This window comes from Agelaius phoeniceus, chromosome 2 (assembly GCF_051311805.1).
Source record: "Agelaius phoeniceus isolate bAgePho1 chromosome 2, bAgePho1.hap1, whole genome shotgun sequence".
Taxonomy (NCBI): domain Eukaryota; kingdom Metazoa; phylum Chordata; class Aves; order Passeriformes; family Icteridae; genus Agelaius; species Agelaius phoeniceus.
The window spans coordinates 5,451,202-5,592,901 of NC_135266.1; the positions used below are offsets into that span (position 1 = coordinate 5,451,202).

Consider the following 141,700-nt stretch of genomic DNA (forward strand, 5'->3'; position numbering starts at 1 on the left):
TGGGGTGAGGGAGAAACAGCAGATGAGGAATTTCTACACCTGTTGTGTGTGAGGGGGGAGCTCAGGAATAGAAAGTGGCAGCCAGGAAGGGAAGGAAAAGCAAAGGGAAGCAGGAGAAAAGAAAATTCAGGTTGAGAAAGGCATCAAGAAAGGCTTTGAAGATCACTGGGAGGAGAGATTAAACAGAAACTAAATTAGTTTTAATTTAATCTGTTCGCTCTCAGAAGAAATCAGTGAACTCCCATCCAAAGAAGTGCAGGCAAGGCAGAAAGAGAACAAAGGGGTTGCAGGGAGAATCAAATTTGAAGAAGAGGCAGGTCTGGACATGGGAAGCAGTTAATTTTAAGTACTGTTTAGTGAATGTGTCACTAATGAATGTGTCAGGGATAATGAGAGCTGAAACTTGTGGTAGAAGCAGCCAACCTGGCCACAGGAACTGTATGAGAGGTGCTGTTACACAGCACAGAAGCGGAAACAGAGATTCTCCTGTGAATGAGACAAACTAAGAGTTGGTTGGGTAATTTTTTTTTCCTAATCTTGTTTAAATAAATCATTCCCAGTAACTTTGAACCATGATTTACCCATCTGAGCACTCTGGATTAGCACAGCTCCATTCCAGCCTCTCTGCTTGGTGCAGAAGTTCCCTCTTTGCTCACAAGCCTGATGTCCACATGGCTCTGACTGTGCAGGGGGAAAATGGCAATGGAAAAGGAGCCCTGAGAAGGCTCCAGGCAGTCTGGCAAGGGGATGGAGCAACTGTTTTGTCAGTGGACAAATGGTGGCAGTGTGGACAGGGTGACAAGATTCCTGCAGCAACTGTGTTGGCTTGACACAGCAGTGACGTGCAGAGGGCTGAGGGCAGACCTGCCTTGCAGGAACATTTAAGTAGCTGTTCCTATTGCCAAACTATTAGCCAGATCTTTAAAAAGTGGCCTAGCCCAGGAAAAGTGTTATGTAAAACCAAAATAAAAAAAAAAAAAATAGCTGACTTGCTACTGTTAAACCAGGGAGAGAGACACGGATCATGAAAAAATGTAGGGTATTCCCAGTTTAATGGGAACAGGATAATCAAGTAGATTCCCAGTGGCAGAGGGAATACAAGACCTGAAAGCAAAACTGCTTTGGGTTTAAACTGAGCTCCCTAAAATGAGATTTGCTTTTTATGTGGCACTTTCTTCCTCCCCTTGCTCTCTGCTCTCAAAGCCAGCGAGGTGATGTGGGGATGATCTTCCAGAAGCCTTGAGAATGAGGAACGAGGTGGAGATGACAGATCCATCATCTGTGACACGCATGACTCAAAGGTATCCCAGCCCTTTTGCACAGCAGAGTCACTTTTTAAACATCCCAACAGCAAAACGGCCAAGCCATAGGGCACCCTCCTGAAAGCACATTCCTGACACTTGTATAAGAATGGTTTGGGAAAAGGGGGAATATTTAACAGCGGGAAGAAGATGTGACAGCACTGGTCCTCCCAGGCGGAGTTTCAGTAGAAATAACCCGGTGTGTGGTCAGCATCTTTATTTCAGGGCATGGCAGGACCCGAGCAGCGCCCGATCCGTGGGCAGGATCCTGAGGGACAGCGCAGGTCCGCCCTCACTCAGACCCCGCGGTTCGGGGGTTTGGGGAGAACAGAGGGGCGCAGCTTTGGGGCTGGAAGGGTCGCAAGGCTCAGCAGGGCAGTTTCACCCCACACAGGCCGGAGAAATTCCTGGGACAGCCTGTGAGGAGCCCCCAGCGCGGCTCCCGCACTCGGGGCTCCCCGGCGGGCGGCTCCCGGGGGCACCCCATAAGGCGCGGGGGCTCGCAGCTCCCAACAGCCGAGGCCAGGGACTCCCCCAAGCCCGGGGAGCAGCGCCCTGAGGCGACCCCAGGGCGAGCACCAAGCGCTGCCCGAGGGAACGCGGCACAAACCCGACCGCCACCGCTCCCCTCATGGCGGAAACACTTGGTACCTCCCTTCTCCCCCCAGCCCCAGCAGTGGTTTCACCCCCCCGCCTCACACACGGCGAGGGGCGTGGCCTCACCCTCACGGCTTTCCCCGCCCTCTCATCCATATTCATGAGGAGAGACGGGCGGCCCCAATGCGGAGGGGCGGTGCACCCAAGCCCCGCCCCCGAGCGATGAATATTGATGAGGCGCGCCGTGGCGTCGGGGGCGGCGCGGGCGGTGATTGGCCGGGCGCGGCGGCGCGCGGTGACGCGCGCGGCGGCGGTGCGGGTCCCGATTGCTGCAGCCGCTTGTCAGTGTGACGAAGATTGGCACCCGAGGTAAGCGCTGTCACTCAAACCCCGCTCCAGCCCCGCCGTCCATCACGGCGCGCCCGCCGCCCGGGCACGGCCGCACCGGGGAAGCGGCACAGCGGCTGGGGAAGGGGCGAGCGGGGCGGCGGCGGCGGCGAGGGGAGAAAGCGGCACCCGCGCTCCGCCGCCGCTCGCACGGACCGGGGGGTTTAAGGGGCGGTGGCGGGCGCGGGGAGGGGAAGGAGGGGAAAAGCGGGGAGGGGTGTGGGGGGGGGAGCGAAGCGAGGAAGGTTCTGGAACGGCCGCCGTGCGCCCGTTGTGTCCCGGCGGGGGCGCGCGCGGGGAGGGGACGCGGGAGCGCGCGCGGGTCCGCGCGGAGGAGGAGGAGGAGGAAGAGGAGGAGGAAGGAGATGGGGGCGATGGGATGGGGGGGAAGGAGGGAAGAAGGGAGGGAGGGAAGGAGGGAGAGGAGGCGACGCGGTGCTTAAAGGGGCAGCGCCGTGCCGGCCGCTCCTCGGAGGCGGTGGGGGGGGAAAACGGGGGGCGCTCCGGGGCCGCACCGCGGGCTCGCTCCGCCGCCGCAGCTGCTGCTCCCCGCTCTCCTCCTCTGCGCGCTGCCATCCCGCTCCCCCGGCACACCTGCCCTGCCCGGGGGGAGGCGGAGATGTGCCCCGCTTTGGGGGATGTTCCCCGCTTTGGGGGACGCTCCCCTCGCTTCGGGGGATGTCCCCCCGCCTGCCGTTCGCAGCGAGCGGAGCCCGCTCGGGTTTGTCCCTCGTTCCCGGCTCCTTTTCGCTGTGACCCCGCGCTGTCCCGGCTGGGCTGGGAGCTGACACCTTCCCCACAGCCAGGCCCAGGGTTGCCGGGTGTTTACGCGGCCGCAATTAGGAGCTGAGACTTGACACTGGCCAGAGGCCCTGCTGGGGATGTGTGTAAACAATAATAAATCAAGCGCTGGTTTTATCCCCGAGTGTTGCCTCGGTGAGCCGCGTGTCCCAGGTCTCATGGAGCAGCCCCTGGCTTTCCTTCGCTCCCACCACGCCGGAGTTGGTCAATTAACAATATAATAATATGAGTAGTTAACACGTTCCTGTGATAATGCTCTGTATAGATTATTGCTATTTTAAAAAATATAATTCATTAAATATTTTCTTAAATGATGATATATAGTGGAATTTTATAGACAGGTCACAGTATTGGCTTATTTTTTTCATCTACTGCTTATTTTTTTCATCTACTGCTGCTGAAGTTTTTAGTCCCTTTTGTAGTTTTGTCTGAGTAAATGGTGTGGTTTAGGGAGGGAGAATCCCAGAATTATTTGAGTTGGAGGGGACCTTAGAGCTCATCTTGTTCCAACCCCCTGCCATGAGCAGGGACACCTTCCAATATCCCAGGTTGCTCCAAGCCCCGATGTCCAACCTGGCTTTGGACACTTCTATGGATGGGGCAGTAAATAATTTATTCCTCATGCAAGACCCTGTATCTGGTATGAAACCCTTAAAAGTGAATGAATTGCTGGTTTGTTGGCTTTTTTTTTTCCCCCCGCTTGCACTTGAGTGCTGCCCAGGCAAGATTCATTTTTTTGTCCTTGCCCCTCTTTGGAATAGGTTGTGTGCATTCCATTAAACAGATCCCAGGAGCAGGGAACATGGCATTATGTTCTGGATGTTGGAAAACACTTGGGCCAAAATCCTGTGGAGGAAAGCAAGAGGCTGTAGGTCACTCTCAAAGTATGCTAAATATCTCATTTAATTTTTTTTTTTTTTACTAAAAAAATCCTTTTTTAGTTTTTACGAAAAAGCGCACGTTTAGTTAGCTCCTAATTTTATTCTCGAGCATGCTCTTGCACAAAATTTCATTAGTGTAGATTGTTTGATGAGGAGAAGTGTAACGAGTGTGGCTTAGGCTGTTCTCCCCACTGTGCACACAGTCACAGGTTGGTTGTTCCCTGTCCTCTGTGGGGTATAATCTGTTGTGGGCTGTGGGGTTGCATCCCTTTAGCTGTGGCTGTGTGTGTGGTTGGACTGAGATGGCTTCTGCAGCTGCATGGAGCCCTGGTCAGTCCCTGTTAGCTGCATGTGTGAATTTTATGGATTACACTCAACCAGGAAACAAGATGTTGTGATTGTATCAGAAATCCATCCTTACATGGATTTCCAGACTCTGTCATTGCTACAGTATCAAGCAACAGCAAATGCATTTTGAGTGCGTTTTCTGTCAAGTAAAATCGCAGATTTATCCTTTTTTGAGTCTGTGTGTCATCACATATAGAATCATTACATTCAAATTTTCAACAATTTCTGATGGAAAAAAATCCCCTAAACATTTCACATAATCTATTCAATATAATTATTTTTCTCACTAATGTTCTGTCTTCAGTTTATTTTATGAACTATAGAGTATATTTTTTTGACTGTCACCACTTGACATATTTTCTTGCCATCTCATAATGAAAGTATCCACAGGAAAACTTCAGTGTAGGTTTTACTGTGTTTTCTTTCCATAATCTCCAGTTCAGTGGTGAAAGGCAGAGCTCAGTGTGCTGCAGTCTCGGGGTGAAAAGGGAAAGTCACAGGGTAAAGTAGGGGCTGTTGTGCTGCACTGACATTTTGGAGGCTCAGATCATTTCTCATTCATCTCCCCAGTGGATTTTGGCCATGCATTTTTTTAAAGTGTGTTTTACTGGGCTGAATTTTTTTCTTGTTGCCATTTCCCATTTGCTGATAGAAAACCCAAGAATTCTTTGCATTTTAAGTACATTGTTGTTGTTGTTGTTAGGGTTGGTGGGGATTTTGTTTTGTATTTGGAAATTACACTTGGGCATGTAAAAAGTCAAGCTGGTATTAAGTACTTACAGCTTTGATTTGTACTCTTAATACAATTTGTAATATTTGGGTTAAATAAAAATAATATTTTAAAGCTAAATCCTTGTAATTTTCCATGATAGGACTGAAAGGAGTTCAGGATGAATTAAATATAAATTTAATTTATTTTAAGTGCTTTAATCTTATAAAATGCTAAATCTTCTGGAAGCTGTAATTTCTTCTTCAGAATTTTTCAACTGTATTTTTTCCAAGCTTTCCAACTGTATTTTTCTGTACTGTAAATGCAGTGCTCGAATAAATCTCTAATAATTCTGATTGCTACCACAGCAAGTTTGGGAGTGTTGAGGAGCAATTCCATTTCCTGGAAAAGAGGAACTCTCTGGTGAAATGAAACCCTGTGTTAGTGGCCGAGGGTGACTGATCACAGAGCCACCACTGTGGCAGTGGAACTGCCTGTTCTAATGGCCATGTTAATGTCCTGAGAGGAGCAGCCCAAATTGTATTTCAGAATATTATGTTGTGGTCTGGCAGCCAAATGTTGCCTCTGCAAAACTGGCACATATGTGAAAGCTTACAGTAAAGCAGATTAATATTTTTATTTTGGTCTAAGTAAGACCAAATGCAATTTTTTTTGTGTGTGAAATTAAAAATGTTGCAAATGTTACTTCTCTTGCAGCAGCAGCTGGTTACTTCACTTCTCACTTGTTCAAAGAGTCTGTAGGTTTAAAAATGAGAAGTCTCAGAGGGGTTTATTTTGCTACAGCTCAGTGCTGCACAAAATGTAAAACAACTTACTGCTCTTCTAAACAAGAGGATTCCAAGAGCAAGGAGAAAAAGCTGCTGATGGAGTTCTTTCATTTGCTTACTTGATGCCAGATGTTGCCAAAATCTTTTACCCAGACCATTTTAGATGTCCCCAAGGGAATTGAACAGTGAAATATTCACACTTGTGGCAGCTTCTTCACTTTGTTCACTGTGAGGTGGTTTCATGCCAGAACTGTGGAACATGGGATTCATCAGGTAGATCAGGGGTGGGGTGGAAAAGAAAATAATGGCCCTATGGATCTGGAAATGCCAGTTTTGTTGTTCTGGAGCTGTGGCACATTTTTATCAAGCTGCTGAGGGGCAGCAACGTGGTTCCCCTGCCAGCAGTGAGGGGATCCCACATCCTGTATGGCACTGGGAGGCAAATGTTGGTGCTAGAAATGGAAATAAAACTCAGATCTTGTTCTGGCATGGTTGGTTCTCATCCTCCAAAGGAACACTTTGTTTGGGGTTTGATGTGGCAGCTGCTCCAGGCCGTGGTGTTCTCATTTTTTAGTACCAAGGTGTACAAAAGAGGTATTTGCTGTTAAAGCTGAGGGCTGTTTAAGTACACAGAGAGTCAGAAGGTGATTTTTGAAAATGGGAGCTGAGTGTGATGATCACAGACTGTCCCTCACCCTGCTGTGCCCAGGGATCTGCAGCTCTCTTCTGCAGCTGATGAAAAATACAAGCAAAAGGTAGAATATGGCAGCTTACTTCTGGTATACTGAAAGAGGCATCTATTTCTTTGAAACCTCCAAATTCCAATTTTTATTTTATTGGTGAGGTTTTGAAATTGCCTGTGCTTTTTCTTGATGGCAGAAGAAGCTAGGAAGTGTGGCTGTACTTCACATCCTGCTTGGCTTTTTATGAGTTACACAGCAAACAAAGCAAAGGAAAAAGGATATTATCATACTTGCTGAAAAATAAAGTCCAAGCCTTTTATATTCCAAGGAAACAGAGGCAATTAGAGAACAGAAATTGGATCTTTATATGTTTTTGATACACCTAGAGAACAGGGGAATGAAAATATGTGTGCTGTGTTGTATGATTTTGTAACTAAAGAACTTCTGGGTCAGTCTGTGATCACTTAATTTATGTTTTCTAGCCCACTTTTATGTGGTCTAGGCTATAATAGTAGCAATACCACAAGGAAGATTACCTGGTTCTCTTTCTTATTATTTTGAGGTGTTAATTTCAGTAGCTTAATTCTTAGTCCTACTGAAATTTGCCATGATGAATATGTTTGAGCAGGGTTATTCTGCCAACTTAAAAATGACTCAGCATCTTGAGAATGACTCTAAGTAAATATGTTCATTTATAAAAAAGGCAGGATTCTTCTTATTTAGGAGCATATCAGCAGCTGAGTTGTGGATTTTAGTGTTGCAGAGGGGAAAGGATCATAAAAGCATTCACATGGAGCATTTGGCTGTTCCTTGAGAACCTTCACCACACCAAAACCTCTTGGAAAACCTGCTTTATATGGTACTGGGCAAATATTTATTACCTAAATGACCTGAATATTCAGTGAGTGTCCTCCTGTCTGCTGGTCCTTGCACGTCACCTGCCTGTGCAGGCATCACCTGGACCAAGCAGTTCAGCATGATGCAGTTCACAGCAGTAGGTGATGGGTATGTTTAATCCTAAATTGTGGTTTTTTACCCCAGAACACTTAGGCAGCAGCCATAACTCCTGGGAGGATGGAGACCTGTGTTTGGGAGAGGTGGGAAACAAGAGTGGAGCAGGAAAGGAAGAGTTTTTATTTCATCCTCACTTCAAAAAGAAAAGAACAGTTCATTTTAAGACCTAAACTCAGTAGCAAAACAAAGTTAGTTGTTCAGGTTTGACCAAATGTTGGAGTCAGAACAGGGAAGATTCTGGGAAAGTTAGTGATGGATTGGAATTGGATTTCACAGAGGGTTGCAGGGCCAGGATTTTCTGTCACTTTCAGGTTTTTTGTTTCACTTTCAGGTCCAAGTTAATGCTTGATTCATTAATGGGGTTGTTATTCCAGAAATCATTAAAGATATAAAAATTAAATAATGGTAAGGGAACATCTTGATCTTGATGAATTGTTTAAATGCCAAAAATGTGTAGAGGGCATTTTCTTATCCATTCAACATCCAAAGTCCATTTTAAATTCATTTATTATTTAAATAAAAACTCCTATTCACTCTTCAACTGTACTTCAACAGCATCAGGAATTCACCCCTTCATAGAATAATTGGAAACTTTCATGGTTTTATAATAAAAAGGTTGGAAAACATAACATATGCTTACACAAACTGCTCACATTGTAAAGTATTCAATGGCAATAAAGGCAGAGAGGCTGGTGGTTATTCTGTGTCTTCCTTATGAAACCACAAAGTATAAACACAAAACAAGATTCATTTCAGTCATAGTTTATTGGGTGCTGATGCAAATCATGATTAAAATAGGATTTCCTGTTGCTTTGGATTAATTTGCCTGGAAGGAGATGGTTGCATGAGTGTCTCCAAAATTAAGAATTTTGGGATGTGCTCATGTGGATACTCCAAAGGCTTCGGTGGCAGAGGGATGGATTTGTGTCTGGGGTATAAGCAACCCTGTTTATCCATGTGGGGAATGCCAGAGAAATGGTGAGGCTGATGGAGTTCTCACCTTTTTTTCTGTTTATTGAGTTGTTTTTGTCTTTTTTTAATGAAATTTGGTCTGGGATGTAAAGAGTGTTTGGAGTCTTTCCAGTGCCACCCTCCTGTCACAAGAGCAGCAGGGCAGATGTGACACCATCTTCCTGATTTTTGGGTCCAACATGTTCTGAAAGCACATTGGGTAAAAACTGAGGGCAAAAACTCCTTCTCTGTCCTGTAACAATAAATATGTGTGAGGATTCATGATGTGAGTGTGAGGATTCTCATGCTGGACCCATAAAGTCCTTCTGTGTGTAGTGTTAAGGATACAGAAAAAAAAAAAGGAATCTTCATTGATTATGTGAATATTGATGGTGGATGAGAGTGATGGGAAATATTTTTGCTCCCTCATACCCTAATCCCTCAAGAGTCTCGGAACAATTAAAGAGGGAGGTTTCCTTTCCCCCAAGTTTTGCTTTTCTCTTGCCAGAATTGCTGTTTAGTCCCCTAAATTCCTTACTATTACTTTATGGGGCTAATAAAGCAGGGTCAAATTACAGTGTGAATTGGGTAGGAGAAATGAGATGCTGCAGGAAGTTCCTTGAATTTGAGGATCTTTCCATAGTCAGAAGAATGAGGATTCTATTTTGCAGAAGGTAGGAGAGCAACCTGAGGATTTCCTTCCAGAATTCCAAGAGCTGCCTGGGGGCAGGATACCTGGCATACATCATTTTATGACTGGATTGGGTAGAATTCCTCATCTTTCTCATCCTTGTTAAGAAGGACTGTGGTAAATTGGTGATGACATGCAATCAGGAATGTGAGCCATGATTTTGCTCCTTTCCCTAGAAATATGCTGGTGTACACACCAAGGATGTGTGCAGAATCAGGAGCTGGAGTTCTTTTATCAGTTAACAGCATATGCAATTTTAGCTCATAAAGTGGCACATTTTTTATATATATATATATATTAATTTGTTACTTGCATATAGGAGAATTTATAGAATTAAATGTACCAAAAGTAGAGTTTAAACAAGAGTGAGTTGCTAAAGGAGCACAAATCTTTCAATGAGGTGGTTTGTTGTGGGTCATGCTGTGTGACAATGTGTGGTGGTGCTTGGGAGGTGGCCTGTGGTATGAATATTTTGTATGGATTGTTAAGATCTGAGATGGAGGGATATGAAAAGAGGATGCTAGGAAAGATTAATGGGACAACAAAGCAGTGGATGCACTGTTGGAGAGGCCTTGCTGAATAAAGTCACTATTATAGCATCTCTGTCCAAAATCCTACATGTAAAGAAAGGTTGATGGTAGCTTGGAGTGTAGCCTGTATTTCTGCAGAAATTCAACTTTAGCTGTGGATTTTAATTGATTTTTAATTTTCCATTTCTTAAAGTATAATTTGCATTCATTTTTTTAATGTAATCTCATATTCATCAAGATTAACATATAAATAACTCTATTGCACCACCAAACAATAAAGGGAACAAAGTGACACAAAATAAATCTCATTTTACTGCAGCCCAAAATTGGTTTTGTGGCTTTTTAGGGCTTGACTCCCAGGGCAATTGACAGCATAGCTGTTGTAGAGTAACTGAGTGGCTGTATGTGTGTGATGGAACTCCCTGAGGCTGGTATTATATTCCTGAACAGGAACATTGTCTTTCTTAAAAGTATAATATTCTAAATAATGACTGTACTTTTTAAGTACATGAGACAGAGGAAATGGAAGCCACCTTGGTGCTAAATGAGGAGAACATTCTCATTGAGCACATTTTTAATAAACTTGTCTGCATCAACTTCATATTGATTTGTTTGTCTTAATTTCTGTGAATGACTCTGCGTGGGCAGGTCAGTGGAGATGGAAATGAACTGCAGCAAAGGTGGAATGAATCCTGGATGTTGGCATGTGTGCTCTACTTACTGCTTCATTATTTGAACCAATTATTACTATCATCATTTGAAACTATAAAAATACATGGATCTTAATGTCTGCTCATATTTGTTCATGTGAATGTGCTCACAGGTCTCTGCATCCTGTGATCTGAAATGCAGAATGAGAGGGTGACTCAAACAAGGGCTCTTCAGTGCTTGAATGAACAAGTTCCTATTTGACTTTGTAGTTAAAACCTCAGTGCTGATTCACTTTCTGAGAGACAAAGCAAGTTGCCCTTTGTTTTGGTTTCATACTTAGGTATTTTTATTATGATGGCATTACTTTAAAGCTTGTCTGCCAGAGGAATTAAAGGAAAACAAAAATTGGCAATAGCAAGTCCAGGTGAAGACTGCACAGTGCCTGGGTGTTGTCTCCACCCTGTAACGGTGTATCTGCTCCCTCTTCCTTTTCCCACTGAAATGTGCAAGGCATCATCATCTGCAAGCTCAGATCTCTCTTGTCTGATATGTTTTAAGGTTCAGCAGTGTTAAATGTTGTCCAGTGTCTCTTTGAAATGGGCAATATCACTGCAACATCCTTTGGCTCTTCTCAGCCACATCCTTCCCTCTGCAGCATCATTCACCCAGGCCTGCATTTCTTTAGCACCTCTTTTTTCCTGCCCTGGATATCTCATAAACTGTCCAGAAATTTGCTGTTTCCAGAGTTTCAGCTGAGGGCTTTGCAGGCAAAGGCTACTTCTTCATACTCTGAATATTGTGTGACCAGATCTGGCAGCAGTGGCCCAGCCATTTCTTGGCTGCAGTTATTTCTGAATGCAGGAGCGGATTTTCAGGTTTGCAGCAGTCCTCCTTATGTCTGAGCAGAGACAAGGAATGGATAATTCATCTATTTGTCTATCCTGATTTATCTGTCAGTGACCTCTGTTGTGAAGATGCCATGAATAGTGAGAAGTCTTTTATTTGAAAGTAGCCCAGTAAATTGAAGTGAGAATGAGTACCAAAATGCATGGCATGTGAAGAAGGGAATAAGAGGGTTACACTGTCCTCAGAACAGAATTAAGAAGCTGCAAAAATGAGAGAAGCCCATTTTCTGAAGACATAGATCTTGGACAGTTTAAGGAAAAGTGGTAAGAACTTTTAATGTGCCATCTGCTCCTTGAACCTTCAGGACCAGGTCTATCACTTTGGGCTGAAACTCCTTCTTGCTCAGTGTTCAGTCTCTAACCAATGGCTGAAATTTAAATTGCCTTAAAACCTCTCTCATACCTTCCCTGCCCTGTTTAGAACCAGGTTTCATGAACCAGAGATGCCATCTAGATTGAGTGGCCCTTCACATTTTGTTTTTCTGTAAACTTGTCTGAAAAACATCACTTCTTGGAAAACAACACATGCATAAATTTTAATTATTTGAAGACCAATTCAATTACCAATTTCATCTTGCTTTCAAAAATGTTGGAGTTACTTTCTCTCTAGTTCTTGTTGTGAACTTTAGCTGTGTGAGAAACAGATAATCAGATTCAAGATCTCAGCTGTGTTTTAGCCATCATTTAATTTCTGGTGGCCTCTGTGCAACCTCAGTGTCTGGAACTTCTCCTGAGATGGTTTTTTAATGCTTTTCAGCAGTTGTGTTTTCTAAATATGTTTTCACAATCTTTGCTACTTTGCTTTCACAATCCTTACTACTTTTGAAAAGTAGCTTCACTGTATCAAATGGGTGCTATTAAATGTAATTAAAGTAATTTTAAGTGGTAATTTTTGGAAAACTTTTTTTAATGGCCAGATAATCCTGTAGCAGAACCTGTCCTCACAGAACAGAGGATCCTAACAATGGCCCATTTCTAGCATCACGCTTTGATTTTACCATGGATTATATTCAAATGATGATGAAGGAGATTTAAATAGGGGAAAAATATCTCTCACCTTTCTTGATTTTGTGCTTAATTTTCACAACAGTGGTGAGTTACTCCTATTTGCATTTCATGGTTTTATTTTTGGGATGTGTCTTGTCTAGTCTTGGCAGACAGACACTGAGCCAAGGAGTAAAATATGAAAATTTAACAGTGAGGGAGTTATTATACAAATGGAGCCTTCTGTTAGAGGTGTCAACAGACAAAGGTGAATGTAGAGAATGAATGGAATAAGATGAGAGAAAGATCAAATAATGGGATAAGAAGTTCAAGTGTGGGATAATGGGTGTGATTAGAGATTATTAACGATGCAAAGATTTGCAAAATGTGCAAAAAAATTCTTGTCTGTTCATTAACACTTGATGAGGGAACCACATAATAAAACAATTTTTTAAAAAAATCATATTGAGTCTTAGAATGTTTGTTCTAAGGTGTTATTTTCTTCTGACTGTTCCTCTGTTGGTTTTTAGGTTTCTGTCATCCACCTTGTACATAAGTGGGATCTCTGTGCTGGAACAAGATAATGTCTTCAACTCATTGAAGGAAAGGGGTGAGCAGCTTTCTCATGGCCAATATTTTATCTTCTTTAGAAAACAGCGTGTCTTGGAAATAAATATCATCCTGCATCGTGTTGAAAAGGAAGCCAGTTCTTGTTGCTTTTCATGTGTCAAAGAGAATTGATTTTTGTTTCTTTTTAACTTGCTGTGTGAATGTAAGCATCTAATGTTGCATAGCAAGTGCCAGGACTGAAGTTAAATAAGAATGAACAAAAAGCCGTGCTGAATCTGCCAGTCAGGCATTTCTCTCTGAAGGACTTCAAAGAAACATGTATGAAGGAAAATGAGAAGGAATGATTACTTGTTAACAAGTCTGTTGGGCAGTTCCTTCACAGCCCGAAGAGGGTCGGTGCTTAGGTCGTAGCCTGAAGCGTAACTATTTATATCTCTTACAAACATCTGTTGTAGCTTGTGTATGTTCAAAATGATACCACTGATCTCCAGCAGCTCACTTGTACCTTCTGTTAACGTTACTGGGTGGTCCCTGTGCCCTTAATTATGAAGGAGTAAGTGGAGCAAGCCAGGAGTGGAGTGATGAGTATTAAGTGATCACTTGGTGTGTGTGTTTCAGCTCACATTTAATCTCTTCTCTTACATACTCAACTTGCACAAGCTCTCCACATTTCTAATTATGATTACCCCTCTTCATTTAGCTTCCTTTCTGCTTTACATTTTCCTTCATACCTCATTTTATGAAAGGCTTCTCTTTTTTTTTCCCTTTGCTTTGTAGACCATGATCTTTTATGAATTCCCTTTCACCACAGGTATCAGTGGAGTTTCTGATTGCAGGTCATGCATTAGCTTCCAGTTACATGACCTTAAGTTTTTCCTTGGGTTTTCTACACATTTTACTTTCAAAATAAATAGAATGAGAGTTAGTTCTGTGTGAAGCAGACCAGCAGACTCACCCTCAGGTTATTTTTGTCATTTTTAAGTCTTTGACTATAACACAAAAACACACTTTTCCCTCTGCTCTCGATTTCTTTCACAGAGAATACTTGGCATTTGGAAAGGTAAGATATCCAGAAGTCATATCTATGGTTGGGTTCCCCTCAGACACCCAAACACTCTGTGTGCTGGTTGGAGCTGGTCTGTGAGCTGAGAATGGACACACAGAGTGGGTCAGCCAAGAGCAGGGCTCATTGGAGAGCACCCCAACCCCTTCAGACCACGTCAGCTGCTTTCCATCACAGCCACCTTCAGCAGGGAGAGGCCTGAACCAGCCTGCCTGACTCGGTGTAAAAAGCATCAGAAACCATGCACGTGTTGTGTGAGCTTGGTGGAGGAGCTGTGGAAGTAATTAGCTGTGGCAGTGATAAACATCTGGGAGCTATAGCAGCCTGAGCATCTGCTGGGGCTGTGCCTGCTAACGAGCCCTGGCTGCTGCATCCCAAACGAGGCCATGAAAGCCAAATCTGTAAATACCTTCCCGGTTACTTTTCTTAAAGTTTAACTCACTTTGTTTCTTGTCTCTACTGAGTAATGAGGAAATGTTTCTTTTTAGTGAACAGAAGTAATTCCTCAGTTAATTGCCTCGATTTAAGTGTGTGATTAGCTCAATTTGTTCTTCTTGATTTGCAGTGGTTGTCTTCACTAAATCTCATCAGTTCCTATCTCTCCTAATAGCTTAATCTTTTTCTACTGTAATTATAAGTCAGAGGGGAAGCTCTTGTGAGAAATAAAGGAAATACCCATGTAGAATTCTTTCCAGTCATTCCTCTGGGAGAAAATATGGCCAAAGTCCTTCTAGATGCAATAATCTATGGATCTAGCTCAAAGCTGTGCACCTCCTTTCTTCTTTTGTGGGACCTGAGGGCCTTCCAGATGTGGAAGGTCTCTTCATTATGGAAATCTGGAAGGAGGGGTTACTCCAGCTTGTCTTGTTCTCCAAAAATTCTTGCCATGTCCTACTGTCTTTACCAATTTACATGTATTATCTTTGTGGCCTCTCTCCAGGTTTTTTTTCATGCCACAAATATGATCTTATATCCCTGTGAACTCTTAAGACTTTCTTCCTTTTCAGCAACTTGTACTTTATTTTCTCATTTTTGCCCAAGAATTTAATCTTTCTCCCACAGTTAAACAATTTCTTTAGCAGTGTTTTCTGTGCTTTTCTTAGCTTTAAAATAATCATTAAATAGTGTTTGCTCTTTCTTTGTTGATCGTTTCAACTGTTCTGCTTTTATTTTGAGGGTAGTCTGGTCCATGCTTTGGATGTCACAGTCATAAATTAAATGTATGTCTTTTGAGAAGGAAGAAAAGCAGCATTTTCTATGTGTCTGTTCACTCTGTCAATACAGACAGGCACTTGCATTGGCTGTCAGCTGCCATTTATGAAAGAAAATAAATGTTTAAAACATCAGACAAATGCTTACAGGGCTGATGCTTCAGAATGTGTTCCCTTAAAGGATTTTGAGAGGTGTCTCACTTATTGTGGCAAATGCTGATTGAGCTTTTAACACGAAATGATTTGTAACTAAAAAAAAATTAAAATCTGAAGTACTTCTATCAGTGAGTGCACTTAGGCTGTTCCTTTTTTATTTTTCATTTTGGTGGGGAAATCAGTAATGTTTTTGGAGTTTCAAAGAAAGAATACTGATGTTCTGTAAAAACAGATATAACCTAGTTTTTAGAGGAAACCAAGCTTACATCATCTTGGTGAACTTCTCTGGTCTTTGAAGATGTTTAAAAAAAGATTTTAAAAATTGCACTCATACTTAGGAATTACACTGAGTGAATTTGATGCAAAGTAAGGCTTGAGGTTTCTCCTGAGGAGTTTGGTTTGTCTCTGTGCCTGAAACTGTTGTCAAAGAAGGGAACCTTGAAATTTGTCCTGTGTTTGCAAAATGAAACACTCACTTGAGACTGTTATAATCTGCAGGGGAAAATATCCAGAAATGTAAAAATTGCTCTTAAAAATGGTCATGTGCAGTAGTAGTATGCAATAAGGGAAGGACTTAAAATAGTTGAAAAATTTATAGTGATTGAACACATTGAAAAAAAAAATTTTGTTTCAGATCTTAAAATGCTGAAAATTTTAAAACTTCGTTTTTCAATACTGACATAAGTGAAAGAGAGCAGAAAGCCTGGAATTATTACCTGGATATAATGTTTTTCAAGACATCAGCACTGACTTCTTTTTTAATATGGATTTTTTTAATAGTAGCTAAACATTAGAACTCCTATGTGTCAAGGAAAATTGACTTCTGTGTTAATAGTTACTGGTAATAGCTTAATGAGTTATGTGATTTCAGTTGTAATGGCTGCAGATCTGACAAGAAAATGAAATGTGAAGTAATAATTTGTTGGCTACACTCTATCTGGTGGTGGTGCTTTCCTAATTTATTTTTTTTTAATTATGGTATCTCTTAATTTAAAAATGTTTAACTCATCTGGGCACCAAACTCCAGCTAATGCCTAGAGAGATTAACATGATGCTTTTACTTGTGTTTAAATCCTATTGTAATTAATATTTCCCAAAGTATCAAATGTCTCTGAAATTGAGAGTTCTGAATTCCTAGGTCCTTTTTGAAACTTTATAATCACGTGGGCCCAATTGTTTAAAAATGGTTTGAGATTGTTCCATTCTTTGTTGAATCTTAAATGACTTGGATGGCAAATTCCTGATGTCAGAAGTGATTTGAGGCTTCGTCTCTGAAAGTGGTTTCAGTCCTGCTTTAGAATCTGGGATTCACACCCAAAAGTGAACAGGGTACTCCTTAACATTTTGCATTTGGTTCATCATTTTAAACTGTTATTATTTCAGTTACAGTGATGCTCAGTGGGTTGGGAGCCTTTTCAAAACACAGAAACACAAACCTGCCCATTTCTAGATTTCATGTATGACCTTAGAATGTCAGTTAAGTAGTGCAGAAATTAATGCTAAAGTTCACTTGAGCTTGTGAGTATAAAAAAACCTCAGCCTCTTACTAGTAGTTTTACTTTAAAATATAAAGAGACAATGAACTTTTTGCTTATAAAACCTGTTACATTTCCAAACTGAATTTATTTGTTGTTTGAATTTGCATGTGGCCATTGTTGTCAATAAACTCTCTGAGAGGTGTGCATCAATCTGAATTTCTACCTTTATTTTTTCTTCACCCTTTAGAACTGGATTCTCAGTGGCCACTTTTTAAACTGACTGTTTGTTTTTCTTTAAAGACTATTTGTTCACACTTAGGATGATTTGACACAATTAATGTCTTAATAACCATGATGGCAACACAGACATTAAGTATAGACAACTATCAAGATGGACAACAGGTAGGTGTGTTTTCATTTCTATAGGAACCAAATACACTTAGGAAGAGGGGAAAAAAACAGTGACTTTGTCCTTAGTGCCTGCTTTGGCATTGTTTAAGCTGGAATAATGAAACATAGTCATGCATATCTGGTAATGTTTCTCTTTTGTATGATGGGCTGTGTAGTTTTACACTTTAAATTGATAAATTAAAATGCTGTTAACTGGAGGCAATTCATGGGGTGGCCTCTACTCTGAAGACCCATTTTTCTGTTACTCTGTGTCAGCCCTAAGCTATAACTGCAAATACTTCTGTCAGCAGATGGCAACAATGGGGAACTGTCAGAAAAAAACCAGCAACTTTCCACATCTCCTGTAAAAAGTTCATCTCAATGCAGTCAGGTTTTTGATTTTTAGTTTTATTGTTTGTTTCTTTTATTGCAATTCTAATTTGTCTCTCTCCTCTCACCTACTTTACATATTTGGCTTTATTCCCCCAGCAAATACCATCCTGTGGCAGTGAAAGTAAAATATGTTTTTTTCTAAAGAACAGATTGGGAGAGAGCTTTTTCTTCCTATTTGTTGTATATTTCAAGTTCTCAGTGTCCAAGGTAGACAGGCAATTCAGGTGCCTGCTGTTTTTCTAGTTTGGAAATGGCCCACAGAAAAAAACTTGCAGTTTTAAGTGAGCTGTTTCCTCCTCCTAGGGCAATAGAACCCTCACTGAGCACACTCCCTCCCTTCAAACTCTGCAGATTTATGGCCAACATTTATAATCACTTGTCTGAGTCATCCCCTTCTAATTTGCTCCTCCTTCCTGTCATTAGCTAAGAAATTAGTCCATTAGTTACTTTTTTTTTTTTTTTAAGCATTCTGGTTTGAAAATCATCTCTGCTTGCTGAGGGAGCTCTCTGCAGGGCAGGCTGCTCTGTTGGGTGGGAGATGCTGAATTTTCTCCGTTTCTAATTTTTCTAGGAGATGGCTTGGCCCCAGTAGGTATTAAATAACAAACCTTTTGGTTGTCCCAGATAGTTAAAAATACTATAATTTTTTCTGCTGCATTTATGTGGAAATAAATTAATTTCTGTTAAAGTCAGGTTCTCTAATAGTTTCTGGAACTGTCAGTTCTGGCTGCCTGGAGGTCCCTAGAACAGTGCCTGTCCTCTACCTGAGATAAAAGAGAATTAAGAGAAAAGATTCCAGTGTTTTCATGCCTTTGTGCAGATGCTCAAATGGGAGAAAACCAAAGAATTTGGGCTAAGGGGTGGAAACTGTGACTTTCACAGTTCAGGTTCCTGGAAGACCTTTTAGTCCAAAAGATATTTAACTGGAGGTGATGCAAAAAACACTTGGAACATCTTCAAAGCACCCCAAAGGTGTGCCCAGCCTCCTAATGCAATTTAGGAGGTGCTCAGGTGAAGCTGTGGCTCTGTGGTGCTTTTCCATGGTATAAATGTGGGTTAAATGGGTGTGTAGGAGGAGTTACTGCTGTTCTCCTGTAGTTTGAGAGCACTAAAATCCTTGGTTCTTGCAATATGTAAAATGGAGTGCTAAGGGGCATGGGAGGTTATGCTCCTATAATTGAAGGACTGGAGGGACACAGAATATTTTAAATGTGCATTTTAATGGACAAAAAAACCTAGAAGATCCTTTTCTTCAGTACCCTTATACAATGCACAGTAAAAAATAAAAAAAGAAATCTTAAGAGCATAAACTTTTCTTTACATTGATTTCATCCTAAAGGATTTTTATGCACACATTCCCATGAACTTTTTGGAGCAAAGTACTCTAGGCTATTCCAAAAACAGCTACTTCAGAGACAAAATGCTTCAACAATTTACTAATATCTATCATTCCCATTTTAAAGCCAAATGCTAAAACTTGGAAATGACCTTTATCCATCTAAAAGTGTCAGGGATTAAAAGAGAGGTTTTGTTGCTGCTACAACTTCTTGTGTCACTGCCAAGTCACACCAACCTTCTGGCAATCTAGGAGCCCTTTGCATTGCTCTTTCCTAAGAACACAGCACCCTTATTTTACGTCAGGGCTACAAATTTACTTTTTTTTTTTTTTTCCCCTACAGATGCAAGTGGTAACAGAGTTAAAAACTGAACAAGATCCCAACTGCTCTGAAACTGATGCCGAAGGGGTGAGTCCTGCCCCTGTAGAATCTCAGACTCCAATGGATGCAGACAAGCAGGCCATTTACAGGTAGTGATGGACTCCTGTTCTGTCTTTTGAAGGGTGAAGGATAGGGGAGAGGATTTGGGGGTTTTTAATAAATAAATAATAAGTAGCATAAAATCAGGTGATTGCTTGGCTGTCTCCATCATTTGTAGGGAAAGAGTGAGACCAAATAGGCTTCACTGGCAGTCATCAGCCAAGGAAAAACCTCCTGAGCCTGTGGGATTTTTTTAATTTCAGCCATTTTAAAGGGTATTCTAAGAGTGGTTGCCAAATTTAGAAAGCAGCTTTACCCTTTAAACTGTGGTCACTATTTGTCATATTGTTGTTTTTATCTTTAATACGGGTTTTTAATTTTATTGTAATTAGGTCGATCTTTACTCCTCTGTTTCTTTAGGGATAATAATCTATTCCCCAGTAATTACCTCAAAATGGATTAAATATTGATATATGAGCACACTAATTTGAGATTTTTCAGTGAAAAGTGCTGTGCTAACCAATATGCTCAGTTTTCACAGGGTTGAGTGTTCTTTCACCTTAACTACTTTATAAAGACAGAAGTATTACTGGTTTTCAGGTTAAAAAAAAAAAAACAAACAACCACCAAAACAGGAAAAAGCCAAACAAAACACCAAAAAACCCTCAGCCTGAGGCAGAAAGATGTATCCATTCATTTACAGACTTGTGCTAACAAAATCTTCTCCTTAGAGCATGATTTCACAGGAGGCCTCTGAGCACAGCCTGAATATTCTTCTCAATTTTTTATTTAGTTATTTCCTGATGTGTAAGTATGGCCCACATTGAAGAATAAATTAATTTTATCAGGCTTCATTTAAATCTACATTTATCCTCTTTTTAAATCCTAAATCTCATTTCTAGTGCACTGTATTAATCTGTCTCAGTGCCACTCAATTACAGTGAATTAAACAGTCAGAGCTTTTTTGCTTGTGATTGTTCTCTTTAATTAAATATATACATATTTTACTGCTGTATTTGCCTCTGGAGTGGGGTAAATCAAAATGAAAATAAATTTTTATCTTATTTTGCTCTAGCCAGTGCTGTTATATGCAGTCTGTTCCAGAACTTGTCACATTCACATGAGTGACTGTGAGCTTTTCTGAGCTAGATGTCTTAATTTTCACATAAGTGAAAATACTTATTCATGTATTTAAACTGTTTTTATTTCTAGGCACCCACTATTTCCCTTGTTAGCACTATTATTTGAAAAATGTGAACAATCTACACAAGGCTCAGAAGGCACAACTTCTGCCAGTTTTGATGTAGATATTGAAAACTTCGTGAGGAAGCAGGAGAAAGAAGGAAAACCCTTTTTCTGTGAAGATCCAGAAACTGATAATTTGGTAAGTATTGGCTGTTTCTTTCATTTCTGAAATAAACATCACATTTGCAGTCTCTTCCTAATTTCTGATCTCAACTGGTCCTTGTAGTTTCTCCTCTCATTTTTCTGCCTGTGAGAGATTCTTCTTTATGTTAATGATTAAAAATATTTTTTAAAATTCCTTCTGACCCCCTTTTCCCTTTTATCTGTAAATTTACTTTGGGCTCTTCACAGTTGTTTCCTATTCTCAGCTGACATGAGTGTATTGGAGACAAACAGAAAAAAATCCTTTCCATAGCCAGACTGACTCTGCCAATTAATTTTAGCGTGTTGGGTGTTTAACATATTTATCAAAAACATGTAATTGATGTAATTTTTTTCCAATTTTATTTAAATCATGCTTCACCTAGTTAATGTGAGGGAAGAGCTATTATAAGATTATCTTAGAAAGTCTTTACCATATAGAATTTTTTCTTTCATGTCATTAACTCCTTTAAGCTTTCTGAAAGTCATTCCTGTGATGAAGCTGTGATTTCCCTATTTTGAATACACCTGCCTTCAATATTTTACTCAAAAATGAGAGTTTGTTCTGTTCTGCATGAAGCAGGTCTGCTGACTTGTTAAGCCTCAGGTTATTTTCTTCATTTGTAACTCTCTGAATCCAACACAAAATTACTGTTTTCCCATATTTCTCTAACCCATATTTCTCTAATTTCAGAAGCACATTTGAGGTCTAATAGCTGGAATGTAGTAGCTGTGGCTCAGTGGATGAGGAAAGAACAGTGCTTGTGGTTTATCTTGACTTTTGAGGTGTCTTGCAATGTTCTCATTGACAAACTGACAAGACAGGGACAAGATAAATGAGCAGTGAGGTGGACTGAAAAATGGGTGAACCCCTGGGTTCTGGTCAGCAGCAGGAAATCCAGTTGAGGGCTCCCATAAGTGCTGTTCTCCAGGGACTGATTGTGGAACCAGAACTGTTTAACATTTCCATTTCTGACTGGGGTGATGGGGCAGGCTGAGCCCTCAGCAGGGCTGCAGGTGTTGCCAAACTGGGAGGAGGGGCTGATGCACACATGGCTCTGCCACCATTCAGAGGTACTTCATTGCTTTTGGAGAAGCAGAAAAATGGGAACCTCATGGAATTCAGCAAAGGGAAATGCCAAGTCCTCGTGGGGGAAAAAGACAGACTGACTCATCAGGGCAAGAGGAAATGGGCATGAACTTAATCAGGAATGGATACGAAACACAGGAGGTTCCATTAAACCTTTTTTACTGTGAGGGTGATTGAATCCTGCCCTATAGATCCCCTGTGCCCCATAAATGCTGAAATCCTGCCCCATAGATCCCTTCTGCCCCATAGATCCTGCCCTATAGATCCCCTGTGCCCCATAGATCCTGAAATCCTGCCTCATAGATTCCTTCTGCCCCGCAGATCCTGCCCTATAGATCCCCTGTGCCCCATAGATGGTGAAATCCTGCCTCATAGATTCCTTCTGCCCCACAGATCCTGCCCTGTAGATCCCCTGTGCCCCATAGATCCTGTCTGCTCCAAGACCCTGAAATCCTGCCTCATAGATTCCTTCTGCCCCACAGATCCTGCCCTATAGATCCCCTGTGCCCCATAGATCCTCTCTGCTCCAAGACCCTGAAATCCTGCCTCATAGATTCCTTCTGCCCCGCAGATCCTGCCCTATAGATCCGCTGTGCCCCATAGATCCTGAAATCCTGCCTCATAGATTCCTTCTGCCCCATAGATCCTGCCCTGTAGATCCCCTGTGCCCCATAGACCCTGAAATCCTGCCTCATAGATTCCTTCTGCCCCATAGATCCTGCCCTGTAGATCCCCTGTGCCCCATAGATCCTCTCTGCTCCAAGACCCTGAAATCCTGCCTCATAGATTCCTTCTGCCCCATAGATCCTGCCCTGTAGATCCCCTGTGCCCCATAGATGCTGAAATCCTGCCTCATAGATCCCTTCTGCCCCATAGATCCCCTGTGCCCCATAGATCCTGTCTGCTCCAAGACCCTGAAATCCTGCCTCAGATTCCTTCTGCCCATCTGTGGGGCAGAAGAAGTCCCAGAGAGTTGTGGAGTGTCCATCCTTGGAGACATTCAAACTCAGCTGGACATGACCTGAGGAACCTGCCCTACCTGACCTTGCTTTGAGCAGGGGGGTTGGATTAAACCATCTCCAGAGGTCCCTTCCAACCTCAGCTGTTGGTCCCTTTCAACCTCAGCCAATTCCAATTCTGTGGCTTCTGTGAGCCTCCAAAGATTGGTTTCCCCAAGATCCTGCTTGCCTTGGCCTGTTCCCTGTGCTTTTGGCCATATATAAACACTCTCAGATCCAGCTTGCATTGGTTGTAGCTGGGTCTGCTGTGTTCAGAAAGTCCTTCCTGTCATTGACCTGTTTATGGTTTCAGTTTGTGGCTCTAGTGACAAAGTCTCTTGGATTATGTGGTGTTCTCCTTTGCTGATGGGCTGCACAAACCTGGCTGGTTTTGCTTGAAGTGGGTGAGGAATTGTTTATGTCCTGGATTCCGTGGCTGCTGAGGTCAGTAGTGGCTTAAACTGGAACCACATTGCAAAATCAAAAATCCTTGGCATTGAACTCCTGTCCTGTGGTCGTATTGTGAGCTGTGACTTTCTGTTACTGGATACCAATGAAACCTGAGTGCAGCTTGTCCTCTGCCTGTCCTGGAGGCTGGGAGCTCTGAACAGCTGACATTCTGACAGGCTCCTCATTTGGTGTGGGGCAGTGAGCACAAGTTTCTCTTAAGTTGTGAACTGGCTAGCATGGCTTTCAGTCTCTTTTCAGCTTGAAATATTGGTGCTTGCCGCAGGGAAGGCAGTTTTTCTGCCTCCTGTCACATATATATTTTTAATAGAGATTAAAAGATCTCTGTTTAGTAGCAAGAAACACTGTTGTGCAACTCTGTTCCATCTTCTGCTCATGCTGTCCTTCCCTTTTTAACTCCAATGTTAATTCAACCATTCGTCTGAAAGGAGAAGCTGTTAAGGCTGATAATTAGACTGGGCTAGAAGGGTGGAGCAGAGTCAAACAAATAAGGTGTAAATGTTTGCTCAGTAGGATCACCTCGGGGCCAGAGCTAAACTGAGATTAACTGAGCATCACAACACTAAAGAGTCAAATTCAAGTCCTATCTGAGAGTCACAGGCCTGTTACAGTAAGGAAATTGGTCAGCTGTTTAATTTTTTATTTCTTTTTACCCCTTTGAGGTGTGGCATGTAGAACTCAGCCAGACTGCAGTTTCTGTGACAGAGCTTCAACTGTGACAGCTCCAAAGCAGCAGAATATAATTCTTCATGAATTCTCCAAAATATAATGTTCCATGCCACCTGTGGGCTAATTAAGTAGATAACAGAAATTAGGAAGGGTCACAGATAGTGATTGTAGGGTCACTTACAGTCCTGGCAATGTTCCACATTGTGCACTCACTTGAAGTGCCTTGAATACTCCACAAGAGGAGTTTGGAGTTCATCCAGGGGACCACAGAATGTTAATCTGGGTGGCACAGGCATTAGATCAGTTTGACCAGAAAGGAAATTCATTAAGAGCAGTGGATGCTTGTTCCAATTTGAGTAGCTCTTACTAAGCTATGGTCTAGATTATCTTGTTACTTTGGTATTATAATTCCCATTCTAAATTAATTGGTGGCTTCCTGGTTTAGTATTCAAAAGGATTTCAGCATTGGGAAATGTAGGTAGCATCCACCTGAAACTTGATTTTAAGGATAAATTGCTAAATTGCCTGTAAACCAGGTTTCAAACCCTTGTTCCTATGCAGCTGGAGGGATTCTGTTCTGGGGATTCTGTTCTGCCCAGTTAAGCTCTCCAACAACATCAGCTGGTGATCTTGAATCAGCAGGGCAAAGGATCATAGTCAATCCAGGAGAATTGTTGCCAGGCCTTTTTAGGAGAATTCTTGCCAGGCCTTTTTTACTTCTGCAGGGTCTTCCCCAGGTCTGGCTGCAATCCAGGGCCACGTGCTCTGGGATAACCCTGTGGTTCTGTCCTGCAGATCTCCTGTTTTCAAATCCTGTGGGAAGGAATTGGAAGCTGAAGGTTGTACTTGTGCTCTTACTAGACTGGAAATGTGCTTTCCTAGAGCTTCAACTTCCTCCATATCTTCTTGCAATGTTATTTGCATCCCCTTAGTCCTCTTACCAAGCATCAGTGTCAGAAGATTTGTGTTTGCTGTCAATAACCAGATTTTGGTGGTCTCTGTTGCTGCTTTCTGGAAGTGTGCTCAGTTTATCCACATAACTTGGAGTATCACCTTTTCCCCTTACCCTTTGCTGTCCCTGCCTCATTTTTGCAGATCAAACAGATCCTGGAATGAACCAACTGCTCTGTGTTCTCTATCAGTCTCCTTTTGTGCATAGGACATCCACAGACTCCTCCATGCCTAAGAAGTTGTTCAGCATGGCTGCTTGCAGAGAGTTTTTTTAGACCTTTCTCAGATTATTTTATGTTTGAAGACATTCATTGCTTAACATTTTTTTGTTGCTCACTGCTAACCCAGACACTGCAGAAACACCACGTTGCCTTAGGGTGGTTCCTGCCTCTCTGTTCAGAGTAAACTCTTCCCACACATGGGTGGATTTTTTAATTTCTCTACATTCACAGGACCATAGGATGGTTTGGGCTGCCCTAAAAGCTCAGGTGTCCAACCTCCTGCACAAAGTAGGGTCAGCTGTGAAGTCAGAGCAGGTTATTTATGGCTTTGTCAAGTCTAGACACAGTCCAAAACAAGAGCTGTTAAATCTACTCTCCCTTTTGTATTTGAACAGGACACTGCCTTTTTTGAAGACCCCCGAGTTTTTTGTTTCATTTGGGGTAAGGATTTTTGGTTCAGTACCCTCTTCTCAATTCTCTTGAATTCTTGGAATCTGAGTTGTAGAGGTGAAGCCAGCTGGTGTCATTTGAATATTGACTGACCAAGCCTTTCTGAAAAGTGTTTTTGCTGTTTTAATGTGCAGAACTGTCCCATAAACCTCTAGTTACACCTTTTCTAGCTATGTCTCATAGCTGAGGACTCAAAATAGAGGAGTGAGGTTATCAAATCAAAATGAATGAAAACAAAATAGCTTTTCTCCCAGAGTTTGTGTTCTTCCACTGAAAATCTGAATTGCTGCAGGAGGATTTGGGTCAGGGAGGTAGGTAAGCTGTGAATATATATATTTCAGTTGGGTTTTTTTGCAGATGAAGAGTCATTTGAGTGAGATTATGTGTCAGTACATGGAGATTCTTTCATGTGTGTTGCCCACATGTGCAGTTGATGTGCTCTGAAATCCATGAGGAATTGTGGCTCTGGGTTTTACATCAGCACAGGTGAGCTGGGGATCATGACTGAGGCAGTTTGTGCTTTCTGTGCCTTTGCACCACAGGCTTGAGGCACTGCAGGCAGGACACAGGCACAACCTAGAACATATTTAGGCTAAAGATAGCATCAATTTCTTAAATTTGGAGACATATTTATATATAAATAGGCTCTGGATAGCAGGAACTGGAAGTTTATTCAGTAAGTTTTCTTTCTCTAATAGTTTACCACTGTCTTTATTTACAGCAATTTCAGCAATAGTGGAATGTGTCCCTGCTCATGGCAGGGGTTGGAACAGGATAATTTTTAAGGTCCCTCCCAACCCAAACCATTCTAGGATTGTGTGAATATACACATATCTCATGGTTACTTCATCTTCATGCATTTCTCTGAAGTGATACTCCAGTTTTATTGCTACAGCTGAAAAGACTGAATCAGTTATAAAATGTCATTTTTCTGTGGCAGATTCTCTGCAGTAGCACTGAATGAAATATTTCTGCTGTGACCTGTCTGAAAACACCTTTTTGTATTTCCTTTGTCCATCTTGAGTTATTTTATCAGGAGTTCTTGATTTTTTTTAGTTTTAAGGGAAAAGTGAACTTCTGCTGACATTTAGTCCACCTGTGCTGCAAGAGAGCAGGAGCCATATGGGCACAATTAATGTAGCTGTAAATGAATTCATAAGTCCTGGTGACAGGCATGGCACATTTACAAAGTTTTGTTTTCCTCCTAACACAGCAGCACAGCTTCCTGCAGGAGCAGTGTGATGGAGAGGGGCCCTGCAGAAACCTGGCTAGTGTTACTGAGTCTGGGTTTGTGGGTAATTCGGACTTTAATTCCATTTTCACCTCAAGTATCAACCATCAATTTTAAACTAAGTCTGGGCTGAAGAAAGGGCTTTCATTTTTCCTCTAAGCACATGCTGATAAATAAACAGTACAAATTTGGCTAATGTTTTAAAAAACACAGCTCTCTTGACTGAGCAAAAACCAACTGAACTCTATTATGGTCAAATATTTTGTGTCCAAAAACATATTTTGTTACCTCAGTTTTAGCTGAATGTTTAAAACACTCACTAATATGATGTGCAGTTTGCTGATCACACATGAAGAATTTTCTATTTTAAGCTTTTTTGTCTCTGAAACAGAATTTCTTGAAACAGATGACCTTTGTTTTGTGTTAAAATTTAGTTACATTTGCATGCTTTAACTTTGTTGTGTTTAAAGATGCTTAAGCACAGTTTAAAAAGCAACCTGGGCTGGGTTAGAAAATCACTGGTTTGTGTCTAAGTGCTGGGTCACTGCACTCAGTGTTTCAAAGGCTTTCAGTGTCATAGGTCACAAGAGTTACCAAATACTAATTTGGATCAATTCCCTCAAATCTACAGCTCAGGTGTTTCTGCAGCTGTTTTTTGAAATATGTTTTTTTTTTTCTTTTTATCCCTGAGAAGAATTTTTTTTAATCACCTAATTTCTTAATTTTGTTTTCATCTTGTTTATTTTAACACACAGTTGTCTACACTGAGTGAGTGTCCTAGCACCTTTTGTTGAAAAAAACAGGGAAAATATCTGTCTCAATGAAAGCTAAAATGTCATGATGGAGATGGGAGCACACTCAAAAGTTTTCCTGCCTTGATCTCCTTTGGGTACCTTGAGCAAAGGCATCTTCAGCTCCCAGTTGGCTTCTGGAGTTGGAAGTAATAGACAGATTTATAATAGATTTAATAGATAGATAATAGTTTGGAGGGTCTAATTTCTGTTCACTGGATCAGTGCTCTGCCCAGGTAAATAACCCCTCATAGTAGACAGATTTTTCCAAATAATTGTAAAGTCAAGCTCTGCACTATGCTTTAAAATTGCAACTGTTCATTTTCATGGAACTGGAAGATATTTCTCTCAGAGATCCAGCACAGCACAGAAATGTTGGGGGTGGCATGTTGTATAAAAAATAATTACTTTGCTGGTGTGTTGTGTACATATTTGAATGTCCTGGATTTCCTGCTGCTGTTAGACCATCTGGATTTGGTTTTAGCTTCTGATCTTCTGCCATGACCCTTACAATCACCTAAGCTATTTTTGTGCAGTATGTAATGCCATTGGTTATCCAGGCTTACAGTGCTTTTCTCACAGTGAGCATGACAAATATTCTCCTCACATGCATATCTCCTGCACTTGGATTTTAGCTTAAACATGGATTATTTTTTTAATTTGGTTTAGTGCCTTGTATTTAATGTTTTGTATTTCAGAATCAGGCTCCTCACCTGAAAGTGCTTACAAGATTTTACCTGAGAGTTGTTCATCTTTGACATACAATCACAGAGGAACTTAAAAGCTGTAGCACTGAAGAACTGTTTGATTACTTTAAGCTAAATTTGGGACCTCTTTATTGTAATTTTATTGAAAAAGAAAGGCTTTCATCCTCCCTAGCAATCTGTGGAACAAATTTATGCTTAATCACAGGAGTGTCTTCTTTCTCACTGTATCTCCAACCCTTCTGGTTTCCTTGTGTCAGGGTGGAACTGAACCTGGTGTTTCTGATTTATAGAGCTCCAGAGAGAACTGCTGCTGGCCAAGCCTGTCCCAGCCCTGCCTTCCAACCATTTCTGTGGATGGGATTGCTTTCCATCACTTCCACTCTTGTGTGGTCTGTGCCCCAGAGGTGCAGCAGGGGGTTAAAGACCACATGGACATCCAGGCTCATCCTGTGCCCTGTGACACCTCAGCTGCTCTGTCTTCCTGAAGTGTCGCACATGACAAAGTTCACTTTGTTGTCCTGTTCTCTTTCCCCTGTGTGGCAGTTTCCTTGTGTTCTTTCACATTCCAGGATGTAGCAATTAGAACCTCTGCTTTAATTGGGTGATCTTTGTTACTGGGAAGCAGTGTTTGCTTAAATCTCACATTAATTTTTTTTTTTTTAAGGAACAATTGTTTTCTTTCTGATTTTTTTTCCCAATTCTCTCCCCAGATGGTAAAAGCAATCCAAGTTCTGCGTATCCATCTGCTGGAGCTGGAAAAGGTCAATGAACTCTGCAAGGATTTCTGTAGTCGTTACATTGCCTGCCTGAAGACAAAAATGAATAGTGAAACTCTATTAAGTGGAGAGCCTGGAAGTCCTTATTCACCTGTGCAATCTCAGGTGTGTTTCCAATGCTGTTCAGTGGATTTTTGCTTAGATTTCCTTAGGAAGTTACAGCCATGCTTCTTTTGCTATCAATTTGCAAACAGAGTTTCTGCAATTTCCTCTATTCTCTCAAATCGGGTATTAAGAGTAGAAAGAGTTTTTTGTTTGTTTATTTTTTGCTTTGTCTTGGTTTTTTGTTGGTTTTTTATTTGTTTTGTTTTGGTTTGGTTTGTTTTTGGGGTGGGTTTTTTTGGAGGGTGGGTGGTTTTTTTGTGCTACTGCCCTATGGACAAATTTGTTGAAATGTGCCAGAGCACAGAGTCAGTTTTCTCTTGTCTGTCTTCCTTTTATGATTTTCTCTCAGTTCAGCAAATGGAGATATTCAGAATAGCCTGGATCTGCTATTTGGTTGGAGGGAGGTTAGGAAACAGAATAAACAAAGAAGAAAAATTTTGCTTGTTAAGGCCTCCTTAGTCTGCCTCTTTCATTAAAACATTGAGATGTCTGATGCATTTTATACACAACCTGTATTCTGGAATAAAAAGACAATATCTGATGGATTAAAGTTGCAATATTTCATTTTTTGTATCAAATGGATCACAATTAATAGTTATGGTTGATGTTTTTGCTGCCAGATGCTGCAGAGTGAGCCCTGCCACCCCAATACCCTTCTCTGAATTATCTGTATCATGTATCTGATGCTCTGTATTAAAAAAAGCCCCAATGACTTTTAAACTTCACTTTCTGTACTCCTTTTATAGGTTTTGATGTCTGGAAGTGTGGAAAGGAGGTTTTAAAATCAGGCAAAAAAAGCTTTAAAAGTTTTTTTCTGTATATCTCTTACAGTTTTCTGTAGAGACATGAGGGACCCATTTTGCATTTGCTATCAAAAGAGATTATTCATACATACTAAGGAAATGTGTAAGAGTTTGCTTGTCCAAGGTTGACTAAGAGCTACCTTGAGCAGAATAAAACATATTGAATATTTAATACATTATGTTCAAATTGAAGGAATTGAGATAATAACTAAAATTCTAAAGCTTTGATGCTTGTAATTGGAGCATCAAGGGTCATTTCATTTGTCCTTTTTCCCTCTTGCCTTTGGAAACTGTTTCTTATTCTTTACATACCTAAAACTAAAATTTCTCAAAATTGTTTCACATCTTTTCTAGCAGTTGCTTTCATGTGGGTTTTCAAAGGTAATGGTTGGTGATAATGAGGAAGTTAATGCAGGGAATGATGAACCCCTAATGAAGTATTTTTCTCTTTGAAGGTAATCCTGTGATTAAACTCCAAACATATTTTAGAGCCAAAAATACTTAAAACAAATTACAAAAATACACAAGCATTCTTGATCTCCTTACATGAAAATAAAAATTTAAAAAATGTAAGCAACTAATTGTTTTATTTTTCTAGCAAATTCCAAGTGCCATTGCAGGCACACTCAGTCCCCAAGGGATCGTGGTGCCAGCATCAGCATTGCAGCAGGGAAATGTAACTATGGCAACAGTAGCAGGTATGACACACTCAAAACAACTGGCACCTTGCTCTTCATCTTGGTTTCCTTTATGGTTGTTGCAAAAACTACACAAATCCTTGAAAAAGTGTGTTTTAATACCTGAAAAGTTGTTGTAGTACAGTCAAGTGCTTTACTGGTTTCTAAATGTTTGTTTAATTTATATATTTTCCAAGCATGTCCATGGGAGGGGCAGTTATGTATATAATATTAAGAGATCTTAATTTGCAAGACTACATTTGTTAAATTTTCACAGGCTGTGGTGTTTGACTTTTTTTTTTGCCTTTAAAAAGAAGAATTCTATTTGACAAAAACATGCATTACCTAAACCATTGCACTTGTTGGTTGCCTCATGCTCCTTGGAGTTTGGAACCACACCTACAAGTCTGTAAAATCCTTGATGTCCTTGTTATATGGAAATTACTTTTGAGATGAAGTGTTTAGTCTTGCCTCTCAGCAAGATTTTAAAACTCAGCTGTCCTAAGAATTGGCTACACTGAGGTGTGATTTTGGTGTTGGGACCCTTAGCTCAGTTAAAACAACATGAAGAACTGTTTTATAGCCTGATAATCATGGCATTTTCCTTTGAAAATAGATTTAGAATGCCTAAAATACAGGAAAATAGAATCAAATTTTGTACAGCTTTTTTGTGAATGGATGAAAATTTTAGTGTGCAAAGAACACACTAAAATGTGTGCCTGCTGACTAGAAAAGAGTAATTGCTATATTATTAAAAGTCTTGTATGATGTGCAGTGGTGATATGTTTAAAGAAAATAATACCTGAAGGGGTTTTTCTTCCCCATAATCTGTGTTTGTGTTTTGCTTCAAGGGGGGACAGTGTATCAGCCAGTCACTGTGGTCACTCCACAAGGACAAGTGGTGACACAGGCACTGTCACCTGGGACTATTCGGATCCAGAACTCCCAGGTTTGTTCCATAAGCTCCACACAATGGTGATCTGGCTGGAAATACATCTCAGGAGGTTTAGGAGTTTTGATTTAAATTGGACACACTGGCAGAAGGAGCTCTGTGTACACACAGGGTAATGAATTGTAAATTGGTGCAGCCACTGCTGTGGGAGGTACAGGTTGTAGGATATGTCATAAGGTCCTCCTTGCCACAGCAGCTCATCAGAGTTCCTACATTTTAATTGTGTTCCTTTGCTGATGCCAGAAGAGTTATAGGTACATGAAATTAAAAAACAAACAAACAAACAAGAAACTAAAATTAAAAAACCCCACCTCTAAACCCAATCAACAACAACAAAGAAAACCCAAACCAAAACAAACAAAACAACCAAACAAAACCAAACAACCGAAATTCAAAACAAACAAACAAACAAAACAAAGACAGACAAACCCCACACCAATGCAAACCAAAAAGCCCTCTGAATTAAATGAATACTTTTTCAATGGTTAGAACTTTTCTAATCATTGAACTCTGTTTATGGCTGGATAGATTTCATGTGTTGCATTAAGGTGCCACACTGCTATTTTGAGAAATTTGACTTTTTATTACAATGGCAACCAAGAGAACTGTGAAACTGTATTTCAGAGTTTAACCTTCAAAATATTTATTTGAGACTCTGGGAGATCCTAATTTTGTCCCCTTATACCCTAAAATATAAGGGCCAGCACTCTTTTGTGGGAGGCTCTTAAGAGTTGGGTCTGAAGTTCAAAGAAACAGCTAAAGAAAAAGAAACATGAAAACTAGACCATCTTCTGGTATAGAAAACCTTGCTGGCTTTCTCTGGAAGTGGTAAACCAAATCTTGCTGGAATCTGGATTTAATTAGAAATGTGAATGAGGAGCTCCCATCTCCCCAGCATAAAATCTGTTGGTAATCACTGACTCACTGGCTTCTTTTCCCCCCTTTTCTGGCCTTCCAACCAAAAAAGTGTGCACAGAGTGTTCTTTGACTTGGCAGGAGAATATCTGTACTCAGCCATGTCCCCTCCCTAGAACACAGACAGCTCTGTCCTCACACACCTCTCAGAAAGAAATGTGTAAAATTACTCTCCTGGACTGGAGGGATTTGGAAAAATTGAGGGTTTTTTACCTTTAATGAAAAAAAAAATACTGAGGAAAAAAATAATGCCTCTAGCCTATAAATAAAAAAGGACTTGACCTCCTGGATACATCTGTGGCTACTCTTGATGTTAGTTGGAGTCTCCAAACCCACCTATGCAAAGGTCACTTAGTGAAACTCCTTCTTCAGTGTCTTCTTTTTCAGTGTTTCAGAATGCTGTGGAGGTAGGGAAAAGCACTGTAGAAAAGCTATTGAAAGTTCATTATAAAGCCTCCATATGCAAGCAGGTTATTTAGAATGTTAGACATTACTTTGGAAATTAAAATGTGCTCCAGATATATATTTGTAGTAATTTGATAGCCTAAACCTTGTTTAAAACTAATTTCCTACATATTGATTGGCTTAAGAAATTGCTCCAATTTGTCTGGAAAACCTGATTTAGAATTATTTTGGTTACAATTGTCTGAAATAGAATCTTGTATGACAGCACATAAATTATGCTGTTTTCTTTCTATTTTTGCATAAGCATTTAAGAATGTATTCCCAAACGTTCAGATTACCAATGTGCAAATGATTTGATGAATCCATAGGAGATGAAAAACAAAGATAAAAAATATGAATATTTAGGAAGAAGTATGAATGTTGTAAAGTGAATTATAGGCTCTGCTGTATGGATTTTAATGCTCTTTTAGAATTTAATGCATTTATTTAGCAGGACCTTTAGCATCTTTTTTTTACAACTGCAGCATAATAATTAATTTTACTTTATCCTTCATTTAAGTGTTAAATCAGTAATATTTTACAGCTTCCATAGTTGTTTATGTTTGCACACAGTGAGTATATTCAAGATATTCAAGCCTAATTTCTTTTCATTCCTTCTATAAATGAGTTTTCATTTATTGATACAAAACTGCCATTACTATGTTAACTGTTTTATTTCTCCTAAAATTAAATGTGCAGCTCCAGTTGCAGTTAAACCAAGATCTAGGCATCTTGCATCAAGATGATGGCTCATCAAAAAATAAGAGAGGAGTTCTTCCCAAGCACGCTACAAATGTGATGAGATCTTGGCTTTTTCAGCACATAGGGGTAAGGACTGAGCATGGGCAGTTTTTATGTAGCTCTTTCATGTGGTCTCTTACAATTTTTCTTCATAAACAAGGTGAATTTATTCTGTTGTCAGTTATGAAATCTCAGTTCAGCTTTCCCTGGAGTCATTTGGAGTAGTTCCACAGTCTAATGCTGGTTGACTTTTAATAGTGTTTTAATAAATATGTTACATTTGTACTGCATGGTCTCAATAAGTGCTTTTACAAGGAGCCTTTCTTCATTTCACTATGTTGAGAACTTAATGCTCTCTACACCCTGGTTCATGGCACAAGGAAAAGTAATTGCACCTGTATTTTGCAGTGTTTTAGGGGTATTTCACATTTTCTGTCTTTATCTCCTTTCCAGTCCTTCTGATGTGTACCAAGCATGTCACTATCTGCTTGTGCTTTCAGTTGTCCTCCCTTTGCATGAATACTTTGAGAGGATAAATGGCTCCCAAGCTATTTCAATGCTGAGCTGATTGATATTTTGCCTTTTACAACTGGTTTGGAGCAGAGAACTGATCCAGGGAAGCTGCGTGTGCACTTCTTGTGTTACGTGCCCTGTCCTCATCTGCTTAGAGCAGCTTTATTTAACTCCAGTGCTCCTTTATTTAACTGAGTGCTCCTCACTTCTCTCATATGACACTGCCCTGGCCAGCAGAACTAATCAGAGCTGCTCACATGCTGTGCTGCCCAGGGATCACGCTCTTTAATAAAAACTGTCAGCCATGAGAAGCTTTTTCTTCTGAATTACACAGCAGTAGCTTCATGGTGCCACAGAAACTCTCAAGGATAAAATCAGTTTTTGTGTAGTAAAGCACTCTCTGTTGAATTATTTTCGTCTATAAAAGTTTGTGAGGTTTTCTAAGGTTTGTGTTTTAATGAGTCAGGTGGCCTTAATCCACCCTTTTTAATCAGATGTAATAAAGGAGTTCTTATTTTTGATGAGGAGATGGAAAACAAGCTTATGCTTTTTCTGTTTGCTTTTCTGGCCTCTGTAGCATCCATATCCAACAGAGGATGAGAAGAAGCAGATTGCAGCACAAACAAATCTGACACTACTCCAGGTTAACAACTGGTAAGAGCAAAGCCCTTAATTTAATATCTGTCCTTGTCTCCACGTACTTACAGCTCAGAAATAGTGAGGAGGATAACTTGGACATCTGGAGTTGAACTTAAATATTCTACATATGTTACAAAACATGTATAGAAATACAAGAGCTATGCACTGGCACACAAGCATGTTATTTTTACAAGATATAATAATACTCATGCCATTTAAATTATATAAGGACTCCAGAAAACATTGCAGCACTAGGAGTTGTGTTCTGTTCCAGTGCTGAGAGAGATGGAAGTATTCTCATCTCTCTTTTGTAAGTGAAGTCTAAAGGCATTTAGTGGCCTGGTGGCTGCAGGTGCTTAGGAAGTTACTGTTAACAGATTCTGTTCTTGGATCAAAGGGTGATGTCTGAATGGAGAGGCAGTTCCTCAGCTCCACCAGTTCATGGTTCAGCAGGTTTTGTCATGTCTTATCTTTCCTGGAGGTGTAAGATAAGACACCTGCCCTGGAGAAGAGAGGAGGGAAGGTGCTGACACATGTCCTGTTCTCCTTGTGGCATCAGTTCCTAAAATTGCTGCAGCAAAGTCCTCCTGGGATCTGCCTCAGATTTCAAAGATGACACTGGCTGTGAGGCTGTGGAGGGGTCCAGGGGGGAAATAGCCAAGATAGTGACAGAACACTGGTTCCAAAAGTGGAACAGGGTGGCTGTGCCTGTGTGACATGTGGCCATGGAGCTCTGTGCTGGGATCTGACTGCTGTCTTTGCAGAGCATTCTGTTACAACTTAGGAACCTGCCAGCTGCACCTGATTTCCTCCCATTGCAGGTAAACTTGGGACCTAGATGTATCATTTTGTATTTTTTTGAAGATGATGTCTTCAGTCACAACTCCCTGCCATAGCTCACTATGTTGAAGTTGATTCAGTTTCAGTATTTTCTTGTTCACTAGCAGAAAGGGGAAGGGCAGCAATGAGCATGCTAAAGTAAGGGAGTGAAAATTAGAGAACTAAAAGGAACCAGGACAGATCTGACAGATGTGTTTGCTGTCATCTCCTGGATCAGGAGCCAGCCCTTGGAAAGGCAGGGAGTGAAATAAGTGATGCAGAAGCTTAAGGGAGTAAATGAAACCAGACTAAACAAAGCAGGTTAGGCAGGGGCTAGACTTTAGGTGAACCCTAATGAGAGGAGTATCAGCTTTCTGAGCTGGGCTGTCAGCAGGTTTTCTGGTGCTTAGTTTTTAATAAGATCCTGAAGGGTACATACATCTGTTGTGCTGTCTGGAGAATTTTTCCTTCTGAGGTGGGGGAAAAATGCTGTTAGCTGCAAAATGATAGAAGTGCTTTTTTAGCTAGTTTGCCAAAATTGAAGGATGCTGATGTTCTAGGAGTGGTTCTACACTTTAAAAAGAATGTGAAGCCCAGCTGATAGAAGATTTCATATTCCTAATTTTTTTTTCCTGCTGCATACTTTGTGAATGTGAGAGAGAGACACAGAATTTACAGCCAACTTGTCCTAAGTTCACCTTACCCTTGATTGTATTTAGGTTTATCAATGCTAGAAGGCGAATTCTTCAGCCAATGCTGGATTCCAGTTGTTCTGAAACTCCAAAAACAAAGAAGAAAACAGCCCAGAACCGACCAGTGCAGAGGTTCTGGCCTGACTCCATTGCCTCAGGAGTTGCTCAGCAGCAATCGAACGAGCTCACGATGTCAGATGGTGAGGAGAGCTGCCTGAACATGGAGCAGAAAGTTATTCCTCTCTGACAGGGAAAGGGAGGGTTTGATGCCTCTGCTGGGAGGGAAACTTCTGGATATTTCAGTATAAATGTGGTTTGAATCTGGGAAAGCATAACAGAAATATGTCACTTTTTCCTCTCTTTAACACTTTTCTGTGGTTTAAGCAAGGGTATTGTATTGGAATTCATGTTGAGAAACTTGCTTTTGTTTCAGAAGTTATGAAATGACAGAATAAAAGATGTAAAACTGAGATGTACAGCTGAGTTCTCTCTGTGTGCACGTCAGGAGTGTCCTGTTAGATGAGCAACACTGGGCTGCAGCTTCATGGCTGAGCAGCTGCAGTTCCATATCTGCCTCACGTGCTTCCAGCTGAACAATGAGAGGCAGAAAAATATCACAGAACCTCCACAGACTTTTACTGAAGTAACTTCCTCAGTGTCAGATCAAACAAAAAGATTTAATTTAAGAAAGATAAATAACTGCTTTAATGCCAGGATCATCCTTTCTGTCCTGCTTCTTGGTGCTTTATTTTTTCCAGTTTTAACAAATTTTCCTTCAGCCTCTGTGGTGGTGTTTACAGGGGTTTCAGGATGAGGGAAGAGATGAGAATCTTGACTTTATGTTTCAGAAGGCTTGATTTATTATTTTATGATATATATTATATTAAAACTATACTAAAAGAATAGAAGAAAGGATTTCATCAGAAGGCTGGCTAAGAATACAAAAAGAATGATAACAAAAGCTTGTGACTGACTGAGACAATCTGGACAGTTGGACTATGATTGGCCATTAATTAGAAACAATCACATGAGACCAATCACAGATCCATTTGTTGCATTCTACAGCAGCAGATAATTATTGTTTACATTTTGTTTCTGAAGCTTCTCAGCTTCTCAAAAGAAAAAATCTTAAAGAAAAGATTTTTCATAAAACATGTCTGTGACAAGCCTCTGCTGGATCTGACAACAGCTTTATCCATTGAATTTACCTTGAATCTGAACCTTTTGAATCTTGAACATTTTGAACCTTGAATCTACCCTTTTTCTGCAAGGAATGAAGCTGGAATACTTTGCAGAAATGGCCTTGTGGTGACTTGATTGGAGAATTGCTGTAGTGGCTGTCCATAAGACAGATTTAAGATTCACAAAGCAAAGTTTAAGATTCTTGACCAACCTAATTCTGGCATTTCTTGACATTAAGTATTTGACAACCTATATATCTTCTATTTTAATGTAGTTCCTTGAGTTTCTGTGGTGGGTGCTGTTGATTAGAGATAACTGTTCTGCAGTAGCTGTTGATTAGAAAAAATCCCCGTTACCCATAAACAGAAGGCCAGAAAGGTGCTGAAGTGCTGTGCTTGTGCCTCCTGCAGGTGCTGTCGTGACCATCACAGCTCCAGTGAACATGAATGTGGACAGTCTGCAGTCCTTGTCCTCGGATGGTGCCACCCTGGCTGTGCAGCAGGTGATGATGGCAGGGCAGAGCGAGGACGAGTCCGTGGACAGCGGCGAGGACGACGGCGGCGACCTCTCCACAGCCAACATCAGTGGGCTGGTCTTGGACAACAGCGACTCTCTGCAGTAGGAAGCCAGAGAGCCTGGAGGAAAAAAACACTTAGGAAAAAGAATGGACTGACTGACTGACTTTTTATAGTTTGCACAGCAAACATTTTACACAAGTTTTATTTCTAATATGTTTTATATGTAGATATAGAAGGGTGCACTTTTTTGTATTTCATAGTAAGCTTAAAGAGTGTTTTTGCAGGTGCAGCAACTTCTTTCAAATGTGTTTTGGTTTGTTTTGTTGTTTTTTTTTTTTTTTGTTTATTTTCCTTTCCTTATTTCAGAAAATTATATCTAGTAATATAAAGAACCACATAAGCACCCCTTTGTTCTCTGAATTGGAAGTGCTGCAGTTTCTGAGGAATTATGCAGTTTCAATTAGTGCTGTTATTTAACACAGCTTTTGATGGGCAGGTGATGTAAATTTAAAGCATGTGACACTAGTGTGTGAAACTTGATTATTGAGTTAGATGCATATATTTGAAAGATGCTTCTGCACCTTAAAAACTGCTAGTCTGAGGTGGACAGCAACACACATAAAAAGGAACTGTTGATGTGTGATTCAGTAGAGAATGTATGGCAATTTAAATAAGTTTAGTTTCTCTCATAGTCCGTGAGCCTGTTTATCATTTGCTATAAAAACTCCTATTTTTACCTTGCTGGGGTTATTGGATAAAAAAAAAAATATTTTTATAAATTCACTAGAAATTGGGATGACAACTGTATTAAGCAGGAGGAAAAAAAAAATAATTTCCAGAGGGGAAAAATAAATGTTTAGTATTCCTATTTGGAAGGTCTGAAAATTGACCCAATTTAATAAACAAGCCTACAGTAGCATTCTATGATTCTCAGCTATCCCACAGTGATATACTATATTTGATAATAGCATAAGAAGGGCCCACTGTTTGATGGGATTTTGATATTGTCAAACATTGATTTATATTATGTGTAAACTAATATTCAAATTGCATAACTCTGTATCTAGACTTGTATCTGAAAATATTTGCTAAATGAATATTCAGGTAAGTAAGTTCAAATACCCACAACTTTTCCAATTATTAGAGAAATTTAACAGTTTATAGTTTGTACAACTGAATCTAAAAAAATGAAAAGTTGCCTACTATACAGTCATGAATTCTGCTATTTTATTGCATTTGAAATATTTTCCCCTAATACAAAAAGAAAAATATAACATGAATTTATATAAAATTTCTTCAGATCTGAAGTTTACTACCAGAATATACAGCAGGCTTTGTTAGAGTAGGAAATCCTTGTGTGTCATTTAAAAAACGAAGAGCTGGAGATAAAAACAGCTGGGTTTTGGTTTGGTTTTGTTTTGGGATTTTTTTTTTGTTGTGGTAACAGATAATTTCTTTCATTTTCCCAAGGTTTGAAGTCTGTGATTGTCTATCCATGAACACTTGCTTTTGGAACTTTGTATTTCCCATTGTTGAGTACAAATAAGAGACTCAAGAGCCTCATGCTATGATCAACACCCTCTTTTGTCCCTGTCCATTTGTCACAGTGTTGGCTTAGATCAAAGCCAGAATTTCCTTCTGATTTTGACCAAATCTGGGCGTGTTTCTGACATGACAGGGAGAAAGGTGGTCACCTTTAGAATCTTCAGGCACTGTATTTGAACAAAGCCCTTTGGCAGATGCAAATATTTAATTGAATACTTAATTTGTGCTTCTCAGAACGCTCAGGCACACGCTGAGGTCCCCTTGGTTTCAGGAGGATGGAGGATTGTGCTGCTGGACATGCTGAAGGGGCTGGAGGCTGCTCATGGCAGATTGTCTTCCAAGGCAAGGCTGAGTTGGTAGGAAGAAAAGCTTCAGGAGAAAATATCAGTGGCATTGCCATACACACATGGAGAATAACAGGAATTCTCAGTGACTGGGAGTTGGTTTTGGTTTTTATTTTTAATGGTTTTTACTCAACACAAGAGGTGTTTCTGCTCTGGCTCTCACTGAGCCCTGGCTGATGATCTTCCTTAGTTCAAGTGCTGTCATGATCTGCTCCACTGGACTGGTGATTTCTAAGAATTTGTTTTCTTCTGACTTCTCTGCTTTGCCACTCATGTGCCATGTTTGATAAACAGCACAGTAAATGAATAATGGGAGATGAATTAGGAAGGCTTTGACATAGCATGGCTATCTCAAAGGCTGCTGTCAAATCCAGTTTGACCCCAAAGCACTTTAAAAGACAAACCATGTACAAATCCTGCTCCTTTGGAAGCATTCAGCCTAGGGCCAGACCTGGCCCTACAAAAGATAGCTCAGATTACTGGAACTCAGATTCTGTATTTTTGGTTTTAATTGTTTATAACTCCAAGAGTGCTCCATTTCCCCCACCATCTCCATTCAGTAGCAGATTATATTTGTTGGTTTGTTTGGGGTTTTTATTGGAAACAACCAGGCCTCAGGGTTTGAAAACTTCTGAAAGTTTATTTTTCAGAAAGAAGCCATTTTCTAGTTAGTTTCTTTTAATTTTATTTTAAATTATTACTCCCCCCACCTTACATGCAGCAGAAGTTCTCTTCTTCCAAAACATGACCTTGTCTTCAGCTACTTTATCAATTCCTGGAGACTGAAGTTGACAGAGTGTACTGTGAAAGGGGAATATGGAATAGTTTCACTGTCAGATTAGAAACATTAAAAAAATACAGGGATTTGAATTCCTAAAACTGAAAAGGCTTCACTGGTGTAAAAGTATTGCTTAACATGTGAAACTCAAATATTTTCTTTCAGTTCAGTGAGAATTCTGTAGTGGGTGTGAACTGCAGGGAAGTGCTTGTTCTTTTCATGATTTAAAAGAAGAAAAAATGAGTAGTTTGGGGGTTTTTTATCTTTTTTTTTTTTTTTTTTTTTTTTGCTATGTAGGAAAGATTGCTGGTTTCAGCAAAGCATCACCATTCAGGAAAGGTACATGTTTACATTAGTTAAAAAGTCTTTACAGGGGACCTGATTTGAGTCTGTGTATAATTCCCCCTGCCCCCAGTTAAAGTCATATTCATATGCAATGGAACTAATTTGGTTTTTGAATCAATGTGATTCTTCTGCAAACACAATTATTGAAAAAAAAATTTTTTTCACTCTAACCCAAAACAGGGTTCTCAGCCCAATTTTTTCAATATTCCTGGAACAGGCAAGGCAATTTTTTGTTGTTTTTTATTAACTTTGGAAGCATTGCAGTTCAGCAAATCAATTCCAAAACGATCAGGAGAGGTTTCTGACTGACTGTTACAAAGAAACAATCACGTCAGAAAATACTCAGAGTCAACTCTGGCTTTGCACAAGGTTTTCTCCATCTGGATTTTGTGTCTCAGTGGAGTCCTGCTGACCTCAGGGAAGCTCCACATGGATCCATGTCAGGCTCATTTGCCTTCTCCTGGTACCTGCTCTCTGTCAGGAATATTTGGAGAGCCCTCCAGCCCTACCTTGCTGCACACCTGGGTCTTTTCCAGTGGAAACCTGGGTATGGATGAAGAGCTTGGCAGGGCAGGATTTCATGGTGACCTGGGGTGCAACACATAAATTGTTTTTTGATGTTCAAGATGCAGCCAGGAGGCAGAGCTGAGTGAGGAATTGCAGTTCCCAGTTCCTGTGCTTCCAAAGTAGCTTTAGGTCCGTGGATATTGGAGTGGAATAGGAGCACACGTGGCTCAAAGCCCAGCTCCTGGCCTGAGCTTGGCTCAGTTGGTCAGAGATTGGTGCCAGTGACAGCCAGGGCACAGTTCTGATCCCCACTTGGGCCATTCCCTGGGGAGCTGGACTCCTTGTGGGTCCCTTCCACCTCAGATGTTCTGTGAAATAATCCATGGATTTGTTTCTGGAAGAATCACAAGTCCACTTTCCTGACTTTAGGAACTTGGCAAAGCCTTTCCAAGGGATGATAGTTGCACTTAAACAAACAAAAATCCACAACACCCTGGTGTTTTGAAAAATTGGAACACATGCATTTAATTGTAATTAAAGTTGATTTGACATTTTATTTTCTGAAGCTGAGTCATCTTGGGAAAAAAAAAATGAATAAGTGTTTGTCTATGCAAGACACAAATGTCAAAAATGTGTGAATTACCCATATTTAGGTACTGTATTGTTATTGTCTTTCTGACTTCTGTTCCTTTGATTAGTCTCTTCAACCTTTCAGCCTTACATTTGGCTTGGAGTTGAACAGGCAAAATGTAGTTTTGAAATCCTGTTGGAAATGTAACTAACCTTCATTCCCTCATGAAAATCTCGCATGTTAAACAATTAAATGAAATGTTTTGGTTTCCTAATAATAAATTCAAGCTCTCACCACCTCCTGAAAACAGCAGATCCATGAACATGCACGTGTGACTGTGATGTGCAAACCACCCAACCAGCAGCTGGATGCACTTTGCTCTTGCCTCTGCTGAGGACAAAAGCAGCTTCATTTTGCCAAACTCAAACTCAGCATGGATTCCTTCCCCCCCTCCCCTGCCCTTGGCATGCTCAGCTCCTTCAAAGACCTTCTGGGTTGTTTAATTTTCAAGTCCTACAAGAGCCTGATGGTGCAGTGCAAAGTGCAGTGAAATTGGCACTGATGTGTTTTTTTGGTGGTTGCCCAAATCAGGTAATTTGTTCATTCCCGTCACCTGGAAATACAAAATCCATTCCTTTTCTGTGTCTTAGTTCTTTAGGACCTGCTGAGTGATCACAGTGTTTTGCCAGAGAAAAGCAAGGTGTGAGAAGGCAGGGAAATGCCTTTCCAACCTTGTAGACACCCATAAGGACTCATAGTTGGTGTTAATAAAATCCAGTGTTTCAGGTGGTGACAGAAGCTGCCCATGACCTGCCCAAGGATTGCAGCACTGGGTCTGTACAATTGACAATCTTTAAAATGTGAACCCTGTAACTTTTCTCTCTTTGGTTGTTAAGGGATTTTGGAGCAACTGATCTATCAAGGGATGAAATTAAAAATGAGAATATGCTTCATGGATGATTTATTTTTACACTGCTGCTCTCTGTGAACAGAAAAAGCACATTTTGGAAGCAAAGCATTTACATTGCTTTAACAGTATTGTTTGGCTGAAAGACAAATACGTTTTCAGGAAATCTTGAGCATAGTTTCAAACTATTTAACCAGTTCTTGGCCAGGGAAAGTCCTTGGCCCTTGTATTTGTTTGGGGTTATTTGTTTATGCAAATGAAGAAAAATGTTTACTAGTTCTTACCAGTGTGGGGATTTTTATTACTCTTTTGTAATGCAGGAGCAGCTTGGATGAAAGAAAGAATTAGCAGGTAAATAGTCCACAATGTTTGTGACTTTGGGTGGGGTTTTCTTTTTGTTGTTGTTTCAAAATTATTAATTAAAATGGCATGGACATCAAACTTCAAGTAATGGTTCCAAGCATATATGGTAGTGACTTATTTGAAAACACTTCCTCCCTGCAAATCCCATGTGTTAACTTGTTTAGCCAGATTGAAACACATCTCTAAAAATACCATGTTCTACCAAATCAGAAGTCTTCAGGAAATGAGCAGCTCCTTTATTACAAGATTCTTCTCAACTAAGAATCTCAAACTCATTTCATATCCAGCAAATTCTGCTCAGCAGAGATTAAATCAGATTTAGGTAGTTTTGGATTTACTTTTGTTGAGTACTGGAGCAGTATTTATTCCTGCTGGAGCATTATTTATTCCTGCTGTCTCTTCCCCAGCATCTGGCATGGTGACACCCACGAGTGCCTCCAGAGGGAAGAGAGCAGGTTTTGGATCACGTTTGTGGTTAGAGGGTTAATCTGTGGATAGACAAGTAGTTTGTGTTGCAGACAAAGGAGTATTTATCTTTTCCTTGTCTGGCATTAGAAGGGTGTCTGAGAGTAGTGACAATAACTCCTGGTGATATAACTGCAAATAATTTTAACTCCACTGCTGCCAGGCAGCAATTTTTTCCTTAATCTGAAATGAATAAACAAACTAACAAACAAAAAATCCCCCACCTGAAAAGTACAAAGGGGAATGGCTTCAGACTGAGAGGGAGTGGGGTTAGATTGGATCCTAGAGAAGATTCTTCCCTGGGAGGGTGGGCAGGCCCTGGCACAGGTGCCCAGAGCAGCTGGGGCTGCCCCTGCATCCCTGGCAGTGCCCAAGGCCAGGTTGGACACTGGGGCTGGAGCAGCCTGGGCTGGTGGAAGATGTCCCTGCCCATGTGAGGGAAGTTGGAATTGGATTAAGGTCCCTTCCAACCCAAACCATTCTGTGATTATATGATTATGTCAACTAAATTAGGTCCCATATTGAGTATTTTTAGTTGGATGGTTTCAAATTCCCCTGAGAGATAAATCCCCTCTTCAAGAAGCCATTACAGGAATTAGAAGTAAATAGTTGTAAATAACTGGTGAGCTGGTTTGCTTTGTGGAGCATCAGTTTACAAAGCCCTTTAGTCTGCAGCTTAGGGCTGTTCCTAAATGACTCTGTTCATAAAAACCAGAGCAATATCCTCAAAGCTAAAGCAAAGGAAAATAAACTACACACACAGTGTGAAATGCAAAAACAACCCAACAACATGGCTGGGACACATTAGGTATTTATTTATCCATTTATAAATTCATGCAAGTTCAGAGTGTGTGAGTTATGTGGGATTACATCTGTTGTGTATTTAAAACACAGAATTAAAAATCAATTTTGGTACCCTCCTAAAATCTGAAAGCAATGTGACTTGTGCAGGTGAAGTTTGGTTTTTCTTCCTGATGCAACTGAGCTGTGATCTAGGGCTTGTGAAGTAATCAGGGAACACCTGTGGGTATTTCCCTTCTCTATTGGACTTTGGTGTCACCACTGGCACAAAGCAGGAGCTGAGGCCCTTGGACCAACTCCTGAAAATTATTCCTTGCACATTTTTCATTCACTTGATCCTGAATCCTAAATACGAACTGAAGCATACACTAAATGTGACTGTGGCAATAAAAATTCATTTAGATAATTTTTGCTAAGATCCAAGGATTTCTCAAGTTAGATTTTTGGAAGTCTTGAAGAAATATGCAGATCATACTGGGCAGGGATTGTCCCTCTGTGCTGGCCCTGCTGAGGCCACACCTCAGGGGCTGGGCCCAGGTTTGGGTCCCTCAGTGCAGGAGAGCCCTGGAGGGGCTGGAGCGTGTCCAGGGCAGGGAACGGAGCTGGGCAGGGGCTGGAGCCCCAGGAGGGGCTGAGGGAGCTGGGCAGGGGCTGGGGCTGGAGCAAAGGAGGCTCAGGGGCCCTTGTGGCTCTGCACAAGTCCCTGCCAGGAGGGCACAGCCGGGGGGGTCGGGCTCTGCTCCCAGGGCACAGGGACAGGAGCAGAGGGAACGGCCTCAGGCTGGGCCAGGGCAGGCTCAGCTTGGACAGCAGCAGCAATTTATTCAATTAAAGGGTTGTTAAACATTGGCAGGGGCTGCCCAGGAGGTTTGGAGTCCCCATCCCTGCAGGTGCCCAAGGAAGGGCTGGATGTGGCACTCAGTGCTCTGGGCTGGGGACAAGGTGGGGACCAGGCACAGCTGGGACTCGATCTCAGAGGATTTTTCCAATCTTAATAGCCCTGTAATTAAGTATCCAGTGATTGACTTTCCACCTTGAGGGTTGTGTGTGTCCCTCCTCCTGCAACATCTCACTATGAGCTACAAACTATGGACACTTCCCTTAATTTCTTAACATTCATCAAATTCTGTTTCCTCACGTTTCTGCACAGCTCAGTTCATGGCCCTGTTTGGTCTTTAAGGTTTAGACTCCTTGCTCTCAGCAGAGACTGGCACACAGAAAAGACAAGGGGACTTATTGATATGTGCAATTACAATAATTACAAATTCAGTTACTGTGCAGATATTGATTTTTCTAAGATACTTAGAATATATATGGTTCCATGGGCAGGATCCCAATTAAGGCCAGGAAGGAGAGAGAATATTTCTGTCCCTTTTTTTTTTTTTTTTTTTAATACACAAAAGGACTGTTTTGCACAGCTGATTCTGGTTAAGTTTCTTAACTCAGTACTGTAGCTGGATCCAGACCTGAAAGCTCTTGAAAATTTTAAGCATCATCACCAAATGAAATTCGAAATGGCAAAATTCCAAAGGTTTTGAGGAACTGGGTTGGCATTTGTTAGGTAATGGCTATGCTGCTCTCCCAGCTTTCCAGATGCTGGAAACAATGTTCCTGACTCACTTGTACACACAGGAACACTTTCAGCAGCTCCAGAAACAATAGTTTTCCTCTGAGATCCTCCATTCTGCTTTCAAACAACTGGTTTTGCATTCTTATCCCTTTTTCTCTTTTTCTTTCCCCTTCCTTTCTTTGGAAACTGGCAACAATTAATCTTTGATTCCATACCCTGGACTTTTTTTGTGTCTCTTGAACTTGTGAACTGTGAATAGCCATGAATAATGACTCTGCAGATCACTCCAGGATTCAAAGCCAGCTGCTGGAAAAAGCCCAACAGCCTTGGAGAGCTGAGCTGTGGGTGCTGCTATGGATGCAGTATCAGAATGGTTTTTAAAAAGCTGGTTTTAGTGGAGATGCACAATGCTGAGGCTAAATCATAGAACAGAATCAATTAAGTTGAAAAGACCTCCAAGATCACGGAGCCCAACCTTTCACCAATCCTCACCTTGTCTTCAACCCACAGCACTCCTATTAAATCATAAAAACCCAAATACACTCGTTTGTGTGCCTCCCATCCTTGTGCAATTTGCTGTTAATAAATGCACTGCACCTTTGGTGTGTCAGGGCAGCTTAAAATTTCCTGTAATGAGCATATTCAAAAATGTCAAGTGTTACCTCTCTCCCTTGCCCCAAATTTCAAAGAAAAACTATTTCTAGGGGTGTGTGCTCAGCCCATTACCAACACTGAGTGACTATGCTCTAATTTAATCAGGGGCTCCTCTAGGAAACCTCTGTTCTCACCCTGATCAGAAATCACCAGTGCAGAACCTGCCATGGATCAAGATTTCTGATCACTTAAGAGCATAACTGGGGAAAAAACAAATGGCAAGCAGCCAGCCCCCCACACCTGGGCTCTGCAAATGCAGTCTGGGTGCTAAAGCTGTTTGGTGAACACACCTGAGGAATTCACTTCTGGCAGGCTGCTGGAAAAGGCGGAGGGACTTGGGCAAACACTTCAACTTCTTGACATAGCTGTGCCCAAAGGAAGACTCCTGATGGGCTTTCATTCATGAATATTTTAATGTTTTACAGCCTCATGAGGCAGGACCTGAAAGGGCTCATAAAAGGGCTGGGGGCTAAAGCATGGATCCATTTAAATAAACCATTTTATGATTAACATGATGAGGAAAGTCCCTGTCCCTTCCACAACTAACTAAACATCACTAGTCATCCTTTACCAAAAAAAAAAAAAAAAAAAAAATCCAAAAGTTGATTGCTCTACGTGTTAAATGAGTTCTTTTTGGGAGCTGCAAATTTCAGCTTTGGTTTCAGTTCTCAGGGCTCATTTAGGGATGCACAGGAGTTTGTGTGTTGCTTTGCTCTTGAGAAACACCTGCAAACGTGTGCCTGGCTGTGATGCAAAGTGACAGTGACCATGAAGGAGTAGCCACAAAACTGCCCAGACTGGGGAAAATCTGACCTGGAAAAATACAAATAACACCAGCAATACTGTGTCCAAATTGCAGACAAGCACATGGGTGATTAATACTGGAGAATCCAGGACAGCACCCATTCAAACAAAGCATGCCAGACTCTAGGACATTCAATTTAATGTCAGAATAAATTCTGACAACTGATCACTGTGAGTTTTTAATTTTTTCCCGGTGCTGTTCTTGGTCAAAGTAAAATAATGCAGCTCCTGCTTTCAGTGTGATGAAATGCAGACAGAGATCCTGGAGACAGAAGGTATTTCACATCAGAGCAAAGAAACTCTGCACCACCTCCGAGGAGCAGCTTGCAAAGGAGCCAACAGGGACCTTTTTGCAGGGATATTTGGCCAATAACTCTGTCATTGTTCCCGTGCTGACACTGGGTACCGCAGACAATCCCAATGTTATGCAGGGCTGCCCATCTGTCGGTCACTCCCCCCTGCTCCAAGGTTATCAGTCACACAAGGCAGGGAGCCCTGAGACAGATAAGATGTGTGACAAAGGATAAACAAGCCCAGCACCCTCCCCAGGCAGCGAGGAGCCTTTGCAAATCCCTCCTGACTCCCTCTGGGTAATCCCTGTGCTTGCAAACCCCATCGCTGCCCTGCAAACTCATCCTGATCTCCTTAAATCCTTGGCAGACACAAAAGAGAGCCAACCCCATGGACTGAAACACCCTCACCTCACAAGAGCATAGAGGATGTGTAATTTGTAAATATCTGGACAATTTGTAAATTTGTAAATACCTGGACAGCAGGTAAATAGAAACCTGCCATGGAAAGAATTTCCTGTGCTGCTGGTGGACACGGTGGCAATGGGATGTCTGGTGTCTGTCTGGAAGGTGAACAGTGAGCTTTAACCTCACTGAAAACTGAGATTTTTACACTGAATGGGGAAGAGAAGAGGGTGAAGTGTTGTCAGGTCAAGCCCCATTTCCTGCAGCAGAAGCATGGAGCAGCTGTGCTGGGAGGAAAGGCTGGGAGGATTGGGATTGTTCAGCCCAGAGGCTTTGGGGTGACCTCCTTGTGGCCTTCCAGTGCCTGAAGGGACCTACAAAAAACATGGAAAGAGAGAATTCCCAAGGGTCTGGTGTGACAGGACAAAGGGAATGGCTTCAAGCTGAAAGAAGGGAAATTTAGGTTAGATCTAGGGAAAAAATTATTCACTCTGAGGGTGGTGAATTGGCACAGGGTGCCCAGAGAAGCTGTGGCTGCTCCATGCCTGGAAGGGCCAAGGCCAGGCTGGAGGGAGCTCTGAGGAACCTGGGACAGTGAAAGGTGTCCCTGCCCATGGCAGGGGAGTTGGAGCTGTACAATCCTTAAGGTCCCTTCCCCAATGGATGGAGACCCCTGCTGCATCCCAAAACCCAAATTCACCTGCTTCCTCCAACCTTTTCCTCACCCTCCACATGAAACCCCCTTGCTCACTGGGGATTTTTATTTTGGGGGTTTTTTTGTTTGTTTTTGTTTGGTTTTTGTTTTAGTTTTTTGAGGTTTTTTTGTTTTGTTTTTTTGCAGTGAAACAGCAGAAGACAGAGCAGAAGAGAAGAAAATTTAAATAATCCAAGAGACCCACTTAATGCATCCAGCTGTACCAGCAGCCAAGGTGGTTGGAGAGAGCCTTGGGTGGCCCAAGTAGCACCAGCTAAAACAAGAGGAAAACATGGGTGTCTTTATCAGTAAAGTCTTCAAATGTTCACTGGTAACAATTATCTTATTCAATCCTTAAATGATTAACAATTATTTTATTCTATTCAATCATTAAACAATAAAACAATTATTTTATTCAACCCTTAAACAATTAACATGTGTTAATAACACAGCCTGATGAAGCTGTGGGTTTTATATATAGATATATTTATATGTGAGTGTGTATTTATATATGCCAAAGCACTCAGAAGATGCAGGATTCTGTATCCTGTGTCTGTATGCAGAGGACACAGCCACTGAGACACATTTTGGGGCATTCCTGCTGAACTGGCACTGACAGTGGGGCCAGCCCTGGGTAGGACCAAGGGGGCTGTGAAGGACAGAGCCTTGAGTGCCACCAGGCTTTGCTCTGGAGGATGGAGACAGGAGAAGGGTTCATCTCCCATGAACCCAGAGCTGTGCCCACCCACCAACCCCTCCCAGCTCATGAAAAGCTTGGAGAGAAGGTGTCAGCCAGCCCTCTGGTCTTGGTCCCACCACAGGACAGCATTACAGGAACAAAAAGCCTGGCTCCTGGGAGGAGGTTCATCCAGAGAGTTTAATATAAACAGCCTGTATAAACACAAACACATACAAAAGCAGAATCACCTTCCAAATAAATAAACAGCTGTGTTTGTCCCAGTTACATGCTAGCAGCAGCCAGTTTGTACCTGTGGAACAAACCTCAGAAGCAAGCAAGCTCAGCCCCAGCAGACACCTTGCCCTGGCCCATGAATGACAGAGAATGTGGCATCCCCCCTGTCCAGAGGGCAGCAACCCCCAAATCCTCAGGGACCCTTTGAACAGTTTCAAAGGGTCCAAAAAGGAGACAGAGGAGTCCTTTTGCTTTATTGGAATAAAGGGAGAGGCCATGGGGCATTCTGCTGGGATCTCTCAAATTTTTGCAGGATGCAGCCTCCTTTTTATCCCAATTTCCCAGTCTCTTTCCCCTTCTCTCTTTTACCCGTGGCTGAGGTACTTGAGAGGTACAGACTGCCCAGAACACCTGAGAGCAGAGATTTCCCTCTAATGTATATTTCCCTTTATAACCCTCCCTTTTAGTTTTTAATTCTTATGGAACTTGGGCTTTCCCCCCATTGTTTCTTTCACCTTTCAACTCCCAATTTCCTTTATCCACCAAGCCTGAAGTTTATCTGCAAAAGCAAAATCTCTTTTTCCATTAATCACAGTGGAATCCCATTGATCAATCAGAGGAATCCCATTCACCAATCAGTGGAACCCTCCCCATTGTTTCTTTCATCTCTCGGTGCCAGTTTTATCTACCAACAGACCCCACAGTTTGTAAAGACAAAATCTGTCATTCCTCTCAAAGCCCCTCAGCAAGGATGCCCCAAAGCCCAGGAAGGTTTCGTGTAGCCATGATATTTTCTGAAAAATCCTTTCCTGAGGATTTTTTCTCCTGAGAAGCTGAGAGGCCTCAGGAACAGAATGTAAGCAATGGTTATCTGCTGCTGTGGAATGCAACAGGTGCATCTGGGATTGGTCTCATGGGGTTGTTTCTAATTAATGGCCAATCACAGCCCAGCTGGCTCGGACTGTCTGGTCAGTCACAAGCCTTTGTTATTCATTCTTTCCTATTATATTCTTAGCGAGCCTTCTGATGAAATCCTTTCTTCTATTCTTTTAGTATAGTTTTAATATAATATAATATATACCATAAAATAATAAATCAAGCCTTCTGAAACACAGAGTCAACATTCTCGTCTCTTCCCTCTTCCTGGCCCCCCTGCGAACACGGGCCCAGGTTTCGCTGCCGGGAAGGCTCCTTCACTCCCGGGGCTCGGCGCACTCCATGTCCCCGCCCAGGGCAGGGCACCGGCACTCCCGGGAGCCGCGGCGCACGGAGGAGCCGGCGGGCACCGCCATCCCCTCGGCGTCGTAGCACACGCACCGGGGACACCCATCGGCCACCGGGCTGCCCAGGGCGCGGCAGGCGGGCTCGGGCCGCGGGCAGAGCGGGCTGCAGGCGATGTCGCCGCCGTCCCCGCAGCGGCACAGCCGCCGGGCGAAGTCGATGTAGAAGGAGCGGCCGGCGGGGACGCGGCCCTCAGGGAAGCCGTGGAGCTCGCAGTCGGCCTGCAGGTGGGGCGGGCAGGGGCAGGACAGCGGGCACGGCGGACAGCAGGCGGTGGCACCGGGCGGCGGTGGCGCCTCCGCGTCGGCCTCGGGGCACGGCGGGCAGGAGCTGCGGCCGCAGGCGGGACTGGGGGATGCGCTGCGGAGCAGGAGGGAGGCGAGGCACAGGAGGAGGGCGGCGGGGAGAGGCATGGTCCTGGTGGCCCTGGGGGAAAAGGGAAATGGGAGCAGGTGGCACGCAGGGAGTGGCACACGCAGGGTGGGCACACGGGGAGTGGCACACGCAGGGAGTGGCACATTGAAGGGAGTGTCGCACACAGAAGGGAGTGTCGCACACAGAAGGGAGTGTCGCACGGAGTGGCATAGGCAGGGAGTGCCACACGCAGGGCGTGTCACACTGAAGGGAGTGTCACACGGAGTGGCATAGGCAGGGAGTGTCACACGCACACAGTGTCACACACACACACAGTGTCACACTGAAGGGAGTGGCACATTGAAGGGAGTGGCACACACAGGGAATGTCACACGGAGTGTCACACACACACACAGTGTCACACTGAAGGTCCTGGGCCCCTCCACAAGTTAAAGCCAGGGGATCAGCCCCATCTCCTTAAGGAGCCCATGGCTGGAGGTTGGGTCACCCACGGGTGCCCGTGGAGATTCTCAGTTCAGTCAAAGAAAGAACAAAGAATTTCTCCCAAGCCTGGGAATCTTGGAGGAAAGAATTAAAACAGTAATTATCTCTCTTTCTGTAGCTATTGTTTATAGTTATGGCTCTTCACAGTGTGCTATTCACAGTCACCAGTGGTGTGAGATGGTTCTACTCTGAGGCAAATCAAGGATCACTTTAGCAAGTCACATTATAAAAAACCCATTCCTTTCATTAAAGTGAGCCCTCTGACCCCCCTGAAGACTGGAATCTTTCTGTCCCTGATTCAACAGCATCAGCTACCAGGGGGGTTTGCTCTAAACCAGGTGCCAGGAGGGTTTTGCTCTAAACCAGGTGCCAGGAGGGTTTTGCTCTAAACCAGGTGCCAGGAGGGTTTTGCTCTAAACCAGAATCTCTCACCCCCAAAGCCCATGCTGGCCCTGCCACAGTGCCCTCCATCCCCAGGGCTCACACAGGTGGGCACTGCTGGGCACAGCCCACCCTGCAGCACTCACTGAGCCTTGGCATGGCTGCCCCATGGCAAATGGGACTCGCTCACCCTCGTGTTGGTGCTGATAATTGACATTGCAATGAGAAATTAGCTGTTCCTGGAAGGCACACAGGCCTGGGCAGAAGCAGGGCTCACAGAAGCACTGTCTGCTTTGGTGCTTTGCCCTGTGGCTGCTCCAGGCACCAGGTCTGGGTGTCAGCTCCCAGCCTGTCCTGCTGTGCCACTCACTGCCTGCCTTTTCCAGCCACCTCACTCCTTCAAAGGGAGCCAAGGGGGTCACTCCATCTCTATTTCAACTGCAAAACCATTTTTTCCTTAAGGAAGATGTTTCCAGTGTTGGGCATTCCTGTGGCACTCAGTTCTTTGTCGTCTCCATTTCTTTGGCCAGCCTGTTCTTAGAGAGTCACTCCTTGCATGAAATTTCCTCCCTGTGCCTGCTCCCTCCTCCTCCTCCACTCACACCTTGGATGCACAGCACCTGGCAGCCCAGGCTGAATCCTCTTCCTCTTTAAAGGCTGAGGACTCTTTTTTTTTCTTTTTTCAGCTTTTCAAGACCCAGTGTTTCCTTTAAATGCATTTTTTGGATCCCTTCCCTCTGTCTGAGTCCCCCTATGTCCTGGTGTATTAAATACACCTTCCTCCTTCCTGCACTGGGTCCTTCCAGCTCTGGGCTCTTCTCCCATTGCCACCTTTGATTACATTTATATCATCACCCTTTGATAACCCCAATTTCCTAATCTTGCAGGCATGCAACTACTTGCAGTTATTTCTTAACATCTCCTTAAACAAAAAACATTTGCAAGTTGCATAATCATAAAAAAAACCTTGAAAGCACAGACCCTGTCTGTTATCAATTTGAAAAAAAAAAAAAAAAAGAAAGACTTTGAAGCTTTTCTGGTTTTAAAGCATGCTTTTGCTAGTTTAAGTACCTTAGACCAGCTTTGTTTTTGCTGGAGTTGTTCTGCCCCTTCCTTTCATTCACACATTTTAATCTAGTGGTTATTTGCTGCCATTCCCTGAGGACTGGCACAGAACCCAGCTGTCACTGACATCTTTTATGAAAAATCCTTTCCTTAGGATTTTTCCTCCTGAGAAGCTGAGAGGCCTCAGGAACAAAATGTAACCAATGGTTATCTGCTGCTGTGGAATGCAACAGGTGCATCTGGGATTGGGCTCATGTGGTTGTTTCTCATTAATGGCCAATCACAGCCCAGCTGGCTCGGACAGAGAGCCCGAGCCACAAGCCTTTGTTATCATTCCTTATTATTCTACTCTTAGCCAGCCTTCTGAGGAAATCCTTTCTTCTATTCTTTTAGTATAGTTTTAATGTAATATATTTCATAAAATAATAAATCAGCCTTCTGAACCATGGAGTCAGATCCTCGTCTCTCCCCTCATCCTGATTCCCCTGCGAACACGGGCACACCCAGCCATGCTCCCCATGGAGAAGCTGCTGCTGGAAAGGAATTTCCTTCCCCAGGAGCTCCCTCCTGGCTGCCCCACACAGGCAGAGCAGGACACCCCCACCAACCATCACCGAGTCCTGTGAGAAGATTTCTCACACCCCAAGCATTGCCAGAACACCCCACCCCACCCAGCAGTGAAACTGGGCCCCTCCAGCAGAGCCCATTCCCAGCAGAACCATTCCATGGGAGCGGCATCACCGGGCTCCCGCTATTCCCTGGGGAAATGCTCATCCTCCCCTCCCTTCTGGGGGATGCAGGCTGGCCCTGCCCCGTTCCCCGTAGCTCCCGGGTTACCTGCAGGGTGGGATGCGCTGGAGATGCTCTGGGATCCCTTGGGATGCAGCCCCGCTCCTGCCCGCACCTCTATTTATGTGTCTGCACGGTGGGGCCCTGGCGGGGCCAAAAGGGAGGCGGGGAAGCCTCCGAGGTGCTGGCCCTGCCCAGCGAGATGCTTATCCTGCTGCCGGTGTTGGCTCTGTCCGAGCTCAGGCCAACCCCAGCTCTGTCCTGGCTCCCCACGCCCCTCTGGGCCAACCTCCCCGGGGTTTGTGAAGCACCATCAGCGCCCCTGTGCTGCACAGGCTGCTGGGGACAGGGACGCTGGAGGCCACAGGGAGGAAAAAAGGAGTTAAAAGCGGTGGGAAGGCAGAAATTCCCTCCTTGTGCCTGAAACGCAGCCAGCTCTGGGGTGATGCACCCCAAAATGCAGGAGCCAGGGGTGGGCAGGGACCTTCTCAGGGCACGCAGCTTCCCAGGACAGGGCAGCTCTCCAGCCTTTAAAGCCCTTGGGGTTTGTTTTCCTCTGGATTGAGCTGCAGGGAGCCAAGGCTGTGGATCTCAGCAGGGAAGGGATGCACAAATTTCATGTGCCCTGACCTGCACAGGCAGCCTGAGCTCCTTCCCCCTGGGCCATTTGGTCCCTGCTGTGGAAATGTCTTGCCCTGATGTGCTCATGATCTCCCTGGAAATGTGTCCCCAGCCCTACAGAGCAGAGGGGTGCAGAGCAGAGGCATCTTGGGGCAGATGGGGCTGGAGAGCAGTGAAGGTTCTGGGGGCACACAGGGCTCACCCTTTGAGCAGTGTCACTACAGGACACGAAACAACGCGACAGGCACACGCTGCTGTTCTCAAGGTTGTGGGGTGTCGCAGGCATCTTTTATGAAAAGTCCTTTCCTTAGGATTTTTTCTCCTGAGAAGCTGGGAGGCCTCAGGAACAAAATTTAACAATGGTTATCTGCTGCTGTGGAATGCAACAGGTGCATCTGGGATTGGTCTCATGTGGTTGTTTCTAATTAATGGCCAATCACAGTCAGCTGGCTCAGACTGTCTGTCCAAGCCACAAACCTTTGTTATCATTCTTTCATATTCTATTCTTAGCCAGCCTTCTGAGGGAATCCTTTCTTCTATTATTTTAGTATCGTTTTAATATAATATATATCATAAAATAATAAATCAGCCTTCTGAAACATGGAGTCAGATCCTCATCTCTTCCCTCATCCTGAGACCCCTGTGAACACGGTCACAGTTGGGAAGGATGAAAGTTTGACAAGAAAGTCTCACAGATATGTGTGCTTAGCAGAAAGATTTTTGAATGTAGAGTCTGATGAAGGAATAGAGATGGAAGCAAGTTTTTGATATAGAAGAAAAGAATTGCTGGGCCAGTCTGACTGGATAACCAAGGAGGCAAAGGGTGTGTTAGTTAGAAGGGGTTTTTATGGCTTAGAGCAAAGGATAAACCCACCCCAAACAAGAAGATGTTTTTACCAAGCAGAAAGACAGCACAGGCAAACAAGGCAGCAAAGTTGCAAGTAGAAAAAAGGTCTCAGAATTTTCCACTGAAAAGAAAACTGAAAAACAACTTCTAGGTTAAACTGCAATGTACTGACTTTTAGTGATTGGAGAACAGTAACATGACTATGGTAATTACAGTAGTTATGACAGGCTATAGATAAAAGTTCAGGTATAGATTGGTTGTACTGTATGAAGATGCTCAGCAAAGAACAGTCTATAATGCAATGTAACCAAAAGAACAGTCTATAATGCACTGTAACCTAAACCAAAGGGTCTCCAGGCCTGCCTGCAGCTGGAGCTGACAGCTGTGGGCACAGGCTCTGTCACCCACCACCCTGGGCTGCTGCAACCTCTTGGATGGAATAAACTGCATTTTGGAGAGTGCCTGGAGTCCCCCATCCCTCATTTCAGCTCTTACACAAGATGAAAAAAGGGGAGTATGTTTTCTGACTCTAACATTTATAGATTTCCAAAGTGACAGTGGACTGGAGGGTGACAGTGCCACCTCTCCAATGACCCTGGACAAACCAACAGCCCATCAAATTTCTCTTCTTCCATAAAAGAATGCAAAACAATGAGTTCCTTACAGAAAGTGTGTGAGAAAGTTCGTTACAAGAATGTAAACATCAGAAGGCTTAGAAAATCTTAGAAAATCTTAAAAAATCGAAGTGACAGAGCAGGAGGTGCTGGGAGAAGGGCAGGGGTGGACCTGCAGGCTGAGGGAGCTCTGGAGCTGGACTCTGCACTCAGGACAGTGGGCTGGGATGCTGCCTGGCCTTCATCCACCTCCTGCTCCCCTCTCATGGCTCCTGAAGCCTGGAATTCCCCATCCCTCTGGTCCAGAAGCCCCACAAGAGCTCCAGAGCACCGAGCTGTGCCGAGCTGGGCAGCTTGGAGACATAAAATACTGACAGGGACTCAATGCTAGGGGAAGGAAAAGGAGCTCCAAGGCCTGTTTATCCAGAGGGGGTCATCCTGCCAGAGGACAGGCCCAGGGATGTGTGGAGAAGGGACAAAGGGTGGTGGGAGGGACACTTGGACACGCTGCTCTCGCCACTGGTGCTGTATGGGCACGGTGGGATGGTTCTGCATGGTCCTGCAGGGATTTCTGCAGACAACTCCCATGAAAACTCCTCCCTTGCCTCCTGAGGCCTTTTCCATGCCAGAGACACGGTGGGCAGGGTGGCACAGCCCTGTGGGACATCCTCAGGGTCACAGCTGGCAAACAGCAGGAGACACAGCAGCAGCATCCCCGGGCAGCCACTGTTGGATGTGCCTGCAAAGAGCAGCCCCAGGGACACGGGAAAGGAGCCCAGGAGTGCTTGGTGAGCCCAGGTGGAGCAGCCCTGGGGTATCTGGAGCTCACACCCACCTTTATTAGCTCCCACACTCATGGTTAACATAGAGAAGGAGTTGTAAATATTCGAGGTGGATACTCAGTGGTTACTTCACCTTTGCTGGAGTGCAGCTGCCTGTCCTGGAGCCTGTCTGCAGCTCACTGCCCTGCAGCCCTGCAGCTGCTGGAAGCCCTGGGCTCTGGGTTAATCCATAACAGCCAGGCTGGTCCAGGTTCAGACTCAGTTCTGGGCTTCATGGAGTTATGGGGCACTTTCAGACTTACTCCTGTGAGTTTGGGATACGTGCATGGACTAACAGGCTTCACTTTGCCACAGAATTGCTAAAATAAATATGAAACAATGAGGGTTGAGCTAGTCAGTTTGTTTTTCTGGACAAATATGGTTATTGCACAAGCAAAAACTCTCAGAAAATCTGATAATCGCTCGTGTCACTCAGGAAACAATGGACAGCAGAGACACTTTACCTAAATGTAAATACTTCAGCGTTCTATAACTTAATAAAAGTCTCCTACAAACTAGATTTTATTGAGAATATGGAGTAGCCACTTAGCTGAAATTGAAATTGGTTGTTGCCATCTTGGAGCAGCTCCAGAAAGTCACAGAAAGATTGTGAACCTCTCTGGGTCTTTTGAGAGCAGCTCCCCCAAACTGGGTTTCAATGGCACCTCGGTTTGCTCCCACAGCTCACTTTTGACATTTGCTTTCATTTTTGGTTTTTGGTAGCCACGGCAAATGGCTCTGCTGACCTTCATTATCAGTCCCCACAATGGCCTGGCAGCACAATTAAGACCAAACCTTGCCCTCCCCTCCAGCCTTTGATAAGGAGCTCTGAGGATGCATATTCAGGGATGAAGCCATGGCCCCTCTCACTGTTCTGTGACTGAGTCTCTGCCTCTTGTTTGGGCTCCCTCCACTGCCCCCTCACCATGCAGGAGGCACCCAGTGCCACCAAACCCCCCAGAGCTGAGGAAGGTGCATCCCAAAGCCCCATCACCATCACCACCAGCCCAGCACCTCAGCCCCCTGCTCATCACAGCCCTTGGCTTTTCCCTCCCACCTTTCACCTCCTGTGCTCTGTGCCCCTCCCTCCCTGTTGGAACCCTGGATGCTGAGAATTTCAGACTTTCTGTGCTGCCAGGCACTGACCCCCAAGAGAACACTGCACTGACCTGAGGCCGTGGAGAAAACTGCCAAAATGGAAATGACAGAACTGGGATTGTGGGTGTGGAGTATGAGTAGAAGTGTGTGATATCACAGGGTGGAAAACTCAGTTTAAGGGTTTAGAATATAGTAATGTATATAAAGCAAGATGGAGGTTTTAGGGTGGAGGCTGCTCCTTCTTCTTCACCTTCTGCTCCTTCTTCTTCACCTTCTTCTCCATGGGTTTGGGTGGTTTTGTGTCATTGGATTAAAAAATCCCCATTGTGGGCATGGGTGGTTGGTTATCGGGTTAAACGTGAAAATAATTGAGGTGTCATTTCTTAATTGGACATTTTATCCTTAAAAGTCCTTGTAGAGCGAGAGAGATGGGGCTCCAGTTTTAGTTTGTTAAAGTGCTGCAGAACTCATATTTTGTGAGACAGTAACAGAGATAAGAACTAATAAACATCTGAGGCAGGACAAGAAATACCATCTCACACATTTATTCCCGAGCCTGGCAAACAGAAGCTGAGACTCCAGACTCTCCTGCTGCCTTCTTGGAGGCAAACACCCCCAGGGCTGGGGGGGAATGGCCCCTGGGGGTGCCTGCACCCTGCCTGGGGGGGCAGAGAGGGGCAGGGGGTGCAGCAGTGCCCTGATTGCCCCCAGCCCTGCTGCTCTGTGGCAGAAATGGGCTCTGGCCCCGAGGAGAGCCCTCAGCAGCTGCACCAGGGGCACTGCACAGGAACCTGCAGCTGCCAAACTCACCAGAGCTCCTCCTGCTGAACCCTGGGCAGGAGCAACCATCCCCTTCCCATGCTGACCTTCCCACCTTCCCTGCCCAGCCCTGGGCAGCTCCATGGCTGTTAAACACAATTTCTTCAGTTATCTCCTCTTTAGTGATACTCTGAGTGGCGTTTGGCAGACAAATGTAACACATCACAATTTTCTCCTGGGCATTTTGAGAAACTTTTGGCTGCACTGGGCCAGAGGCTCCCTTGCCCAGGGGGTTTGGGCTCAGGGGGACCCCTGGAGCTGCTGGAGGGGGGGAGGCAGCCGAGCTGCTCTGCTACTTCTTGTCATTGCTGCTGACAAAGGTGAGGAGATCCATGGATGTGACCACGCCAAGCACCGTCTGCTTCGTGGAGGAGCTGCCATTCCCACTGACTGGAAGCACAGAAAATTCCAGCTTAGTGGCAAAAAAAAAAAAAAAAAAGAACACCACCACCACCCCCACCCTTACCACCTTCCAGCTGTGCAGAGGCTGCTGTTCTTTTATTAAAAGAAAACCCTAACAGGGACAGCATCTGCCTGAGCTCTACCTCCACAGAAATGATGGTGGAGCCTCAGTCAGGTCACTGTGATCACTCCAGAGAGGTTTTTGCTGCAAATAACCCACCTTTCCCAGAGCAGGAAACTTAATTTCCCAGTTGTTTTAAGCCAACCTCTGTTCCAGCCCTGCTCCTGTCACCACAGAACTTTTCAGAGCAAACTAATGAGACTCTCTAAAAGCAGCAGTCAGGCACTTTTCTGCTCTGTTCTCATAACATCCTACACCACCATTAATGAAACAGCACTTCAATAATTGTTTTAACTGTCTGATAAATGTTTTCTTAAATAAAAATAAAACTGGCCACCAGAGCCCAAACACAAGATAAAATGCAAGCTCCAAAGGTGTGGGAAGAAAGTAATAAATAAGGGAGTAACTGTGACAGCATTAAACAGCAGCTCTGGAAAAGCAAGTGGGTGTTGTTTGAAAATCAGAGCAAGAGCTGCTGCAGACACCTGGCTGATATTTTTTGATGGGTGCCATTTAATTTGCTGATACCATTTAATTTATATCAAAACGTGATACAAAAGAGATATTCCTTATTTTATGACAATACAGCTGAGAAAGGAAACTCTGCCTGGCATTAGTTTTGGTGACTGACTTGGAAACGTGCATCGAAGGCAGTTTTGAGTGACAGATTTTTGTTTGCAACATGTTGTGGGAACATGGATGGGCTTGCAAAGCTTCAGAGCTGATGGGGCTCTGGGGGAACAGGACCTGGAGAGGGAAGCTTTGGGATGTTTGGGTTTTGGAGGCCCCAAGTTGAGCAGGCATCCCTTGCTGGAGCCACCCACTGCTCACCTGAGGGATGCTCTGCATGCTCAGTGTGCAATCCCACCAAATCAGCATAATTACACCCTTCAGCCCTGATTCACAAGAGCTAAACTTGGCTCTTCTGACTGCTTTTCATGTTGCTCACTTTTCCCAGCCAAGGTCAAATCTGTGCTCCTTTTGGTGTAATTGCCCTGGAAAGGTGTGCCAGGCCAGGTGTGCTGAGCAGCACCTCCCACCACACCTTTTTTGGCTCAGAGGAGGCACGAGGGGTGATCCCTGCTGCCACGGATGTGTCAGCAATCCTGATGCTGCTGCAGGTGACTCTGCTGGGTTGCCTTGCACACCAGGGGGAAGGTGGCTGTGCAGGGCATTGAGAATAAAACCAATAAAACCTGCTTTAATGGTGCTGCCAGGCTGGCACAGCATCCCTCCAGGGCAGGCTCACACACAGCTGCACCCAGTGCCCCTGATGACCCACAGGGCTTGCTCATGGCCCACCCCAGTTTTTCTCAGCTTTCTCACCTCAGGTGCCTGAATTCCACCCAGGCTTTACCTGGCTTTACCAAATGCTCCTTCTGACCTTGCCCCTGGGCTACAGAACTCTACAGAGATCCCCAGTTTCCCCCTTGCTTGCTTTGCCCCCTCTCCCCTCATCCCTGTGGTGTCAGGAGGAGTCCTGGGTGAGGAGTGGGCAGTTCCAGTTCTGTGCAGAGCAGAAACCTCTGGGGGCTGCACAGGTGCAGCAGCTGCACTGACACCTGCCACAATCAGCTTGAGAATTTCCCTCTCCCCTCTCAAACACTTGTGCCAGGCCCGTGGGGAGCTCCTGCAGGTACCTACCCTGCATCTGCTCGTGTACAATGATGGCAAAGTGGTCGTTCTCCAGGAGGCAGGAAAGCTTCCCAAGGCTGTCCTCCAGGCTGACCTAAACAGGACAAAATTCAACATTTAACCTTTTACTTCACCTGGCAGTGGCTGAGCTCTGATTTTGGAGGGTGCTGATTCCCCAGCTGGATGAAATCCCCTGTCAGTGCTTGGCTCCTGGTGGGAAAAGCTCTGCAGGGCTTTTACAGGTGCTTGTCCTTACTCTCATCTCCAAGATGTCACCGTGGCCCTCCCCATTCCTCTCTGCCTTCTCTTCTCCCTGCTTCTCTCACACCCCAGGGTGTGCTGGTGCCCCTCTCCCTCTGTCCCTGTCCCCAGCCAGGCTGACACCATCCCCAGCCTCAGTGGTACCTTGGAGAACTGGTCATAGGTGACCTTGGTGACAGGGTCTGAGAACTCCACATTTCCATCCTGCACGGAGCTCAGGGTGTTGCTGAGGGTCACCATCCCCAAAATAAGCCTGTAAGGGAACAGGGAGTTTTCCAGAAGGTCAGACCTGAGGTGGAACACACATTTTATGCAGGGGCTGAACTGCTCTGGTTGAATCAGGGACTGAATTGTTGCTGCAGTCAGGGGGAGGCACCAGGTTTCTCCTCACTTGGGCAGAACAAGGAAGTCTTTGTCCTCACCAAGCTGTTGGTTTCACAGCAGTTAAAATCTGCTGCTGCAGTCCAGGATTTAGCAGCTGGGAGAAGGAAAACCCATGGGCTCTCCAGCTGCTTATTTGTGTGGGTTTCCCCCCAGCTCTCACTACCCTGGGCTCCCCCTGCCTGTGCACTGACCCAGCATCTTCTGCTTTGGTGGGCACTGGACTGGGCTTTAACTGGGTCTTTTACAGGAGTTTTATTGATGAATCTTCCCAAGGAGGCAGATGATCTTTTTAAAATTGTGCATCAGAGTCCAACACAAGAGCCCCAGCTCTGAATGAGTAAATGGGAGTTGAGCTTCATCATGACTGATTTTTCTGCACAAATGCCCATCTGCAGTGAGCAGAAATAGTTACCCTGACTCAGCAACAACAGAAGCTTGGTCATATCCCTTCTCCTGGAGGATCTCAATTGCCTTTTGACAGCTGACTTCTGGGAGGAGGATGAGAGGGGCCGAGAGATTCAGTTTCTGCACCTTGATATTCCACCACCTGTTGGGAGACAAATGGCAGTGCTGAGCTGTGACTGCTGCACAGCTGTGGCCTTCAGCAGGGGGACAAGGCCAGAGGAGATGAGGGACAGTCTGTCTGCCTGAAAAGCCAGCCCTGCTCCTAGAGCCAAAGCAGAAATGCCACCACGGCCAGGTCTCGTTGAAGCCAAGCTTTCCCTGTGCCCAGTGTTCATGCAGCTCCAGAGGCAGGGATGAGACCAGCAAGGTGCTGAGCTGTCCTGAATCCAAGGAAGCTATTGAGGGCTTCACTTCAAGCTCAAAATGGGTGAACCTACCAGTTTCACTCCTTTGTTCTGTATCCTTGGTCCTCACAAGGCAGCATTTGCAGCTCCTGCAGGAGAGAGCCTCGCAGAGATGCTCGTGTGACTTATGAGGGACAAGCTGAGCTGGTTTGTGGGGCAGCACAAGCAGCTCCCAACCATCTCAGCCCTGAGTCCTTGCAGAAAAGGCAATGCTGGAGCCTGGAAAGGCCAAGAGCAACTCTAACCAGACACAAGAGGCCTTGGAAATGGGTTACGTTTTTAGGAAATATTTTACAAGAATTTTTGGTAAAGGAGAAAGTGACATCAGTAATACCTGCTGTCTTTTAAGAGTGAGACCATGAGCTTTTCTAAACAATTGGCATCTGCCCAGCCACACATCAACTGGCATCAGCAGTTTCCTGTCCCTGAGGGGTCTCTTTCCCCATGGTGTCCAAGGGACAGCAGAGTTGGCCAGCTTTTCTGGCCAGCAGCTCTGGAAAGTGAAAATTTTCTGGTTTATGCCTGAAAAGAGCTGCAGAGCTGTTTGAAAGGGGGCTAGCTAAAACAGGGACCCACCTCCCCAGCAGCCTGGTGGTCCTTTGAATGTCAGATGTGGAGCAGAGAGAGGTTTCCAGAGGGTTTAGGTGGCCTGGGCTGCCATGTGGGAGTGGATCAGCTACTTTGGGACAGAAATGGCTCCTTTATAGACCTTGATTGGAGAGCTGAGAGATAACCACTCAAAAGAGAGGAGCTGGCATTACAGCCTCCCCAGAGGGGTCTGGACTTTACTGTGTTTTTCCTAAACACTAAAAAGGAACATTTTCCTTTGAAGATAACAATTTCCAGACTCAGAAAGCTGATTCCCTCAGCACAGTTTATCCCAGCAGAAGTTGTCTTACCAAGGCTTGTGCTCCTGGGCGTCATTTAGGAACCCATTTTTTATCATCCACTGATCATTCACAAATTTGGACCTAGAAATCACCAACAAAGAGCAAGTCTGTGAGGCTTCCAGAAGAAGTTTTGTGCAGCAGACCACAGCACTGCCCCTGGGGCTCTCATGATTTTTGCAGCTGGCTGCTCTCAGCCCCTTTTAAGGTCAACAGGAGCATGGGGTGCTCAGTAACTCTTCGAAACACGCCAGCTATTTGCCTTCCTCACTTCAGGCATGCAGGCTCAGAAAGTGCAGCTTGGCTGAGTCCTGCTCTGTGCAGTGAGTCAGAGAGGAGAGGAAATAAACCCCAAGTGTCCCAACACCCATCCCCTGGTGGCTGCCACGCTGATGCGCTGTTCCTCCCTGCTGTTTATTTTGCTTTTTCCCTGCCCGAGGGAGACTCCCAGCTCTGGGCTCACTCCATGTGCCTTGCCATTTGATTGATTGGGGTGGTTCTGCTGAGCCCCAGCTGCTGCCACAGGAGGCCCTGGGAGCTCCCACCCTGGTGCTGGGAGCAGGGCAGGGGCAGGACACTCACATGTAGTTCCGGACGGAGTCGGGCAGGATGACAACGCAGCGCTGGCCCTCCTGCAGCTCCCTGGCAGCTCTCACAGCCACAGACATGGCACTGCCCGAGCTGCCACCTGCAGGGACACCAAGGACAGCGAGACAAGGGTCAGGGCTGCCCAGGGCCACTGTCCTGCAGTGGGAAGCACAGGCTGCCCCAGATAAGGTGGCACCTGGCTTGGGACGCTGGGATGGGAGAACAATCAACCCCAAAGCATTGTAGGGTTTAGGGCCAGGCAGAGGGAGGGACTGGTGGGATGTGTTCATATGGTGGCTCTTGGGCTTTGGAGGCTGCCTGAAAGTCACCTCATGGACTTCATGAACGATTTCTTGTGGGCAGACCAAGGTCTGAGAGGTGCCATGCAGGGACACTCAGAACGTGCTGCCCACCCTCCCTAACCTTGAGCAGAAACCACGCCAGTTCTGGAGCTTTTGGCTGACATACTTGGCAGCCAAAGACTGGCTTTAAAGGCACTGTAAAGACTGAAAAAAAGCCCCATAAACATTTCATTCATGCTTGGAATACCAGGCCAACATGATGGGAAGGCCTGAATGCTGCCCGTGTCTGTGTGCACGCATGTGGTTTGCTGCACGTAGGGAAAGCAGGTCCCTGCTTTACAGAGGCAATTCCTCCTGCACCAGTCTGAGCACTGGAAGTCAGACACATTCCACTATCTGTGTGCCAATTACAGCCTGCATTCAAGGCAGCACGTATTTTACAGCAGGTTAATTATCCCTGGGTCACATTTTTCAAACAAACGAGGAACGGCCCTGAAAAATGCAGCTCAGGGAACACGAAGCTGTTCACAAATTATGGTTGAGTTCAAACAAGTGGTTTCTGTTGAAACACAGTGACTCCCTGCCTGCTAGGTTAAATCAACATTTAAGTGTTTCATTACATATATATAGCCTGATCTTTTCCAAAACTCCCTGGATATGAGTGCTCAGGGCTTTTATCAGCTGTAACTACGAGCCTACGTGGTGTCTGCTCCTGGGTGCAAACCTGTGTCTGTTTGCCTGGCGTCAGGGAAGGCTGAAAACAAGGCTGATGCTCTGTGGAGGCTCTCAGGGTACAGGCAGGGTCTGTCTGAGGGCACCTGTTCATTTTGGGAAGCCAGTGGGATCACTTTCAGCTTGTTGGCACGGGGAGCAATACTCAGTAAGAACATCTCACACTTTCTTTGCTTCCAGACCTTGCTGGTCCAAAGCTGGCACCTCTGGTGTGGCAGTGACACCGAGCACGGCCTCACAGAGCTGCTGGCAGAGCCCACCTGTCCTGCCCTGAGCCCCACTAATCCTCCCCTCAGCCTCTGTAACTCTACACTGCCTGAAGATCCAGTTCCACTGCAAAAGTGCTCCAGTAAGGAGAGAATTATTCCTTCTATAATTACTGTGGCTGGTGAGTCAGAGCCCAGACCAGACTGAGGGAAACACCTCTGGAGCCTGCAGTGACCTCTGCACAGCCCCAGGCTCAGCCTTCCAGCCCTGCTGACCCAGCAGACACAAGAATGCAGAGGGCACCTCCTCTGGAGAGTTTTGGTCCCAAAAGGATGAGGTTCAGAGGGTTTGTTCAGGGGACAGAGTGCTGTGGCTGCACTGTGCTTACCACACAACAAGCCCTCCTCTCTGATCAGCCTGCGGGACATGAGGAACGAGTCTCTGTCGTTGCTTTTGTACCACTGATCCACCACCTGGAAGGAAAGCAAGGAGGATGAGTCTTGGAAACGTCACTTCAGGCTGCCCTGACCCTCTGAGGCACACCATGGTGCTGATGCCCACAACATCTGGCAGCTCTGAGCTGCCTTCCACACTTGCTGAAAGCATTTGTCAGAAGATCCATGGTCTGGAGTTCCTCCTTGCAGACACCCACACCTTTCCAGCACCCTTTCCTTGGAGAGTTAGGCATGCCTGACAGGTCCAGAGTTAGGATGTGGAAGGGTGTTTATGATGTCCCAGGGTACATGAATGATTCAGAATTTGCCAAAATGAGATCCAGCTACAAGAATCAGTGTGGATTATTAAGGTGACAGCTCTACAGCCAGGTGCTGACAACAGGGATGTAGTCAACACCTGAAAGCAGAAAGAATCACAGGTCTGAGGCTATGAGGGACCTTTCTAGAATGAAGCCAGGGCAATATAGGCAGCCTGTGTTAGGGATTTAAAGCTCTGTGGCAGCTGATACACTGAGAGGGAACTTGACAACAAGAGATGAAAGGTTCATGGTCTGCTGTCTTGCTTGGATCTTGTTGTGCAGCCTGTGCATGGTGCGGGATTTCTGCTCTCTGTGTGTGGTGCCTGAGGCACAGAAGGCTCAGGAAAGAGCAGGTGATGAGGAGCAGCCTCAGCACAGACCACAGCCAAAGGGGCACATCTGAACGATGGTGAGGCTGAGGACACTCACACTGTGTTAAATGCCTGCTTTTCACCTCTATCTGCCCTCTCCTTGTGGCTCAGTGTCATTGTTTGACATGGGAGGAATTTAGGGAAGTGAGGCAAAAGGTTTTTGTGTAACTGACAGTTTGTTGAGCCACTGAGAAGCTGGATACACCTCTGTGAAAAACACATGTTTTTTATCTCTTGGAAAAGTGGAAAAGTCTCCATAACCTTAACAAGAGGGACTTCTCTCCCTAAGTGAACTGAAGAAAGACTATTTTAAAGATAGTAAACTGACTGGAAATTTTAGGGTTTATTTCTTTACACTTTATCAGTGAGAAAGAAAAGGTTGTGGGGGGACAAGAAGTGTTCTGAAGGGTTTGTTTTGATTCTTACTACCTTTTTTTTTCTTTAAATCACTTTTAATAAATTTTTTTATACCCTTTTAAAGTTTTGAGCCTGCTTTGCCTATCTCACAGCAGGAAGTGAATGCATTAGTGATTGACCAGCACCGAAACCTACCACACTCTTTGGTGCGTTAGCAGGGAAATTTTAAATTTGAGGAAATCTTAAATTAAAAAAACCAAAAGCCAGTTGTAACTCAGAGTTACTCAGAGCAAATCAGTAAATCAGTTACTCAGTTGTAAATCAGAGTTACTCAGAAAGCAAGTTGTAATCAGAGTTACTCAGTCTCCCCACAACAGCTTGTTCTGCACTGGGAAGATACCTCAGGACCACCACACCTCTGGCCTTGGGAGCAGGCTGGATGTTGTAGTGCACTAAATAATTGATTTAGTTGTTGTTTTGCACTGGGTGGCTGGAGATTTGCACTGAGTGGTCCTGACAGCTGGATGCCATGGCAGAGAGCAGGCAGAGGCCCCTCCTCTCAGGGTTACTCACAGATCTGTCGAGGACAGTGGGGATGAAGTCGTGCCCAATGCCCTCCACCTCGATGGTTGTGGTGTTGGTTTTGTTCATCTCGCTGGGCAGGGCAACGATGGAGCCATCAGGGTCCACACCAATGATCTGGGAGGGAAAGGCATTTTGTCAAACCAAAATGGGAATTCAGAAACTGCCAAGCACAAAACTCAAAGGAAAAGTTACCCACACCCTTATAGATGGATAATGAGATGATTGGCTCTCACAATTAAAATTAACTATTGTGTGAATATTAATAAAAGCTTTAGTGATGTATGGTTATGTTATTGTGGTTTAGATGTCCTCTGTTCTCCCCACGGTTCCCTTTCCCCCCTGTATTGTTGCCATCAGACAGCCTGGGCTGTCCAGGACAGGTACAAAGAAGCTGCACAGGTGTCCCTGGCATGGGGCAGCTGGGAATGGAAAAGCTTGGGGGTGCTCAGGGGGTGGGCATGGCAACACCTGAGCTCCAATCCAGGGACAAGAAAGCAGTTTGCACTGATAAATGGCACAGAAGAGCTGACTGACAGACTCTGGGAGGGCCAGGGCTGGCTGATGCAGCCCCCAGGGGTATAAAAGACTGAGCATCCATCCTGAAGATGAACTGGCCATGTGGTGTGCATGAGGGGCAGTTCCCAGCACTGCAGCTTTTTCCTTATGCAGTCCTTTGTTGTATTTTTGTCAAGGTTTAATAAATCTTTTTAAATTTTCAAAGTGAGCAGTTGTCTCTCACACTTATCAGCAGTGTTTCCTCCCCCTGATATTCATTAATATTCCTAATTGCTGGCAGCATGGAGAGCTTCCAGGATAAAAGGGTGCTGTTTTTCACTGTCTTCTTAAATAGATCCTAGGTAGCCTTCAGCTGTTGCAGAAGTGACTGGTGGCTGAAAATGTTATCACTCTCAAGGTGTTTGTCATCACCCCCTTGGCAGAGCCTGCCACTTCCCTGAGGACAGTGCCAGAGCTCCTTAAACTGCTCTAGGTGAAGCCAGCAGTGAGCTCCAACCTGCAGATACACACATCCTTTCTGGACCTAGCTGTGCTGGCTGATGGGGATTTCTGGTGATTTTCCCTGGATATTTACAGCTTTGTATCTGGGTTGAGGTGCCTCCCTGTCACTATGATATTTTCTGAAAAATCCTCTTTGTTTAGGATCTTCATCTGGGAAGCAGAGAGGCCTCAAAAAAGAATGAAAGCAATAATTATCTGATTGCTTAGGAAGGTAGTCTAGAAATCATTTACCAACAGGTGCATCTTTGATTGGTTCCATGTGAATTGTTTTTAATTAATGACCAATCACCATGAGCTGTGTTGGACTCTGAGGAGTCAGTCATGAGTTTTTATTATTCATTCTTGTTAAGCCTTCTGATGTATCCTTTCTCTTTCTTTAGTATAGTAATATAATATAATAGTATAGTATAGTATATAGTATATATAATAAACTATATATAGTATATATTATATATATACTATATAATATATACTATATATAATATATAGTATATATACTATATTATATATAGTATATATAATATATTATATATACTATATATAATATATATAGTATATATTATATATATACTATATATATATATATACAGTGTATAATATATAATATCATAGATAGTATATATAATATAATATAATAATATCAGCCTTCTAAAAACATAGAGTCAAATTCTCATCTCTCACCTCATCCTGAGAACCCCACAACACCACACGTCCCTCAACACAGCTTTAGGTGCAGACAGCAACTGCTGCCTCAGGTGAGCTATGGGGTTAGGTAGGAAATGACATGGAGGGACAGGACAAGGGGGAAGGGCTTTGAGCTGAAAGAGGGTAGATTTGTATTGGATAATAGGAAGAAATCTCTCATTGTGAGGGTGGTGAGGCCCTGGCACGGGTTGCCCAGAGAAGTTGTGGGTGCCCCATCCCTGGAATTGTTCAAGGCCAGCTCTGAGCAACCTGTCTGGTGGAAGGTGTCCCTGCTGATGGCAGGATAATGGGTGGAATGGGATGATCCCCAATGTCCCTTCCAACCCAAATCACTCTGTGATTCCATGAAAACCCCAGCAGCCCTGCCTCCAGCCTTACCTTGCACTCTGGGCACTTCTCCTTCAGCTTCCTGGCCACACCAGTGATGGTTCCTCCTGTGCCAGACCCAATCACCACCATGTGCACCTTGCCTGCAGACCAGGGGGCAGAGAGGTTTCCAAGGGCTCAGCACAGCAGGATCTCCCCTTTATTCAGAGCCCTGTGTCCCCCAGAACCCCTGTGAGCAGAGCTCAGGCAGAGGCCATGCTGGTGGCCACAGCCTGGTCCTGTGCAGAAGCTCAGATGAGCTTGCAGGACCTGAGCTTCAGGTGATCCTGCAAGCTGAGGGAGCTGAAGGTGACCTCCAGATCCCTCACTGCAGCTCTCCATGATTTCTGCATCTTTGGCATCTACTAAGCAGAGGGAACAGCATGAAGATATGTCAGGGGAGGTTTAGGTTGGATATTAGGGAAAGGTTCTTCCCCCAGAGGGTGGCTGGGCACTGAGCAGGCTCCCCAGGGCAGTGGTCACAGCACCAGCCTGGCAGAGCTCAGGGAGTGTTTGGACAATGCTCTCAGGCACATGGTGTGACTTTTTAGGTGTACAGGACCCCAAGATGGACTTTGATAATCCTTGTGGGTCCTCTCCAACTCAGGATATTCTGTGATTCTGTGGCTTAAAGGGGAGGGAATATCTCAGCACATCCACCCCTTCAAACCACAGCATATCAAAGCAAGCCACACACATTAATATCACTAACAGGCACAACCTTCCAGCCTGTGCTGGCATCCACAGGGGAGGCAGGGCTGAGCTCTGCCCTGGCACCTGCCTCTGTCAGATGCTGCCCCACTGGCATGGCTGACATTTTACAGATTTAGGGCTGGAAGGAGCAGAATTGGAGTCTGGCCTTCAAAACCTGGTGCTGCAGCTGCATTGGGACCTGCAACCCACAGCTGGCAGCCAGCTGGAGCAAACCCTGACACTGTGGTGGGGGCAAGGCTGGGACTCTCTTGTTCCCATTGATACCTGACTGCTTTACAGCTCTGATAACAGCTCTCCAGTTAAAATCCTTCAAGTCCTGGTCATGCTTTACAGTGCTCCCAGAACTGGCAATAAATGTCACTTCTATCTGCACAAACATGGACTGGGACAGCCCTTTATCCTCCCCCAGCCCTCACTTCCAATGGCACTGGTTTGGGAGGTTTCAGTCTGTTTTGATTTGCAGATGAGAGTGCTGGATCAGACCAACCTTGCCATGCCCTGGAGGATTTATATTCCCCTCCAAGGCCTCGTGGGACCTCTTGTGTTCCCAGCTGGCAGGTCACTGTGGCCACCATGAGGCATGTTCTGTCTCCTTTAGGTACAATTTGAGCTCCTTAAGCCTCTGGTGTCCTCCCCCAGGTTTTGCAATGGGAGGAGAGAGCCAGGAAGCCCTGCAGGCTGAGGTGGATCTGGGGTGGATTAGGAGAGGTTGCTACACTCTGTGTGTCAGTGTTATTAAGATAATACTGCCTGCCCCTCCAGAGGCCCTTTGGGCTGTTTCTAGACATTGAGGTCAATAAATGATGTAAATGAAGCCTCTCAGAGAGGGTTGCAGCCCTGTGCACAGACAGTACCTTCACACTGCTCCAGGATCTCCTCGGCCGTGGTGTCGTAGTGGGCCAGGGGGTTGCTGGGGTTTCTGTACTGTTTATTCCAGCAGAGAACAGCAGGGATTACCTTGTGAAGAGCAGGTCAAATACCAAACCAGCAACAGCTCCTGACAGAGCTGTACCCAAAGCATGCAGCTGCCCCCTGCTCTCCCTGCCCAGGGGAAACCCACCCCACCAGGACAGCTCACTGGTGTTCCTCCTGTTTGTCACTTTGGCACAGACTTCCAAGCCCACTTGGGAGGTTAAGGGTGCCCACAAACACTCACTGTCCAGCACTTGGCGCCCCTTAGGTGTGGGGATGGTTCAGAGGCTGGAGAAGCTGTACTGATCATCAATCAGCTCTCATGCACAGAGGGATTTTGCAGCACTGATATTTGTGCACCCCACGTTCACACCCATGGACCAAAAATATGAGCTGAAAAGCTCATCCAGTCTTTGAGCTACTTTTTTCTCAGAAGGAAGGAGCATGCCTGATTTTCCTGCACTCCAGGGGCTCCTCACTCAGGGGTCAGACCAAGTGCCCTCCTTGGTCCCACGTGGACCAAGTTCCCTGCAGGAACCTCTGCCATGAGTCACCAGGGTTTGCCCTTTACAGCATGAGGTTTATTTTTGAGGCTGCTAGCCAGGCTTAAAAAGTGGGGGTTTTTTTCAGGTCAAAGTTAAATCTGAAGCAATTTGAGGAGTCTTTGAATTGTGCAAGAAAACCCAGCCTCACCCACATCCAGGCTTTGGCAGAAGTGTTGCAGGTTTGGAAGTGCCCCTTATTCTGTCCCCCTGAGCTTTGCAGAGGGGCGATTAAATTTCAAATGCCATAAAACACTGACGAAATCTGCCAGTCCAAATAGAGCCCCCAAAAACAGGCACACTTGGAGGGCACCCTATAAACCCTCCTGGGAAAGGGAGCCAGTGGAGGGATGGCCTTTACCTGGTCCAGGATGTGAGAGTTTGGGATTTGACTCTTCAGCTTCCAGGCCACGCGGACGTTGGACTCGGGGGCATCAAAGCGAGTGCACGGCGTCCTCACGATTTCAGCACCCAGGGCCTTCAGGATATCAACCTTTGGGAGGGCAAAGAGGAGCTGCACACAGCTGATCCCACTCAGGGGGGGTAACCTGACCCTGCAGGCTCAGGGCAGTGCCAGATGCCAGAGCAGCTTTGCATGTGGGAGGCATTTATCATGTGGAGATACAATGTCCAATTCTGGACTCTGCTGTCTCTGACAAGCTCCAGCAGCTCAGGGCCTCCTGCCTGAAGCTGGCACAGGGATTTGAGCCTGGCTTCGTGCCCTGTCCTACTTGGAGGGCAGGATGGGGACAGGGTGGAGGGAGGTGACAGTGTGCTGCTCCTGGGGGCCAGAGGAAAAGGGCAGAGGGAGCTGGACAGGGAACAGGGTCTCCTGTGTGCTGGGACTGGAGCCCCAGCATGCAAAGGGGAGATAAAGAAGCTGGTTTTGCCCAAAGTCCCTTCTCTTCTCTCACCAAAATCAGGGAAGGAGCAATCAGCCCTGGGTGTCTCCTCTGGAAGATGGGGCTGTCAGTGGGACAGGGGAGTGTTGGGACACCTGGAGATGAAGCCATGGCAGCTGGAGGTGGCATCTGACCCAGACCGAGCTTGGGTGAGATTTGGGTTGAATTGAGGGTGACACTTTTGAGAAGGGCTCAGTCCTGAGCCAGGTCAGGGTGCATGTCTGGCTGCACTGGCAGGAGTTCAAGCTGAGCTGTCTGTGAGGCTCTTGGCTCACCAGTGAGGGATTTCTGCCATCTCCAGGATGCTCTGCTCACCTGACCATCAGCTCTCGTGCAAGTGACTTGAGACACTACCCTGAGAAACAGCTCAGGCAACTCTGAGTGTCCCCAGGTGAAAGAAAACCATAAACACACAGAGAGGCCAAGGGACCTGTCAGATGTCAGAGGGGCAGTGAGCAGGACTGGCAGGGTAGCCCTGCCTGCCTCTCCTGCTGTGCTTCACATGCAGCAGAGCCTGCTCTGTCCCCTGCACCCACACACTGTGTTTGGCTATCTCACCATCCCAGCTGCACTTCTGACACCAGGCAGCCACCAGGCCACCACAGGCTGCTTTTTTCCCCTCAAGAGGCAAAGTTCTGAATAGCAGCTGTGGCAGTGTGTGGTTGGCTTTTAAAGGGCTACAGGGAGGAAAGGAAAGGAAAGGAAAGGAAAGGAAAGGAAAGGAAAGGAAAGGAAAGGAAAGGAAAGGAAAGGAAAGGAAAGGAAAGGAAAGGAAAGGAAAGGAAAGGAAAGGAAAGGAAAGGAAAGGAAAGGAAAGGAAAGGAAAGGAAAGGAAAGGAAAGGAAAGGAAAGGAAAGGAAAGGGAAAGGGAAAGGAAAGGAAAGGAAAAAAAGAAAGAAAGAAGGAAGGAAGAAAGGAAGGAAGTTCCCTAGCTGTGGGGTAAAACCATAGAGAGCTCTGACCTTCTCCATGCTCATTTTCTCTGGCAGGACGATGATGCAGCGGTAACCCTTGAGTGCAGCCACCAGTGCCAGCCCAATCCCTGTGGGGTGGGGAGCACAGGGAAGTGGTTGGCACCACCAGAATTTGGCAATTTGGCAAGAGTGACCCTGCCCACGCTCCTCTCTCCTGGATGGAGCCATGGAGGGGTCACTGACCAGCCACAGGTGAGAGCATCCTCCACGAGCCCCCTGGGATGTGCTGGGAGCACCAGGGAGGGTGGGAGGATGGGCTGACAGGCAAGTGGAGCTGCAGCATCACTCCTGCTCCCAGGAGCTCCTCATTCTCACTGAGAGAATGGGTAGAGCCTTTTTCCTCCCACGGAGGCTCAGCCACCTTTCTGTGGGTTTGGTTACACAGGAGAGAGGTGGTTTTGCTTCAGGAGTGCCTTCCCCTCCCCCTCAGTTGTGGGGGACAGACAGACAGGACTCTGCACATCACTCCATGGCACCTCTGCTCCAGTTTCACTGGGGTGATGGATGGAGCCAGCTGCTCCCAGCTAGAGCAGGAAGGTGAGGCAGCAGGAAGGAGCAGCCTGGCCCTGCCAGGGGCTGCAGGGAGCCTGGTGCCATTCCAGCTGCCCCAGGCAGGCAGGGAGCCAGTGTGACCCATGTGGGACACAGCTCTGGGGAAGCACAGACCCCCCTGGGGTGACACAGTGTGGTGGGGTGACAAGGACACCAACAAGGCCAAAAATCACAGGAATTCTGTTCCAACCCCTCAGGGGAATGGTGTCTGGGAATCTCTGAGAATTCAAAAGCTTCCCAGCCTGAAAACACCCAGAGTTGCCCCAGCTCCTGATGCTGTCTGGCCTTGGTACAAGGAGACCTTCCAGGCACGCCTGTGCAGGTGTGGGACCCTCACAGGACCCTCAGGAATTTCAGCAAGGAAGCACCTCAGCATCCCAGGAAGCCCGTGGCCACCAGGAGGGGAGCTGAGGGGAGGATGGAGCCAGAGCCCAACCTTGTAACCCCAAATGCAAATCCCTGCTCCTCAGAAATTGCCCCCTGCCCAGTTCTCAGGCAGAGGGAGCACCCCTGCCCTTCCCACCTGTGTTTCCTGAAGTGGGTTCAATCAGAGTGTCCCCTGGTTTGATAATCCCAGCTCTCTCTGCATCCTCCACCATCCTGAGGCTGATGCGGTCCTTCACACTGCCCCCAGCATTGAAGTACTCACATTTTGCCACTGGAAAGGGAAAAAAAGGGGACACTCCATCAGGCACCAGCTCCCCCAGGCCTCACTGCAGTGTTAGGACACCTCTTCCTCCTCTGCAGGACTTTGCTTTGCTCAGGGGAAAGGAGATGGTGGATGCAGGATGCCCTTTGCATCCACCACCTGCTCTTCTGGGATTATCCATCAGCACAGAGTCCTTCTTTCCCCCATGTTTCCTCCACCCTGGATGGGTTTGAAGCCAACCTGGACAGCCCAGGATGGGTTTAAAATCAGCTGGGCATGGTGACTGCATGGTGGGAGGTCCCACACTGGCACAACACCCCTTGAGGACTCTTCTGTGGGCAAGGGTTAGCAGCAGGGCCTCACTGTCTATCCTGGGGCATTGAGGTTTTTAACAGATATCTAAAAAAGCTCCCCTTTTGCAGTGATCTGTAGTCCTGACTGAGGTGCCATAAAAAATCCCAAACAGAAAGAACATTTTCAAGTGTCAGGCCAAATGAGAGTTTCTTTCACTGAGCTAGCAACAAACCAAGTAAGTTTCCAAGGTACGTTCAGATTGCAATGCAAAGCACATCTGAGTCCTCACTGGGGTCTCCACACCACAGCATTCTTCTCACCAAGGCTTTGATGAACATCTGCAGCTGAACTGGAGCTACTGAGCTCTGTTTTATGGACAACAGGGAAAAATTGGGATTTCCAGGGGTGTTTTTCCCTTCACCCTGGCAGACACAGCGACCTGAGGCTGAGAAATCAGCCCTGTACCTGAGCAGCCTGAACAGGAAAAGGAAATCTTGTGCTCATCGTTACATTTCATAATGCAAAGTGCCACAACTCCAGCTGCACGAGGGTCCCTGGGGGCACAGAGAACACCAGGCAATCCCATCCAGCTGTAGCTGCTTCCTTTCATTCCTGTGTTTGCTGGGAAGGGGCTCTGTGCTGGCACAGACAGGACTGTGGAGCTGCTCTGCCTGTTCTGCTCTGCTTCCCCTCCTGTGCCAGGGGAGGGAGACACCATCCCAGAAAATGGGATCTGCCTGGCTTTCCCAGCACCTCAAGCACCAGCCAGACACACTCCAGAGGTGCACCAGGCACTGCACATCTGTCCTCGCACCTCCATGGTGTCCTGGTGTCCCCTCAGCTCTCGTTGTGGGCAGGGTGAGGCAGTGCAGTGTGGAATGGCAAGCCATGACTAAAAGCTGGAATCTCAGGGGAACACCATCCTCGGTTTTTCAGTGTGGAGGTGCAGGGCTGGTGGCCCAAGGATCCCAGATGCTGAGAAAGGATCAGGTGGGAAAGCCCAGGGTGCTTTCCCTGTGTCTTTATGCTCAGTGGGGTCTGGCTGCCCTTATAGATATTTATAGTTATTTAATTTAATCATAGTTATTTCATAAAAAACTCTGTGGTTCCCAGGTGCCACACAGCACTGCAGGGCTCTGCTGTGCCATGAGTGCTCAGCAAGTCCCTCCTTACTCAGCTGTGTGACACTTTTGGCACTTTCTGCCTCTCAGAATTTGCCTTTCTGCCCAATTTGGATCAAATTAATTATCAGGGTTAGGAGTTAGAGGAAAGGAGACTGAAAAGTCCACATGCACAGATCTGAGTTTATCACCCTTGTGACTGTAGGGGACCAGCCTAAAGCCAAGCCTTACATGAGACAGCACCAGCAAACATCTCCTTAGGGAGAGGACTTAGATCCACCCCCAAATTTGGGCCAGGTCTGCTCTGAGCTTATGCTGCTGTTATCTGGCAGGAGAGATGCCTCACTACCATTGCCCCCCTGCTCATTGCTGCTTGAAACCTCCTGTTTGGCACAAAAAATTACTGCCTAATAAGCAGGAGAGCCCAACATGAGCCATATCTGCCCCTGCCCGTCTCTGTTCCTGTCACAGAGCCTCTTCTGAAGCCCCCCTCCAGCACCCCTCACCCTCACCTCATGGCATGCAAAAACCTGCTGGGAAGGGGACACTCACAGAGCTCACACTTGAGCCCATAGGACTTCCCAATCTTGTTGATTTGGACCATTGGGGTGCAGCCAATTTTCTTGAGGATATTGGGCAAGATCTTCTTTTCTTCTGTCCTGAAATAATGCAGGGAAAAACAAACAAACAAAAAATCAAATCAAAACTATTGTTGTGCAACATGAACCAAGAGAAAATCTGAGTGAGGTTTCAACAACTTTATCAAGGCCACCAAAACACAGCCCAGCTCCAAGAGAAAAAGTCCCCGTCGACAATTAGTGGCACCAGGAGTTAGTTACAGTTCTCCATGATGAATTATTAGGGGTTTTTTTTACATAAAAAGTTAATTAATTTTCAAGGTTGTTCTGAAATGCCTTGCTCTGCAAAACCCTAGGCCAGATCTGTAATGAGTGAGAAGATGCTGGCAAGCCTTAGGATGTTATGCTGTGGGTGAGAAAACCAGGAGACACAGCACAAGGATCCTCCTCTTCTCCCCATCCTGCCCAGCCCCATCTCTGCTCCCCACATTTCCAGCTGCCTCTGGGCCAGGTGTTGCTGCCCAGGACTGCCAAACTTGCAAGGATGGCTCCAAGCCCAAACCTCAGAGGGTTCTGAGGGGTGTTTTGCAAACAGTTGAACCCAGCTCTGTCATTAGTGAAATCCAGCTGCCCAGATTTGCTCCAGCAGAAGCCAAAAACCACAGCAACAGCAGCCTGAAAAACACCTGATTGCCCAAGACACCTTGCCAGGGAGCTCACAGCCCTGAGCTCTCTCACAGATTGATGAGGGCTGTGTTTCTTTGGGCCACATCCTGGTCACAAGCTGTCATGGTTTGATGCTGGTGCAATGCCAGTGCCCCCATGAAAATATATTCTCCTTAATGTCTGCTGTGAGACCAGAAATAGAGCAAAGCAGGCTCAAGCTTAGAAATAAAGAAAAAAAACTTTATTAACCTACAGCTATATGTAAAAAGGAACACACGCACAACTCAGAATGTTCCAAAACATTCCTCCTCTCCTCACCCAATTTCCAACACAGCACAGTGAGACAAAACCTTGGATTCTGTAGGTGTGATATAAACACCTCCTGCCCTGCAGGAGTGCAGGGGTTTAGTGAAGGTCTTTCCTACCAAGAGGTTCCAGGCTCCCTGCATCCCTAGCCCAGAAATGATGGGATGTGCTGTTACCTCTCCCACTGATATCTCAGGCACCACTGAGTGCTGCCAAATGTGAAGCAATAACACAATAAATGAGCTTCCCCCACAGCTGCTCCAAAAGCCACTTTTGAAATGTTCAGGGATTTATTTCAGTGGGGCTGAGCCTTGGCTCCTTCAGGTGAGGTTTAACTGAGCCTGGCTCTCTTGAGGGTGACCTGAGTTACTTCATTGCACATCTGGATTGCATCCTGCAGGTGCTGATGTCAGCTCAGGACAGCAGACAAGGATGGTTTTCCCCTAAGATTCCAGCTTTTAGTCATGGCCTGCTATTCCTTGAGATGTCCAGGGGAAAACCAGTCCTGGCAAAGCAAAGGATTCCTGCTGAGGTTATGCTGGGTCAGAACCAGCTCGAGGGGTGGCAGAACTAGTCTACCTCTGTATCTCTCAAAACAATTTAAATATTTTATGTTCTTAATTAAATGACAACCTGTTTCCTCCCTCTGCTTCTACCCTCAGAACTCAATCAGATTTCACCTGGGAATCTCAGGAAGTCCAGAGATTTTTGCTCCATCTGTGGCTTACCCAGAGCAGGGAAACCAAAGCACCTCTCTCTCCATGCCCTGCTGCAGAGCTGTGATGGGTCCCAGTGTGTTTTTTCCCTGCTACACAGGGGGTTATGGTTCAGCTCCTGCCCCAGCAGGGCTGTGTGGGCCCCCACAGCCAGACTCCATTCCCAGAGCAGTGTTTGGGAAATGTGTCCCCATCTCCCATCTGGGGGTGGGATGGGCCCAGCCACTGGCACCACCACGGCACCCTGATGCTCAATTGTTAAAAAAAATATAATTTTATCCTGCTCAGAATGATAATTGAGGGGGGAAAAAAAATTAATTTTGACTGAAAAGAGCTGATTCTCTCCTCAGGCACCAGCTGCAGGGGTTGCACTGAGCCATGCACAGCTTGCTGGATCAGCTCAAGGGCTCTGCATTCCATCCATTCCTTCCTCCTGCATGGGCCAGACCCAGAGGCTGCTCTGGGCTACCCACATGCTGGTGGCTGTGCCCTGGCCTTGTCCTGCCTGGCACATGGTCAGGCATGAGCATGCAGAGCAGTGCTGCACCTCCCATGGCCTCCACTCCCTGGGGCTGCATTCCAGGAGTTTTACTCCAGTCACTGGAGCTGGATCCCTGTTTCACATCTCTGCACTGCAGGACGTGTCTGCAGTTCCTCTGACATTTATGGGACAGCCTTATCTTTAGTAGCTTGTCTGTGTCTGGTTTGCAGGGTCATTAAAGCACCTCTTGTCAGGACTAGTCTGGGCCCTCACGTCACCCTGGGAGGGAACCTGCTGCTGTGAGGGCAGGAACAGCTCAGAGCAAGCACTTTTCTCTGCACTGGGGCCATTTGCTGCTGATATAAAAGCCCAGGCCCTGGTAATCCATTTTTGTGAAGGCCTCTCAGCCATCTAAAATAAAATGCCCCAAACGAGGAGATGCCCTGGAAAACACAGAGCCTGAGGCTAGAGCCAGCCACATCCTTCTGCAAAAATAAAAGGGAGTGAAAAAAGTCTTCTTGGAGATGGCAAAAGAGAAAAGCTGCTTTTGCCATTTGGAATATAAACCATCATTAACACAACAGCTGGCTTCTGGCCATGACCATCCTGGTGTAACAACAACCTCCAGGAAAAGGTGCTGAGCTGCAGCACCTGAAGAAATCAGCACGGAGGAATTACTTACAAGGGAACACAGGAGTGTGGAGACTTGCTGGCAGGAGTTGTGGCTGTCCATGTGCACTTGCTGGGCAAGTTGGGAAGGATCCAGGTGCTGTCCTGACCACTGGCACCCCTGCCATTCACCAGGGGGCACTTCTTACTCAGCTCCTGTGGGGTGGAAACAGAGGCCACGTGTCACTGTCACATTTTCTGAAAAATCCCCTTGCCAGGATTTCTTCTCCTGGGAAGCTGGGAAGCTTCAGCTTCTCCATGTTTTGCTACTTTGGAATGTGATTTGGAGAATTGTTTACCCAGCATGTGAATTGTTTTTAATTAATGGCCAATCACAGCCAGCTGTGTTGGGCTCTCTGAGTCTTTTATTATTCATTCATGAGTTTTTATTATTCATTCTTTTCCAGCCTTCTGTGTGTCTCTTTTCTCTTTCTTTAGTATAGTTTTAGTACATAATTTTCTTATAATATGATATATGATATATGATATTATATATGATATGATATATGATATACGATATACGATAAACGATAATATAATATAATATAATATAATATAATATAATATAATATAATATAATATAATATAATATAATATAATATAATATAATATAATATAATATAATATAATATAATAATATAATATCAGCCTTCTGAGAACTTGGAGTCAATTCTCATCTCTCACCTTGTCCTGGGGACCCTCAAAACACACACAACAATTGGTGACCGCAGTCACATAGACAGCTGGGAGAAAAATAGCTGCAGAAGAGGAAAAAAATGGCATTTGGGTGTGAAGGGAGGGTGGCTTGGAGCATCCTGCTGGCACTGCAACCACATGGATCTAGGTGGGTAAGGAGGTTGTAGGGGTGGAAGGAGATGAACAGATGAAAGGATGTTGTAGTGAGGTGAGTGTCAGTCCCTTCTCCAAGGGAGCAAGAGGAAATGGACTCAAGTTGCCCCAGGGGAGATTATACATTTGAAAAAAAATGAGAATATACATTAGGAAAAAAATTTCATGAAAGGGTTGTAAAGCATTTGAAGGGAATTCACAGTGAAGTGGTGTAGGCACCATCCCTGGAAGTGTTCAAAACTCCTGTGGAGGTGGCACTTGAGGACACAGACTCATGGTGAACGTGGTGGTGTGGGTTCATGGCTGGACCTGATGATCATAACAGTCTTTCCCAACCTTAGCAATTGCATGACTCCATGATTCCATGACAAAGTTGCTCTTTTGGAGTGGTGTGTTAGATCCCATACATAATCTGAGCATCTTCTCCAGCAGATCTTCTTCCCCATCTCAAAACCATCACCTCCACTAGGAAATTTTATGCTCCTAATTTAATTATTTTGTCAAGAACAGCTTTTTTCACCGTAGCAGTGAAGAACCTGCAGGTAAATCCATCCAGCAATAATTGGAGGGTGCTTTTATGGTGATGGTGGCACTTAGAGGTCACCTCTGCTCTGGCATCCAAGTGTATTAAAATTGAGAAAAAAGAACCAATGAAAATAAAATAGCAAAGGGCAGCAAAGGTGCTTGGAGTACTGAGCAACCCCCACAGTAAAGCAGCTTAAAGAGAGGAGGATTCATCAGGCTGGAAATGAGACAAGAGGCTGGTGCTGAGAGCAGGCTCTAAATCCTGGGGGAGTTGGAGAAGGCACAGCAAATAATGAGCAATAAATACTAAGGCAGAATGGAATTATCAGGAGCAGCTATGGAGGCAGAGCAGATAAAAAATGGAATGAGTAAAGGGTTAAACAAGTTAGAGGAGGTTGAGTTTGGTAGCAGATTTTAAGCACACAAGCCCTGATGGCATCAGTGCTCTGCAGGAAGGCAATTTGCTGTGCTGTTCTCTCTGTGTTGCTGGTGCATATATAGACAAAATGAGGAGTCTGGGCTTAAAGTTTATTTTCAGCATCTCCCACTGAACAATAGCAGAAACAAATAAACCCAGAAAAGAGTTACATGCAGGTTTGGTGTGACCTCTCTGCTCTGATCCTCTCTGCAATCCATCCACCACCCATCTGTGCTAAGGAAACAAACCACATGGAGAAAAACCACATGAGTTTTGGTATCTGTAAGTTCCTTTTCTGGCTTGTTCACAGAATGAATTCACCTTGATTCAACCATTAGTGAATAAAGGGACCTTGAAACTCCACAGGGTCATGGATGGAGGCTTGTGTCTCACTTAGACTGAGGATGAGAGCTGCTGTTAGGCTGCTTAGCCTGCCCTGTCTCCCTACACCTCTGTGGTGGTGCATTCTGCAATCAGAGCCAGTCTGACCCTTTCCTTACCTTTGCTGCAGCAGAAATGATCAAAGACATGATGCTGGACATTCCTTCTGCATTTAACTTCAGACTGAGAACAGGGACATCATTTTGCCATCTGACAGAACCAAACCAGTGACTCAAAGAAGAAACATCTCATTTCTAAACACAGAGAACTGCCTGCAGCAGGGCCACAACTGCTGCCACATGGGAAATCCAGTTTATTTGGGGAGCTTCATCTCCCCCTCCAGGCCACAAAGCCACAGCTCTGTCCCCACTCAGCCCCTGGGCTCCCTGCCAGTAGCTGTGGCTCACAGTTATAGAATTGTGCTCTTTGTTGGTGGAGTGACAAAACTATCTCCTTTAAAAGGAAATAAGCCCAGAAGTTTCTCTCCTCAATTAGGTGAAAAGATATTTCATAGGGCTTCACCTCAAATTGAAGGATAGCTAATTGGGCAGGAGCCAAAAAGTCCTGCTTGGGCAATTTACTAGAAAAAGAAGAGAACAGATAAATCAATGGCTTTTGTGAGGTGTTTTACCAGGGGCAGGAGGGCATCTTGCACTTGGATCGGTTTTTCTCTGTAAAGAGTTTGTTATTTTCCCTTTCTTTAAAACCTTTTTGTTTCTAACACTGCCACAAAAGCTATTCTGCTAATTTTATGCCTTCTAAGGTAGCTGAGCTATCTTAGGTGTGAAATATATCTTTAAGAGCTTATGAGACCTGGCTCACAGACACACCTATTTCACACTGTGGCCAGCACGCTGCTGTGGCTGAGTCCTGATTATCTGAATTCTTTGTGGTTTGACATATGAGCCCATGGGCAGCCTTAATTACCATTTCTGCCATCCTCCTCCTGCTTGCCTGCTCCTTTCACCCTCCTGGTGGGAGTTTCTCTGCAGCAGCCTGGCAGGACAGCCTGAGGTCTGTGCTGTGATTCCCTGATGGTTTCCACGCTGGATGGGGCTGGGTTTGGTCCCTGAGGGCTGGGCTGTTCCTGGAACACAGAAACACACCCCACACTGTTAGTCCAGCAACACCAGAGGGGTGGAACAGCCTGTGGTGAGTGGCTGTCTCCTGATCCAGAGGCCCCACAGCATCTCTGAAATCGGAGGTCAACAATTCCTGTTGCAACCTGGCCCCACAGCTAAAGCAGACAGAGAACTCTGGTCCAGCCCCACACCAGACCCTCAGGCACCTTTTCTTCTCCAGAGACAGCACCCCCAGCCTCAGAAAGCAGCAGGAGACCATGAGGGTGCAGGGCAGTCACCCCAAAATGCCAAATCCTGCAGCCAACAAAAGCTCTCCCAGCAAACTTTGCCTCCCAGTGCTCGTCCCCACCACTGCTGCTCATGGAGAGGGATTAAAGGGGAAAAAATGGTTCATTTCCTTGCAAGCCAGGATTTATGCTGGCCTTGAGTATATCTCCCAAAGCAAATCTGTGTTTACTTATCTAATTAGCTGGGAAGGAGCAAAAGTCACCTGTGGGTAAAGAAGAGATAATCCACAGTGTATCAGAGGTGGTCAGCAGGCTTTCACAACTGAGCTCACCAGGTACCACCCAAAATGCTGGCTGCTAGGATTCCAGATATTGAGAATTTTAGATTTTTTGTGTTGAAAGACACAGGCTCTCAAGAGAACACTACATTTAACCTGAAGCTGTAGAGAAAACTTCCAAAAATGAATAATAGCATTAAGATTATGAGTGTGTAGTTTGAATAAAAGTGTGTGATATCACATAGTAGAAAACTTGGAGTTTAAAGTCTTAGACTATAGAGTTTATAGAATATAGTTTATAGAATATCGTTTTAGAATATAAAGTTTTATAATATATGTAAAACTATAGAAGATGGTTTTTTAGAGCTAGAAGTTTTAGAGCAGTAGCTAATCCTTCTTCTTCACCTTCTTCTTCATAAGTTTAAGTAATATTTTGTAATTAGACAAAAAAGTCTGCTTTGCAAGACATAAGTAATTAGTTATTAGATTAAAAGTAAAAATAATTTAAGTGTCATTTCTTAATTAGATAGTTTTTCCTTAGAAGACCTTGTAGAGATAGATACAGAACCATTTTGTAAGTTGTTAGTGAAATACTATAGAGCTCACAGTTTATAAGATTATAATATAAGTAAAAAATAATAAGCATCTAAATCCAAACATAAAATTCCTTCTCAAGCACTTCCAATCCCAACCCTAACCCCCTCCAAAAAAAAGATAAAAAATCAACAGCCGGCAAAACAGATTTATGAGTGTATTTTTTTCCCCTCCCTTTTCCTGGTGATGCCCATCTCTACCATAATCATTGTGGGGTGGAAAGGGACAAGGCAGGAGGGTGAAATTATTGGGGCTGCAGGGCCTCACCACACCAGCCCCCTCTCCCCTCCAGCCCTGGATCAGGAGGGCTTCATGGAAGGAAGAGCATTGCTGGCTCCCACCTTCTAAAATGAGGTTGCATTCTCCTCACTGTGTTCGGTTTCCCTGACATCTGATACAAAAATAAGTCAAGAATGGGGTTTTCATTTGTTCTCTCACCCAAAGTGAATGCAGACACATTTTCTAGACACCCAGGGAACAAAGAAGCCAGGGCTGGCCTTTGACTTGTCACCATCTACACCCCTTTCTGCTGGAGAATGCCTTCTGTGTCTCCTCAAGGGCTGGGCAATTCCTGCTGCTGCAGGAATGGCATGAATGCCCTCCTTCCATTACTAAACACTCTCAAATCACTGCATTTCTGTGCTCAGAGCCTGGATTCATATTTACATTAATAGCAGTCAAAAACCCCACAGTGGCTCTGAAGGTAACTTTGAAAACTGCCTGAAGTGTAGAACCCCCAAAACGAGACAGCAGATGGCCTGAAATGGCACCAAAGGATGGGGAGAATCCAGGAATTTTGGAGGCCTTGACACAGCACTGGTTGAGTTGGTCCCTTGCTGGCAGCCTCAGTGACATCCATCAGCACAGGCTGGGTGGGGTGTGAGGAGAAAGGACAGCCATGGACTGCAGCCAGGGATGGCTGAGAGGAGCAACATCCAGTGCAAACATCTCCCCCCACTGCCTCCAGTGCAGGTTTAGATCACAAAGTGAAGATATGTCCTCTCTGATGACCAAAACTCTTACCTGTGTCCCAAAACTTGTCCCAATCCCTGGCTGAAGGCTCAGGTGTGATCTGGTCAGCCACCAAATGCACCTGAGCCACTGCTGCGTCCTGCCACAGCCCCGTTACTCGCTGCTGAATGGAGAGTCTTGAGAGGGCACAAGGCTGGGCAAAGGATAAATGGAAATCTCCACTGGAGCTGGGAAGCAGGCCAAGAGACCAGGAATGATAACACCCAGCTGCTGCCACTTAATGAAAATATATGACAAGGAGCACAGGCTAACGTTTACAGAGCACTCTGCAGATAGGAGATTGCAGTTATCAGGTTATCAGGCTGCTCTGATAACTTCAAGGGGGAGAAAATCAAGATGCTCATTAAGTAAAGTGAGGGAAAGCTTAGAGGAACTCGGCAGGGCAGAAAGCAATGCAAGCTCACTCCATTAGAACCAAAATGCCTTTTTCTTGCCTTATTCTGAAGAAATAGCATTGCTGCCATTGACAAGACAAATGCAGCATCAGTTTAGAAGAATGATGGAGTGAGCCAGGCTGGCAGGGACACCTGGAGGTCCCAGTCCAGCCTCTGGCTCAAAGCTGGGGCACTCTAAATTCAGCCCAGGTTGCTCAAGGCTTTGCCCTCCTCAGACCTTGAGAACCTTCATGGATGGAGTTGTACAATCTCTCCAGAAGACCCTCTCCACCACCCCACTGACCTCATAGTGTGAAGCCAAACCCTCTCTGCTTGCCTGATTCATTCAGGACCTACTGAGGATGCAGCCAGCCCCCAGGTGAGAATCAGCATGGGCAGCAGGGCAGGCCAAATTCCAGATCTCCCCACAGCACTAAGGGTCCCCATTTCCCAGGGAGGGGACAGATGAGGCACTACTCACCCCTGCAGCCCATCAGGCAAGTGTCAGGGCTGAGCCTGAGCCCCAGTTAATATGTGCTGGTGCTGGGGACACCTGCGAGCCGCGGGAGGGACGCGATTGGGTCCTGCCCCACACCTCGCTGTGCCCAGCACCTGATTGCTCTGCAAGGGGAGGTGACTGGGGCATAAAAAAGGAGATAAGCCATTTATTGTTTATTTTAATATGTACTTATCTCCAGGAGTGCTCTGAACCCTTCCCCCAGCAGTTTGGTTGTAGAAATTTCGTTGCTGTTTTGGTTTCGTGTCCTGCGCTGGAATTTAAGCCCAGCTCATCTGTGTCAGTGTGAGCCTTGCTGAATCAGGCAGAAGTGGTGACAGAAATGATATATTGTGCTAGGTGCTGTCTGGTGGGGCCTCTCTGTGTCCCCTGGGGTCCCAGGGTCAGTCTCTGCACCACCTCCAGCCCTAAACCTCTGTCTCCTTCTTCTCATGCAACTGCTTTTCTATTAAATCAGCTGAGAGCACTGAACTGCTTCTGCTTCATGGTGATTCCCATGGAACACCAGCCCCTGGGGATCAGGAAATTGCATGGATGCAGGTTTTGCTTGAAGAGGAAGAACCCCCTGAGGATTTCAGAGCCTCTTTTCCCCACTCCTCCCCAGAGCCAGGGCAGCACACAGAGCTGCCTGGTCCATGCTGGGGCTGTGCTCCTCCAGAACACAGAGGTGAAGGAAACTTCCCCACTGCTGACATGATCAGGCAAGAATAAGGCTTGTCAGAATGCTTATTTTGGAGTTAAACTTTTGAAGACAAGACTGGTGTAGGTATTAGCACAGGGATGACTTTACCTTTGGTCTTCTTGCAATAAATGGACTCTCCAGAAAACATTGCCAGAGATAATCCATCACAGAAAACTCTTGTGGGCTATCTGATGTGACAGAGAACATGCAGCTCTCCTGTGAAGAGTCTGCAAATAACCCCAACCCCAGCAAGAATTATGTTTTCTGGGCATTGTAGTTACAGAATAACCCAGCCACCCCTTCCTGGTTGTCTCCTGCAGCAGTGTGTGCTCAAAAATAAGATTATTCCGTTCAGTGACCAAACTGCAAGAAGTGGGATCTTTTTCAACTCGAAAGGAAACAAGATTTAGATGGGTATTGGGGGATAGAAGACATTTTTGAAATAAAATGCTTCCTTTAGAGAAATACGGAAGGAAGGAAGGAAGGAAGGAAGGAAGGAAGGAAGGAAGGAAGGAAGGAAGGAAGGAAGGAAGGAAGGAAGGAAGGAAGGAAGGAAGGAAGGAAGGAAGGAAGGAAGGAAGGAAGGAAGGAAGGAAGGAAGGAAGGAAGGAAGGAAGGAAGGAAGGAAGGAAGAAATAGGGTCTAAAGGGTAAATGTGGGGACTTTAAAAGAAAAAAGTCTCCTTTTTTGGGGAGCAAGGTTAAAGCTGTTCACTGCCTCTGGCCAGAGCATTCAGGCTTAGTTGTTGGCTGGGTTTAAAGCACAATATTTTCCCACCACCACCATCCCCAGAGCTGCTTTGCACTTGGGCTTTTCAGCATCACCAGCCCTGTGGTCACACACACAAAAATTGGGGTTTTTTTTGAGGTCAGCAGGTATTTTGCTGTGGGTTTTGCTGCTTTGCCTGTGCCTGGGTTAAGAGCAGAGGAGGAGCTGGGCTGGGGTCTGCACTGGAGTATTTGCCATGCTCCCACCCACACAGGAACACTTGTGGTATTTCACAGCCTATACACATCAGAAAATCCAATTTTACCTTGCTGCTCTGCAGTGCTGGTGTCACTAAGTTCAAAAATCACAAGGCAGCACAGGGCACAGGGGCTCATTCCCCAGCAGGCTTGCACTGCCCCATCCTCCACCTGAAGAGCTTCTTTGCAGCATTTAACCTGCAGGATTGCACTGGCCAAACATCAGCATCCCCAGGATGGAAGCAACAATTGCAGAGAGCAATCAGCCAGCCAAAAAAATGGGAAGAGGCAGCTGAGAACACTGGGATGGCCCTGGGCTTTCATGAGAGGCTGTGACACAAAACTCCATGCCCAGGGAGAGGGATTCTGCTGAAAAACCATCCAAAAGGCTCCTTGCAGAGGGAGTGTTAAAGTTCTCACCTCATCTTTATTGTGAGGGTGGGGAGGCCCTGGCAGAGCCCAGAGCAGCTGTGGCTGCCCCTGGATCCCTGGAAGTGTCCCAGGCCAGGCTGGACAGGGCTTGGAGCCACCTGGGACAGTGGAAGGTGTCCCTGCCATGGCAGGGGGTGGAATGAAATGAGCTTTAAGGTCCCTTCCAACCCAAACCATCCCCCTGTGGGGATGCTGCGCTCAGGTTTTACTTTTGGGCACTTGGGAGGAAGGACCTGCAGTGACCACAGTCACCCCCACCAGTGATTTTTTTTTCCTACATAACAACCTGGTTTTAAAGTGCTCCTGATGCTGCTGTACCAAGTGGGAAGAAATCCACATTTTCCCTCCCATGCAATTTAATATTCAAAATGGCTTTATCAAAGCAGTTGAAGCTCCACATCAGGGCTTGAGAAGATGACAGAAGAATTAGCAATGTTTTGGGAAGGTCTAACAAATAATTCAGGGCAGAACAGGCTTTCCTTGGTTCTTGGCTTATTTTTGGCCACCAGAGAGAAAACATCTTGCTGTGAGGGCATGAGGTTAGAACTGCTTCTGGTTGAGCAGAATTAAATACTGTGAGTTGGAGAACTGGTGATGGTACCTGCTATCTGAATAATGTGGGAAAACTGGGAAAAGGGGAGCCTGTCACTTGCTGTTAAAAATATTTTTTTTTTTTACCTGTTCAACAGTACAAAATGATGGCAGCTGAAACAAGATTCCAGGTGTCCCAGGCCAAGGCAGGAATAGGTTAGAAAAGTTACATTTTTGTTACTGCCTTGGAGCAGCCAATCACACCCTCCTGTTTCAGGAGAGGTCACCACTTGCTTGTACTGATGCCTTAGGATTTTAGCTTTTATATTTTTCATATGTTTGTAATCCTGCAATTCTTCAGTGTACAACTCTAAACTCCATACAGAGTGTTAGCTACTGTCTTCACATTTTGGTCAGACACAACAATTCCTCTCCAGGCCTGGGGATCAAGGACACCTCACTGTCTCAGGCCCCAAAAAGTGTAAACAAAAGTGAGTTGGGGGGGTGTAAACTTGTGGTAAATTACTTTAGTAACTGAGGCTGTAATTGGAAAATTACCCCCCAATATGCAAATGAACCAAACTTACAGAAGTGTGAAAACTTCTTGGATGGACCCCACATCCATTTTGGGTGTAGCCCCTGGGGGGCTTTGTCTGCCCTTAATGTACCTGAAGGCCCTTCAATAAACAGAACTGCTTTTTATTTCCTAATTCTGTCTGGCCTCTGTTTTTAGGTATTCCCAAAAAGGCATCACTACAACCCCTGGAGTGCTCAGTACATCTGAGGAGCCTCCTGTGATGCTGCTTCTGCTGCTGGAGGCTGCAGAGACACCCAAGGGGAAGCAGTCACTGACATCTTTTATGAAAACTTTCCTTAGGACTTTTTCTTCTTGAGAAGCTGAGAGGCCTCAGGAACAAAATGTAACCAATGGTTATCTGCTGCTGTGGAATGCAACAGGTGCATCTGGGATTGGTCTCATGGGTTTTTTTTCTAATTAATGCCCAATCACAGTCCAGCTGGCTCGGACAGAGAGTCTGAGCCACAAGCCTTTGTTATTCATTCTTTCTTTTTCTATTCTTAGCCAGCCTTCTGATGAAATCCTTTCTTCTATTCTTTTAGTATAGTTTTAATGTAATATATTTCATAAAACAACAGATCAGCCTTCTGAAACATGGAGTCAGACCCTCGTCCTTTCCCTCATCCTCAGACCCCTGTGAACACGGTCACAGGGAGCAGAGCTGCTGGCAAATCCTGCAAGGAGCACAAGGCATCAGCAGCTCCCAGCACACCCTGTGTCCCACCCTGTGTCCCACTCTGCACTGCCAGACCTGCTCTGTGTCCTACTACATCCAAAAAGGTCTCACTGTGAATCCCCTGAAGCTCTGCAGCTTCCCTAGGGACCTGCAGGGTCTGGCAGGGAATGCAGGCCCAGCTGGTGCCCTCAGAGCCCTGGCCCTGTTTGTCCGGGCACACAAGCCCAGCTGGCTGCCCCTCCCCAGGCAGGTGTGAGAGAGGCCATGGCACGTTTTTAGCTCTTGAGAGAGCAGTGAAAGCTGCAGTGTGAGCAGCACCTGGCTGTTCCTCCAAGCAGACGTGGATTTTTCCACAGGCCAGGGTGGTGGCAGGTGAGCTGGCTGCTCGCAGTGCCCTGGAGTCAGGTCCTGTGGGCTCTGCCCTCACCCCGGTCCTCCAGCACGTGACAAAAGCCAGCAGCACTTCCACCAGCAACACCAGCCTGGCTTGGTGCTTGTGCTTTTGTGCTTTTTTTTTATTTTTTATTTTTTTCTCCTCCCCCAAAGGGAATTTATTGCTTCCATAAGGCGCCTTCCTGGACTGAAGTCCTCCCTTTATCTGCAGAGCCAGCACAGCTGATTGTACCCAGTAATTTTCCTGCTGGTGACCCAGGAGGAGGGGCTGGGGACAGCTGGGTCCCGGGGCTGTCACCAGGCTGTGACTCAGCTGTCAGCAGCTCTTGTTGCAAAAGCGGGGTTTGGGCAGTGCCCTGCTCCCAGCTCCAGCCTGGGGGCTGCTGAGGGGCCCTGAGCCCTCAGGGGCTGCAAGCAGAGCCTGCTGTGGCTCCCCAGGGATTTCTGAACCTGCTGCAAGGTGGAACTTAATCCCTCATGCTTCCTGCAGCTCTCGGTGCCTGGGCAGCCCTCGGCCTTTGGCTGAAATGGGCTCTCCACACACGGGGGGGATGCTGGCCTGCTGCTGCCCTCAGGCTGGGACAGCAGGAGCCCCTGCCCTCCTCTGTGAGAGTCTGTCCGAAATTTCCCTCATCTGCCTCACGATCGTCTCGGGGGACCACTGAAGAAAAGACCCCCCTGTCTAAAATCTCTGGCTCTGTAGGAGAAAGTTACATGAGAGAAAGTTACTGAGACCTGAGGGCATTGCTAAGTTATTGTTTTCTCCGGTGTATTTACTATATGTTACACTGAGCTCAACAAGAAGAAAGAAGGACGTTCTGACCTTTTGCAACAATAGCTCTGGGGCTTTTCCCCTCCTCTAGGCCTGGCTGGACTTCTCCTGAGTTCTGGGTGGTTCCCCCACAGAAGAACCCTCTACTCGTTTGCAACCACCGTGACAGACAGACTGAGATGTGAGAAGCCTCTCCATCAAGGACTGAGACATGGAACCCCCATGTGAAAAGGCTCCTCTCCTCCTTCCAAGGACTGGGACTGAAACCCCCAACCCAGGGGAGCTGTGTGGGGGAGGCAAGCTGACAAAACTGAGATGTTTGCCTGCAGGTTGTGACCACTGGACCAAGAAGACAATGGCTCTCAATTACTGCTGAGAACATGGACTACCTGTTACATCTATTCCTTATTGTATTCCCCCCCCCCCCTCACAATTTCCAATAGAGTTATCATAATAAAAACCTCTGAGTTAGCTAGAGATTTTGAGATCTCCCCAGACATGACCTGGTGAGCCCCATCAGCTGGACATCTGTCACAGACATCTTTTATGGAAAATCCTTTCCTTAGGATTTTTCCTCCTGAGAAGCTGAGAGGCCTCAGGAACAAAATGTAAACAATGGTTATCTGCTGCTGTGGAATGCAACAGGTGCATCTGTGATTGGCTTCATGTGGTTGTTTTTAATTAATGGCCAATCACAGTCAGCTGGCTTGGACAGAGAGTCTGAGCCACAAGCCTTTGTTATCATTCTTTCTTTTTCTATTCTTAGCCAGCCTTCTGATGAAATCCTTTCTTCTACTCTTTTAGTATAGTTTTAATGTAATATATATCATAAAATAATAAATCAGCCTTCTGAAACATGGAGTCAGATCCTTGTCTCTTCCCTCATCCTAAGACCCCTGTGAACACTGTCACAGACATCAAAGGACTTTGCTGCTCTACATTTGGTAGCTATTTCCCCTCTTTCTCTCTCTCTCTCTCTCTCTTTTCTCTCTCTCTCTGTCTTTTTCTCTCCCTTAATCCCTCTATCACTGTGGTCATTCAATAAAGGTGCATTTGTTTTGATTATTTCTGCCAATCTCCTGTGCCGTGTCGGTTTTTTGCACCCTGAGATCAAATCCACGAACCATCACGAACCCCGTTCGTGACACCCTCTGAGGGGGCTGCCAAAAGGAAAAGCAGGGATCTGCCAGCAATAGCAGCATTTCAGGTACCACATGAGAAGGACGTGCAGGATGAAGTCAGCCCATGCTGCTGGACTGGTGTAAGGAGAGGAAGCTGAGGACAGAGCACTGTGTGTGTGGGGAGGCACCTGAACACCCAGTATGAGAGCAAGGAGCTCATCCTGGCAGCTTGGAGACATGGACAGAACTGCAGAGCCTCACACTGACAGCCAGGGGTCTTCTGCACAAATTTCTTACAGTCTAACACACCTACAAGCTTGAACTGGCATTAAAAACACAATCTTACAGTCTTAACACACAAGCTTGAGCTGAAATTAAAAAAACAATCTTTCTTACAGTCTTAACACACAAGCTTCAACTGGCATTAAAAACACAATCTTACAGGCTCAACACACTTACAAGCTTGAACTGGCATTAAAAAAACAACCTTGGTCTCAACACACAAGCTTGAACTGGCATAAAAAACACAATCTTACAGTTTAACACACCTACAAGCTTGAACTGGCATTAAAAAAAAAACAACCCAGAGTCATTCTGCAATCAAACAGCTTTTATTAAACTTTTTGTATGGTACATTTGTGAACATCTGTGCAATAAATACAGCTCATAGTGGTGATTTTTCCCAGCTCCTTGAAGTATAAGGAGTCTTCCCTTTCCTTTAGTTGACAGTGCACAGTAAGAAAAGCTGTTGGATGACAGGGGCAATGTCAGGAAACTCCTGACAGTCAGCCTTGTGTGAGATTTATAGCAAACAGAAGTTTTCAGAAATGAGCTTGGTGGGCAGATGAGATTGGTCTGGCTGCTCAGAGGAACCACTGCTAGCCAGAGCTCTGGAATCAGCCCCAGCTTGTACAAGATATGGGAAATAACATTGGACATGACAATGTGAAAATGAACCTCAAGTCATTGCCTGGTAACTGCTTGCAAAATATTGTACAGATTTTACTGAACAGCTGTCTTCAGGTTAGAAAATAAGAAGTATTTTTGCAGAGCCAACTTTAGGACTGATAATCTCTTAGAGTGACAAATACAGCATAAATTGTTGCATAAAAATATCCATGTGCAAAATAGTTTTCAGGTTTAGTCAGTGCTTGCAAAAGCAGCAAAGGTAAACAGAAGATGCAGGCACTCACTTCAGGAAAAAAAGATACAGGTCTGTTCAGGCTCTGGCCTTCAATTTCAGGTAAAAGACTGAACAAACTGCAGTGTCTTTCTTGGTCTTCAGAGCACTTGAAACAAAGATAAGCCCAGTTTTAATCATCCCTACCACAACTAACCAGGACCAGGCCAGCAATGAGGTTTTCAGACATGCAAAAAAGCATCACATTCAGAAGCTTTAGCAGAGGAACTTCAGCCCTGCTGGATTCCCTGTTCCTTTCTCTTTGCTGCCTTCACCCCTGCCATGGGAAAGAGCTCTGGAAAGTTTTTCAGTTGTGCAGTAATTCCATTTATTTACCCAGTTCCTCTGGTCTCACCATGGGGAATAAGAAAAGCTTTCTCCTCCCTGTGCCAGTGCAGAGGAGACAGCTCCTGTTCTTAGCAAACCCCAGGGTGAAAAGGTGAATTTCTCTGGATCCTTTGGTTTACTTGGGATGGTTTAGACTCCCATCCCCTGTTCCCCACCATTTCTAACACCCCTTGTGCCTCACTCCACAATACTGCCAGTTTCCATGGCACTACATTAATGTATGAACAGTGAACCAGAAAAACAGATTCAAATCTTTATACTTTTTTATAAATGACTAATTTGCTGCCCCACCTTTAACTCCCCTCTTGTGCTGCTCTGAAAAGCAGCTTTGGGAACTTCCTTCTACCATTTTCATATTTCTTGCTGAATTCAGTCAGGTCAGGTTTGACAAGGGAAAAGGAAAAACCTCAGCTACTCAAGCACCTCCCTCCCTGCTGCTGTCAGCAAAGGTCAGATGGAAAATTGGGGAAAAAAATCAGATAAAAGCCAGTAAAGTAAATATTCCAAGTAATGCCAAAATCTAGCAGCAGTGACATCTACAACGGCAGAAAGAAATTCATCACTCTTTAGAAACTTTCAATTACTATTGAATTTGTACATTTTTAGATTTATAGTAATTTTTTTTCACAGAGCCTTGGGAAAAGCTGTCTTAAATCTTAAAGAAGTGTGTGAATTTAATGGCAAACCACAATTTAAGGTAAGGATGGGTCACTTGCCTTCAGCAATAGCCCTAATCTGAAGGGGTGGCCAATGCAGGGCTTTTCTCCTGGAATAAGGCACTACAGGTAGGAGCACCTGGACAGGACTTGGAAGAGTTCACAGCTCCTGACAGATTATCTTTGGCTCTCCTGAAACAGGCACAGAAAAGGCACTCTGAGATAAATGGGGAGGAAGAGGAAGGCAACTGATGAAACAGCATGATTTAAAAAAAATCTGCAGGCAAGATCTTCATCTTAGGCTTCATCTTACCTTTTAAATCTTTCCTTACTTGTGCTTACTTATCAGGATACATTGGAGAAAAAAACAGGTCTGTCATGGCAGGGAAAGCTGGTGCACTGTGTGAAAGTCACTGGCTGATGTTTGTCACTTCACTGCCATGCTTCTACTCAAACCAGCTTTTCCTCAGAGCAGAGCAAGTCTCAGCTTCAGCCCTGAGGTTTTTTTCTTGTTTTACAGTGATGCCACCAAAAGGGAAACTCTCCTTTCTTCTCCCCATGCCCCAGTCCCAATTTTGTCTCCACACAGGTAATATCTAACTTAACATCTTTAAACAGGGGGGGGGAAAAAATCCAGAACTTTCCAGAGCTCTCTTGGGCCTCTGCTTCAGTAACTCTTTATTTCAACACATTTTATGATTCCGAAACAACACTTTGGAAAGCCAGTCTTTAGACATAATGAGTAAGGAACAAACCACTTAATTTAGGCAATATTTTTTACACATACATATATATATATATATAGGTAAAAAAATAAATTGTCTTGATAAGAAATATTGCTTAGCCTGATTAAGAAACAATATCCCAGAAACTGGGCAATACAGCAGGACACATTGGTAGGGTAGCTGACAGCAGGACGGCAAACTGCTTATTTTCAGAATTTAAAAAAAAATAAAGAAAAAAAAAAGAAAAAAAAAAAAGAAAAAATCCATTCTAGTTAAGACATGAACCTGATTGTTTGTTTGAGGCTGCAGGATGCTGCTGAGGAGGCCCCAGGCTGCTGCTGCCTTCAGTTGGATTTCCTCTCCCTCTCGCGCGCGGTGACAAAGTTCAGGAGGTCGATGGCTGTCACGATGCCAAACACCATCTGCCGCTTGCTGGAGGAGCCATCCGTGTGATCTGCAGGGGAAAAAAGGGAATTCTGGCTCCAGGAGGCACAAACACACCCCCTCCTGCTTGGTTTTAGTGTTTGTGAAATGGGGGGCTGAGCCATCCCAGCTCCACCAGCCTGGAGATGTTGGGCGGTCCTGGCACACAGAGGGGGAACACAAAAAGCACCTTTGGCCAAGAGTCACAGAGCAGTGACAAGGATTTTCAGCTCAGAAAGGCCCCTCATCAAAAGGGACACTGGAACTTTATGGAAGGAAGGATAAGGATCCAGTGGATTTATTGTTCTTGACACAAAAATTCCAACCAGGCCCTCTTGTTAAGTATAAAGTGTATTTTCCTCAAACATTAATTACTTGAAACAGCTGGAAGTGGCATTACCCCACTGGAACCAGGGGCCACTTGAATGGCCCAGTGGAGCCACATTTTGAGGAGGAAATGTGACACAACCATCTTCCTGCATCACTGTCAACCACAGAATCAGTATAAAAACCACAATACCCCATTTATATCCAAAAAATGTACCCCATTTAATCTTTGCTGCATTGAGAGCACAAGTTCAACTGACTTTGTCATTATCTTGGGACTTGGGAACCAAATGGCCACACAACCTCTTGCCCTTTATCAATTGTCTAAATTCCAATTCCTGAAGTCTGCCTGTACTGAGATGTTTAATCTACTTCTATTCTCAGTTTTTCCAGTCAGCTGGACTGTCCTGGGCTTTTTTTTCACTCAATCTCTCTGTTTCACTGCAAGCTTCCAGTAAGACTCCAGGTTTAGAAATGGTCAACTCAGAGCCAAGAGCACATCCTTATGGAGATTATCAGGAACAACCCCAAATTTGATGGCTTTTCTTTTTCCAGTTATAATTCAGAAGCTAAAGACAAATTTATTTGGCACAACTTAATATTGTTTTCAATCTGAGTGTCTCAGCATTTTCAGTCTCATTTCTCAGTGTTTGTAAGTTTGCAAAGTTGTCTGCTATTAGGAAGATTAAACAGGACAAAATATTATTCCCATATAAGAGTGATATACTTGAGATTTGAAGATTTATTTAGTCTTACTAATCCTAGAATGGTTTGGGTTGGAAGGGACTTTAAAATCATCTTGTTCCACCCCTGCCACAGGCAGGGGCACCTTCCACTCTCCCAGGTTGCTCCAAGCCCCATCCAGCCTGGCCTTGAACACCTCCAGGGGTGGAAATTAGGCTCAGTAGCACAAATTTAGACACAAAATGAGGATTTTTCTTCTTCAGAGCTCACTTTATAATTCACACTCTCACTTGCTTCTTGTTGCCACTCAAAGATTTGCCCTCACAAGGTGCAGCACTTTGTACTCACATTGAATTTGTTCATGAACCACCAGAGCAAAGTGGTCTATTTCCAGGATGTGAGAGAGTTTCCCCAAGTTGTCTTTCAGGTTAATCTGAGGAGAGAATTACAGAACTTGAATAAAACAGTGCTTTCTATGTTTAGCAGTCAATAATCCCCATACACTCTGTACAGAACTAAAATCAACACATCAGCATTTGTGTTCTGCTCCCACCTGAAGCACTAGAAAACACCAACAAATCAAGGCCAGCTTAAAGGATCAGTTTTCTTTGTTTCTAATTTCCAAAAAGCACTAAGCACTACATGAAGTTATTCCTTCTGGTTCTGTAAACATAATGAATTTAATGAAGATCTGAAAAATGCTAGCAATCAAAGAAGGTAAAGTGTTCCATGTGTCTCAACAAAAGAAATGACCATAAAAGTCCTTATAATTTGGTGATTTTATTCTAAAAAGATTGAAAAAGTGAATGAATCAGGCTGAAAATCATTGTGGAAGTGAATATGATCTGCAAAGGCAGAAAAGCCCAAACAAGCCAAAACCAAAACCAAAGGTGAAAGATTGCTCAGCTAACACAGGATTTGGGTGCAAATCAAGGAACTGAGATTTAATGATTCATTTTCTTTGTGAAGCTCAACTTTGCTAAGACTGAACAAGAAACCACCCTGTGTCAACTCTGGAAAAAATAAAGATATTTCCAAAACACTTCAGCAATCACCTGCTGCAATCATTTAAAAAAATGCCTGAATATTTGAAATGTTTGAACAGTTTTTGTTCAAACATGACTTAAGAGATGAAGCAGCAGCTCCATTAAGCAGGTGACTCTCCCCAGCACCCACCATCTGACATCCTGTTACTAAAGGAACTCACAGCAAAGAAGAGTCTTGCACTGCAGGTTCAAAAAGCCTCTCTGTGAGAAATAAATGCCCCAGCATGAACAGCTGGGCTGCACTGGAGCACAGAGTGGGAGTCAGAGGATTCCCAGCAGCCTGTGTTTAAGAGACCTGCTATAGGAACCAATCCCTAAACTTGGGGGCCAGGAAAGGAAGGAGGTGGGAAATCTGCCACAGATTCACCCATCAGTCCCAAATCTGTCTTCAGGGACTGGGCAGGCTACAGAGAACCAGGACAAGCAGCCCCTTGGCAGCACTGGGACAGCCATGAAGGCATAAAAATGCCTGGAGACGCTCAGTGGAAATATAACAGAACCCCCACAGAGTTTTCACCTGCTTGTTCAACCTTCTTAAACATTTTGCCCACGGGTTTTCCCACATTTAGGCTTTGTTTCTAAGCTTACTGTGTCTCTAGGCAGTAAGTACTACACTACACATGACTGGGAAGCCAAACCCCTGGAACTAACATCTGACTGCACAAGGATGGCTCCTCTCTCCACTAGCACTTGTTTGGGTTGGAAAATTATCCTGTGACTGGTGTTTCAAATCCCCTGATTTGAAATTGTACCAGGGACTTTCAAAAAAAGCTCTAACCATTCTGCTTCCATTCTAAGAATGATCATAAAATAATGAGGTGATCCTACCAAAGCAGGCTGCCCATGTTATAAAATCACAGAATGGTTTGGGGTGGAAGGGACCTTTAGGATCATCCAGCTCCTCTGCCATGGGCAGGGACACCTCCCACTATTTTAGGGTGCTCAGAGCCCCATCCAGCCTGGCCTTGAAGAGGGATGGGAAATCCTCAACCTCTCTAAACAACCTAAAAAAGCCAAAACACCCATCTTTCCCAAAATGTACTTTTGCCCTGGTTTGCAGGCTTAGCCTCTTACTTGATGCAGCCATGTAGGATACCAGAAGTGATTTTTGGTGACAAGGAAATCCCAATTTCACTCATAAACAAGCTAAATCAGCCTGAATAAAGTGGCAAGGAGAAGTAAAATCCACAATACTTCTGAGGTTATGTGCATTCCACCATGTTCCTCCATTAACCCATCAATTCAAATGGAAAACAACTATTTTTAGTTAATATGTCAGCAGTACCACAGCTTGTGTCACTCCCCTTCCAGCCTCCACCAAGAAAATATCAGAAATAAAGGGAAAATAAGTGGTTAAGCTGTTCTTTACTAAAGAAGCCTTTGAGCTGCCCATGGCAAGAGCCACAACCTCAGAAGTGCAGAGAATTGGCTGATGCAGCCAGCACCAGAGCAGCCCCAGAAACCACCCCACACCACCAGCCCCAGAAACTCTTGGAGGTGTCCAAGGGAGAGAGAACATGAACCAGGCAGTTGTGTTACCCACCACATGTCCCCATGATGCTGGATTATCTGTCTGGGGAGGAAAAAATAAATTCACATTTGTCCATAAAGAACCAGCACCCTTCGGGTGGTTCACAGGTTGAACAGAAGCATTAAACACACTTCCAAAACACAGCCCTCAACCCACTTTGGGACAGTGCTGGAACTTAAATCCTGGTAGAAACTAAGTCAAGCATTCCATAGTTTTAAAAGGAAATTCTGTGCTCAGTAACAGCTGCTGGCTTGGCCCCAGGTGAACCTCACCCAGCCTGTGCAGTGTTAGCACACCTACTCTAGTATTGCAACCAGGAGCTGCAGAATACACCTGCCTACCTGCTGAAATTGCTTGTAGATGACTTTTCTGACTTCATCAGAAGGCTTAACTTTTCCAGCCAGCAGTGAGGAAAGCATGTTACCCAGGGTAACCATGCCCAAGATGACCCTGGGAAAGGAAAGACAGGACAGGGATAAACAACACAAAAGCTTCGGGTGCTCCTGTAAAAAAAAGCATCCACTTCCAGCCAGCCTGGAGGAGTCAGTTCAGCTATTTCATGGTAATAATGTAGAATTATTGATGGCACACTTGGATTCTGTGTGTCTGCAGGAAACAGACAGCTCTCAGGGGTGCTGGAGACACACACAAGGCAGAAGGTGCTGCAGGTCCCTCTGAGCACCAGGACCTTTTCATCTCTGCTCCTTGCAGCTGGAGAGAGCTGCCTGCAATCTCAGAGAGCCTTTGGAAAGCACAAACTACTTCATTTTTTCACACTCCCATCTGTCCTTTTGAAAGGTGTGACAGCCAGAGACAAGCTCACCCCAGTTGGGGTCATTCCCCTTCTCCCTGTGAGGATCTACGAGAATCCATCCTTCAGGTCAGCACAATTGAGCAACTCCTCAATACTCAGCCTGTCTGCAGGAGGGCTGAGGGTGATAAGGAACATTCCAGCTTGCTGGAAAACCCTGGTTTATGGGGATCACTGCAGCCCTGCACTGTAACACAGCGTGCTGAAGAAAGCTCTGATAGACATGGGCACGTTTGGGGTTGGTTGTTTTAAACAGGAATTTTTGCTTTCGTTAAGTTAAACTGGTATTATTAAAAGAAATTAAATTATCCTGCAGAGACACAATGAGTAAGTAAAAGCAATTCCTGTGAATTGTTTTTACTTAATGACCAATCACCATCAGCTGTGTCGGACTCTGAGGAGTCAGTCATGAGTTTTTATTATTCATTCTTGTTAAGCCTTCTGTATGTATCCTTCTCTTTCTCTAGTATAGTTTTAGTATAGCATTCTTTAATATAATACAATATCATAAAATAATATATCATTAACAATAATCATTAGAATAATGTGAAGGGCAGGACAATCCTGGCATGAAAACACAAAGCCCAGCACTGGTGTGTTCAAGGCAACATTTCTGAACTGTGTTAATAAATGAAAAAGGATGGGTGAGAAGACATTTGATTTCCAGCAAGCATTTAAAAGACATCCCTGAGGACCTGGTGAGGGGAGTGATAGAAATGGATGAAGAGTGATAGATGTGCACATACCCAGATTCATCAACAACTGGTACCTGGTCGAATCCCTTCTCCCGGAGGATTTCCACAGTCTTGGCACAGGTAACAGTTGGAAGCACAGTCAGGGGGGCAGAGAGGCTCAGCTCCTGAATGCTGATGTTCCACCACCTGGGGATGGAGTGAAAAACAATCCCATGCAAGTTTTATGGAGAACACAGAACCAGCCCTTTGGTGCACAGTGGCCTCCAGCAGCACAGGAATGACAATGGCTGCAAGGGAGAGTCAGGATTCAGCCAGAGTCAATAAAGCTTCAGGGCTCTCAGGTGTTATTCCCAGCATCAGAAAGCCTAAAGTGTGAGATGGCTTGAAAATCAAACCCTTTTCCTCATTTCATCTGCTTTCTGTGATTACAGACAGTCAGTAGAGAGCACGGATCTCCCCAATTTCTTTATTTATCTCTCACACAGAAAATTTTGCACTCCTACTCAAAGACCTATCTTTTCTTACAGTTATTATAGATAACAACAAGGGAAGATTCCCCTCTAGCTATGTAGACTTGCAGTGCTTTGCACTCAAGAACTCTGATTTTGGAAGGATTCTTTGTATATTTCCTTTTTTTAAAATTCCAGATATAACACTTTTTGCTAAAAAAACCCCAATCATTAAGTACCAAATTCTCTGCTGCTGTCATACAACTCAAGGAAAGATGTCAACTAATTAAAGCAAATTTGATTAATAGCTGCACAAGACAATAGCATGGAAGATCAGCTAAATCAAAGGAGAAGTGTAAATTGAAATGAGCTTTAAATTAGCAGCTGCCATAAACTGGATTGAACAGACTGATGGAAATCCAGATGGATGTGACTGGCTTACCAGGGTTTGTTGCCAAGGTCTTCTTCTTTCATGAACCCTTTCTGAATCATCCATTTGTCACTCAAGAACTTGGACCTGCAGAGCACCAGGAAGTGAAAAACTCATTAGCAGGGCTTGAACATCTGACAGCAAACAGAGACAGCTGTTCACAGCTCACTGCCACCAACAGATAAAGCAGAATTGGAAATTGGACATCATTGGCCATCCAAGCTTGGGTGGCAGGGACATGGAGAAGAAATACTCATGGGGACAAAAAGGAATCCCACAGGAAACAAAGCTCCAACTGCATCAGCTCCTTGCAATACCACAGAGACACAGCCTGGAATGGAGATCTGTTTTGTCTGCAGCTTCTGTTTGTCTAATATTGAGCTGGATGTAACATGGGTGAGGAAACTCAGCTAAAATGTTTTGGGTTATGTTTCAATGTGATTGGAGAAAAACTTCTCAGCACAGCTCAAAGCCCTGACATTTCTACCTGCAAACTCACCCTGAGTGTGGCTGCTGCAGGACTGCTGGACCCTGCTGTGGGCACAGGAACCCTTCCAGGAGTGGGATAACCAGTGATCCCCACAAATAACACAGTGAAAGCAAGGCCTTTGCTGTGAGAAATGCTAACCAGTGATGATGATCTACTGAAATCAGAGCTCAGATTTAAAGGGGGAAAGACCCTCCCTGCTCCATGTGCCAGACCCCTTTTACACAGCTCAGAACTTGTGCCCCCAAGACATTCCTTGCTGGGATAACTGGGTGTTCCAAGGTCTGAGGGACTCCCTCATCCCTCCCCCAGAGAAGAAGAGCAGCAGGTCCTTACATGTAGTTCCTGATGGAGTCAGGGCAGATGACAACGCAGCGCTGACCCTCCTTCAGCTCCTTGGCTGCCTTCACAGCCACAGACATGGCACTGCCCGAGCTGCCCCCTGCAGAACACACAGCAGGGGCAAAACCATCAAACCACCTCATGGAACCCATCAGAGGCGAGGAGCAGACAGAACAGAGGAGCCCAGAGAGAGGAGGACAAGATGTGAAGTGGGAGGAGGTCTCTGATGTGCATCAGAGGAAGGCAGAGGGCTCCTGCCTGCTCTTACCACACAGCAGCCCCTCCTCGCGGATCATCATCCGTGCCAGGGCAAAGGACTCCTCATCATTGCTCTTGTACCACTGGTCCACTGTCTGGGCAGGGGCAGGAGACAGAAACAAGGCTCTGTTTAACTGGGGAGGGACAGGGGAACTGCACCACCAGGGTGGATTCAGCCCTGGCTCTTTGAGGGAACAGCTGCCCTACTGAGCCTGGGGTTTCCATCCTCCTCCAAATGCCAAGTGGGGATTTTTGCCAAGGTAAAATGAACACATCAGTGCAAAAGGCTCTTACTGGAACCCTTCTGTGAGAGCAGCCTCAGACAGCATCAGCTTCCTCCCCTCCTGGAAGGCATCCCAGGCTCTGCTCAGGACAGTCTTAACCCCTTTGTCCAGGAGGGGCTGGGATGCTCTGCTGGAAGGTTTGGTTTTGTTGCTTTGTGGGTTTTTTTGTGATTGGTAAGTTGGTGTTCTTTGCTGTGTGTCTGTTTTATGTCACTGTCATATTTTCTGAAAAATCCCTTCACCAGGATTTCTTCTCCTGGGAAGCTGAGAAGCCTCAGAGAAAAATGCAAATAATAATTATCTGCTTGCTGCTCCTGTGTTTGCTGCTTTGGAATGTGGTTTGAACATTATTTACCAACAGGTGCGTGTTTGATTGGTTTCCTGTGAATTGCTTTTACTTTATGAGCAATCACCATCAGCTGTGCCAAACTCTGAAGAGTCAGTCACAAGTTTTTATTATTCATTCTTGTTAAGCCTTCTGTCTGTATCCTTCTCTTTCTTTAGTATAGTTTTACTATAGCATTTTAATATAATACCATAAAATAGTAAATCAGCCTTCTGAGAACATGGAGTCAGATTCTCAATTCCTCATCTCTCACCTCGTCCTGGGGACCCTCACAAACTCAACAGTTTTATTTTTATTGTGCGTGTTTCATGACTGTTTTGTTGGTTTTTTTTAATGTGTTTTGGGGTTTTTTTAAGCATGAAACTAAGTGTGTGCTGTAGGAAAATGTTATCTATTCACAGCATTTTGACCTAGAATTGTAAAACTAATGTGGCCAGAAGCCTTTCAAGGGTTTTTTATGCTGATGGAAAGAACAGGAATAGTTCTGCCTGCTAGCCCTTCCATTTCAGCTTGAAGAAACACTTCCCCAAGTTTTCCTCTGCCTTTAACCTCAGTCCTGCATCCCAGCAGAGGGCAAAGGGCAGTAAAGCCAGCAAGGTGACTTACAGATCTATCCAACACTGTGGGGACAAAATCATATCCAATTCCTTCCACTTCATACATTGTCTTGTCAGTCTTGTTCAGTTCTTCTGGTTCAGCAAGGATGGAGCCTTCAGGATCCACACCTATAATCTGGAGAAGCAGTTTCCACTCAGGCCACCAAGACACACAGCTTTGGAGAGCACTGGCCTTGTCACAGCTGCTGGTGGCACACAGGCAGCCCAGGCACTCCATGGAGTGATCTGAGTGTCAGTGTTCATCTGCTGAGCCAAACCTGAGCTCTGGTCACCAGTGGGATCAGAGCATGATGATTTTAGACACTCTGAAACCCTCTCTGCAGCCAGAGGCACCTTTTAACTGAGAACACCCAAGAGCTTCCCACAGAGAGCCTCACAAGGAGTGGGATGTGCCAAGGGGAGCAGTTTGAGGAGATGCTAAAGCCAAAAGCAGTGGGGTTCTCACTTACTTTGCAGCCTGGACACTTCTCCTTCAGCTTCCTGGAGATGCCAGTGATGGTCCCTCCTGTGCCAGCTGTGGCCACCACCATGTCCACCTTTCCTGTTTAAGGGTGTGGGAGAGAAGGGTGAAATCTCCAGCAGAAGGATGGATTGAAAGCTCACTCCTAAGGATGGACTTTCCTCAATAAAAATGCACAAAGTGGCTGAAAAGGGCAGGGTAGGACTCTTTGCCTTGAAACTGCGTTGCTCAATCATCATTTTCTCCAACAAGGGTTTTGAAATGTCCACCCAGAGGCTTGGCACGGCACCAATCTGTGGCACTTTGGACACAGCTGGATGTGGCCCACAGAGCTGACAGCTGCAGTTTTCCTGTTCCTGTATCTGCTGATACACATAACTCATTCTCTGAGTTAAACTGAGCAGCCCATTATGTTTGTGAATTAACTGAGTGAGTGCCAAGAGCAGGACAAGAGAAGTGTTAACACAAGAGAAGTGTTAACACAAGAGAAGTGTTAACACAACTACTCCCTCATTTTCATGTGGAAAAGGCCATTTTGGTCACTAGCACTCAAAGTGAGTGTGGATATGATAGTTCATCCCTGTGTCACCACCTACAGCTTCTCTGGTGCATCCACATGACAGCTTTGTTAATTAAAAAAAAAAAAAGGATTTTTAAAAGGTCACCAATTCACAAACAAAATAAATTGCTTAGCAGCCAAAAGAATAACACCCCAGCAAGCAGGGATAACTGAATAGTGCCTGGGCTGTAAGGGGAAGTAAATAGAAAACAAGAAGCCTAAATCTGGAACTCATCTGCACTCTCAGTTTGTGGGATGGCAGCTTGTAAAAGTGTACTCAGTTTAACTCAAAGTTTGTTACAGAAAGACAAGGCAAATCCTCTGAACAGCCAGAGGAGAACCTTCCACGTGGTCTTCACCTTTGTGTGAATAAATTTAATTGCTGATTTTCTTATCAGAAGGTCCAACCAGAAACTGCATTGTTTAATAAGGCAGGTCTGGAGCCTTCCTATGATCCCCTTCTGTGCACTGTGGAAATGCCCACATGCTGCAGCATCACAGGGAATGTCTCCAACAGCTCCCAAAGCAGCTCCTGAGCCGAGAACGAGCCCAGCTGAAGCTCTGCTGTCTCAGCTCAGCCCTTGCTGGGGCTCAGCTGCCCAGAGCCAGCTCTGGAGAGAGTCCTGAGAGCCAGAGGGTGCTGCTGGTGACAGCTGTGACACAGAGCAGCCTGTGCTCCTGAGGAGCACACTATGGAGCCCACATCTGCACTCCTAGGTGAAGATGCTTCCAGTGTATTGGAGTATTTGCTCTGGGAATGATGTTAAAACACTAATTTCTGTATTTGTGATCACAGACTGACCCTATTCCATACCAGTCTACCTATGCAGGGGGGGGTTTAAGGTAACTTACACACCACTGCTTTCTCCACCTGCTCACAGGCAGAGAAGTGTAAAAAAAATCCCTTTGCCCAGGATTCTTCCCCTGGGAAGCTGAGAAGCCTCAGAGAAAAATGAAAACAATAGTTATCTGATTTGCCTGTCCTGCGTTTTGCTCCTTTGGAATGTGTCTGGACATTGCTTCATTGGTTTCTGCTGAGAATTCTTTTGACTCAATGGCCAAGTGGTGCCAAGCTGTGTCAGGGCTCTGGAGAGAGTCACGAGTTTTCATTATTAACTTTTTAGCCTTCTGTCTGTATCCTTTCTATATTCTTTAGTATAGTTTAGTACTCTTTAATATAATATATGTATATATATTATATATAATATATATACATATATTATATTAATATATAATAAAGAATATCTATTATATAGATATATAAAAATATAATATAATAAATATAATATAATATAATATAATATAATATAATATAATATAATATAATATAATATAATATAAGTAATAAATTAGCCCTCTAAGAACATGGGAGTCGGATTCATCATTCCTTCCCTCCTTGGGGGTCCCAGAAAATACCACAACCACTGAAACAAGGTAACTCTCTAATGGCACACAGCACATGTATGGGGTTTGCTTCATCACAATCCATGTGCTTTTCTCATCTGAGGGCTCATTCTCCAGGCACATAAGAGCCAGGGGCTCTGGGAAGGGTTCAGCAGTAGAGCACACCTACCATCACACTGCTGCAGGATCTCCTCAGCTGTGGTGTCGTAGTGGGTCAGGGGGTTGCTGGCATTGCGGTACTAAATTCAAAGGCACATCACAAGTACAAAAAGGCAGATCAAAAGTACAAAATTCACATTTTGAGCGAGTTCAGAAACATTTCAAACAATCCCCAAACCCCACAACACCTAAAAAATGCTCTCTGCAGAATGTTTCATTGTGTATTATCTGGAACTAGGCCTCCTAAGTGACCTAATTTAAGCGCAGTGCTAAGGTGCCAGCACCCTCCATGTGAAATCAGTCCTGTCTGTGGGACAGCACTCCTAGCAATATGACCCCTGGGTCCATTCTTCCTCACAGGATTGCCAGCTCACTGGAAACAGACACCCTGAGTGTTGTAGTTCTGGCAAACACCAGCTCATTGCTGCTCTCTAGTGACTGTAAAAACTTCCTTTCCTACAGCGTGGTGACTGCTCAGCTCCCGCTCCAGATCTGGGGCATCTTCTCCTCCAGAGACACATGGAGAGCATTGAACAGACAGCCCAGAACACCCCAGAGCCCCCTCCATGCTGCACCTGCACCTCTGACACCCTGGCTCTCACCTGGTCCAGGATGTGTGCATTGGGGATTTCATTCTTCAACCTCCAGGCCACTCCCACATGAGATTCAGGAGAATCAAATCTGGCTGTAGTTGGGGTCCTCACAATCTCAGCACCCAGAGCTCTCAGGACATCCACCTGCAGCAAATAAAGGTGGTCACAAAACCCCAAAACACCCTCAACAGGCTCTGTTCACGCCCCCAAGGCCAGAATATTTGCAGGATATTCAAAGCTTCAGCACTGTCTTCCTTCACCCTCTGCTCAGCAAGGCACAGCTCACCTGGGGCACAGGTAACCCCTTCAGTGTGCCAGGCAAACCTCAGGTTGTCTGTATTTAAAACAATTATGGGAGTTTTCAAAGTGGCAGTGCTGTGGGGATGGGCCCTAAAGACATTTCCCATCCATGGCCAGCCAGCCTGGATTTCTCCGGGCACTGGCAACAGCGCCTCAGCAGAGTTTTCCCTGGCCAAGAGCCTGCCCCTTTGTTACTGCAGCCCCAGCACTGATCTGCAGCAGGAGCTCTGCAAGTGCAGACATGTTTATATGTTTATGTTTAAATTCTTGCAAGCAGAGGCAGCTCTGACCTTCTCCATGCTCATTTTCTCTGGCATGACGATGATGCAGCGGTACCCCTTCACTGCCGCCGCCAGGGCCAGCCCGATCCCTGCAAGCAACAAAGGCACACAGAGCACTCAGTGAGCAGCAGCAGGGCACAGAACACACAGGGCCAGCTCTGGCACGCCCTGCCTTCCACCATTTCCACCAGAGAGCCTCCAGAGGGGGGGCAGAGGGAATGTTTCTGCCTGTGGGGTTACAGGTGCCGATCCTTGTTTGAGGTTCACAGCCTGGAGAAAGTTTAGCCAAGGGTGGGGGAGCTTGGCTTGTGCAAACTGCTGGCTTGGCCTCATGCACATCACCTTCCTCCTCTCTCACCCACTTCATTTTTCCACAAGTAATTTGGGAAAGGAATGTGCTTTAAGCTGGAGGAGATGGGAGGAATCACTTTGATTCTGCCAGAAGGTCTGCAGAGCCTCTATTGACTCACTGCTGCATAAATCCCTATTTGCAATGTGCTGAAACTAAGCCCTGTCTAAAAACACATTATTTAGATGGTGATGGAGGTTCTAACACACTGTGTCAGCTTGCCACCACAGTGAAGCACCCTGGCTGCTGGAGACAGACATCTCATTTCCACTCTGAACATCTCCACCTCCAGCCTGACTCCTGCCTGCTCACCTGAAGGGCTGAGCTCAGCAGAGCTGTCCCGGGGGAAGAGAGGCTCACACCTGTAGCAGATCACCCCTCTGCTCACACCTGCTATCAGATCTCACACCTGCTATCAGATCCCCCCTCTGCTCACACCTGCTATCAGATCCCCTCCCTGCTCACACCTGCTATCAGATCTCACACCTGCTATCAGATCCCCTCCCTGCTGGACAGCCTGAGCTGATCAGGTTGGTTGAGAGGTGTGAGGGGTCAGGCTGCAGCTCCCCTGCTCCTCTGGGCACCAGCACATGCAGCTCACCCTACACAGAGACCTGCTTGTTCAAAGCTGCCTCTGGTTTTGTGTGGGAGAAAAAATCCCCCACCTTAATCATCTTTAACTGTTCCTATAAGAGAAGCATAACCCACACCTCAAACAACTCAAGTGGTGTTTAATATACTGGGAAGGAAAAGTTTTCTCAGTATATTACAGATAAATATGGATGAGCAATACACAAATAAATAAGACAGCAGCAGCTTCATTAAAGCCAAAGGCTGAAGAGAAGTCATCAATATCTTCCTTATGGTCTGTGATGAAGAGAAGATTTTGAGACCTGAACTCTAATACTTTGTACTTTCTGCTACTGACCTGGAAATGCAGAAAAACATCAAAACAGGACTTTGGCTGAGGGAGAACTGGGATGCAGAGAAGATAAAAATATAACACATTAGCTCTCACATTTAACATAGCCAGTAGTTCTGAGCAGTAGAGAGCAAAAACCAATTCTCTCAGGTTACTGTGTGCCCTGCTCTTTGCTCTTATGTGACCAAAAAAAAAAAAAAACCAGCTTTCTGAAGTAATTGCCCAGTATCTCCTTCAGTTCTGCCTTTCTGGATTCTGTGGCAAGTAGAATCATTTATCAGGTACTGACCCAGAGAGAGAGATGTCATGGTAGGACCTTGGATACTGGAGGAATGCAACACACAAGGATATTTTCCACTCCAGGCCATGGTTCAGGCAGGAGCTACAGCCACACTCACCAAGGCTTCAGCTGCCCTGAATGGCCCCAGAATGCCCTGAATGGCCCCAGAATGAGTCCCAGAGCAGCTCCTGAGCCAACAGATGTGACTTCCCAGTTACCTGCTGCAGCTGGGGAGCTGCTCACAGATCAGCTCATCCCCTCCAGTCACATCAGAACAAACCTGCCTGCTCTGTCAGGGAGCAGCCGTGGGTGGAAGTGCAGAGAAGAGTTCAGGAGCAGGACCAGGCTCCTCTCCTGAGCACAGCAGGCAGGAGGGCAGCTGTGGCTCACCCCATGAACTCCTCAGAGGAGGCAGTGTATTAGACACTTAACTATTCCTATTTCACTATATTATTAATTTTATATCTGACTCCAGGGGGAATATTCCAGGTGTGTTTGAGTCCCCATGAGTAGAGCAGCTTAACACAATGACAACAGCTTTGACACAGGAGCCCAGAGTTAACTCCAGACTGCTCAGATCATCCATGCTCTGACCTAAGGGGATTGTTCCTTCCTCCAGGCCTCCAAGGAGGAAATGTGGGCCCAGGTGGAATCTGCTGACAATCCAGGTGTGCAGGGGCTGTGTCAGGCAGTGCTGTAAGGATGCAGCTCCTCTCCCATCTCCCCTGCACCAGCATGGAAAGGGCTGCTCCTCAAACCTGACAGAGGAACCATGGGACTTCCCCGACTGAAAGAAGATTCACTCAGGTTTGAGCTTTTGTATTTTTCAGGTTCTGTGCTGCTTTATTGTGGGTCTGAGCTTCATATTATGGGATGGTGAGCTCTGTGCACAGAGCAGGGAGACAAAACAATTCCTGCTCCAGCTGGGCACCAAGGACAAATGATCCAAATCTCAGCCCAAGAGCACAAACCCCGTGGGCTGGAGAGAGAAAAACAAGCAGGGTGGGACTGCAGGGGCTAAAGCTGGAATGGGACAATGAACTGCAAGATGCAAATGGAGCAGAACTGATCCCAGGGACAGACCCCGTGCCCGGCCATGCATTTTGGGGCCATTTTGGTTCATCTTGGGTGCAGCCCTGGCTGGGCTCTGGTGCTGCCCAAGGTGCATCCATGGAGGCCTTTGAATAAATCCCTGCTTTACTCTTTAGCTCTGTCCAGCCTCTAGGTCAGCCTTCACAAGGCATCAACACCAGTCCTATGGGTGCTTTTCTCCACAATAATTTCAGTCAGACTTGAATTCCTGAGACTTTTGTGAGTCTGGCCTAGCACTTACTTTCTTTAAATCAAAGAGGCTCTGCAGTTTAGCAGAACTCCTTCCCACCTGCTCTGGTCAGCAGAGGACAGTTCAGAATTGTTCCTGGTGTGAGGTGGGAGAGGCACTGCTCCCTGCACCAGGCAGGCAGAAGAGATTCCCTTCCCTCCCTGCACAGGCTGTGAGCTCAAACCTGCCTTTTCCAGGAAAGCCACCAGAGCACTTCCCCCACACTTTCCTCAGCCTCTCCATGCCCTACCTGTGTTCCCAGAGGTTGGCTCAATGATGGTGTCCCCAGGTTTCAGGATCCCAGCTCTCTCAGCATCCTCCACCATCCTGAGGCTGATGCGGTCCTTCACGCTGCCCCCCGCGTTGAAGTATTCACACTTGGCCACTGCAAACACACAACCAGCAGGGCTGCAAGGCATTCCAGAGCTCATCCAGCTCCTCACCCTGCCCTGGGCACCCACACCTTCCACCAGAACAGGTTGCTCCCAGCCCCATCCAACCTGGCCTCAAACCCTGCTCTTGCCCCTTTCCCCTCGCCTTCTTTGCTCCTTCCCCTTTCCTGGTAAGTTCTCCAGCCAAAAATGTTCTGATCAAAGTGAAGTTTCTCTCCCATCACTCCAGAACTCCCAGAATTAATCCCTTCAGCAACTTTCAGCACTCTGATCAGAGCCTCCTAATATCTACAGTATTAATATACAGTATTGGCTGGGTTAAAAACCCAACCAAACAAAAAAACCATCCACTGACCATTCCACCCCTTTAATCATTTCCAGTGATCTTTAGTGGTAACTGCAGAGCTGCATTTTGTACACACTGATGAATACTCTGAACAGGAGAATCAGTCAAAAAGCTCACACAACTTCTTTAAATTTAAAAAATTATTTTCTATGAAAAACATTTTTGTGTTTTCTACAGAAATGGAAAAGCTGCAGGAATTGTTCTCATGAGGTACAAACTGAAAGATGTTTTGGATTACAAAATCCTAAACCCCAGAAAATCTACCAGGGAAAACCAGGAATTTTTCCTCACCATTTCCTGCCAATCACCTGCACTCCTGAGCCCAGGTGATATGACATTACTAACCCAAGCTACCCAAGTTTCTGAACCAGTGTTTCTAGTTTGTTCTCTGCCTGCAGCAACTCACAGAGTTCACACTTGAGCCCAAAGTGCTTCCCAATCTTGTTGATCCGCACCAAAGGAGTATTGCCAACTTTATTCAGGATGCTGGGCAGGATCTTCGGAGGCTCTGGCCTGGTACAAACACAAACAAAGTCAGTGCATTCACAGAGGGGTCACACAACAACCACACAGCATTTATTGCTTTTTATTTCTCCTTTTGTGGAGAATATTCCAGGGCACCAGGAATATTCCTCTGTCTGCTCTGGGGTGCCCTGACCCCCAGGGCAGCACTGACTTTGACCCTCATTCATGGAGAAAGTTTCCCAGACTTCAAGATAGACCAGAATCCACAACAGTGTGAAATAGATTATAGAGAGCAGTGTAGGTGCATCACTTGGTGAGAAATTGAGGTTTTGGGGTTTTTAGTATGTTGTGGATGGAAGCAAGATGGAGGGCACAGGGTGTTGTCCTGGGTTTCTTCTTCATGCTTCTCCTTCCTCCTTCTCCATGGGTTTGGGTGGCATTTTGTAATTGGGCAGAAAAGTCCCCATTGCAGCTCTTTGGGATCAGTTATTGGGGTAAAAGGGAAAATAATCCAGGTGTCAGTTCTTCATTGGATAGTTCAGTCTTAAAAGTCCTTGTACCAAGAGATTGTTGGCATTTTGTGCCTTCTAATGAAAAGCTGCAGAACTCACAGCAGTGAGACTGTTTTACTGATAAGAAATAATAAACACCTGAGTCTGAACATGAAACACCATCTCAAGTGCCTTCAATCCAGACCCAGAGAAACCCACAACTGGTACCACCACACCCTTTATCAGGCTGGTTATTTTAGCTATTTTAGTTCAAAGGAATATCCACTGGATACAAACTCACAACCCCAAGTCCTTGATCCAGAACATGGATTAATCAGAGCAGGGTTTGTGCTGAAAATCAGCAAACAAGGTAACACTTACAGGGTGGCATGATGATGGGGGGAGGCAGAGAGGGGCTTCCCAAGCTTCCAGGTGCATTTGCTGGGTGTGTCAGGGCGGATCCACTGCCTCTCCTTCTCATTAGCCTTGCAGTTCTCAGTGCCCACCCCACCAGAGACAAAATTCTTGGCAGGTGCATGAGGGCATGAGTTGGTATCTGGCTTCTTCTGGGAAGGAAGAGTAGGGATTTCATTCTTGGAGGAGGGAGAAGGAAAAGAAAAGGAAAAAAAGAAGAAAAAAAAAAAGGAGTTGATGTTGATCCAGAGTGCTGTGAGGATGGGAAAGTGTTCCAGCATCATTTGCCAAATCCTTATCACCAACACCAGAACCTGCACTGCAAGTTTGGGAGCAAAGGCTCACCACAGTGCTCTACACAAAGATAATTCAAACACACATGGCTCACTGTAGCCAGCCTCCACAGACACAAAAAACCCAGGGCTATTCTCATGGGAGACTCCCCACCCACGCCAAAAGCTCTCTGAAATAAAAAATAAAAACCTCCCCATTCCAAGCAGACTGGAACACAGCGAGGCTGCTTGGTGACTAATTAGAAAACTGTGCCAGAGGACTCTGCATGGCTGAGTGGTCACAGAGAACTCTTCCAGAAAGGTTTCAGCAGCTCCTTCCTCCAGCTCAGAGCCCTGTCCAACCTGGCCTTGAAACCTCCTGGCCTTGCCCCTTCCCTGGAAAGTTCTCCAGCCAAAGAGAAAAATGGAAAAAATTATAAAAATGGAAATTTCTCCCCTTGTTCAGTCTGAAATTTCACTCCAATACTCCCAGCATTAATCCCTTCTGTTTACTTTATTTATTTTTATTTATTAATCCCTTGAATGGCGTGGGGCAGGGATATATAGAACTTTCCAGAGCTCTCTTGGGCCTCTGCTTCAGTAACTCTTTTATTTCAACACATTTTATGATTCTGAAACAGCATTTTGGAAAGCTAGCCTTTAGATATAACAAGTAAGGAACAAACCAGATAATTTAGGCAATATTTTTTACACATACATATATACAGGTAAATAAATTAATTGTCTTGGTAAGAAATATTGCTTAGCCTGATTAAGAAACAAGTATTCCCCAAAGAGCTGAGAGTACCTTAGAGACAGGAACTGGCTTTTCTGACACAAACTTCTCCATGGTTTTTGGTGGGGGTGGTGGCACAGAAAACTGGATTTTCTTCAGGAGAAGAACTGCTGTGGGTCACAGGACTGGAATCCTCTTCAAAGCTGCAGATCATACAAGTTAGAAGGAAAAAAAAAAAAAAAAGATCAAACAATCAGGAAACTCTCTCACAGGGACAAAACACACAAATCTTTTTCATAGGGAAAAAAAAAAAAAAAAGAAGCTAAAAAAAAAAAAAAAGTGAAGATGACTTCTATAAACAGGCTTAAAAATAAATCATGCAGCAGAGAAATTGTGCAGGATTTATGGAGGGTGCCCTGACCCTGTCCCTCCTGCATTACTAAATCTTCCCTCTGCCCAAAACATCTTTTATCAGACCTTCTGCAACTCCAGGAGCTTGAAAGCCACAAAAAGTAACAGGAAATACTTCAGTTCACAGGAAACACAGTTTGTTCAGTGCAGTTCTTCATGGTGCTGTCCCCAAAAGACCCTGTACACAACTTTGGAAAAGGATTTACCCAGGAACAGAGGCCTCTCCACCCTCGAGGAGAGCAAAATCTCACGAGCTCCTACCCAAAATTAATGAGTATTGCATGCACAGCTCCAGTGGTGCTGCACAAAATACACACAGTAAACACTTCATGCTTTTAGCTCCAGAAATCAGTAAATACAAAACAGTGAGTGCATTTCTCTACCAGTTGTTCACAGAGCCTGGCTGCTTCCTGTCAAATACAGACAAAAATCTGGCTGAAATCTTGGGAAGCATGAAGTGTTTTCTTCCCCCTAATATTTGTTTTCTCATCGCTGTTTTGCAGCAAGGTTCAGCTCTTTCCATTACTTAATTGTGCTGGAAAGGGTCCCTGGCTTCATCCTCCTGGCAGATGCACACAAAACACATATTTAAGATCTCACAGAGTTGAGAAAACTGGAAAAAAAACCTGGACCACAGCATCAGTGAAATTCAGTATTTGATCCTGTAAGTTAACACAGGCCACTAACCCCTGCAATGCTTAAAGCATTTAAACTGCTCTCCTCTAGGGGACAAAAAAACCCCCAAAAATAAACCCAAAAAAAACCCACAAAACCCCACAAACCAACCAAAATGAAACAACAACAACAACAACAACAACAACAACAAAAAACAACCCAAAAAAACCAAAAAAACCCCCAAACAAACAAACAAAAAACCCCACAAAACAAAAAACCTCTGAAAAGATCAACTTTCCAGACTAAGACTTGAAATAATTTTCCTTCAACAAAAGGATTTCCATGCCACCAAAATGATACAATTCTATTTAATCGGGTTAATACATGCCCAAGAGCCAAAATGGATTATAACCTGTTATAGATGGATTATAACCTGGTATAGATGGATTATAACCTGTTATAGATGGATTATAATCTGTTATAGATGGATTATAATCTGTTATAGATGGATTATAACCTGCCATAGACTACTAACCAGGGTTAGAATGAGAGACACCAGTCTAAAAAAGCAAAGATGCCATAAATACACAAAATACAACACCAACCTGTCTCTGCCACCAGCAATCAGCTTAGTCCCAGCTCCAGAGTGAAACCCAGCCCTCATTTCTCTTTCTAGGATACTCTGGTTCACAGTCCAGAGTATCACTGGGGTTTTTTTGGGAAAGGAAAAATACTGGAGGATTTTTTCAAGGTTGGCATGAAACACTGGACACAGAGAGTGACTGCCTGTGCCACAGGTAACACTGACAATATTGACAAAGTCCAGCTAAAAAGGGGCCTTGCTGCCAAAGGGTCAAACAATTTCAAAATACAGGAGAAAAGCAGCAAATGTTTAGAAACAGGATAATGAAAATTTTGTTCTGCTTCCAAGTTATCATAAAATAAGAGCACAAAACCTTTAAAAGCTTTAAAACACCAGCTCTCAGTGTCTTTCAAGAGTGTCCAAAAACTGAGATGAAAGAGGGAGAAATTCATTGCAGTAAAAAACAAAAATTAAGAGGCTTACAGTATTTGTTCTTTGTATTGATGGCAGGAAAGAAATTAATGTGGCTCTCAAAAAGCTGCCTTTTGGACTGGGCAAAGCAATAGCATCTCATTTCCTTTATTGTAAGGCAAAAAAAAATTTAATAATTTACTAACAGCAAGTCCCATTACTTCTTGAACAGCAGAAACTGAGAAAAAGCTGCATTTATTGCCCTCAAATAAGCTGTGAGATTCTCTCATATCTTCATGATGGCAATACTTGATGTTTGATCAAAGCTTCAATAACGGGGCTTCAACTCTGAACAAAAACAAAGGAGAGAGACAAAAAGCCAAAAATCCTGTCACCAAACACAAACCTTAAGCAACATAGATAATTTCTTACAGCCCTAGGTGACACCACCTCAGCAAAATGGGGTCAGACGTGGTCTAGGACATCCAAAGCCCCACCCTGATCCTCCCTACAGGCCCAAAGCAGCATTTTATTTTCTGGAGAAGCAGGAGAGAAGGATGGCAACTCTGCTTCTGTAGCTGAACACTGCTCAGCAGAGGCCAAGGGAGATGAGCTGCAGGAAGAGCTGCCCATCTTTAGCAAAAAGAATCTGTCACTCTGAATTTAATTTTCCTCTAAAGGGGAACACTCCCATAGCCAGCTGGGGGTGTGGGTAGAGTCCAACTAGAAAAGCCTGACTAGCTCCTGCCATTGTTGTATCTGCAGATCACAGAATCACAGAATAATGAGGCTGGAAGAGACCTCTGAGACCATTGAGTCCAACCCATGCCCTAACGCCTCAACCAGACTATAGCACCCAGTGCCATGGATGGGCTTTTGTTAAACACATCCAGAGATGGTGATTCTACCACCTCCCTGGGAAGAGCATCCCAGTACTTTATTATTCTTTTGGGTGTAGAGAGCAGTAAGGTCACCCCTAAGCCTCCTCTTCTCCAGGCTAAACAGCCCCAGCTCCTTCAAACGTTCCTCACAGGGCTTGTGTTCCAAGATCACACAAGGCAAAAAAAAAAAAAAAAAAAAAAAAAAAGAATTAATCCAAAAGAGAATTTACAAAGCCACTTAAATCTAAGTCATAAAGAGTACTGGGACAGAGGGATGAGATCCAGAAAGCCTCATGGGCAAGGGAAAGGCTCACAGCCCTGGGTCCATCTCCACAGGGAAGCCAAGACCTAAATCATTTCTCAGCTCCTCGAGAACAGGACTGAGGGCCAGTGAGTGAAATGAATCCTGAGCTGAACTCAGTGCCCAGGTGAGTCAGGAGCTGCAGTTTCCATGGCTCTCAGCACTAATGCACTGCACTGTTCAAACATCCCCTGAGCAACAGCAAACGAGCAGGGATGAAGCAGGGATGTGAGGCAGGTGTAAGAGCTGAATCCCAGGGAAATGCTGCTCAGGCTGGGATGGGATACAGAATTCCTGTGTCTCATCCCTCTCTCTGCTGCACCTGAGAAATGGAAACTTGATGTTAAGCAGGCACAAATAAAGCACTGCAGAACAGTTGTTCTGCTCAGCCTGAGCACCACAGGGTGTCTTTGTAGGGACCCAGATGCAGCAGCACCCATCCAGCCTTTGGAAACAGCACAGCTGGAACATGTTTTGTGGGGATAACTGAAAACTCTACAACTTTGTGACAGTTGTAAAGCTGGTGGGTTCATTACAGCGCTGGAGCATGTGGAGATTACTCTCTTTAAAAGACATCCGTACTTCTGGGAACTTTGGGTTTTTTTTATCTTCTTCTCAAATCCATATGCATACAACTTCACAACAAGGTCATACATATTCATCTTTATGAATTTCGTGTGACATTTGCTGCTAGTTCCTCTTTATCAGAAAGAATTCTTAGGTCAGGTTGACTTGCCCTCACAGCAGTCTTTCTGTTTCTTTTTATCACTTTTTGTTTCTTCTTTTTTTATTTCTGTCTTTCACTGAAGCAGTTTCTCTGAGTTTAGGCTTTTGCAGTCAGGCTAAATAGCCATGTTTTCTAACTACAGACTTAAAGATGTACATTTCACTTAAATCAAAATGGATTTCTACTCTGGAGAATTTTTACTTTGTTTCAAACAGATTAAGGAGAAAGGCAAACATTTGGGTTGTTTTGCTGCTCTGGTTTCTCTGTGAGTCTGTGTGTGTGTCTGTGTCCTTGTCACTTCCTCAGGAGCAGCCATCCCTGCCCTGTGCCAGGAGATATCAAGTGACCTGAAGCAACCTGAATTAACATCTGGCTCTAGGAAGAGATCCTTCAAGAATCCCAAGTCTTATTTCCATTTTCTCCTACAGAGCAGGTGAGAACATGCACATCCTCTTGATGATCACTCTTCGAAAGCCAGACTGGCACACTCAGAACTTTCTGGAAGGAAAGGGGCAGCTCTTTAATGCCCTCACCTCTGTAACACTGCAAAGATCAAACTCTGGCAGCAAAGCAACTTCCCCTGCTGTGGCAATTGTTATTCTAGAAACCAGCCAGGGAGGAGAGGGGAGTGTTCAGTTTGCAGAGAAGCGAAGCTGTGCCTGCAGCCCTCACACAGGTGTCTGACAGCTCCATCTCCTGAGCTCACCCTGCCTGGACTCGTGTGATAACTCTCCTGATGTCTCAGGAGCACAGCAGCATCTGAGAAAAGACTGGAGCATGCTTTGCCTGTGTTTTTACCTGCTGCAGTCAGAAGCTTTCAGCATTTCCTCCCTTCTAAGTTCCCCCTCCTGAGCACACAGAGATGGACCAGCACTGCAGCAGTGCTCTTCATCTGCCCAGCCCACCAAGCTCGGGGACAGGGGGATTCCATGCTCAGAAATTAAGCAAGCTGCCCAGCAGGACAAAAAGACGGAGCTGCTCTCAGTTTTTGACCAGCTCTGTAAGACAGGCAGAAGCACAGCACCCCTTGCCCAGCACTGTGCTGCCTCCTGCAAGGCTCCACAGCTTTTGCTGGCCCAGGGATCTCTGATAGAGGCTGGCAGAGACCTGGGCAGGAAGGCAGCTTCTGGCTGATGTATATTAGGTGGGAAAAACCAGCTGCCATCACTCTGTGGAGCTTTTAGCAGGCTCCCCAGGGCAGCCAGGAGCAGGGCACTGCTGTGTGTGCCTGGTTCCTGTGCTTTTAGCAGGATTAGCAGAATTAGTCAGAAAGAGAACTTACAAAACCACTCAAAGCTAAGTCACAAAGGGGAATGGGACAGAGGGATGAGATCCAGAAAGCTTCATGGGCAAGGCTCACACTGCTGTGTGCCTGGCTCCTGTGTTTTGAGCAGGATCCCCAGGGCATCCACAAGCACAGCACTGCTGTGTGCCTGGCTCCTGTGCTTTGAGCAGGATCCCCAGGGCATCCACAAGCACAGCACTGCTGTGTGCCTGGCTCCTGTGCTTTGAGCAGGATCCCCAGAGCACAGCACTGCTGTGTGCCTGGCTCCTGTGTTTTTATAGCAGGATCCCCAGAGCACAGCACTGCTGTGTGCCTGGCTCCTGTGCTTTGAGCAGGATCCCCAGAGCACAGCACTGCTGTGTGCCTGGCTCCTGTGCTTTTAGCAGGATGCCCAGGCCAGCAGCCAGCCCATGCCAGCCACCCTGGCAGGCTGCCCTGCTGCCAGTGCCAGCTCAGTCCCTGAGCCTGCACATTGCAGGACATGGGTCACTCCTGCCCCTGGCTGCCACCACCTTGTTAGCAGCAGGCTCTGCTTCTAACCTTCTCCTCCTCTTCAGGGAAGCTGGGTAACACACGCAGGGCACGGCAGGGCACCAAGGGCCGCCAGCTGCTCTGGAGAAGGATGCTCAGTGCAAGTGCCCCTAGACCACAGTGGCACCCAGACCCCACCTCATCGGTGGTGATCTAACCAGGAGAGAAGCAGCAGGCTCTGAGCAGGTCCCAGCTCCCCGGGAACACCTTTCCTCTCCCACACAGGATCCCCACGTTCCCCTGCCTCCACGCTCGGTGTTTTTCCGCCTCTCCACAGCGCAAGCGTTGCGGAACCACCTCAGACCAGCAAACAAAGCCCTGGCAAGGGTGAGCAGAGTGAGCAACCCCGCTGGAACGGGGCCCAGCACTCCAAAACCTCCGTGGCCAGAGGCTCTGGGAGCACAGAGATACACGGCAGACTGGATACTCAACCAGAAGCAGGAGAATCACTCGTCTTACAAGTTACAGCTGCTCCGAGACACCGGGAGCGTTATTAATATATTGGGAAGGGAAAGTTTTCTCGTTATATTATAGATAAATATGGATGACCAAATGACTGCTGCTGAACAGCTCCCTCGGGTCCCTAGCCAAGTTCAGATCCCTCCCAGCTGGGGAGGGGGAGTATACGAAATTAAATGTAAGAAATAAGGTTCACGGTCCAGCCAGACTCGCCAAAGACACCTTGCGGGAGAACCTCATGGCACCCACGAGAACAATGGGCAGCGAGCCAAGACCAGGTGCCAAACCCCGAGAGAGACCCAAAAGGCACCAAGTCATCCTGAGAGCCTGCAGGAAGAGCAGAGAGCCCATCCCTGCTCCGGGCTCGGAGGAGGCGCTCCCTGGCACCGTCCCGGGCCCCCGCAGCGGAGCCAGCACCGCCCGGGCCGGCTCTGGGGCTCCCCTCGCCCGCAGCTGCCTCTTCCTCCACTGCAAAACCGAAAGAGAAACGCGGCACAGAACCACAGATGGTTCAGGATGGAAGGGACCACAGTGCTGCACCTGGTCCGAGCTCCCTGTTCCAGCAGAGCCGTCCCGGAGCACATGGCACGGGGTGGCATCCAGACGGTTCTGGAATATCCTCACCCAGGGAGCATCCACAGCCTCTGCGCGCACTCCGCTGCAGCCCTCCATGCCCCATCCATCCCCTCCGGGATGAGAGGCACGGCCACCCCCGGCTCTCGCCCCCCCGATCCCGCTCCCGCGGATGATGCAACCTGCGGCCACCGGGATGCGCCGGACCCGCCCTGCCCTGCCCTGACCTCCGCTCCGGCCGCCACCTCACCCGCGCGATCCGGACCCTGCTCAGGACACCGCCGCTGTGGGCACGGCGGGGATGGAGCCTGTGAGGAGGATGAGGAGGATGATGGTGATGAGGAGGAAGAGGAAGATGAAGGTGCGGAAGATGCGCGGAGTTTAAGAGGAGCCCGCGAGCCTAGGCCCCGCCCCCCGCGCGCCCTGGCCCCGCCCCCGTCCCAGCCCCGCCCCAGAGGGGCGGGAGCGGCGCGGCCAGCGCTGATTGGTCAGCGCGGGGGCGTTGGCGACTCCGAGCCAGCCAATGGGAGCGCGGTGCGCGGGGCCGGAGCGCCCGGCGATGTCCGGGGATGTCCGACAGTGTCCAGGGATCCAGGGATGTGGGGATGTCCGGCAATGTCCGGCGATGTCCAGGGATGTGGGGATGTCCGACAGTGTCCGGCAATGCCCGGCAATGTCCGGGGACGTCCGGCAATGTCCAGCGATGTCTGGCGATGTCCGGCAATGTCAGGGGATGTCTGACAGTGTCCGGGGATATCCAGCGAAGTCCGGGGATGTCCTGACAGTATCTGGCAATGTCCAGGGATGTCCGGCCATATCTGGCAATGTCTGGGGGAACACCCAGGGTTTACCCACAGGGCCTCCAAAGACTGTGTCCAGTTCTGGTCACCTCAGTTCAGGGAGGACAGTGGGGTGATGGAGCGTGTCCAGACAAGGGTGAGGGATGTGGTGAAGAGTCTGGAGCAGGAGGAGTGGCTGAGGGAGCTGGGGGTGTTTAGCCTGGAGAAAAGGAGGCTCAGGGATGGTCTTGTCACTCTCTACAGCTACAGGCAGGTTGTAGCCAGGTGGGAGTCAGCCTCTTCTCCCAGGCAAACAGCAACTGGACAAGAGAAAATGCCTGGAGCTGCACCAGGGGAGGTTCAGGTTGGACATTAGGAAGAGTTTCTTCACAACAGGGGACGAGACATTGGAATGGCTGCCTAGGGCATGGTGGAGCCACTGTCCCTGAAGAGACTGGATGTGTCAGTGCCATGGTCTAGTTGACATGGTGGGCATCACTCAAAGGTTGGGCTTGATGACCTCAGAGGTGTTTTCCAACCTAATTGATCCTGTGACCCTGGAGAAAGGGCTCTGCCACGGCACCTTGGAAGATCTTTTCCTCGTGTCCCCAAGGGCAGGGCCATAGTGGGGACAGAGATGTGGCTGCCAGAGGCTCCCGAGCACAGCCTGTGTCACAGACATGTTTTATGAAAAATCCTTTCCTTAGGACTTTTTCTCCTGAGAAGCTGAGAGGCCTCAGGAACAAAATGTAACCAATGGTTATCTGCTGCTGTGGAATGCAACAGGTGCATCTGGGATTGGTCTCATGGGGTTGTTTCTAATCAATGGCCAATCACAGTCCAGCTGTCCGGACTGTCTTGCTCAGTCACAAGCCTTTGTTATAATTTCTTTTTCTCCTCTTAGCCAGCCTTCTGATGAAATCCTTTCTTCTCTTCTTTTAGTATAGTTTTAATGTAATATATATCATAAAATAATAAATCAGCCTTCTGAAACATGGAGTCAACATTCTCATCTCTTCCCACATCCTAAGGCCCCTGTGAACACCATCACACAGCCTGTGGTAGTGGCTGCTTGCCTGGTTTGGGGAGAATTCTCACAGCAGCTGGGGGTTCTGTGAGGGGCTTAATGCTGGGGCAGCAGTCAGCTGCTCCCCTAAAAAGGCCTTGGGGCTGTGCAGGCATTGCCCAGGTCAACAGGATGGGAGAGAGGAGCAGGCAGCCCTAGAAATGCCCATCTCAGGGCAGGGAGCCTGCTGAATCATGGAATGGTTTGGGTTGGAAGGGAGTGAATGACCATCCTGTTCCAACGCCCTGTCATGGGCAGGGACACCTTCCAGACTGACCAGAGCCACATCCAGCCTGGTCTTACACACTCCCAGGGATCCAGGGGCAGCCACACCTTCAGGAAACCTGTGCCAGATCCTCACCACCCTCACAGCAAAGAATTTCTTCCAAATATGTATTGAAACCCTACCTTCCTTCAGCCTAAGGCCATTGTGAGAATGTGACCATGAGTTATTCAGTGTCACAACAGCTCCATCCTCACTGTTGTGAACAGGGCTTGATGGTGTAGAACACAGGGTGCAGGTGAATTTAATACACTCCATGCCAATTATCTCAGAGTAATTCTTAAAAAGTTGCTCTAGATTATGCAGAAAATTAAACAAAAAACCAAAAAAACCCACAGAAATCCTTGCATGAAAGCAGAAGATACTGAAAGGCCTTACCAAAGAGAAGGTCCTCAAGAATGCAGCCTGTGGCTCTGCAATGTCCAAGCAGCAATTTCTTCTGTATCTATAAAAAGTACCAATACAGAGAAAAGCAGTTCAAGGTAGTTTATTTTAGGACATGAGATTCACCCTGAAGTGTTCCTTGTGGTTCAGGCCATGGAAGGAGTTGAGACAGCTGCATGTCTCCATCTGCACATGGTATATATTATATGGAGCTATTTGGAGAATATTGCATGCTGTAGAAATAGGAAAAATAAGAAATAGGATGTTTTAATCAAGTGGTAAAAGTGACAGAAAAGACTTTCCAAACTGGATGTGACTGATCTAAAGCTGAGGGACCAGTTTCAGCATTAAAAAGTCGAGGGTTTGTCTCTCTGGTAAGGAAATGGAGCATGATAAGAATGTGGGGTGAATTTTATGAAAAAAAATGCAGGGAAAATACTGAGCAATTAAAAACAAATCAATAGAAGAGCCAGATATTTTATATTTGCCATAAATAGAGACACTGAAGCAGCTGTCTCATTACATTGTTAAAAATTCACAACCTGCAGAGAAACATCCACATCAATGACAAATTACAGAATGACAGAGTCACAGAAAATTCTGAGTTTAAGGGACCCACAAGGATCATCAAAATACAATTTCTGATTGAAATGACACTTTTTTTTCCCTATCCTCTATATTCTAATTTTACTACAGAAGAGTTTAGTAGAAAATAGTGTTCTTAAACAGAATAACTATTTACTCTAAATCATAGTTTGCTTAGTTAACTACATCTGAAATATGTTATAAAGTGACATTGGCACAAGTAACCATTAGCCCCACTGGTAAAACATCAGTTGGAAAAACATGTGGAATAAGATTGTGGCTTGCAGACACAATTTATCTGGTGCAGATAGATTATGGGATGGCACAGAGTGTGAAAATGGTGATGGTCAGGAGGCCTGGCCTTTGATTTGGGTCTCAGAGAATGCCAGGGCACACACGAGGTGAAGCTATGCAAAAATCCATCAATATTTGGAACAGAAAGAGTGCAAGCACTGAAAAACTCCAGTTGTAGCTGTAGTGGTTTTGGTTTGTCAATTTGAGATTTTCTGGTTGAGGATGTCTTAACATCCTTTAAGACTGATCCTTCTATTCTTTTAACTACATTAGCTGCATCAGCAGAATCTGTAATCAGATTGAAAGGCTCCTGAAACAGCTGAAATGCTCTAACTACTGCTGCTGATTTGACAATTTGAGGAGAACCTTCAACTGTTTGAATGTCTGATTCCTATATTTTAGTTGTTTGGTCATGTCATGTTATTTGTGTGTTTTCCTGGAGCCATCAGTAAATACTGTTGTGGCATTTAAAAGGCACTTCACTCAACATAGGTTTTTCTCTGAGATCCTTCAAGAATCCAAATGTTTTCTCTGAAGCTCAGAGAATCTTTTCTCTGAAGCTCAGTTTTGCTTGCAACAGCAGGAGGTGTTACCTCTTTGCTGGCTGGAAGGGAAAAAAAAAGAGAGTTTTGGGGTTTCTTTTGCCTTTAACATGTGTTTTTCACAGAGGTGTGTACAGCTTTTTAGTGGTTTAAACAGATTGTTAATTACACAGAAGCTTTGTATCACTTCTGTGAACGCTTCTTATGCAAAACTACTGGAGTAGCCAAGGAGGGATATCCACACCTTTCATGCCTCTCAGGAGGGACTGGAGTCTCGGGGTCTCTCACTGCTCACAGTGACCCCGAGATGAGTTCCAAAGTCTCTTTTCCAAGCCCAGTGCTCGAAGAAGGAGTCAGAGCTCTTCAGTTCTCAGTCTCAAGGTTGTTTATTGTTCTTTATCTATAAAATATTTTCTCCTGTCCAGCTGAGGTCCGTCCAGCAGGACAGTCAGAGGCACTCTGCCTGGCCAGGGCAGTGTTATCTTTTTATACTAAAAACTACGTGTACAATGTTTACAATTGCTTTCCAATACCTATCACCTATGTTAGACAGTGAGCTTCTACTCTAAACTAATCTAAAAGTGCCAACATCACCCAGAAGATGGAGGCCAAGAAGAAGAAGAAGAAAGGTTGGACATGGCCAGATCCCTCCATCTTGCTCCCTGAACCCTCATTCTAGAAAACCCCAAAATCTACTTTTTCACCCCATGATAAATTTACTATTATTCTACTTAACTGCCATGCCTTGTAGATCTTCATCTAAGGTTGGTAACTTGTTCCACGGGTCATAATCAAACCCACAGGGGTCTTGGGCTCTGTGCCCGGGTCTCTGAGCCCCTGGCAGGAGTCTTGGCAGTCCAGGACAGCCAGAGGGGATGTCCTGGGTTCTGACACTGGAGAAGAGGCCCTGAGTCAGCTGCTGTGCCTGGAGAAGTGCCAGCCTTGCAGCAACCACTGCAGCTTCAGCAGATGGGTGTCGAGGTGTGGAATTGCCAGCACAGATGGATGTGCCAGATCCTGAGAGATATAAGACAGACACCTCAGAGAAACTTGTAAGACCAAGTGACAGCTCCAAGTGTGTTGGAAACTATCTGAACATAAAGTGTGAGGCAAATTGGAGGGATTTTTAATTGCAGCACAGCTCTGCACTCAAGATTCAATTTCCTTCACCAAGGCAGCAGCCAGGTGAAGAATTGTTTGGGTTGGAAGGGACCTTGAAGGAAGTCTTAGTTCCAACCTCCCTTCCTGGGAGGGGACATGCAGGGAAACCTTCCACTGTCCCAGGTTGCTCAGAGCCCCAACAGCCTGACCTTGAACACTTCCAGGGATGGAGCAGCCACAGCTTCTGTGGGCAATCTGTGCCAGGGCCTCACAGGGAACAATTTCTTCCTAATATCCAATCTAATCCTGCCCTCTTCCAGCTTAAAGCCATTCTCCATTGTCCTGTCACTACATGCTCTTCTGGAAAGGGAGTTTTGGTGTATATAATAAGCTGCTTTAAAAGATTTCCACAGCAACACCAACCCACACTGTGCCATTGGCATTAAAGCCATTAAAATCAATCATGGTGTCTGGGAATGAATACACAGCACTAATTTGCTGCATTAGGGCTTTGCCCAATCATTGGGACACAGATTACTCCTCATCCCAGCTTTGAGAATAATTCCCATAAATCAGCACCAATTTCATAAGGAGAGCCACTTAATCCATTTCCTGAGATCTGGCAGTGGTTGGGTTTTTTACTCTTGCAAGGGACAAGAGGAGATGCTGTGAGGGTTGGTATAAGAGCAAAATTATGATCTGATCAGCCTAGCAGTGAAGTGACAGCAGCTGGAATATTAGCATGGAAATAAACAGCTTGTTTAGGAATGGCCAACAGAGAATGGTGTTTCTTGTATCAGTGATGAGTAGACATGATGAAGACTGAAAGGTCAAGAAGAGGAACCCCTTGGAGAAGCACAGTCAGTGATCAAAGAGAGGGGGAGAAAAAGGTAAATGCTGTTGTGGTAAGATCACTCAAGGAGGAGATCAAGTGGAGAAGGCTTTTTGTGAGCAGCAACTGAAGTCACCAAAAGAACCAATGGAGCTTTGGTGGTACCCAGAACCCCTTTGGGAAGAGAGAGCATAAGCCTATTGCACAAGTTCATGGAAATGGTTTTATGCAAAGAATCACTCCTTATTTTAACTGCATGGAATAAGCCACAATTTGGACAGAATCATATTTCAAAATGATCTTTGGCAGACAGGAGAAATCAGAAAAGAAAGTAAAATAGGAAGGTGGCTGATAAGGGCAAGTGCTAAATTTTGCAGCCAGGCAAGAGGAATAATCTTCTTGAGTGGCCATTACCTGGCCAGGAATTGTGTGGAGTGGAAGGGATCACTACAGTGCCAGGTAGGCTCAATGTGAGTCAACAAGGCCCTGCTGTTGTGTAAAAAGCAAACATCATACAGGGTTAAGCAAACAGGGTTCCAGGCTGCAGGACACAGGGCACTCCCAGCACCCATGTGCTCTGGGGAGGGAGCTTGTCCCACCTGGAGTGACGTGGCCCATGTGTGACGTGGCCTGGGGAACACGAGAAGTTGTAGAGAGAAATACAGGCCAGGAGTGAAGAGTGAAAGAAGTGAAATTGTCAAAGAAGGGAAAACAGACTGTCAGAAACCTTGCTCAAATCAGCTGCAAGTACTACAAGGGGAAATAATATATTTGCTGCTTGCTCTGCACCGCAGGTCTATTCCCTTTGCTGAAGATGTTTTTTGGTGAGGTGTAACAGCTGCCACCACACATGTGCTTGAGAATCCCAGGGCTGTCCAAAAGACCAAAGGCTGGCCTGCTTGGAGACTGAGCAAGGAAGGCAATTAAATGTATCTTTGTTGTGGTCATGAAAGGGTAAAATATAACAAGTTAAACCCTTGCAGAATGAAAAAATGGCCCAGACATTAACGAGACTGTTACTCGGTGAGATTCTGGTGGGACTTTGGAATTTCCCTCGCCCATCTCCAGTCCAGCACTGCAATAATTAATGTTGCATGCAATCCCCAAGGTAGTGAGGGCTGGCTGCTCACTCTCCACTGGTGCTTTGTCCAGAAATCAGTTCTTCACGTCCTGCTAGAGTCCCTTTATCAATTCCGCTCTCCAGGACTTTTTTTCCTACAACACAAGAGCAAACATTTTGCATGTTCACTGAAGAGGAAGGAAAAAGGATGATGGAAGATGCAGGACTGTTTTGATCTGTGAGGTTCTCTCTCATTTCTCTCTAGGACAGGAGCAGCATTAGCTCTCAAGGAAATGGGTGGCAGAGAAGGGAGGAGCAATGGTTCCCCTTGGCTCTTGCCCCAGCCCCCAGGCCCGGGAGCAGGCTGGTGCAGAGCCTGCAGTGGGAGCAGCTCCCTTCCTGCCTCCCTGTGCCTGGCCAGAATCCCAGACAGCTCCAGGAAGACAGTGAGAAGGATCTGAAACACATCCAATATTCAGCTGAATAGGTAGCAAGACTTGAAATGAAGCCAGGTGCTGGCAAAAGCACAGCAGGGCTCAGCCTGGCAAACTAAAGGCTTTTCCCTGAAAAACAAGGAGGCAGGGAGACTCCATTGCTCCCTGCTGCCTTTCTCCCCACTTTGCCTGGCTGCTCAATCAGAACAGAAACTACTTTTTTTTCCTCCAGACTTAACTACACGTGCAGTCATGGAAGTGCAGAGCTAGAAGAGCCCTACAGTGCTTGGGAAAACAATATTCTGCAGACCTTTGTCATTACACACGGGTTTGTCCCGTAGGAACACCTGGATCACAGTAATTATCTCTTCCTAGGGAAAACAGCTCCAAGAATGCTGTTAAGGCACTTGGATCAAAGGGGCAGCCACACACACAAGCTGCTGCCCACCCCTCACTCACATCCCCACCCCTTCATCAGCTGTCCTGTAAAAACAATCTTGGAAAGCAAACACCCAACAACACAAATTATGCAAATGCACCGGGCTCGATGCTTAGCAGAGCACCAAGAAGTCGGCGCTTGCACCTGAACAGTCAGAGATAATCAGAGATAAGTGCACCCTGCCCCCTCCAGCCTTTGATACCTCAAACGAGCCGCTGCTACCCGAGCCAGGCCGCTGGCAGCTGCCCTGGGCTCTTGGCTGCCACCGTTCCACCCGATCCCACACATCCCATCTACAGCTGAAACTTGAGATCCATTGAATTGACTCCACTCCTGGCAGGAACCATCAGCAGGGAAACAGGGACCTGCTAAAGCAGGTCTGCTGCTGAAGAGCCAAAGGACTGCAGAGTGGGACTGTGCTGGCCTCTTGCTCGTGGCTCTTCTTGCTAAGGTGATGGTTTTGTAAAAAAATGAAACGTGAAAGGTTAACAGGATCAGAAGATTTTGGCTGATGAGCACATTGCTGACAAGGAGGGACTGTCTACGTAGCTAAGGAGATTTGCTGAATTTTTCATACAAGTGCATTTAACACAATGAAAATCACAAAATATAAGAGCAATTTGGAGACACTCTCACCACTGACAGTGCCACACGGGTTGCCCAGAAAAGTTGTGCACTCCCTTCCCCTGTGTTCAGGACCAGGCTGGAAGGGGCTCTGAGCAACCTGGTCTGGTGGAAAGTGTCCCTGCCCATGGCAGGGGGGGTGGAACACGATGGTCATTAAGGTCCCTTCCAACTCAAATTATTCTATGCTTCATAAAAACCCAGTTAATTGGATGAATTCTGAAATACTTGTGGATGGCTTTAGAAAGCACCAGGTATCAATTCAATGTGAAGACACAATAATTTTTTCCTACAGACATCTGGATGTAATTTTGTGGGTTTTTTTTAAATTGAAATCCATTTGCTCCAGGGTAAGACTGTACAGTAACACAGCTCAGCTCCAGCCTTGCAGTAAGTGATAAATGCAGCTACAAATATTCTCTCCTGACAACCTTGCCACTCAGCCATTACACTTCCTTATCAGCTAAAAAGAAAACACCAACCCAGCCCTGCTTTTCAGCTGGAACTTTTCCTGACCAGGACTGTTTTCAGGGAATCTTCAGTACAGCAGTATCTGGAGAATGAAATTATTTACCCACAGCTGCCATGAAAGCAGTTTCACTTCTAATGTGTTAAAGACAACAGATGCAGTTTAAAGTGCTGATGTTAACAATCATTAACACCCAAAATTCCAGGAGGAATCATCTTTAAAATGCCATGACCCCCCCTTTGATTACCTAATTTTTCATTGAACACTTTCCTTCTGTAAAAATGACCTTCCTTGTCCTCTGCAGACCACCACAACAGAAATTTGCAGGTTCTTCCTAACCTTAACAGCCTAACCAAAAGCTTTGTCAACTCAAAGAACCCAGACCAACCCTCCCCAACTCCTAACCCCAAGCTGCACTCCTAAAATCCAACTTGATCATGTAAATATGGAGAGGCTGGGGTTACCAGCCTCTGAAAAACAGAAGGCAAAGAATTGCTCAAAAAAATAGCTTAAGATACAAGAATTTGAAACTTTAGTCTATGTCCTCACTAGATAATTAGAGAGCGGCATCCAATCTAAAGGAAAGGGATAATTTTTGTCAGATTCTTATAAAAAAAGGCTTTATTTTGAACAAGTTTTCTCCATTTGGTTTTACAGTCTCAACATACATCATATTCATGGACAAGCAGCATTTTCACAGAATAAGAGCCAAATACAAAGCCACTTGGGATTAACAGTTTCAACCTAATTGACTCAGACTTCAGAAAATCCTGTATGCTGTCACTTATTTGAGGTAAAGGAATTCCATAAATTAAGATCCACTGTTTAACAGAAGAGTCAACAACGAAATATTTGAGAAGTAAGAACCTTGGGGAGGAGGGGGGGAAAAACCAAATCTTAAAGACATTGTGGGCAACAAGAGGAGGGGGAGGTAGGATTTCCACTTGGTTTGTATTGGTGAATGAACACTTGGGTCTGTCAGGTGTACATGTTTAACCAAATTGGTGCATTTTACATTTCAAATTTGATGAATTTTACTGGTAGCACAGTCTCAAAAGGAGAACCTAATAAGATAGGTCATGAGCTTTAGTTCATATGCTGAATGCTGTTACTAGGCACACATTAGAGTAACCAGTAAAATCCACTGCTGTTCAGTGCCCATTCCAACATATTCCAGTTACTTGGGGAATTTCTGGGCAGCTTTGCAATCAGATCACAAAATTATACATTTGGTAGAATTCTAGAATGCTTTCTTCAGTAAAATTGTGTTAGGGGAGACAGAAAAATCCACCTTCCACTATCTATTAATGTAAAAATATACCTGCAGTGAAACAGGATTTAGATAAACTGATTAAAGCCATTACAGGGACACATCTGTACTTGTTTTAAACTAACTTTATAGAACAACTAACTTTTAAACTAGCTTTATAGAGCAAATCTTAAACCTTTTAAATACTATCCACATTGTATTAGATACTGTTGAAAAACCAAAAACTATCCTCACCTTTTGTAGCTTGAGATTTAAGTTAGTTCACCAATAATCCTGAATCTCACTTAAGAGAAATATGAAACTGGATTAATATCCTGTAAGCTCTAAGAACTAAATTATCAATGTGAAATTCCTAATGCCCAGCAGAAATACATTTCATCTCACTCATTTAATGCCAGGCACTGCTCAATTTCTTCCAGTAAAGCATTATTTGATTTACGTACTTACAACAGAACATCATGTGGAGATGGGCTTCACTGCTTGAGTGATATTTCTTCTAAAAGGGTCCTGGCACACCAAGTTCCAAAGTCTGGTTAGCCAAACCATCCAGTGGGAACAAAAAAAATTCAAACTGAACTGATACAAGAAGTTAGTTTAAGAAGCAAAGCAGATTAATTTAGAAAAGCTCATTTTTTGATACTATTTGTTTTCAAAGTTCCACTGAGAAAAATGGTTTTATACTTAAGAGGCAGAAGGAAGCTGGTTTGTTAATCATCTGACTATGTGACGCATCCATATCCTATTTCCATTTTTTAAAAAAGAATCACCAAGGAGATTTATCATTTAGCAAGTTATCTGGCTCAAAACTAAGGAAGCTCTAGCAAATTCTCTCCCCCACTGGAAAGCTGTGTTTTATTGCGTAGTTTTGTGTACACACAGTTCTATTTTGCAGAAATATGGTCAATGACCAAAACTTCTTGCTACATTACACTTTGAATAAAAGCAGACATGAATGAGGTGAAACTGCAAGTCAACCATTGTACAAGCTGTCTCTCAGAATGCCAACATTTCCACTGGAGCTTTAATGCTTTGGGACACAACCTACAATGTTCAGTGATTGAGCAATTCGAGAAAAAAATTAAAAAAAAAGTATTTGTGAAGGAACTGCCATCTGTCCATTAGCTTCCATCACACTGCAGACCATCAGAAAGGTGGAAATTAAGATTTATTTTCCACTAGCATCCAATTAGTTTTCTATGATCTTGAATGCTAACAAAATGCTTTTTATTAAATGACAGGTGAGAGAGCATAGATTAGAAAAAAATGTCTGTTAAGGACTTTGATCCTTGCATTCAGGACCTTGCATTTCCTTCAACAGCACTTCTCTATTATGTTGCATGGAGCATAATTTTGGTGGGTTTTTTCCACAAAACCCTCACCTGCCTATTATGAATAATTGCAATAAAAATATTATCTTTTTCCACACTGCACTAGGCAACTTTCTTTCCAGCTAAAGAAAGGAGTTTAGTCAAGAATTATAAAAACCTGAACTATGAACTCTGGCACAGCCAGGAGCAGCCACTCAACTACGCCAGAGTGCTTAGAAAATAGGCAGCCAGGAGTAGCAATTCAACTACTCCAGAGTGCTTAGAAAATAGGCTTTAGATTTTACACCAAGAAATTGGATTTATTGTAAATGCCACAGTCACATGGATAGACAGAGCACAGACTTCTGGTAACAAACAAACATACATTTTTGTAACTAAGCGCTTCTACTCAGTAAATAAATGCATTTCGCACAGCCTTCCTCTTAAATGTGCCTAAACTAACCTAAATAAGCAGACAGCATAGCAGAAAAGGGAAACTTATGTGAGTAACTGTTTCTTAAGCAGTATATTATTTTTACTATGTATATAATATTTTATATTATATACACACACATTTTCATCAACAGTTCAAATGATACCCGAATAAAATTAAAAAAAAAACCCAAACCAGAACTGGCGCTCCTCCAATACATTTACCACCTTTCCCTCAGGCAGACTTATCCAGGTATTTGTCAAGATAAAGGAATGACAGTTAAAAAGACTCCCCCCACAAGAAACAAGTTACACAAAGAATACTGTATCACTACAAATTTTTTATTCAGAAGCCCATCTTTAAAAAAAATGTCATTATGAACTTGTTTGGTCAAACTACAACACTTTCTAGCAGACATACAGTAAAAATGGCATGGCTCAGAATCGACCGGATCGTTCGCGATCCCTTGACCGCCTCCTGTCACGCTCGCGGCCGCCGCCTCCTCCTCCGCCGCCGCCACGGCCGCGATCTCTGGATCGAGACCGGCGCTCACGGGACCTCGACCTGGATCGATGCCTTCAAAGAGAGTTTGGACATTTTATTGTTTCGGCCCAGGCAGTGGTTTACTTGCAGTACCACACAGTGGAACATGGAATTAAGAATGGGAGTGATGAGGGAGAAGAAAGGCAGCGTGTCATTAGAAGGATTGGTTAATTGGCACTAGGGCTGCAAAGCACAATGTATTTACAAAGTGCCCAAATTTCATGCTGGGGAGCCAGCACAAACAGGTACAAGAACTGGCTGCTCCCTGCAGTCACCTCTTACAATGGATGTGCAAACCCTAAGGAGAGGCACGCTTACACTGCTGTTATTTAAAGCAGGAGAAGGGGACACCTGCTTTGGCAGACAGGAATAGCTCTTAGCAACAGAAACCAAAAGCCTACAGCTGCTTCTAAGTCCTCTTGTATTAAATCAATTGCATTAAGTAGCAATTAAAATCCAGTTCTCTGTTGCTGCTCCCTCTATGTGATTTCTACCTCTCCAGGACACAAGCACTGGCAAATTATCTTCCCTGCCTCTTAGGTTGATAAATTCAGGAAGGGAGCTACAACCACCCAGAACATTCTGCTATCACAGCCACTACCAATCAGCATTACTGAACCTGGGAGTTCCAGATTTGTAACAGTGATCAAAAGGTTAATATAAAAACACACTTGGGTCTTTTTCATAAAGCATTCAAATACATGAAAAAATGACTTAGCCACAAATACATGTGGCAAAGCAACACAATCTATGTTTTTCAAAGTTAAATTCATCCTCACAGATTCTGAAACACTGCTAATTAGAGATGTTTACAGGAAAAACACATTCACAATCCCAGGCTCCTCGTATGATTGACAGAAATCTACAAAAATCATCCTCTATATAAAAGCATGATCAAAGATTTTATATGCCTATTCTAAATAGCAAGGTCTTAAATGCAACCAGATTGAATCCAGTTCCAAGTGAACCATCACAGTAACAGCAGTGGTAAAAGCCTTTCTGCAAGGTACCTCACTAAATGAATAATTTAATATATAATGAAATGTCTTTATCAATTTTTTTTTCACCATTAACTGAAATTATTTCTCCTTTCTCCTACTGGGAATTCCTATCAAGGGACACACTGTGAAGCTAAGAGTGAGCTCCATACAGTGACTGGCTGGTATTAACAGTAAGAAATGAATACAGGCTACAATATTTCACCATTAACAGTTAAAAGCAAATAAGGATGGGTCCTTAGTATAATCTATAGATACGCTTGACTGCACATAATGCTGAAAGCTGCCAATCTGCTACCAAAAATGCCCACTGGCCAAGTAGCCTGCATCTAACAAAGGCCAGAGCAAAGACATGTAGAAGAAAATAGAAGAAGCATAAAGCAACTTCTACCAAGTGATGTCCATCTGTACCTGAACAGGTAGGGCCTATGTCCTCAGTAACTCAGTGAGTCTTCTTCTCCTTGAACCCTGCCTTCAGCACCAACCTTCAGAATCCATAGCATTGCAGAGCAAGAAGCACCATGTTTTTAGAGCCCTACTCTTTTGTTGGAAACTGGCCACTTGCCAGCTTGACTTGACGCCCTTTGGCATGTGCTAGAAATGTGTCAGAAAAAACAAGAGGACTTGGCACAAGCTTAAAGATTTGCCTTCAGATTTTTCAGCAATTGATCCTTAAATTACTTAGTAGTGTTTAAAAACAAACTTACTTTTTACGACGCCGCCCGTACAACTCGCGCCTTAACTCTCGAGAAATGGGCTTCAAATGCATAAAGTTGCAGAAACCTCCTCGTGTACACTCTCTGAAACAGAATTCAAGAGGCACAGTTACAATTCCCAGCTCTGCACTATCTGCTAAGACCTCAACACTTCTGATATTAAATACAGTAAATTACTAGTGACCTAGACACTGTCATACTTCTAGGAGAAAATCCCCAAAAGATGGCAGAAGTCAAGAGGTTCACTGCAGGTCCTCTGTCACCGTGATATTTTCTGAAAAATCCCTTCGCCAGGATTTCTTCTCCTGGGAAGCTGAGAAGCCTCACCTTCTCCATGTTTTGCTGCTCTGGAATGTGGTCTGGAGATTGTTTATACAAACATGTGAATTGTTTTTAATTAATGGCCAATCACGGTCAGCTATGTCGGACTCTCTGAGTCAGTCACGAGTTTTTATTATTCATTCTTGTTAAGCCTTCTGATGCATCCTTTCTCTTTTACAATGGCATTCTCTTAATATAGATCATAAAATAATAAATCAGCCTTCTGAGAATTTGGAGTCAGATTCTCATCTCTCACCTCGTCCTGGGGACCCCCACAAACACCGCAGCCCTCCACATTACTGGTACCTGCAGTGGTTTTCTTCCTGCACTCAGCTCCATGAAATGAACACCCAGCACCCTCCCAGCTGTCCAAGGCAGGAGGAAGGCCCTGCTTTATTTACCCCATCTCATATTGACGGCAGCAGGCCTCTCTGAAGTCAGTCACAGGGGAGAGCTCGGCATGGATGGGCTGCCCGTTGAACCAGCGATTGTTCAGGTCGATCACGGCCTTCTCGGCATCTTCCTCACGGCGGAACTGAAAGCAAAGTCAGCTTTTCAGAGAAGCACCAGGAGGAGATGAAAGATTCCAATCACATCAGCTGTGTGATAGCTGAGGCTCAAGGTTCTAGTAAGGAAATTAGAAGCTACTTCAGATTTCCTGGACAGTCCATCAAAGCTTTTCATTAGCTGGGACTCAAGGGCTAATCAAATGATTGATTTTCCTCTTCATTATGCTCTGTTTGGTCTCTCAAGTGGGAAAGTTAGTCAATACAAGATTCTGTGTTTTCTTAGAACAGCTTTAAACCAAGAGAATGCTTATAAATAGTTTCTGGAGCGCCATAGTCCCGATGTAATGCATTTTTTCAAACATTTAAGAGGAATTTATATAAAAACTGGAGCTCATATTCATTTAAATGAAAATTAACAAAAATCAAGATCCTGCTTTACGATGACTGTAAAATTTAAATTTGAAATGTTTTTTCACAGCTAATTTTTTAAAACAACTTTTTTTTTTTTCTGATTATGACCTACACAGTGAAGAATTTCAGGTGTGAAAATACTTTCCAGATGAGGAAAAGTACAGCCAAAGAACTCTCTCACACCTCCCCCACACTGTGAACACACAGTAAAATTTCTGCAGGTGACAATTTTGTACTCGTTATTCAAGAGATACCAATGACTTTTTAAAGTTAAACTTAAGTGCTCCAGTTTGCACCTTGAACCACACAGCTACTGCCAAATCTAACTTGGTCATAGATATTGGATTTAACTGGGAAATTAGAAAATTAATGCACCTGTGGCAAAACCTCTCACTGATGTGCTTAAAGGGCAGCATGATGCCAAGCTAACCCAAACTAACCCTGCCAAACTAAACAGTCTGGTAGTGGTGACTGTTTATAACTATGAAAAAGAAAAAAAAAAGTTTGTATTTCTGAAAATTAAATGGATTTTGACTATCAAGAAAGCTTCTCAAAATTCATTAAAATTTCTTTTGGATTCCTTTAACATTTTTACTCTAAATTGTGACGTTGGAGAGTACCTTATGTACTGAAGAGTTTTCCTGAAGAGCAAAATGAAATCTACAATCACACAGTGGCTTTTAGAATTCTAAATGAATAAACACCACCCTTCCTGCCTGCAGGAACATCTCTTCATCCTACCTTGACGTATACATTTCCAACTAGGTGATCTCCAAGGTTATCACACACGTTCATCTCCTCAACTTCACCGTATTTCTCCTCCATTTCTGTGAAGACCTCCTAAGCACAAAGCAACCCAGCACAAGTTTGCAGCACATTACTTGTAAGTACAGAAATATTGCATCTACCTCTAAGTAAATATAAAAAAGACCTTCCTTGGAAAAAAGCAAGATCAGTTGATTTTTTTTTGGGGGGGGGTTTAAAATGATACTTCCTTGGCCATCTATAAGCACAGCACTACCAAGATACTAAAGAAAAACCTATGGAAAACACACACAGCATTTACAGAATACACAGGATGCACTAAAAGCACAACACAGAAACTCTGATGCTAGCTTCAGGTACTTTGTTCTTATACAAATAATTAAGAATATTTAAAATTTATACAAAAGGAGATTATACAATCAAAATGCTATGTCACTTAGGCTGCTGATGTTAAACAAAGACTATTTCAAGCAGTCAAATTAAGGTCAAACTAACCAATGGTTATACCAGGAGATATTTAATACAAAGTTGTATGTTTTATACACCCAAGGAAATAAGTGGTTTTTCCCTGAATCTGTCCAATTGTGCTGTCCACTACATCCATTTAACTTATCTGTGGTGACAAATCCAAGGATATTGTAATGCAGCTTTACATACCTCAAAGAACTCATCATAATGTTCCTGCATCTCAACATCGCTCACAGCACCTGCAAAAGTCAAAGAGTCACACTGATTAGAGCCTGCCAATAAGGAAGGGGAGATTTTGATCAAACTACAAAACAATCTAGAGAGGCCATCTGGAGCATGAGAGACACCATATAGCATGGAGCTAACTAACAGGAATATTGCAAAATAAGGATGTGTGAAGAGCTTTGAGTCCCCAAAGCATCTGTCAAAATATTACATTGGTATGATCAAACCAAAGCAAGTTTTAATCAGAGCCAAAGTTGTATGCCACAAATTTAAAGGGGAAAAGAATTACTGTGAAATATCACTTAAAATTTAATGTATAGTCCCACTCTCTAACTACCAACAATTTTACCTAAACAGAAGGCAAGTGCTTTGTTACAATTCCATACCTTAAAATATTACTAAAATTTAGTATTCCTCTTCCTAAAGGCAGAAATTTATGCCTACTTCTCCAGCATATCCACTTGAATTTGAGAGATCACAATGTAAAATAGCCCAGAATTATTTTTTAATTTGCTGAAAATAGTCATTGAAATGACACACTTTTCTCAGTGCCCTCAATGCTTTGCAACAGAGAGCCATTTTCTAGTTTTAGTTTGAGTGTCACTTCATTTTTCTGTAGTCCTGCAGAACATCTTTCAGTGCAAGACAAGCCAGCCTTATATTCAAGTTAAGATTATTTTCATGCTACAAGCTGGACTTTAAAAACGAGTGCTGCTTGCCTGCTGCTACAAAACCCAACATAAGTGTGGCTTCTTTTTCAAAGCATTAAATGTATAAAAGTCAGTTTCATTTATTTCTTCCAGTCTACAGCAGTTTAAACAAGCTGTACACATTAAAGCCATTAGATTAGCTCTTCAGCAGTTAAGTGGTTTATTAAGGTCAAGCGGAGCAGTTTTACAACAAACCCTGCATTTTATACTAGAAAAATATGCTAGTGTTTAAAACTACAAACCAGACTGGTTTAGTTAACAGAATGTGAAAGACAAGAAACTGAGCCAATAAAGCTGAGTTTATTCATTTTCAGGCTGGTATGAAAAAAATTTTGGCTAGTATTACCACTTGTACAAACTTTATGCTTTTCTTCAAAGGCTCTAATATTAACCAGCCACACTCTCTGGAACTGCAGTTCCTGTTCTTCAGCCAGCTCACCTCCACAAGAGGGTAAGGGGCATTTGGTTTATAGTTTAGGCTGACAGTGTTTCTGCATTTGAGACATGTTTGCTTTTAAGAAATTTCTTCTCCCCCATGGTTATAGCAAATTAAGGAATATCAAACATTAAACCAGTAATTCTAGGCAGTTTAATACTTAACTATATTCTCAAGGTTCTGCCAACATCACTGATAACAGCTTACTAACACCTAAGGATTTTTTGGTTTTGTTTCTTAAGGTATCACAGGGGCTCTGGGAGCCTCAGTGGGAATAACTACTTTTTACCAGATGGACAAAAGCTAAAAATGTTTTTTTTGTCAAATTAGGATATCACAGGCAACAGTTAGTTAATGACTACTTCAATGACCTTCTAAAGTGGGAAGTATACATATGACAGGCTTTACAAACATCCATATTCCAGGGCTAATGGTATCTGAACCATGAGAAGCCCAATTACTAATTAAAATACTCAGGAAAACTATTGCTGTTCCAAACTAAGGTTAATCCTCTACGACGGCAATAGAAAGGAAGACAGTTAAGCAACAATGACAAGGCATTAAATAGCTACCCAAGTTATCCATTTAAAATACATGCAATACTTAAGTAGGGACAAATATCAAAAACCAAGGAGCCAGGAGTTTCAGCAAACCTACTGCTTGCAGAGCTCCAGCTCTACCCCAGGAGGTACAGTCAGGCTCTGGCACACAGCTACTGGCTTGTCACAACAAACTAGAGTTGGATACCAGCATTTACAACACTGGAGGATCTGTGCAGGACTCTTGCAGCTGTAAATCTAAACAGCTCCACAGACCAAACTGCTGTAACTCTGTGCAAATTAGTTACCAGCGCATTGACAGTTCAGGGAGAGCATGGAAACACCCAACCAGAAATGTTCTGGTCTACTGAAACAGCATTAACTACTAAGCATCTGCAAGGAGAGAGCCTACAAACCAATGGAACTGGTCAAGCATCTAGACAAAATGACACAGCTCATTTACACGTCCAGCTTGACTGTGTGACAAAAACACAAATTACATAATAGAGCCATTATTGCTTTTAGAAGCAAGAGAGACAGCGTTGACTTTTAAGTTAGTGGCCAATTCACAAAGCACTTCTAATCAAATGCTGGTAACTAATCTGAACTGGTCTATAAACCAAACAGTGAAAAAAAAAAAAAAGAATAGCCAAACAAAGCTTTATTACCACACAGTAAATACTCACTTCAACAAGAAAGATTAGTTAGAAAAGAACACCGACCCTTTTTTGGTTCTAAAACTTTTTTTTTTTAATCTTATTTTAATATCGATGATATTAATTACAATGATAAATCAGTTAATCGCCGATCAGCAATCCTGGGCATTAATTGCTGCCAGTCTCACAGGAGGTGTGTTTGCTTATGCCCATTTGTATTTCAGGAGGAGTCATTAAATTACTTCATGACCATACCCAAATGCCTTCCCCTCCTCAAAAGTACTTTAAAAAAATCTTTGTCTTAGGTAAATATGCCAAATGGCATCAGAATTTGAATTTTCAAAGTATGGAAAGAATTTTAAGCATGCACCCATCCAAAAAGGACAGCTGCCAGAAGGGGTTAGTCAGTCATGGTGTGTTCTTCCAAAGTGCACTCCCTAAATGGAAGCTGCATTAACCTAGGACAAATTTATGCATGCAGTCTGAAAAGTTTCAGTTCAAGTTCTCTTAACATTTACAGAGCAGGACATTTGTTCTGAATGAAGTCAGTGTGTCACTGCCCTGCTCTTTCCGACAGTGGAACCTAATGGATAGCACAAAACATACAGAAAACCATTCCTAGGATGCAGGCAACTGGCAGGGAGAGAGGTGACAGGAAGAAAGCAGTGCAACCAACACTGCTTCACAGGGGAAGTACAATTTTAACCTTTTTTGATTTAACAGCTGGTATTCAGATTGCCCCATAGTTTTGGGAGCAGGGAGGAAGGTTGTGGGACAAAAAAAATTGGTGGTTTATTTTTTTTCTGCTTTTTGGTATTTTTTTGTGTTTGTTTTGAACACATGTAACGAAACGTGGTCAGTTTGATCTGTTAAACTAAAATGGCAGACCAGTTTAAGTCGACACTGAGCTCTGACAATCAAGCCCAGGGAACCAGTGAAGGAACTTGTATGAACTTACAGCGCAAACCGTCAGCAGACTGGGAAGAGTTTTGAGGGTTACGGTAAATGTTCAAGAGGGCAATGGTCTGAAATACAAAACGCAACAACTTTATATTATGGAAAATAATTTTAACAAGAAACTGGTTTCCTTTAGGGTCGCTTTAGTCGAGTCTGTGCTGAAAGAGAGGTGGTTATTCTCTCCCAAGCAGGAGAACTTGTACTTAGCTGGTGACCTTTCTATATCAACCTAACACTGTAAAGTAATAGAGATCTCATGATACTCCATTATTGTATTCTTAATTTCACTCCATTCACCAATATTACTATTGAGGGGTTTTGCATGATTTCAGACAGCTCTGAAAATAGGTGGTATCCAAATGCAGCAGTCATGTTACAAGCAAAATAATTTTAATTTGGTATTACTGAATGGCTTCTTAGTAGCAAAATCCCAGGAAAGGAAGTAACACAATAATTAGAGCATAACATGAAATCTCCATTTTCCTAAAAAAGTTAAGATGAAAGAAAACCCAGTTTTGGGACTTACCGTACATATATACCTATTTTTTTTTTCTTTTTTGGTGTTAAATCAAGAATTTGAGAAATGTCTGCAGTTTAACCCTTTCAAAAGAATGCAGTGATACCAAGTTACCAAGTTTTCACTTTGCAGCACAAAAGGGAATCTGCATCAAGTCCAATTTGTGCAGCCCTTTCTGCGCTCAGAATTGCAGACATTCCACAAATTCTTGATCTGTGCGCAAGAAGAGTTCCGTCACTTGTCATGTTTGCAACAGCTTTATGTCAGCAGCTCAGAAGCCAACATTATTTTATCATAATTAGGAGTGGGCTCTTTAACACCATTCTTTAAAAAAATTTCTCCAACTGTGGGACTTACAGTGTGAGCCGTCAGCCGTCTGTGCACTGTTTTGGGGGTTACGATAGATGTTTTGAATCAAGATGGTCTGCGGGGAAAAAAAATAAAAAGGGGAATTCTACTGGCTGCTGTGCATATAATAGACAATTGCAAAGAGACAACTTGTTTGCAAACAGCTAAAAGTCATATTTTATCCTTAAGACTTCCTTTTGTATTTGTAGAGTATCTTCCAAAATTGCATCCAGACCATCATATTATGAAAACAGTTTTAATTAACCACCAAGAAAGAGCTGCGTTTGTCTCAACAGCTAGCCTCAAAATGGGAGGTGTGAGGCCCGGTAACCTAAAATGTCACACGAGGTACTCTGGAGATGCCTAAACTTTTGAGACCAGATTCACTACTGCAAGTCTAGGGGGGA

The 141,700-nt window shown here is 44.8% G+C and overlaps 5 protein-coding genes across 13 annotated transcripts in view; 1 reads left to right on the plus strand and 4 right to left on the minus strand.

Annotated features, from left to right (window-relative positions):
* Positions 1–2,158: 2,158 nt before the first annotated feature.
* Positions 2,159–43,421, plus strand: PKNOX1 (PBX/knotted 1 homeobox 1). 3 transcript variants are annotated; one of them, XM_054628517.2, is made up of 12 exons: positions 2,159–2,267; positions 12,752–12,831; positions 17,000–17,101; positions 19,162–19,289; positions 20,452–20,623; positions 28,912–29,082; positions 30,484–30,583; positions 31,414–31,511; positions 33,573–33,701; positions 34,705–34,781; positions 36,305–36,477; positions 37,870–43,421. In XM_054628517.2, the coding sequence occupies exons 3-12, from the start codon at positions 17,051–17,053 to the stop codon at positions 38,079–38,081; spliced, it is 1,311 nt and encodes a 436-aa protein (XP_054484492.1). In that variant the 5' UTR covers positions 2,159–2,267; positions 12,752–12,831; positions 17,000–17,050; the 3' UTR covers positions 38,082–43,421. The 3 variants fall into 3 exon arrangements, with proteins under 3 accessions (XP_054484492.1, XP_077027409.1, XP_077027394.1); XM_077171294.1 differs by lacking the exon at positions 2,159–2,267 and adding an exon at positions 2,839–3,954; XM_077171279.1 differs by lacking the exon at positions 2,159–2,267 and having other exon boundaries at positions 3,985–12,831.
* Positions 43,422–51,126: 7,705 nt separating this feature from the next.
* LOC143692092 (fibulin-2-like) lies at positions 51,127–54,440 on the minus strand. Its single transcript, XM_077171647.1, has 2 exons — positions 54,356–54,440; positions 51,127–51,640 (listed from the first exon to the last, which is right to left on the minus strand). The coding sequence occupies exon 2, from the start codon at positions 51,625–51,627 to the stop codon at positions 51,127–51,129; it is 501 nt and encodes a 166-aa protein (XP_077027762.1). The 5' UTR covers positions 51,628–51,640; positions 54,356–54,440.
* Positions 54,441–59,419: 4,979 nt separating this feature from the next.
* LOC129135113 (cystathionine beta-synthase-like) lies at positions 59,420–82,020 on the minus strand. The gene is made up of 16 exons (XM_054655021.2): positions 81,979–82,020; positions 79,700–79,842; positions 76,823–76,929; positions 74,730–74,864; positions 73,643–73,722; positions 72,140–72,271; positions 71,179–71,248; positions 69,623–69,714; positions 67,511–67,636; positions 65,844–65,928; positions 64,209–64,314; positions 63,639–63,710; positions 62,343–62,477; positions 61,691–61,799; positions 61,295–61,379; positions 59,420–59,517 (listed from the first exon to the last, which is right to left on the minus strand). The coding sequence occupies exons 1-16, from the start codon at positions 82,018–82,020 to the stop codon at positions 59,420–59,422; spliced, it is 1,617 nt and encodes a 538-aa protein (XP_054510996.2).
* Positions 82,021–92,704: 10,684 nt separating this feature from the next.
* LOC129134670 (cystathionine beta-synthase-like protein) lies at positions 92,705–120,683 on the minus strand. 3 transcript variants are annotated; one of them, XM_054654334.2, is made up of 17 exons: positions 120,523–120,683; positions 113,568–113,698; positions 112,455–112,666; positions 111,524–111,630; positions 110,630–110,764; positions 107,517–107,596; positions 106,936–107,070; positions 106,344–106,413; positions 104,201–104,292; positions 103,741–103,866; positions 102,515–102,599; positions 102,241–102,346; positions 101,430–101,504; positions 100,590–100,724; positions 99,374–99,482; positions 96,804–96,888; positions 92,705–95,475 (listed from the first exon to the last, which is right to left on the minus strand). In XM_054654334.2, exons 2-17 carry the CDS (start codon positions 113,607–113,609, stop codon positions 95,366–95,368), a joined length of 1,704 nt encoding a protein of 567 aa, XP_054510309.1. In that variant the 5' UTR covers positions 113,610–113,698; positions 120,523–120,683; the 3' UTR covers positions 92,705–95,365. The 3 variants fall into 3 exon arrangements, 2 of the variants coding, with proteins under 2 accessions (XP_054510309.1, XP_077027423.1); XM_077171308.1 differs by having other exon boundaries at positions 120,500–120,683; XR_013179805.1 differs by lacking the exon at positions 92,705–95,475 and having other exon boundaries at positions 100,613–100,724.
* Positions 120,684–129,767: 9,084 nt separating this feature from the next.
* Positions 129,768–141,700, minus strand: part of U2AF1 (U2 small nuclear RNA auxiliary factor 1) — a 17,148-nt gene continuing 5,215 nt past the window's right edge. For 2 of the 5 annotated variants that reach the window (XM_054652835.2, XM_054652875.2), the window contains 6 exons: positions 141,303–141,369; positions 137,095–137,144; positions 136,414–136,512; positions 135,154–135,287; positions 134,423–134,515; positions 129,768–132,750 (listed from right to left, as the gene is read on the minus strand). In XM_054652835.2, the coding sequence (XP_054508810.1) occupies positions 132,612–132,750; positions 134,423–134,515; positions 135,154–135,287; positions 136,414–136,512; positions 137,095–137,144; positions 141,303–141,369 (582 nt within the window). In that variant the 3' untranslated portion in view covers positions 129,768–132,611. Of the gene's footprint in view, positions 132,751–134,422; positions 134,516–135,153; positions 135,288–136,413; positions 136,513–137,094; positions 137,145–140,429; positions 140,497–141,302; positions 141,370–141,700 lie in introns of those variants that run through there. The other 3 variants (XM_054652859.2, XM_054652842.2, XM_054652885.2) reach the window with 3 other exon arrangements.

Bases quoted from the DNA above. Each gene is read 5' to 3' on its own strand.
- PKNOX1 (XM_054628517.2), top strand. From the start codon at position 17,051: ATGATGGCAACACAGACATTAAGTATAGACAACTATCAAGATGGACAA. The intron at 17,102-19,161 runs GTAGGTGTGTTT...TTTCCCCTACAG, and splicing joins ACTATCAAGATGGACAACAG to ATGCAAGTGGTAACAGAGTT. The intron at 36,478-37,869 runs GTGAGGAGAGCT...TGCCTCCTGCAG, and splicing joins CGAGCTCACGATGTCAGATG to GTGCTGTCGTGACCATCACA.
- LOC129134670 (XM_054654334.2), bottom strand. From the start codon at position 113,609: ATGGAGAAGTTTGTGTCAGAAAAGCCAGTTCCTGTCTCTAAG. The intron at 103,867-104,200 runs GTAAGTGAGAAC...CTGCTTCTCCAG, and splicing joins AGAAGTGTCCAGGCTGCAAA to ATTATAGGTGTGGATCCTGA. The intron at 102,600-103,740 runs GTAAGTCACCTT...GCCCCTGCCCAG, and splicing joins CCACAGTGTTGGATAGATCT to ACAGTGGACCAGTGGTACAA.
- LOC129135113 (XM_054655021.2), bottom strand. From the start codon at position 82,020: ATGTCCAGCATCATGTCTTTGATCATTTCTGCTGCAGCAAAG. The intron at 62,478-63,638 runs GTAAGACAACTT...GTCTCCCAACAG, and splicing joins GCCCAGGAGCACAAGCCTTG to GTGGTGGAATATCAAGGTGC. The intron at 61,800-62,342 runs GTAACTATTTCT...GTTCCCTTACAG, and splicing joins TCTGTTGTTGCTGAGTCAGG to GCTTATTTTGGGGATGGTGA.
- LOC143692092 (XM_077171647.1), bottom strand. From the start codon at position 51,627: ATGCCTCTCCCCGCCGCCCTCCTCCTGTGCCTCGCCTCCCTCCTGCTC.